Source organism: Dasypus novemcinctus, chromosome 7 (assembly GCF_030445035.2).
Source record: "Dasypus novemcinctus isolate mDasNov1 chromosome 7, mDasNov1.1.hap2, whole genome shotgun sequence".
NCBI classification, from domain to species: Eukaryota; Metazoa; Chordata; class Mammalia; order Cingulata; family Dasypodidae; genus Dasypus; species Dasypus novemcinctus.
The window spans coordinates 61,621,909-61,766,087 of record NC_080679.1 but is presented as its reverse complement, the minus strand read 5'-3'; the positions used below and the strand labels follow the sequence as shown (position 1 = coordinate 61,766,087).

General features: G+C 36.0%; 1 pseudogene; it reads right to left on the bottom strand.

The window, feature by feature from the left end:
* Nucleotides 1-28,559: 28,559 nt before the first annotated feature.
* On the bottom strand, nucleotides 28,560-135,733 carry LOC101442359 (beclin-1 pseudogene; annotated as a pseudogene).
* Between the last annotated feature and the right edge of the window lie 8,446 nt (nucleotides 135,734-144,179).

The following is a 144,179-nucleotide window of genomic DNA, read 5'->3' as shown; positions in this document are numbered from 1 at the left end:
TATAATTGTAAATGTACTTTGAATTTGTAATGAATTTCTGCAAAAATGTATTTGTTGGGGAGATATGGGATTGAAAATAATACATATGATCATTTGAAACTTTTCCTCAAGTCTTCTCAACTCTGCAAATTGGGCTACCATGCACTAAGTTACTCTGGTTAAAACCTAGAAATAATTATTGATTCATCCCACTGCCAGCTTACTTTCATAAACTACATCATTTTTCACCTGGATTATGGAAAAATCTTTTGGCTAGAATTTATACTTCCATTCTTGATACCTTGAATGTATTCTCCACACACCAACCAAAGTGATATATTAAAAATATAAATTGCAATATTTAAAATCACTTTCCACCTATATGATTGCTAATTTAATGTATCATCTTGGTTAAGCTATGGTGCTCAGTTGTTTGGTCAAACATTAGCTTAAATGTTGCTGTAAGGGTCTTTTATAGATGTGATTAACATCTGCAATCAGTTGACTTTAAGCAAAGGAAATTACCTCGGATAATATAAGTCAGCCTCATCCAGTCAGTTGAATGTCTTATGAGCAAAAACGGAGATTCCCCAAAGGAGAAGAAATTCTGCTTCAAGACTAACGTAGGAGTCCTGTCTGAGTTTTCAGACTGCTGGTCTGCCCTGCAGATTTCAGACCTGCAATCTCTCACAATCATGTGAGCAGTTCCTTAAGATTAAAAAATATGTATATATAATCTCCTATCGGTTCTATTTCTCTGGAGAATCCTAACTGATACAATTTACAAAATTCCAATCTGCATATTATGGCCTTCAGGGACTTATGTTATCTGCCTCTGCCTGACTTTCCATCCGTATATCCACTCAGCCAATTGTTCCTTGTGTTCTCATCTTACTTTCTTTCATTTGTCTCTGAGCTGAACTAGGTACAAAGTAAGGGTCCATCATTTTTCTGGTTCCTCTGCCTAAAATAAACTGTCCTCAGATTTATCCTTCTGTGATTCAGGTCTTAGGATAATGTCAGCATTCCTGAGATGTGTTCCCTAACCAAAAATTGTTCTTGATCCCATTCAAACCTGATTCTCTATATCACAGTCACCTGAGCAAAGACCCAAGTTCAAATCTTATCTCCATTTATCCACTATATGGACAAAATATGTAACACTGCTGGACCTTATCTACAAAAAGTAAAAATCAATACTTTCCTAAAAATGTTATTTAATAAATTAAATAAAATTTTATTTTATATATGTGTCACTACTTAAAGTTTAATAAATGTTCATTTATTCTCTTTTTTATATGTGTATACCTAAAATCATGCTTTGAGATACCTAAATTTTTACCTATATCTATCATCTGATGCAAGGAAAGTTAATATGTAGTAAGCACATTCTAAAGAAGTAAATATACACTTAATTAGATAGATGGTCTAAGAAGAATAAAGAATTTAAAAGTTTTCTTTTAAGGCTGTAACCAGACTGTTGTGGGCATTGATTTTATAATACAATAGGTACAATTAAGAAGTGTTTTCAAAACACTTAGCAGTTTTGTATTTTCTTATGTAAAATTCATTTGTGTGGCATGTATGCTTATAGATAAGGGCAGTCTAACATTTAACAAGCTTCATAGAAGATACGAGAATGAATAATTTTTTCAGTATACAAATGTATACCAATTTGCTAATTTCTTTCTAAATGTTCTCAGTTTTTTCTAAAGATAAATATATCATGAGGTTCTAGTTTTAAGTTACAGAAAGAAATCTGTTCTTGGACTTTGAATCTCATTTCTCAGAGGGCATATCCTATTTGTTCTGTATTGGACAATTAATGTCATTAGAGGATAGAGAATTAATAGCTCTCATTAAAAACATCTGGAGAATTGCAGCACCATCGTAAGTGCTGCCAACTTGTTCCACCCAAGTGGAAATCAAGGTTAAATCCTTTCTTATTGCTTATAATTGTCTCTACAAGAATATGATTATCCAAATGAAAACTATTACACCAACATGAAGATTCAAGTTCAGTTGACATTCAGTAATATAAAACACTAGATTATCAATTTTCTTAAATTGATTTTTAAAATTGTCTTGATATTATATCAATTAGTATTGGAAAATCATTGCTGACATTTTCTGCTGTTAGAATGACAGAATGTTGAATTCTTACTATTGCCATTTTCCTAAGGATATAAGGGCAATACTTTGTCACTACCCTATGCAGCTGATAGAGAACTATATAGCTTTAGATTTGTTACATGATTAAAAAAGAAATGTAGTATTGATAGACTTCTTCACAATAAGAAGGTAATACTTACATTTTAACTTATTTAAATGGATTTTCACTTATTTATTTTAAAGTCTTATATAATGAAAATAAACTTTTGAAAGGGCATTGAAACAATTGGCTTTTTTGTTCAATACTAAATACTCTTAAGTTTATTTCATATTTTCCTTGATTCAAAAGGTGCAGAAAATTATGGTTCATTTAAATAAAATATATTCAGTATTTTTATTCAGTCATAGCACTAACTCTCTAATTTGAAAAAGGGAAGTGCAAAACTTGATGATGAAAAAAATAAAAATTAATGGAATCATGGTTCTACCAGTCTAATAATCTGAGATTTGCAAAACTATTAGCAAATATAGGAGGATCTTTCTTATTTTTTCTTTAATTTTTAGTTACTGATATTTATTCAAAAATCTAAGATTTTGTTTCATAAGTAACCTTTAGAATTTTCATTACTTTTCATCATTCATGAGGTCCCTTAATTTATCTTCCACTTAAAATTTAGAGAATTTAGGATTTTTTTTGAGAAAACCTCATTAATTATATGATTTATGCTAACAAGAATTTTTCATCATCCTAAGGATGAATATAATTTCATAAATTACTATAGATTAAATGTTATTTCCAAAGACTAACATTTATTGAGCTACTTCTATGTGCCATGTGTTTGGTATTGATTTTATCAGTTTTTGCCTCTGACCATGATTATATATATAAATGGTTTAAAGAAATATCTATTAGAAACTATGTGCTTTGTATTTCATTACATATATTGGTTGACTAGCAAAATAAGCATAATAAAACATAAGCATACCTTAAAATAGCTCACTATATACTGAGAGAAAAGAATTTATATGTGTAAAATTATTAGACAATTATTAGGAGGCAGCACCAGTAACTGTATGGTATCGCTTATCAATTTAATTTTGAGGAATGTCTTAAGAAAGAATTTTGTGCATTTCATCAATGTGATCATTTTCCAAATATCACACATTTTTTTTAAAAAGGACATATATTTTCACGTGTAAAATTCAAACAACAAACCTAATGAGCTAGCATTTGCTTATTTCATAAATTTATAACTGAGATATTGTTCAGATTATTAGTTTCTTTCTCTAAGAAACAGAAGTTGAAATTGTGTATGAATATTCTTCTTTTCATCAGGATTTGTATGACATTCTAAGTCTGAATATCACACATAATATGCTGACAGCCACATGGCGATATAGTACAATGGTTAATGGTTTTCTGTGGTTTTTTTTGGTCAGTGGTCAGACTGTTTAGGTTGAGTCTCAGTTCTGCAATGTTCTAACTACATAATTTCAATCAAGGTATTTAACTGACTTTCAGTTTTCTCTTCTGTGAAATGCAGGGCAAATAAAAACCTTACCTTTATCATAATATTGTTGTAGGAATTAAATAAATTAATACAAGTGAAATACTTGGAAGAGAGTCTAGGGGTATGTAATAGATTAGCCATTAATATTTAAAATTCAATGGCATTGACCTGACCTGAAACAATAGAAAGTGGTTTCCTCGATTACACATATCTAAACACATTATTCTAAGGCTGAGAAATGTTATTTTCTTTTGTGAAGAAGGATAGTACAGACATGCAAACCATCACCTCAGCTGTGGTAACAGCATACAATTAAGAGGGTATTTCCCAGAATATACCCCACTAAATGCTAGTCTTTTAAGATATTTTTGAAAAAGAGTTCTGTATCCAACTGTATCCAAATAAATTTTGAATACATATTTTGCATATGTATCATCCTTTTGAAGAGTCACAAATTTCTGAGTAAAAACTATAGTCAATAAAGAATTTTAATTCTAGCAAATTATCGAATCCTTCACTATGGAACTCATTCTTACGTGTATATGTGTGAGAGATAGCTATAAATGCAAAATGCAGCATGGGAAATTTTGCTCTGCATATCCAAATGTCCTTTTAAATAGGACTAGGGAGTAACTATGAGATATTGGTGGTTATGAAAAATTCTCAATATGCTGGGAGTTTTATAAGTACCCAAAAGTTTGGCTGCTTATTAAAACTCTTCAAACACCTTAGGTCTGCAAAAATTTCCTAGAAAACTAACCTCTTAAATACTAGCTTTATTATTAGATTGCTGGTGATTGCTGCTTCCCTTCAGGCTAGAAACACTCCCTGAACAACATTTCTAATGATTTCACTTCTTTTTGGGAACTCAGGAAATGCAAACATATATAAAATATATGAAACTTTAAAATTATAAAAGTTAACCAGTTTTCTGAAACTTCAAAGTTCAAGGAGTATACTTATTCACCTAAAATAATTTTATCCCTTTTCAACTGTCATATCTAGTGATTTAGTTCATCCATTTTTTTTGTATATTCAGCATATTCATAATCTATGGTTGTTGTATTAGTTGTAGCATTCTTATTCTATTAATTTTTAGTTCAGGAAAAACTATTTCAACAATTCATGTTAATCTTTTTTTTTTTAACTTATCATTTACCTCTATATGTTAAATAGAGTTTATTAAGTTTGTAAACAAGAATTGTGGCCGAGTGTGATAGGAACACCAAATTGGAGAACAGATGATTTGTATGTTGAATTGACCTTTTAAAGTCAGCACTGTGATGTGCTTTGAGTTAGAAAACATTCTGCACTGTATCCAAAGTAGTTTCGATAAGCAGGATAGAAAGTACAGACTCACAATAGAGTTCAAAATGTTCAAGCCTGCTTCATGAAGATAACATGATAATGAAAGCCAAAAACTAATACTATGTTCACTAATTAACTTTAAATTCAATATGCATATCGGCATAAAATAGATTCAATATTGTTTTACTGTTTGCTGTTATGTTTGTTCTATTCTTCCTACATTTTAATAACATTCTCCCAATAAATTTTGAAAGAGTAATATTATCACTGTACAGTAATAGAAATGCATTATCTTAAAATTATCCTTTGGTTTATTAAAAGGAGTGTTTAAAATAATCTATCTAAAATGCAATACCTCTACAATTTAAGAAGTTCCATGAGTTTCCAGCTTATTCATTGGAATACAATGGATATAAGAGAGCAGTTAAAAAGAAATTTTTACTCTCCTTAGAGAACTTTGTGTTTTCTAAGCTAATCAGGTATTTCAAGCTAATTTACTCTTTACTAGAAAATCTTCACCTATATAGATAGAAAGAGGAGAGAAAAGAATGGCCACAGCTTTCCTTCTGAATTGGTATTTTTAAGTAAGATGATTCCATTACCTAATTGATTGTTTTTCATAGGCCACACCCATGGGTTCTCTGGAGAACACTCCACAAGGAGGGGTCTGTCATTACACTTAATTTTATTTCATTAACTCTGAACTAACCTGTTTGCGTCTTCATAATTTCCCAGCAATTCAATGTTCAGCATTCAGCTTTTGTCTTCTGTTGTCCTTTCCCTTGTCCAGATGTTTCTTTTGGACAAGGCATATAAAAATATATGTACTGGCTTTCTAGCTCAAGCATGGCTTGTGTCTTCACTTTCAGGACTACAAAGAACAGCAAAGTTGAGGAACCAGTAGCTGAAACAAAAGGGAAACTGAGAACAATGAGCACAACTACCTGCTTAGAATTTTGAGGCATTTGTCCAAAATTTCAGGTTTATATATATAGGGCAAGAGGTCAAGAAATTAAACAAAAATGAAAATTCCTAAGATGCTAAAAAGAAAAGAAATTTTGGCAGTCTAGTGATATTGGAGAAAACAAAACAACAAAAATGGGGATTAGGAACAGCCAAATAAGAAAGGCCCTGGTAAATGCTCAGGCTTTTTTTTTTGAGAGTGAATTATGATTACATTCTTGTAAACAGGGTGTATTAGTTAGCCTAAAGGGGTGCTGATGCAAAGCGCCAGAATTCTGTAGGCTTTTATAAAGGGTATTTACTTGGGATAGAAGCCTATATTTACAAGGCCATAAAAGAGTTAGTTTCTTCCCTCACCAAAGTCTATTGCCACATATTGGAGCAAGATGGCTGCCAGTCTCTGTGAGAGTTCAGCCTTCCTCTCCCTCCTAAGGCTCCATGATCTCAGCTTCTTCCAATCTTAGCTTAGACTGGAGGGCTCATCTCTCTCCCCAGAGCTTGTTTCTTCTTGGGTTCAGCTGCAGGTGTAGGCTATCAAGCTATCTCTCTTCCCAGGACCTCTGCAGTCAATTGAGCTGTCTCTCCTTCTCTGTGTTCTTCTCTGTGCATTTACTTTCTGGGGTTTCAGCATCAAAAACTAAAACTCTTTCCTCTGCTGTGTCCTTTTCTCTGTGAGTTTCCACCCACCCTCTTGGTGGATGGGAAGTCAACCTCCTACTGATGTGACCCAATCAAAGCCCTAATCATAATTTAATCAAGTAAAAGTGAAACCTCTGAATTTAATACAATCTAATATGATCAGCAGAACAGACCAGCTTACAAACACAATCCAATATCTATCTTTGTAATTCATAAACAATATCAAACTGCTATACAAGACAAACAGGAAATAAACTAGCTCTTAAAAAGGCTAGCACAGAGCTGCTTCTAATCTCATTCTTAAGTCTAGGTGATTAATACTAACGCTATCAACCTGTGAGAGAAAAGAAACTTTTCTAAGAGAGTTCAGAGAACTAAAAATTCTAAAGAGAAATAAATGGAAATTATAGGAGTGAAATATTAACTCTAAGAACACTACCAATAGAGTTAATAGATCATTAGACATATCAGAATACTTGACCATAGAAGATGTCATTAAAAGTATAAAGTTGAAATGCAGAAAGGAACAAATAGAAAATACAGAAAGAGCAAAAGAAAGAAGTGTGGCAAAATGAAAATATCTCCTGTACATATATTATGAGGACCAGGAAAAGAGGAGAAAAAGAACAAGGTGAAGACAAGATATGAAGAGATATTGACTGACAATTTTCCCAAGCTAACAAAAGACAGAGAGCCACAGATTTTAAAAATTCTACAAATTCTAAAAATATAAATATAAATAGCACCAAATCTGGTACATTTTGGCATGTTGTGGAAACCAAAACCTAAGCAAAAATTTTAAAAACACTTAGGTAAAACAGAAATATTATCCTTGAAAAAGTAATAATATAACAGTTTATTTTTCAACTAAAGGGATGGCAGCAAGAAAACAATGAAGTGGTACCCTCAATGTACTGGTCAAAAATAACTTCCAAAATGATATCTATACTAAAACATCCTTCAAAACTGAAGCTAAAAAAGGGTGTTTTTATACAAATAAAATAAGAAAATTCATCACCATATCTACACTAGGAGTACTAAAGTGTGTTCTTCAGGAAAACAATTTTATATAGAAGAATGATAATGTAAGAAGCAATAAAATGCACCAGAAAACATGGCTGGATCATATGGCTTATGTAGGTTTAACTTTTTTTAAGAAACTACCAAGCATTCTTTTAAGGAGGCTTTACCATTTCACATTTCCACTAGCAGACTGTGAGCATTTCAGTCACTCTACTCCTTCCAACACTTGGTATTTTCATTCTTTTTATTATTAGTCATTATAACATACATACTGATTTATCTAATTTCGGTTTTAAGTTGCAGTTTCCTGATGATTAATGATGTTGAACATCTCTTCATATGCTAATTGGGTATTTGCATATCTTCTTTTGTTCAACTATTTGGCCCATTTTTATTGATTATTTCATGCTATTGAGTTGTGAGACTTCTTTATATAATCTAGTTACAAATCTTTTGTCAGATGTACGTGTTGCGAATATTTCTTCCAATCCACGGCTTGCCTTTCATTCTCTTAGTGATGTCTTTAAAAGAGCAGAAGGTTTTAATTTCCATAAAGTCCAATTTATCTTTTTTCTTTTGTAGTTTGTATTTTTTGAGTTTTATATAAATAAATAAATAAATATATAATATGTATATACAGTAATATATAAATTTTATAGATATTCTTCTCCAAATTTATCTGTAGATTCAAGGTGCTTTCAATCAAAATCCTAGCAGAATTTATTTGGTAAGAAATTGGGAAGATGATTCTAAAATGTATCTGGTAATGCAAAGATAAGAATAGCCAACTAATTCTTGAAGGAGAACTATAAAATGTGATACTATTAGGCTTCAAAGCAGTGCCTTTATGGATAACCAGAGATGGCATGAAGAAAACTGTTACACAAGAGTCAGGCAAACTCACATTTATTATGTCTGCCAAGGTAAGGAGCCAAGACCAGTCTAAAGTGACTCAGATCTGACTCCCTGTGCTGCAGTTTCACTCTTGTTTAAATACCCAAGTTACTATTTAGCATTTGCTTTGATTATGCATTAGTTTTTATGCATATGGATGAACACACCTAGCTGGTTATATAATTGTATGATTAGTATGTTCAGGAAATCATGCTTGCACATACATTGTATGATCAAGAAAGGGGCAGATAACTCCAGCCCTGGGTGGGAATTTTACTACATTAATTAAGCAAGTTGAAGTGAGGACAGCAAGGGGCTGCTTCTGCACAGGTCCAGCCAACTGGTTGAAGCTAGTTTTCATACTTCATTGCTTCAACAGGATGTTCTTGACCACCAAAAGTGGAATTTGGCCCTAAGAGAGGATTGCATTTCATTACCTTCTGATTTAAATACAATTCTTTTCTTTGTATCTTAGCAAGAGGGAGAGAAACAAATTACTTTCAGGTATTTGGTCATCCTACATCTATCAATAGTATCAGATATAAAGAGTTATTATGAAACTATAATAGTGGTTTGGGGAAAAGTATAGACAGATCACAATAAAGAGTACAGAAGCTGATGGAACTTTTTTTCCCTTTATTTTTAAAGAAGCTTCAGATTACATAAATATTACATCAAAAATATAGGGGATTTCCATACACCCCACCCCTCTCCCCTGCCACACTTTCCCCCATTAACAACAATTTATGTTCTTCTGAATTTTGTCAAAGATACCACTAAAATTCAGAGGAGAAAGTGTGGTCTGTTAAATTAGCAGTGCTCACTTAATTGCATATTCCTATGGGATAAAAAATTGACCACTCACAGATACACTAAAAATAGTCTGAGACGAAATCTTGCAACTAAACAATAAAGCTTTTAGAAGATAAATAGGAAAATATCTTCATGTACTTGAGGTAGCCAAAGATCTCTTAAGCGAGATGCAAAAAGTACAAAAGGGAAAGGAAATTTGTTAATTAATCTTCACTAAAATTAAAACTTCTGATCATCAAAAGGAAATATTAAGAAAACGAAAATTCAAGCCAGGTATTTGAATATATTTATAGTACACATGTCAAGCAAAGACTTAACAAGAATATAAATAACACTAAGAAATCAGTAAAAAACAGAATAGAAACTATTTGGGAAAAATGGACTAAAGACTTAAATATTTCAAAAAAGAGCATGCGAAATGAACCAGTAAAACAATGAGTAAATACTCAATGTCATCAAACATCAGAGAAATCAAAATCACAGTGACAATTACCCACCCATAACAATGTCCAAATTTTTAAAAATAATAGTAAAATAAAAGAAACAAATATTGAATATTGGTGAGATTATAGAGTAACAGCTAACACTTTCATATACCCTCAGTGGAGGTATGAATTGGCTCCATCATATTTCTTTTAACTAGCTGAATGCATTTTAATAGCCAATGTACAGGAGGAAAAAAATACAAGAAACGGAAGATAACATTTCAAAAAAATGTTTTTGCATATAGAATAATATATTTAGAAAAATACAGTGAATACATGTTATCCAGTGTATGATTAAAGAAAAACTACAAGTACCATGTAGCTGACTTTCACAAAAATATTCTATAAATATTGAAATGTGATAATTGCCGCAATATATTTACAGTTGTTTTAATATTGAATTGCTAAAATTTATTTGATGAAATATTTCGACTTGGACTTTATGTCCCACATTTATATGAAATATTCATTAAAAATGAAAATGAAAAGAGTAATCTTATAAAAATCTGTTTCTGTCCTCTGCGGTCACCCCTTGGGCTGAAGTGTGGTTTGCTGGCCTGGCAGGGGAGCAGCCACGGCAGGCCAAGCCGCTGCCCCCATAATAGGGTGGCTGGTCAGACTCACCGCCACCCCTGAAGGAAGCTCGGCATGGGCGCAGAGTGCCCTCGGGTCTCCCCTTCTGGGCAGCCATGCTTCCGCGGCCGCCCCTCCTCCCAGATAGCGCCACACGATGCCTTTTTTCTCCCTGCGCAGGCGCAGGGTGGAAAATTCCAGTCTGCCCTTTCCCCACCCCCCACAGCAGCAACAGCCAGGTGTGGGTGGGAAACTCCAGTCTGTCCTCCACCCCAGCAACAGCAGCCACCAATCCCTAAACCCTGCCACTTCCCCCAGCAACAGCAGCCACCAATCACTAAACCCTGCCACTTCCCCCAGCAACAGCAACAGCCAATCCCTAACCACCACCCCTCCCCCGTCCAGTACCACCCACTGACCTTTCGCCGGCAACCAATCAGAACAGGGCGTGGCTTTGACCAATCAGCCTTCCCCAGCCCCTATAAAACTGTTGCCTCTCCCTCAATAAAGTTGGACTTGCGTGTTTACCTTGTCTCCGCGGTAGTTCTTCTGCCGTGCGCCCTCCAGTCCTGAGAGCCCCCGAAAAGGGCCTGGCCTCCCTTGTCCCCAGTTTGTCGCCTGCTTCTCCGGGCGACCCCTTCGTCGCCTGCTTCTCCGGGCGACCCCTTCGTCGCCAGCTTTGCTGGGCGACCCCGTCAGCCGAACCACACAACCCCTGTGAGACCGATCCCTCGTCTGCTGCCGGGCCGACCCCTTGTCCCAAGTGGGACCGACCCCTCGTCCCAAGCGGGACCGACCCCTCATCCAAAGCTGGACCGACCCCTCGTCCGCAGCCAGACCCTCTACTGTTACTTCAGCATTTATATAGTGGGTAGTTTAATCCCCTTAGGAAAATATTTCTAATGTTCAGAACTACCAATAAAAGGAGAAAAATTTGAGAAGGTTTGTTGGTTTGAAACTGTATGTACCCCAGAAAATCATTTAAATCTAATCCATTCCTTTGAGCATAAAACTATTATAATGGTTTTCTATGAGGTTACGTCAGTTAGGGCACTACCCATGGTGGGTCTTAATCCTCTTACTGGAGTTCTTAGAGACAGAGAGAGAAAGCAAAGGAGGCAAGAAGCTGAAAGCAATAAAACCTGGAAGAGAAGGGAGATACCAGCAGACACCATCATGTGTCTTGCAACATGACAGAAGAGTCCAGGATTGCCAGCAGTTGGTCTTCAGGAAGAAAGCATCTCCTGATTATGTCTTATTTGGAAATTGTTCTCAGCCTCAAAACTGTAAGCTGTCAAGTTATTAAATTTCGACCGTTAAAGTCAATACATTCCATGGTATCTGCTTTGAGCAGTTCAGTTCTCAGCTTATCCCTTTCCTCTTGCTACAAGGAGAAAGCAGGCAGCACTTTCCACGTTTAGTTTGGAAATCTCCTCAACTAAATATTCAGGCTTGTCACTTTCAATTTCTGCCTTCTATCTGACACCAGGATTCAATTTTGTCAAGTTCTCTGCCACTTTAAAACAAAGGTTGCCTTTTTCCCAGTTTGTACTGACACATTCATCTTTTCTGTCCAATGCCTTATTGGAACTACCTTTCACATTCATATTTCTACCAATAGGTTTTTCAAAATATCTAGGCCTTTTCATAATTCTTCCTGCCTATACTCATCCAATTACAAAACCTTTTTTTTTTTTTTTTTAGCATTTTTAGTACTTGCAGTAGTAACACCCCACTCTCCTGGTAAACATTGAAAATACAAAGCTGAGTGAAATAATTACTGACCATCTGGAACTCTCAATTTTATGGAAAGTACAAATGTATTATAGATTATTATACACAATCTTTTAAGTTGAGTCCTAAAGAATGTTAAAAAAGGTGACAGCACTTAGTACAATATAGAGTCAGAAAGTCTTCCTGGGACAGAGTACATGAAGTGGGATTAAAAGATAAGTAAGTGCTAGAGAGGCAAATCAGCTAGAGAAAGATAAATATTCTTGTCTTGTGGAAGAGAAAAGCAAAGATACAGTGTTAAGAAATGGATAGCATGCTTTGTAAAATACATTATTTCAGTAATTTCTGGAGTTTGAAATAGAAGTCAGGAGTGATGAGATTATTCTAGAGAAATAGTTATGGATCAGATCGTAGTAGGCTTTATATTTCACATTTCACACTTTGACTTTTATCTTGTTGTCAATTTAGAGGTATGAGGTGTTTTATCAAGGAACAGAAAAGACATAAATTTGAATAGTAAATAGGTTACTTTGCTGAATACAGTATAGATTTGAAAAGAGTAAGCCAAGTTTAAGACACCTCTTAAGAAGCAGTTGACTTTGTTCAGGTAATATATAATGGAGACTAGGTCTAGGGAAGTAATTTGAAACATCGAGTTCAGAAAGTATATTTAAGAAATTATTCGAAAATGAACTTGCAATGTTTTAGATTATTTGATTATGGGAGGGAATTACCAAGTTTTTAACTTGACAGCTGAATGGATTTGCAAAGAGCATTAGGTTGAATTACATTGTGGAAATGTGATATAATCAGTAATTTATTTGCTAAGATCTAAAATATTCAAAGTTCTCTTAAAGATATTTTGTGTCTTTCTGAAACTCTTTTCCATTACATTTTCTTTAAATCTTCCAGTGGGGAGGGGAGGGTAGTGATTTAAACATGTGAATGGAATAACTGCAGTAATGCACATTGTTAAATATATTTCTCTTACTTATTGAAAAATAAGTATCAAAATTGTGGATATATTCATAAGTCAAATATTATAGTATTGTGTGGGACATTTTTTTCTCAAGTATGTTAAATCTTTAAGAATATAAAGGTAAATTGACCAAACAATTAGGTATATGTGATCAATTTTACATAGATGGTCCAAAAAATGTTGGGATTGCCTTTGCTTTTTCATGGGGTATTTCAAATACTGACCCCATGTTTGCATAGTTTTAATTGAGTATGTTAAAGTTTGTAAATTGTGTTATGAAAAAACAGTCAATTTTAGAAAAATTTGAGCCTGCAATATATTTAATTCTTTGAAATATTGTGAGACTTTATCAGACTCCTTTTAGTAACTTTTATCTGTTTTCTTAAAGTGACTGAGAAATTATTTACTCTAATGAATTTGTTATAAACAAAACCATGAAATGTACAATACATATTTTCAAGCTATGCTAAAAGATATGAACAAAATTATTCAATATTCCAAGCATATTGACACTTTCCTTACTAGGAGTTGTCTCTCTTTATCTCTAATAATATTCCCTAACTTACATTTAATTTTTCTACTTTATTTAAACTATACAATATTTTCTTGTTAGTATTTACATGATTCACCTATATTTTTCATTCTTTTCTTGCTAATCTTTCTGTTCACGTGGTTTAATATGTCTGTCTTTTAAGCAGGCTATAGATTTTTTTTTTCCTAAATTCAATCTAAGATTCATAATCTTTTAGTTGCAGGATTAAATGATTTGCATTAAGGTAATATATGGTGTAACTGAGATGAAAACTATTATATAATATTACTTTTTGTTTTCTATTTTGCCCTATTTTATGCATATGATTTCTCATTTCTTCCTTTTTTTGGATTAACCAAAAGATGTCACCCCTATTATTTGCATGTAATTTAGAGTGGAAATGTGTTAAAACAACCAAGGATTAAGAGGAATAAATACTCTGTTTTGTAAGTCTTACTCTACGTCTGAATCGTAACTTGAGTCGCCAGAGGTTGAACCTGAGAAAAGGATTTCAGTGCAAGTAGTTTTTTTCATGGATGTGAGACCAGTAAACATCCATAGGAGAGTAGCATTATGAGATTGATAAAATCAAATATGGAATATACTTTTGTGAAAACCTTAATAACCCTGCTAATCTCTGAATTTCTTGCTTATTGGTGAGCTTATGTGAGATAATTTTTTTCCACACAGTTAGAAGGATATCTCTCCCTACCCCACTGTCAGGGGATAGGGTGGGGAGGGTTGGAAGGTCCATTGAACTGGTGGGAAGGTTGGGAAAGGGAATCTGATTGGATTGTTCTGATGCAAAACTACATGTAAAACGTGAGTTTACTCAAGTCAAATGATTGTTTAACCTCTAACAGTGGTTCTCAAATTTTAAGGTTGTTAATATCATCCAGGGAATTTATTTAAACTGTCACTTCCCAGGCCCCAGATAATCTGATTTAATAGGACTGGGATGAAGATAAGAAACTTTATATTTAGTCAGCAGAAAAGTAATTCTGTTGCAAGCCATTTGCTATTTGAGAAATAGAAAATAGCAACAAAAATGATTGGCAATTTTTTAAGGACATTTTTTGTTTGTTATATATCAAACCTGTTGAAACTATTAGATCAAAATATGAAGCACCAGTATTCCAAATACATTCCATGGATCCCAATCTAATTGGTCACAAGAAGATATTGATTTCTTCACCTTAAATCCCAGAGCCTTTTATATAAGAGTAAAAGGTATGGTTATAAATGGGTTGGTTCCTCTGATCATGTTTGAAATAGTCATGGAGAGGCCTGATAATTATATTGGTCATATCTGGCTTTAAATTGGCATAATTTTATGTAGCAATCTGACCAACAATTGGATTCAAGGCTATGATACAATTTCCTCTGTACAAACATTGGGAAAGTTGTAAATTAGACATATTTATAATTTTTATACTATTGATATACTTATTTGGGTAGTGTTTGTCATTTCTAACGCAAGAATGTGGTTGTAAATTATATTACATTAGCATCTTCCAAACATAATTTGTGAAAGTAAAGAAGAGAAATTTGAGTTCTTAATTAGGATCATATAAGTATTTATTTTAAGAGTTAAGCAGTTTTATAGGATGCTGACCGTTTTTAAAGTACTGCAGTTTTTTCAAAACATTTTTATCATTAAAAACATTTTTATGGATGATGTAAACTTAGTTTATAAATATTGACTTTAATTAGAACATGGAGATTATTACATATTTTTTTTGCCTGGAGTAAGCACTTAACTAGGGGTTAATGTTCAATTTGGTAATATACTGTGATTCCATTGATTAAAAAAATGTGACTAGTTTAATATATATTTGATATACATATGTAAACATTTTGATTGATTACCTAAGCTAGGGAGTATTTTAGTATTTTCCTTCAGTATGTATTTTAAATACATGTTCACATATGCTGATTACATTTTCATCAGGGCTTTCCACCATCTGTGCTCTAAAGTTGCAGAAAATGTTTAATCCAAAGGCAAATAAATGACAATAATCATTAACGTGAAGCAACAATAAAGAATCTAAATTTGCAAGCTCAGAATTTGTCTATGTTGTATGATAAATGAAGGCAAATACATACTGAAAACTGATTATGTGTCTCATTTTATGTGATGCCTAAGGGGCTACAGCTGAAGAGAAAGAGTAGTGGAATCCCTCAAATTGCAATACAAGTTCAATTTGTTTTCTTACTTGCATTGATTTTTGGACAGTGCTTAGCAAACTGGATCAGCAATAATAAATTGCACTGGAGTGCATTTTAAACAATTTGAATATATTTATCCCCCAGTCCTCAAATTTAGCATTGTTTCATCCAGTAAAATTATGTCAGGTTAATTCTTATATTAGTACTACTGAGGACAAATAAAAAGCTTTCACTATGAAATGATTGAGTTTTTTTTACAAGCTCTAAAATCTCTTGAATATTTCCTCTTTTTAAAAAAAATTAAGGTAATAACAAATTTGTCTCAGACAAATACTGCAAGATGGTTCTCTCATTATACTTTAGTCTTCTAAACTGCTGACCTACCAGTTTACCCATCAAGAGGAATATCATAAGTACTTATTTTGACAAATATGTCTAACAATGGAATTGTGATAGGAGTGGGATTTTAACTCGTTCATTTTATATCATCCCACATAAGAGAAATGTAAACTTTTGCTTTCTATATTATATGCATAAGTTAATGTATATACATTTTGAGAGTTAAAATTTTCCTATTAGACTCTCAGAGAGATTATTATAAAATACCATTTCTCTTTGATCTTGTTTATTCCTATAAACTTACAAAAGACCATGATCTAACCCACAATTAGTGCTTCCTTTCATAGTTTACAAAAATGAAATTTTGGAATTTATGTTTCATTTAATTCCCTGATTTTTATATTTATAGTGTAGTTATGTTCTTGGTCTTAGGAAAAATTGATCAAATATTTAAGCATAGACGGTGACCAAATCTGAAGTTTACTTGCAAATGATTCAGAAAAATATCATATATATTATATATTTTACCATACATATATAATTTTCTCTTCTCTCTTCTATCATACATCTCCATACACATATATACATAAACACATACCATACTCACACAAAAGTGTTTAGTATGTGTGCATAAATGTATATATATATTGTATAGACAGAGATTAGGAAGAAATTATAAATGTTAAAAATATTGGTAAAATATTAAAACTTGGAGAATTGTGAGGAAAGATATATGAGAATTCCTTGTATTATTCTTGATGTTTATTAAAGTTTAAAGTTATTTTAAAATACAAAAATGAAAGAATAGATAAGAAGTCATGTGTTAAGAACTTCAAGCAATTAAAATGGAGGAAAATCATGGAAACTGATGTGGTCAGAGAATTGTGAAAAAAGACATTGAATATATATTTAGCACATGGACTCTGATGACCTGCAAGATGATGAAAACTGATTAATAGGGATGACTACAGCAAGCCAGGTATAAAACCTTTAATGAATATGGGGAAGTGAGCAGGAGTAGATCAAATAAAATGTGTTAAGATTAATAAAAGTGATTTTTTTACATTGCAAAAAAAGTAAAGAATGGGAAATTATAATGTGGAAGTGACAAAATGTATATTCTCCTTTCTTCACAACTGAGAATTAATCTTCAATTAAGATAACAGATGGATAGCATTCAGTGAGATAAAGTTGTATTGGGGATCTTTAAAGCATATTCCTGAGTGGTGTCTTTCTAACTGCCTTTTTCAATCCATGACAGGTCATGAAATTAATTTAATAAGTAGCAGTCAGAATATTCTTAGAATAATAGAATAGAAGTAATGTGTGGGGAGCCACCCGCTGTGAAATCTATTTACAGCCTCTAACAACATGGGCGGATTTCACAACTACCTCAGCCCTGCCCCTCCATTTCCTTCTTCTTCCTCCTTGTTTCTTTGTTCTCCCCTTCCCGCCAGAACTCTGGTAACCACAGCAGCACGCGTGTGCAAGGCGGGAAACTCTGCAGACCCAGCATGAACTTTGAGCCAATCCCCTCCTTGGACGTCTGCCACCAGCAAGACCAGCCCACCACCTGTGGACGCATTCCCTCCCCTCAGTATAAATCTCCTTGTTCTACCCCCAATAAACGAGGCTTGATCAGAATCCTGTCTTGCCTCCATTCTTCTCGTACCCCTGCCCGCACTTCTTCCCACAGGTCCCTGGAATCCGCCCCCGCTGGTTCGGATAGTAATGTGCTTAGGTTTCATGATTTTTTCCAATTATATTAGTGTTTTTATTGATAATACCACAAAATATATTACCTATTGTGGGTTGAGGTAAAAGTAAAAGTTTGAAAACCATTTGCTCCAGAAGAAAAAAAAAAAACTTTCTAGTGTTTCATATGATTTAGTGGAATGAATTTGAAAGGGAAAGGCATCATTTAGGAGAATGGATTAGTGCAAAGGAAAAGAGGAGGAAATTTGTGATAGTTCAAGAAAGGACAGATACTTAGGTGATCTGTTTTTAAATGTACCTGCCAAAATAAATAAATAAATAAAAAGGACATGGAGAGGTTAGCAATCATTAATGAGCTATATAAAATTTTCTTTAAAGTTGATCTAGTGCCAGCTTATATGAATTGAGTTGGGATCTGAATTCTCTTATTCTAGTGATAATTTTGGACAATAATTTTATCAGGGTGCTGAGAATACTTAGTGGTAGAACTTGGAGAAGGTACTACAAGGGTATTTCCAAATAATTCAACTGTGTGTACGGTGACAGGCTCAGTTAATCACAAATGTAAATTTATTGCATTATTTTATTCCTTGAGTCCTATCTTTCTATGCTGTCATATCTGGCCCAGTGGCTAAGGAGGATGATTAATGTTAGTGATTCAAAGGGACCATTTAAGGATTTGAATGACCTTGTAGTCACTTTATGTAAAAGTTGCTTCAAATCATTGGGGATGCTTAAACTACCATCATAAACTCGTAAGATACAGGTAATTTGTGTTTTTACTTGGAACCATTAATAGAATATATTTCTATTGGGAAATATGTATATGAAATGGCAGAGTGTGAAGACCACAATTAAAGTGAAATTAAGTGATATTCTGACAATAGTATTTAGTGCAATCCTGAAAGAACAAAACCAAGAATTTGATGATTATTTTGTCAGGGCATCAAAACAGTTCTTTAAGAATTTTGAACCAACTTGTCTCAAGGTCCTAATAAATTCGACATCCTTCAAACTTATGATTCATTCTAACCATTTTATTTTAATGGATATTCAAAAAATCTCAAGTATTAAAATATCGAGTTGCAACACAAAATGTATTTTTAAAATCAGAATGTATGCTAAAAGAAAATGTGACTTTTGAAAAGTGTTAATAGTTTTGAAGTCTTTGTTGTGTCAAATTTTCCAAAAACGAGAAGGGAAAAATTAGATCATTGTTCTATGCACAAAGCAACTTGTTTATATTTATTTAATTTAAAATACTCTTCAATATTTTATTTTATGTATGTATTTGAGTGATATAGATAGTAAAATGCCCATATCTTAAATTTATACAGATCAATTAATATTTTTATATAATGCTTTTATGTAACCAATCACCTTGTCAAGATGCAAAATATTCCAGAATTTCAGAAGTCTGCCTCAGGCCTTTACCAGTGCTCCAACCACTGCCCAGAGATAACCATCATTTTGATATCTGTCACCATGGAGTAATTATTCTTGTTCTTGAACTTCAGATAAATGAAACAGTACAGTATGTGATATTTTCTGTAAAAATCTTTCATTCATCAGTAGGTCTATGAGATTAATTCTACTTGTTTCTAATAGCAGTAAGTCATTCATTTTTATTTATATGTAACATTCCAATGTTTTAATGTTTTAAAATTAATTCATATATTCTATTGTAAATAGTAATTTGGTGCCAAAGCAAGCAGAAGGAATGAAGTTTATAAGATAAGAGCAAAAACAAATGAATTTGAAAACAAAATAATAGAATTAAGAAAGCCAAAAGTTGGTGATCAACAAAATTGACAAACCCTTAGCTAGTCTGACAAATAAAAAGGTAAGGAAATGCAAATAAATAAATTCAGAAATGAAAATGATGTCATTATTACTGACGCTACAGAAATTAAAGTGGTCATAAGAGGATACTTCAACAACTGCATGCCAACAAACTAGACAATGTATATGGAATGGACAAATTCCTAGGAAGATTAGAACATCCCACACTGGCCCTAAAAAGAAAACCTTGACAAACCAATCACAGGTAGAGATTGAAACAGTCATCAAAAAAATCCCCAAAATGTAGAGCCCAGGACCAGATGGCTTCACAGTTTAATTCTACCAAGCAGTCAGAGATTCAATGCCGATATTACTCAAACTCTTCCAAAATTTGAACAGGAAGTAATGCTACCAAATTCATTCTATAAAGCTGATATCACCCTAATACTGAAGTCAGATAAAGATATTACAAAAAAAAGAAAATTACAGACCCATTTCTTTAATGAATATAGACAGAAAAATCCTCAGCAAAATAATTGCTAATTAAATCCAACTGCACATTAAAAGAACTATGCATAATGATCAAATGGGTCTTATATATACCAGGCATGCAACGGTGGTTCAAAACAAGAAAATCGATCAATGCAATATGCCACACTAATAAATCAAAGGAGAAAAATCACATGATCCTGTTGGTTGATGGAGAAAAGGCATTTGACAAAATATAGCATCCTTTCTTCATAAAAATACTCCAAAACATAGGAGGAATTGAAGGAAACTTTCTCAACATGGAAAGGGCATATATTAAAAACCCACAGCTAACATTGTACTCAATGGTGAAAGACTGAAAGCTTTCCCATTGAGATCAGGGACAAAATAAGGATGACCATTGTCACCACTGTTGTTTACTATAGCACTAGAGGTTTTAGATAGAGTAACCAAGCAAGAAAAAGAAATAAAAGGCATCCAAAATGGAAAAGAAGAATTAAAATTTTGTTATTCACAGATGATATGATTCTATATCTAGGAAGTTCTGAAAAGAAAGCTACTAGAACTAATAAAAAGTTCAGCAGAGTGGCAGGTGTTTTGTTAAATAAAATGCTTTGCTATGTATATGTATATAGATTGATATGATGACTTAACTCAAGCATAACAAAGCAAAACACAGACATTATTTATTTTATTAAACTTCTGTTAATAATTGAGAGAATGTGAAATAAGCAAAGGATCATCTATAAACAGGGGCCCAACTGCTGTATCACAATCCTTCACAATATACATACATATAGATATAAGCTCACTAAATTGAGGGACACACCAACTTCTGGCCCACATCCAGCCAGAATTCCACTTGGATGAAATATATATATATATAATATATAGTTTAATAGTTTAATAAGTTTATACTGACAATTAGAGAGAGAAATAAGAATAGCATAACCAGTCAAAAGATTAAATCAGTATTGAACAGAGTCACAAAATGACAGAAAAATAGAAAAGTCTTACATACAAACTCACCAAATGAGGAGACACACCAACATCTAGCTCATGGCTGGAAAGTCCCGAATCAGCAGTTGATACCAGAGTCTTGATTAGAAACAACACCTGGGCAGAACACCCTCTCTCAAGGTGGGACATCAATTGACCTGACCAGGGACTGTCCCTTTTATTGAGCTCATAATCAATAACTCGATACTACATATGCCAACTTGCAAGTACCATGTCATTACCCAAGGAAGTGACCAGCCTCCTCAGGAAGGAACACAACACTCCATGGGCAGTACATTACAAGATCTATAAAACAGTCCCTGAGAAAGTGGCCAGCTTTTCCAAAGAGGAACACTATATTCCCCCGAATGCACCCTATTTGTTCTTAGTTGTTACAAAACATCCCCCACTGTGTCTACTGCTCTAGTTCTCATAATTCCTCCTGAAATATGGCAAGTGCTGGTCAGTAAAACATTCTGATTAACAAAGTTTCCTGCGTAATGTTTCACTTTTAGTTTTGAACAATGCTCACTATTTTTTTTCCTAATACAGCAGATTATAATATTAATAAGCAAATATCAGTAATGTTTATATACACTAGTAATGAGCAATCTGAGAAGGAAATCAGGAAAAAAATCATATATTATAGTGGCATAAAGAATGAAATACTTAAGAATAAACTTAACCAAGGATGTAAAGTACTTATATTCAGAAAATGACAATGCATTGATAAAAGAAATCAAAGAAAACCTAAATCAATGGAAAAATATTCTGTGTTCATTGATTGGAAGACTTAATATTAAGAGGTCAAATCTACTCAAATTGATATACAGATAAAAAGAAATCACAATAAAAATTCCTTCAGCATTTTTTTTTTAAGAAATGGAAAACCCAATTATCAAATTTATTTGGAAAGGTAAGAGGTCCTGAATAGCCAGAATCATCTTGCTTTAAAATTTAATTTAAAAAAAATTTTTTAACTTTAAAGAAGCTTTAGATTACACAAATGTAACATAAAAAAATAGAGGATTGCCATATGCCCCACACTCTCTCCCTCCCACACTTTCCCACATTAACAATATCTTTATTAGTGTGGGACATTTGTTACACTTGATGAACACATATTGAAGCATTGCTACTAACCATTGACTACAGTTTACATTATATAGTTTACATGGATTATAGTTTACATTATGTCCTGCACAATTTTATAGGTTATGGCAAAAAGTATAATGGCATGTATCTATCATTGCATTATTATGGAGAGCAATTCCAATGTCCCCTAAATGCCTCTATGTTACACCTAATCTTCCCTCTCCCTCCCCTCAGAACCTCTGGTTGCCACTGCCTTTATGTCAATCATATAAGTTCTTCCATTGCTAGAATAATAATAAGTCAATAATAGAAAAATAATAAGACAACTTGAGCTGATTGTTCATTCCCAGTATTGAGGATTTGGGGATAGTAATGTCCACTCTGTTTCTAATTGAGAAGGACCTTAGATCCCATGAGGACAGATGGATGGAACTATCTTGCGTGCAGTTGCAGACACTCTCTGTTCTTTGGGATGGGCACTGTCTATCCTCATCCTTGTTAGTTATCCTTTGTGTGTCCAGTGAACTGGAGAGTAGGTGTTGCAACTCTGCTGAGATTCAGGACTCAACTAGCACATGAACAGACCGAAGATTTAAGACTAGGACAAATATTTAACAAGTATTGTGTTAATTATAGGTTCAAATAAAAGTGGCAGAAGGGCTGTATGTAGGGAAACTATAAATGAATCTAAGTCTGTTACACTGGGAAGCATAAATTCCAAACTAAGGACCACTGACAAGATGCCAAATTCCTGAGCTTGTCTGCCCTGCACATAGTGTCTAAGTGTCTATAAAGCCCTCAGTAACCCTGCTGTTTAAGACACTGTTTACTGTGACAATCAATGAGATCCTGCTGTGACATACATAAATGTAACCTCTGGATTGAACTCGTTACTTATTTTGAAATCTCTTAGCCATATAAGCCACTTGTATTTAATATTTCTCCCATTTGGTCAAGGTATTTTTTCTGATGCATTGCTAGCTGGCACTTGGTAATAATTCCTGGGTGCCACAGAGTGTCATCAATGGAAGTCATATTCCATGCCAGGGGGAAGGTAGGGCATTTATGTACTGAGTTTAGCTTACAGAGAGGTCACATTTGAGCAACAAGGAGACTTTTAGGGGGTAACTCTTAGGCAATATATAGATCTTGGCTATATTTCAATTTCCTAGGAAAAGGTTCCTAAGTACAGTCATCCTTTTTAAGGGGTTGACATAATGGTCTGCTTTCCTTCACTAGGGACTGTCCATGTACTTAGGGGATTCTTGCAGTTCTATTAGAGAATGTAGCAAGTGTCCCCAGGATGGAAATTCAATATTCTTTCAGTTATTGTGGGGTGTTCACACAGGGAGACAGTTCCGTATGAACACTTGAACATATTCATATGCTTTAGAGGCAAGCCAAGGTGCACTCTTCTCCACACACCCCCCCCATCATCAATACCCCACACCGGTGCTCCTCCCTGCCACTGTTGTGACCCTAGTGAGAAACATCTTAAAAAGGAAGAATGAATTTGGAGGACTATCACTTCCTGTCTTTAAATCATTTTATCTAACTACAATAGTTAAAAGCAGCATGGTACTAGCATAAAGACAGACACACTGTCCAATGGAACCAAATTGCTGGTACAGAAACAGACCTCACATCTATGAACATGTGATTTTTGATAAGGCTCTCAAGCCCACCTAGCTGGTGAAGAACATTCTATTCAGCAAACGATCCGGGGAGAGCTAGATATCCATATCCAAATGAAAGAAAGAGGACCCTTACCTCACACCTTAAAATGGATAAAGACCTACACGTAAAAGCTAGGATGATAAAATTCCTAGAAGTAATTATAGGGAAACATCTTCAAGACCTAGTGGTACTTGATGGTTTCTTAAACTTTATACTGAAAGCACAAGCAACAAAAGAAAAGATGGATAAATGGAGTCTCCTCAAACTTAAACACTATTGTGCTTCAAAGGACCTCTAAAGAAGTTTAAAAGGCAACTTGCTCAATGGGAGAAAATATTTGGAAACCCCATATCTGATAAGATTTGATTTCCATTCTCTATAAAGAGATCATACCATTCAACAATTAAAGGCAAGCAATCCCATTAAAAAATGGGCAAAATAGTTAAAGAGACATTTCTCCCAAGAGGAAATACAAATGACCAAAAAAAAAAAAAAAAAAAACCACATGAAAAAATGTTCACTATCACTAGGTATTGGGGAAATGCAAACCAAAACTACAATAAGATATCATCTCACTCTTCATAGAACGGTCATTATTTTTTTAAAAAAACACAGAAAACAAGTGCTAGAGAGGATATAGAAAAATAGGTACACTCCTTCAGTGTTGGTGGGAATGTAGAATGGTGTAGCCTCTGTGGAAGACAGTTTAAGGATCACTCAGGAAGCTAAATTCAGAACTGCTGTATGATATGTTAATCTCTCTACTAGAAATATATCTAGAATAAGTGAAAACAGTAATTTAACAGACATTTGCAGACCAACGTTCGTAGTGGTGTTATTCACAATTATCAAAAGATGGAAACACCCAATTTTCCATCAACTGAAGAATGGATAAACAAAATGTGGTATATACATATAATGTAATACTATGCTGCTGTAAGAAGAAATGAAACTGGGGCACAGCCTAACGTGGATGAACCTTGAGGCCATTATGCTGAGTGAAATAATTCAGGGACAAAAGGGCAAATGTATCATCTCACTTATATGAACTAAATATGAAGAATAAAGAGAATAAACACATGAAGTTAAAACCTAGAGTATAGATTAGTCAGGGATAGGAAGAGGGTTGAGAAGGGGTACTGATGCTTAATGTATATAAAAGTTTTAATTAGCATGACTGTAAAAACATGGAAATGGATTAAGTTGGTGATAACACATTATAGTGAGTATAACTAATACAACTGGTATATAAATGGGACTGTGGCTTAAGGGGGTAGTTTAAGGATGTAAATGCCAATTGAAAGAAAGCTAGAGAATAATCTAGGGACTGGATAACATAGTGAACCTGGAGATGGATAAGGATTGTGGCTATTTTGTATTAATGTACAAAACAAGAATGTTCTTCTACAAACTACAACAAATGTATATCACTACAAGGTGGTAAGAATACAGTGATGCATGGAAAAGTATAATTAATGTAATTTATGGACTATAGTTAACAGTGATATTGTAATCTTGCATCAATATCAAAGAAGGTACTATAGCAACACTAAAGGTCAATAATGGGGATATGGGCTTTACTCTTTTGGACTAAGGAAAATGTTCAAAAATTAGTGTGGCAATGACTGCACAACATTGTGATAAAAGTGAGAGCCACTGAGTGTACACTTTGGATGGATTGTATAAGGCATGGGACTATATAACACATTGAACCATGGGGTGGATGATGGACTGTGGTTAACAGTACAAATTTGTTATAGTTCATGAATGAACACTCATATTTGTACTGTACAATGCCAATACATAATGTTAATAATAGGGTATGTACAGAAAAAATATACCAAATATAAACCATAGTTATTGGCAATAATCTGATTATGTTCTTTCATAATCAGTAACAAATGTTCCACAACAAGGCAAGTTGTTGGTGGAGGGGTGATGCATAAGGAAATCTGAACATTATTCAAGATTGATTTGTAAATTCACAATTTCTCTAAATAAACACTATATTAAAAAAGAAAAATGCAAAAGAAAAATAGCTCTTTGGGTTGTTCTTAGTTTAGGCTATTTTTAATAAACCTGCAATAAAAATTCTTGTGCATATTCTCTTGGTGGACATACACATTTACTATTCTTGGATGCATCTATAAAAGTGGAATTTCTGGGTCATAGGCTAGTAGATAGAGTTAAAGGGTTTTCTAAAGGGAAATTTACCTTCCCTCCAGCAACGTGTGACTTTAAATTGCTTCATATCCTCACCAGCACTTTATTTTCAGTCTACTTAATTTGTGGAAAATTTGTACACAATTATAGACTACTTGGTCCATATGTAATGGTATTTCAGTGTGTTTTTATGTATACTTTCTTGATGAGAAATTGTCCCTTTTCATGTTCTTATAGGACATTCCTCTTTATTATTTTGTGAAGTGCCTGATCAAGGTTTTGTCTATTTTTTGTGTTTAAATTTTGATTTTTGTATTTTTTTATATTCAGGATAAAAAGATATTTTTGATATGTGCAGTGTATTTTCTGTTGGGGTGATGCTTGTCTCTTCACCATCTTAACTGTCTTTCAATGTATGGAAGTTCTTAATTTTAATGAAGCCCAATTTATCAATATTGTATTTTGTGTTTAGGGTTTTTTGTGTCCTGTTCAAAAAAATGTTTATTCATACTTCACAAATATAATCTCCTAAACTACCTCCTAGACAGTTCATTATTATAGCTATATAGTAAGAAATTTACATTTCTCCTTTATTGAATATGGTGTGAGGTAGTGGATATACAATTAATTTAGCAAGATATTGAAAATAATCTTCCCTTATTGATTTACAGTTGTAATTTGTTTCCAGATGAAATTTCAGAAAAGAATTGCCAGATTTTTCTGTATACTTGATTTAGTACCACTGGTCTATCACTTGCGTCAAGATTGTCGTAACTATTCCAGCTCTTTAACAATTTCACATATCCTTTGTAATTATTTTACCCATTAAGATTTTGTTTGTGATTGTGCAGAATCTTTAGATCACCTCAGGCAAATTTATATTTTAAGATCACTAAGATTAAAAATTCATTAAGTTCTCTTAGTTTTAGAACCACATATTTGTTGCCTTACTTTTAGGTCCTTTTTTCTTATTCTATTATAGATTTTATTTTAATTGCTTTAAATATTATCCAATTGTTTTGTTCTAGTGTATGAAAATGCAAGTGGTATTTGTATACTCATCTTATATTTAGCCACCTTGCTATAGCCACTTGATAATTCTAATAGTTTATTGATGTCTATGTAGAGATTCACTTTATTTGAGAGTAATTAAGATTTAATCCTTTACTTTTTCTTTTAATTTTCATACCTGCTATTTCTAGGCACTCTAGTATAATGTTGAACATAGAAGTAATGTGTTTTGCTTCAGTTTCAAATTTTTGGTTGTGATTTCAATTTCGTGGGTCACAATAACCTAGCTTTTGTGAGATGTAGGATACAGAAGGGAAACAAGAAACCACGGCAGAACTAAGCATTTACAATTAAAGTGTTTATTTAATTAACATGTAAAAGTCTAAGTAAGCTAAAAATCTAGGAGATATGGTTATGAATTTCTGAATTGGTCAGGGTTTCTCTCTGCCTTGATCACCCCCAGATGATCATCCCCATTGTCTGTTCAATGATGGTGTGGCAGGTAAGCCCTGAACTCCCTAGCTCACTCTGTGTGCCAGGCACATGTCATACAGTGAATGGATGGGTGTTACATTATTTCCTATCAGTATGCCTCCAAAATAATATCCTGGCATGCACAAGGATGTCTGTTGCTTTTCATTCACCAAATGCTTAGTGGTTTAGTCAAAGCACAATATTCCTGCTTGCAATTTCATATTATACGAGTTAAATTAGGTTGCAGTGGCTCAAATCAGGTCACAATAGCTTACAAAAACAATTCAGTGGATAAGATGCCCTTTAGAAATTTCAAGTAACACAGCGAACACATATGTAATAATATCTGCATATCATTCTTCCTCTCAAGGGAAAATAATTCAGTAGTTGTACCAAGGAATAGGTTTAAATAGACCCCTTTATCATAACAGGAAAATTCAGATCTTGGGTTTCCAAGAATTTTATCATTGCTATTTAATTTTATTATCTACTGATAGTTTTATTGTTTTTCTTCTTTTTCATGATAAAGAGTGAAAGATATTGGTTGATGTTCATTTTTTTTATCAGACTGCAGCAAATCTTTTATTACAAATAATTAAATCTTTCCAGAATGCCTCAAATATATTAAACACCATATGATAGCTCTAACACAGAGCAGAGTAAGCATTCAATACTAGAACCAAGTGAGAAGTATTAAATTTCAAGCTTCTGATCGTATCACATGGTGACCAGGCAAAGCTTATATGTCATTTTCCCATGTTTCCCAATTGTGTCTCTCACACATCTTAATTGTCTCAGTAGAAACAGAAGTCTCTATTTCATATTGTAAATGAGGGAAAGGAAGTCATGAGATAAGAATCAAAACTATGACAAGATTGGGTGGCTATATATGGCATGTTGTAGCTCTGGAAACTGTCATTTGATATTTTAAATAAAGCAGCTTTTGTAGTGTTTTTGTTTTGTTTTGTTTTTTGGCACTATAAACATGTGCTGTTTAATATTGCCCAATTTTAATTTAAAACTTTATTTATTTTTTATTTTTTTTATTTTCGCAAATGAAATGTCAAGCCTTTAAAGGCAAACATCTCCCTAAAGAAAAGTCATTTATTATAAAACTGTGAGGATACTTAAGACCCCACTTAATATTCGTCAGCATGAACTTAAGAGCTTTTATCCACTGTTCCTCAGAGTTAAACTGGGTTTTGATGGACAGGATCCACTTGCTGCCTCCTGTGTCTTCAATCTTGCTTTTCTCCACATCCATCCTGTAAGGAAGACAAAAATGTGTCTCGCCTTTCTCAACTTCTGAGAATTGCTGCACACAGTCCGGGAAAGTCCACCATTGCATGATCAAACTTGTTGTCCCCGAAACAATATAATGGTAGCTCCTTAGATTTGTCTGTCAGAGACTCCAAATAAGAATGATTTCCATAGGGAACAAGTCAATACCTCTGAAATTTCAGACCCATTTTATTGGTCAGGGTATGAAGCAGCAACACTGTCTGGCCCGAAGCAGCATTAATCTCATTCCATTCCACAGGAACACTGGGCAGGCGACCCAGTCTAAGTTGTTGATCGTGTCAAATTGTTCACTGTGCCAGATGTGGAAGGTTGCATTAAAGATGTTGGTTTTTTTCAGCATGTCCAGCTGCATCTGGGCATATTGCATCTGTTTTTCTACACTCTTCAGTTGTCATCCAGTTCTAGCTGTTGTCATTTAAATTCACTGTATTCCCTCTGATACTGAGCTTCTTCCTGATCCAGTCTCTCAGTCTCAGCCTGGACCTTCTCTAGATTTTCTACCACTATCTTGTGGTTCTTTTCCACATCTTCCATCTCTGTATCTGCCTCTCCTCCTTCAGTGCCAGCTCCTTTATCTATCTGCTGTTGTCACTATCATCCTCATTCATTTGCTCTAAGATATCCAAATAGCATTAGTAGTTCTGACACTCGTTTTCAGTGATGTTGAGCTGGGTTTCCAGCTGGTCTAAAAGAGTACCTGTGCATTCCTCACACGGTGGGTGATCCACCATATGTCTGACCTGACACAATGTCAAAAAGGTCCCTAGTAACCTTCAGTCTTTGGCTGAGGTTCTCCATGGTGCCACCATCAGATGCCTCCCCAATCAGAGTGAAGCTGTTGGCACTTTCTGTAGACATCGTCCTGGTTGGGGGGATGAATCTGCGAGAGACACCATCCTGACAAGTTTCAATAAATGGTTCCTTTCCTGAGTTAGCCCTTCTTCCTGGGTGTCTCCTTGTTTTCGCCTGGGCTGTGGCAAGTAGTGGAGCTGTAAGTTCCTGTATGGTGACACAGCCCAGGATCTTGAAGCTCGTGTCCAGTTTCAGGGGCTGGCTGCAGCGCTGGTACACGAAGCTCACCTGCATTGTGCTGTTGGACGTCTTAGACCCCCTCCACCCCCTGGAGCCCGCCACCCAGGTTCGTTCTATCGTGGGGGTGGGGGTGGGGGAGGGAAGGAACTCGGGCCCTGGAGAAAGGCCTCCAGAACCGCCATCCTCCAGTTTCCTTCGCTATTGATTTTGTGTTAGACAAAACATGAGACCTGGAATAAACACCAGTTAGTCATAATGCATTATCTTTTTATACATTTTGTACTGTTTTGCTCTTAGACGCTTAAAGATGTTTGCATTTATGCTCATAATAGATATTGGACTGAAACCTTTCTTTTCTGTATGGTCAATGTAAATTTTGGTTTATAGATATGTCACTGAAAATGATTTGAAATATATCCCATCATATTCTGTTATCTAAATGACTTTTTGTAAGATTGGTACTATTTTTCAACAAATGCTTGAAAGAATTCACCAGGGAAGCCATCTGGTCCTGAAGATTTCTTTGTTTTCATTGGCAATTTATTTTCTAGGGTTATTAAGTTTTTCTTATTCTTGTTTCAACTTTCAAATTTCACCTTTCAAGAATTATGTGACTTTTAACTACATTCTAAATATTTTGGAATAAAGATTTTTGGCAAATATATCTTTTATTTTGTTTAAATAACTTTAGGAACTGGCACAATGTCTAATATTGGTAATTTGCATTTTCTCTCTTTTTCTTGATTGGTCTTGCTAGGGAAGTAATAATTTTACTTACTTTCCCAAAGATTTTCCATATGTCTATTAAAATATTGATAATTTTGCAATTACTAAGTATAGTATTTGATGAATTTTAATTAAATGATTTTTGTTAATCATTTTGTGTAAAATTTATATGTATTTCCTGACTTTATATCTTAAAGTTGAGTGTGAAAGTTTAAATTACAACACAGCTTTCTATGTTTTCTAGCACTTGAATACTAGATCTTTTCCATCTTTTTATTTCAGTGTTTTTCTGGTCTTATGTTTAAAGTATGTCTCTTATGTACACATACTTGGGTTGAATTAGTTTTAATCAATTCTGACAATATTTACTTTTTTTTTTTTTAAGATTTATTTATTTATTTAACTCCCCCCTCCCCCGGTTGTCTGTTCTCTGTGTCTATTTGCTGCCTCTTGTTTCTTTGTCCGCTTCTGTTGTCGTCAGCACGGGAAGTGTGGGCGGCACCATTCCTGGGCAGGCTGCACTTTCTTTCGTGCTGGGCAGCTCTCCTTAGAGGTGTACTCCTTATGCATGGGGCTCCCCTACGCAGGGGACACCCCTGCGTGGCAGGGCACTCCTTACGCGCATCAGCACTGCGCATGGGCCAGCTCCACACCAGTCAAGGAGGCCCAGGGTTTGAACCGTGGACCTCCCATGTGGTAGACGGACGCCCTAACCACTGGACCAAGTCCGTTTCCCCAATATTTACTTTTTATTGAAGTGTTTACTACATTTGTGAATGTAATTGTTCACATATTAGGGTTACATCAACTGTCATGCTCATATTTTTTTATTTGTCCATTCTGTTTCTGTCACTTTCTTCCTTATTCCCAACTTTTAAAGAATAATCAAATATAGTTTATATTATTTCATTCTATTAACATTTAAATTTGCAACTCAGTGTGGTAAATTTTTCATAAAATTAAAATGATGGATCCTTAGTAACTAATGGATAAGTTTTGATAAATTTAAAAGACCATTTCTTGCTCAACTTCCCATTCCTAGATACCAAAATATCTGTCTTTTGTCACTATAGAGTAGATTAAGTTCTCTAGAATTTTATATAAATAGAATCACACAGTATGTTTTCCGTGCAGTCTGACTTCTTTCATCAGTGTAATGATTTGCATTTCCATCTGTTTTGTTATGTATATCATTAGTTCATTCATTTTTCTAATATGTTTCATGCCTTTTTGTTCTAGATAAAAAGCTTAACCAATTTTACAAAGATTTTCTCCTATGTCTTATTCAGAAGCTTTATAATTTTATCTCTTATTTTTTATATCAGTCAGTCATTTCAAGTTAATTTTTCATATGGTGTGAGGTAAGGATTAAGCGTTTTGTTTGCTTGTTTATATTTTTCCATTGGGATTTCCAATATTTTAAAAATTATTCTTTCTGAGTTGAAATGTCCTAGCACTTCTCTTGTAAAAAATCTAAAATAAATACCAATGGCCCACATATTTCTAGACTCTTTCAAATTCTGTGTATATATCTATCTATGCTTACTGCAGAACACACCATTTTGATTCTAGCTTTACAATAAATCTTAAAATCCAGTAATTCAGCCAACTTTATTCTTTTTAAAAATGTGCTTGTTATGCTAGATCTCTTCATAGAAACTTAACCATATCTTGTCAATTCCTAGTAAAATTGTGTTGGTATTTTTATTACAAATTTGATGAAGTTATAAATCAATTTGTGAAGAATTGATATTTTAATAATATGGAGCCTTCTAATCTGTCTTACCATTCATTTAGGTCTTCATTAATTTTTTACAAAGTGTTGTAACCTCTAATATATGTACTTTTTTTAGTCAAACTTAATCTTAGATATTTTGTAATTTAAGTGCTCTTATAGCTGGTATTAGTTTTAAATTTTCAATTTCTGCATTCTTCTTAATATACACAAAAATTATTTTTGTATATTTTTATATATCCTACATTGCTGTAAAGTTACTCATTAATTCTAATAGTTTTTGTAGATTCTGTGTGGTATGGGGACAATTGTTTTCTGTGAATAAAGAGATTTATTTCTGCCTTTCAAATGGCCTTTGAATGGATTTCAAATGCTTTTGAATGGCTTTAGTTAAGTTTTCTTGCTTATAGCACTAGATACAAATTCTAGCACAATGCTGAATAGCAATAATATGAATAGATATCTTTACATTGTCGTTTAATTTATGGTGGAAATATCCAGGCTTTCATCAACAAATATAATGAAAACTATAGGTTTTCCAAGATTCTTCATTGGCTGAGAATTTTTTTGAAGGGGAAGGATGTTAAATGATCTCAAATTATTTTTTATACATCTATCAAGATTATCATGGGTGTTTTTAAAATGTTTTAAAGGATAAATTGCATTGCTATTTTGAAGGCTATATGAACCTTATATTCCTGGGATAAACCCCACCTGGTAATGGTATTTTATTCTTTTAATAAATGGTTGGATTTCATTTGCTAAAATTTTGTTACATGCTTGGTAGCTCACAGCTGAAATAGGGAGGAAATGGAATAGCCAAGACTGAGAGAGGAAGCCCAGACAGAGACAAGGCCTATGCCTGATTGCCCACAGCTGAGCTCCAGGAGATGGTAGATTCTGGAGGGGAAGGTAGGGACCTCAGCAGAGATTGACTGCCATCTTCCCATGTGGGAAGACCCTCCCAGAAACAGGGGAGGAGGAAACAGTTGGCTGCCAATTTCGGCTACTGATTGGTAGACTTGGCTGGCTAAGAGATAACCCTGGGAACAGCCAAGGTGTGAACAAGCCCAAGTCAGAAAGAGGCCAGTAGCCACCATTCTGACTCTGCACCCAGCCTAAGGGGAATCCAGGCTGACTGAAACTATCAGTGTCCACAGGAACCAGTTTTTTTCATGCAGATCAGCCTGCAGCCTGCCTAGGCTTTAGCTCTGCCTCTGGCAGGGAGGAGGCTGAGGAGCCCTGAACCAGCCTATATAGGTAACTGCAGGTAACTTTGGCTAGCCATAGACTGAAAATCAGAAGTCTACCAGGGCACCTGCGGTCATCTTGGACCTGCACTGCATAGATTGCTGCCCACACCTACAGCTCCATCCCTGCCCCAGGCAGGGGAGAAAGGGACATGAAGCTTCATCAGTCTCTCTGGGCAATTACAGTCTACCTGCACATGAATTATTCCACATAGCTGTGATGCTCTCCCTACCCCTGGCAAAGGAGAAAGTTAGAAGACACTTCATTGGTCCCTGATGCAATGAGGGCAGCTTGAGCCTCTGCAGCTTACAGCACCAACTACATACTTGGCTCTCACTGCACAACCAGCAAGGGAGAAATGATAGGAAGCCCTAAACTAAAGAGAAAAACTGCACCCAGAATAAATATTCTAGTAAAGCAGATGTGAAGACACCAATAAAAAATTACAATCCACACCAAGAAAGAGGAAGCTATGGCCCAGTTAAAGGAACCAGATAACCCTCTGGATGACATAAAGGAATTGAGACAACTAATTATAGATGTTCAAACAAAGCTCCTTGATAAATTCAATGAGATGGCTAAAGAGATTAAGGATATTAAAAAGACATTGGATGGACAGAAAGAAGAATTTGAAAGTATACATAGAAAAAGCTGATCTTATGGGAATGAAGGGTGCAATCAATGAAATTTAAAAAACATTGGAATCATAAAATAAGATTTGAGGAGACAGAAGACAGGATTGGTGAGCCTGAAGAAATGACCTCTGAAAGTGAACATTCGAAAGAACAGATGAAGAGAAGAATGGAAAAAATTGAACAAGATCTCAGGGAACTAAATGACAACAAAAGATGTGCAAACATATGTGTCATGGGTGTTCCAGAAGAAAAAGAGAAAGGAAAAGGGGCAGAAGGAATATTTAAAGAAATAATGGTAGAAAATTTCCCAACCCTATTGAAGGACATAGATATCCCTGTCCAAGAAGCACAATGTACTCCCATCCAAAAAAAATCCAAATAGACCAACCCAAGACGTACTTATCAGAATGTCAAAGGCAAAGAGAGAATTCTGAGAGCATCAATAGAAAAGGAAAGCATAACATGTAAGGGATATCCAATAAGATTAAGTGCTGATTTCTCACCAGAAACCATGGAGGCAGGAAGACAGAAGTGTGATATATTTAAGATACTACAAGAGAAAAACTGCCAGCCAAGAATCTTATATCCAGCAAGACTGGTTTCAAAAATGAGGGTGAAATTAGAATATTCACAGATAAACAGAAACTGAGAGAATTTCTAAACAAGAGACCAGATTTTCAGGAAATACTAAAGGGTGTGCTAGAGCCTGAAAAGAAAAGACAGGAGAAAGGGGCCTGGAAGAGAATTCTAGAAATGAAGATTATATCAATAAAAGTAAGTAAAAGTGTGAAAAGAGTGGTGAAAATAAAATATGACAAATAAAAATCAAATAGGAATAAACTTAACCAATTATGTAAAAGACTTATATTCAGAAAACTGCAACTCAATGTTAAAGCGAATCAAAAAAGCCCTAAATAACTGGAAGAACATTCCATGCTCATGGATTGGAAGACTAAATATTATTAAGATTTCACTTCTGGGATGGGGACTTGGCCCAGTGGATAGGATGTCCGTCTACCACATGGGAGGTCTGCTGTTCAATCCCCAGGGCTCCTTGACCCATGTGGAGCTTGCCCACATGCAGTGCTGATGCATGCAAGGAGTGCTGTGCCACGCAAGGGTGCCCCCCACGTAGGGAAGCCCCACACACAAGGAATGCATCCTGTAAGGAGAGCTGCCCAGTGCAAAAGAAAGTGCAACCTGCCCAGGAATGGCACTGCACACACGGAGAGCTGACGCAGCAAGATGATTCAACAACAACAACAAAAAGAAACACAGATTCCCATGCCGCTGACAGCAGAAGCAGACAAAAAGAAGAACACACAGCAAATGGACACAGAGAACAGACAACTGGGGCAGGGAAGGGGAGAGAAAGAAATAAATCTTTAAAAAAAAGAGATTTCAATTCTATTCAAATTGATATATAGATTTAATGCAATCCTGATAAAAATTCCACCAGCATTAAAGAAAAAATTGAAAAGATGATCAGGAAATTTCTTTGGAAGGTAAGGAGTCCTGAATAGCCAGAAACATCATAAAAAGGAAAAGTGCACCCTCATCTCCAGACTTTAAATCATTATACTTACCTATATTGGTAAAAACAACATGGTACTGGCCTAAAGACAGACACAACAGACCAATGGAACCAAATTTATGGTTCAGAAACAGACCCTCACAGGTATGGTCACGTGATTTTTGACTAGCCTGTCAAACTCATACAGCTCAGGCAGAACAATCCATTCAACAAATGGTGCTGAAAAAATTGGACATCCATAGCTGAAAGAAGGAAGGGGACCCCTTTCTCACACCTTATCCAAAAGTTAATTCAAAATAGATCAAAAAATAAAAAATAAAAGCAATAATCATAAAACTTCTAGCAGAAATTATTGGAAAATACCTTCAAGACCTGGTGGTAGGTGGTGGATTCTTAAAGGGATCAAGAGAAGGACTGAGTGGACTGCTGATGTTTAATGTATGTAGAAGTTTTAATTAGCTTTACTGTAAAATTGTGGAAATATATAGAGTGGATGGTAACACACAGTGAGTGACAGCTAGTTTATAAATGGGGATGTGACTGAAAATGGTAGTCTAGGTATGTAAATGCCAATTGACAGAATGTTTGAGAATGATCTAGGAACTGGATAGCATAGTAAACCAAGAGGTGGGTGAAAATTTTGGTTGATGGTATAGATGCAAGAGTGTCCTTTGTTAGCTAGAACAAATGTATATTACTACCACAGAGTGTTCGGAATGTGGACAAGCATGGGAAAAATACAGCTGGAGTGACCTATGGACTATGGTTAGTAGTAATAATATAATATTCTTGCCCCTATGCAAAAGATGTACTGTGGTGATATTGAGGCAGTATGGAAAATGTGAGCCAAATGTACACTATGGACATGGTAACAATCAGATGATATTGTTTTATCTGTAGCAAATGACAAACCACATTGTGGTGTGTTGATGGAGGGGTGTTGTTTGGGAGTTCTGCACATGTGCATGATTGTTTTGTAAGTTTACAACTTCTGTCATAAAAAATTTATTTAAAAAATAATAGGGTGGGTTGGGGGGAAACCCACCAAATGTAAGATAAGGACTATGATTAGTAGTAAGATTTTGACAGCGTTCTTTCATAGTTTTTAACAAACCTCTCATGACAATGCAAGGTGTTGGTGGAGGGTTGATGTATGGTTCCCCTGTATGATGTTAAACATGTTTGCTTTGTAAGTTCACAATTTTTACTATACACTTAATTGTTTATGTATGTTCATATATAAATGATATAAAGATAATAACAATTGGATTGGTTATGGGAAAATTACTTTGTTTAGTAGTAATATTTTGACAATGCTCCTTAATTATTAGTTAAAAAGGTTTAAAAAATGCAAGTTTTTAGTGATAGGGTGAGATGTTATATGTGTTTGATGTTATATCTGTTTTATAAGTTCACAACTATTATACACTTATTGCTTATGTATGTTTATGTATTAGTGATTTATTTCAATAAATTTAATAAATAAATAAGTAAATAAATAAAAGCACAAAAAACCGAAGTGAAAATTGGCTAGAGACTTGGACAGTTTTCACAAGGGGAAATATAAATGGTTAAAAAACACATGAAAAAGATGCTCAACATCATTAGCTATTAAGGAAATGCAAATCAAAATTACAATAAGGTGTCATTACTCTCTTACTTGACTGAATGCTATTTTTTAAAAAAACTACAACTGTTGGAGAAAATACAGAGGAATAGGAACATGCATTCAAAGCTGGTGGGAATGTTGAATGGTGCAGCCACTTTGGAGGACAGTTTGGTGGTTCCTTAGAAAGTTAAATATAGAATTGCCTTATTTTCTTGCAATCTTGCTACTTGATGTATACCCAGAAGAACTGAAATCAGGGACACATAGATACATGTACACAAAGGTACAATTGCCAAAAGAGAAGTAACCCAAGTGTCCATCAACAGATGAATTGATAAACAAAATGCGATATATACATACAGTGGAATATTATTTGATTGTAAGAAGAAATGGGCGGTGGACTTGGCCCAGTGGTTAGGGCATCCGTCTACCACATGGGAGGTCCGCGGTTCAAACCCCAGGCCTCCTTGACCCATGTGGAGCTGGCCCATGCACAGTGCTGATGCGCACAAGGAGTGCCCTGCCACGCAGGGGTGCCCCCCATGTAGGGGAGCCCCACGCGCAAGGAGTGAGCCCCCTAAGGAGAGTTGCCCAGTGCGAAAGAAAGTGCAGCCTGCCCAGGAATGGCACCGCCCACATGGAGAGCTGATACAGCAAGATGACACAACACGTGCCACTGACAACAACAGAAGCAGACAAAGAAGACACAGCAAATAGACACAGAGAACAGACAACCGGGGTGGGGGGGGGGAGGAAGATGAATAAATAAATAAATCTTTAAAAAAAAAAGAAGAAATGAAGTATTGATGCATGTAACAACATGGATGAACCTTGAGGACCTTACGTTGAGTGAAATAAGGCAGACATGAAAGGACAAATATTGTGTGATCTCAATGATGTGAACTAAGTTTAGAGAGTCTCATAGAGGTAGAATCTGTAAGATAGGTTACCAAGAAATAGAATGGGAGTAGAGAATGAGACTTACATCTTTTGATTGTTGATATGCTGGTAGAGCCCTGAAATCGAGCAGAATTGTGGCCAACTCCTACTTTCCAATTCTGTGTGCTTTCTGTGGTCAACTAACAAAACAATGATGATGGACAAATCTCATCCCAAACTCAAGGAGACTCTTCAACTACAAACAAAACACTTCCTTTTCTCTGCCCTGTAATATCTTTCCCCTCAGCCTGAAGCAGTCAGAGGAGACATCAGCCCAAATCCCTTAAGTTTAAGGAATGGACAGAAATAAAGGGGATCAAAGCATACTTTGATCAAAGAATACTTATTGTTATTGTAGTTATTTTTTGTTAATGGAGTAACTTGTAACATTGATAGAGAAAGAAAAAGAAGTTTGAAAAATACAAATAATGTGAACAACATATTTAATTTTAAATTTTCTAGCAGCCACATTAAAAAAGGAACAGGTGAAATTAATTTTTTTAAATCAGGAAAAAAATGCAAAAGAACATACCTAAAAAAAATATTGGCATAGAATGGAAAATTCCATTAAGAAATTAAAATTCAGAGAGGAGGAGGCAAGATGGTCACTGAGTGAACTTGCCTTTGCGGTCTGTCCCGGGAAGAGACGGCTGGGTGCGGCTGCAGGTTCTCCAAGGCAGGGCTTTTTCGGGATTTTTGCAGGGCAGAAGTGCCTGGACATCGATTGGGTGGAAAGGTAACGGAGAGGATTGGTCTAGGAGATATAATTTGGGTTCTATTGCCTGCAGGTGAGACCCGCATACGGTTTCCTCCCTATTGGGGGTGGGGGAAGCCGCAGTCCTGCCCAGCGGCTCCGCTTTTAGATGGCTCTGAGGTGTTAAAGAGTTCGCGAGTTCTGGGCGAGCTGTTGGCGGGTTGATGCGACGGGTCGCCTTTGTGGATCGATTTGGGAAGATAGACAGTGTTTTGTTGTGAAGCGGGAGAAACTTTTGATTACGAACACAAACAATAGCGCTTCTGCCTGAAGCCCCGCCCCCAAAAGCCTGGCAGCCGATCTCCAACCCAAATAGGCTGTAGGCAATAAAGGGACGTAATTAGAAAGTTGTTTTAGGCTGAGGCAAGGGAGGGGGACATGTCTGGAAACCGATTAGGGAATATTTTGCTAAGCTTGGGAATTCCGGTTTTGGAATCTGTTTTCGGTGTCACAGGCCGGGCTTCGGAACTGTACTAGTAAAGTGGCTGCGGTGTAGAGGCGCCCTCTAGTGGCAGTGTTTTGGAATCACAGGACGGGAGCTGTCCAAAAGCTGAAGTGAGACATATCCATACTAATGAGCCCAGCTAAGTAAGTGAATTGCAGGGTTCAGTCATAATATAGAGTTTGCAGATCTGACTTCCCCCATAGGGCTGGCACCCAGCTGTGGGGATCCCTGAGGGCTGTGTTACACTGCAGGGCTCCCAGGCTTCCTGTTGACCAGATTGGAGGTTGCCAGGTCTGAATTCCCTAAACTCTGGTGGCCCACACCACAGAGACTCACACCTTGTGAGTCCTCAATATCTCAGACTTTCCATCCCTGAATCCATCACACACGGAGGTCCATCTGAGGTCCTTAAATGCCCTAGCCTTCAACGTTGGCATTTTTTCTTTATCGTTTCATTTTGTTTGTTTTTATCAGCATTTTGACTTATTCTTTACTTTTTTCAATTTCCTGATTGCTAACACCACATTATCCCCTAGTCTTCTCTCACAGCGTATCCCCCAAAGTCTTTTTTCACTCAGTTATTTAAGTTTTTTTTTTTTGTTTTTTTTTTTGTGGTAGGTGCTGAGTAGTGGGTGTTTTAATTCTGGTTAGTGTATATCTGTTTTTTTTTTTTCTTTCCCCTACCTGTTCCCCACCCTTTGCCCACCCCCTTTTCCTTTCTTCCTCTCATCCCTTCTCCCCCTTTTTTCTTTTTTTCTTCTTTTTTTCTGTTGTCTCTCTCCCTCTTGTCCCTCATATTCTACTTAGTTTATTTTAACTCAATTATACAATAGGTGCAGCAGGAAACACCTCACATTCACTGGGTTTTCTCATCCTCCACTGCCTCATTTCTGTGTGAACTGATTTAGGCTACCTACACTATCCTCTTTCCCCTACATCTTGATATCCGCCACCATCTACTGTCTCTCCTATATTCCACCTCCCACCTTCCTTTCTTTGATCCACGAAGGGTCTAAGTCTTAATTTCTAATACCTTTGTTTTGTTTTCTGTCTGTTATCCACTTTTGAAACTATTACCTTTCTTCTCTCTTTCCCTCTCTCACAAAAACAATAGCTTTTTAGCCCATACCATATTCCTCCCATATTCAATCATCTACCTCATAATAGGTACTCTACCTACTGCTATAACTCTACACAATTTACACGAATCTAACCTCCATCCTCCCAGATCTCATATTCTTGCTTTGTTAACATATATCACCAATACTACTTTACACTTTTCCCTTGCTTACACAATTGCCTTTCCCCAACACTAATACTTTCCTTTAAAGTGAACTTAACCAACAGCAAGAAATTAGAATAAGAAGAAAAAAGTGACAAAGAGAAGATATAACACCTATGCAAAAATAACAGCTAATTAACCTCCAAGAGTAGACAAAGAAGCTAAGGAACTGATTAAATCCGTCAAGATAAAGAGATGACCAAAAAGCAACAAAAATCTACAAACCAAACCAGTAATCAGGAAAACATGGCTGAATCCAATCAACAAACCAAAAATCACAAAGGGGAGCAAAACTTTGCACAAGCAATGAAAGATCTCAGAACATTTATCACCGACAAATTTGACGAAGTAATGAAAGAGGTTAACAACATGAAGACATCACTTGGAGGGGAAATTGCAGAAATATGCAAAAACATAACAGATATGATGGGAATGAACACCACAGTTCAAGAAATCAAAAATACATTTGCAGCAAATATCAGCAGACTAGAAGAGACAGAGCAGAGAATTAGTGATGTGGAAGACAGTACATCAGAAATCAAACAGATAGTAGAAGGGGTCAATAAGAAGATAGAAAAAATCCAGTTAGGACTTAGGGACCTGAATGACAATGCAAAATGCTCAAACATACGTATTATAGGCATTCCAGAAGGTGAAGAGAAGGGAAAGGGGTCAGAAGGAGTGTTGCAGGAAATGGCTGAAAACTTCCCAAATCTACTGAAAGAGACAGATGTACATATCCAAGAAGCACAGCACACTCCGCTAGTCATAAACCCCAACAGGCCCACCCCAAGACATATACTTGTCAAATTATCCAATGCTCAAGACAAAGAGAAAATCCTAAAAGCAGCAAGAGAAAAGAAAACCATCACATACAAGGGAAGCTCAAATAGATTAAGTGCTGATTTCTCATCTGAAACCATGGAGGCAAGAAGGCAGTGGTATGATATAGTCAAGGTACTAAAGGAAAAAAATTTCCAACCTAGAATACTCTATCCAGCTAAACTAGCATTCAAACATGATGGAGAGTTCAAAATATTCACAGACAAACAGAAACTGAAAGAGTATACCAACAAGAAACCTCCCCTTCAAGAAATTCTAAAGGGAGTTCTGCAGGAAGAAAGGAAAAAACAGGAAAGGCAGAGTTGGAGGAGAGTATAAGAGCAACAACAACAACAAAAAAGACAAAAAAAAATACAAACAAAATATGACAAACACAAATCCAATCAAAATATGGCTAACACAAATAATTCCTTGAAAGTAATAACACTGAATGTCAACGGATTAAACTCACCTATCAAAAGATTCAGACTGGGACATTGGATAAGGAAATATGACCCATCCGTATGCTGTCTACAAGAGACACATCTTAGACCCAGAGACGCATAGAGATTGAAAGTGAATGGCTGGAAAACAATCATACAAGCTAACAATAACCAAAAAAAGGCAGGAGTAGCTATATTAATATCAGACAAAATAGACTTTAAATGTGAAACAATTGTGAGAGACAAAGAAGGATACTACATTTTAGTGAAAGGGAAAATCTGTCAAGAAGACTGAACAATCATAAATATTTATGCCCCTAACAAGGGTGCCTGAGGGAGTATTTACTCCCCAGCAGGCACAGGTGTGGCTGGCAAGCCTGGCAGAATCCAAGGTATGAGATCGAAAACCGTCTCCCTTGGAAGGCATCAGGGTCGAGGTGGCCAACGCCTCCCCTCAAGCCTTCTTCTGCCCATCTCCGCAGCTCACCAACCCTGCTAGCCGCCCATTAAAAACCGTCCCCCTAATTCAAACCTTTCCCTAGCAACCGCCTATGGTAGCCAATCAGAGGCTTCTAGTGGCTGAGCCAATGAGCGGCTTACACGTCACCCTGTGCCCTATAAAAGTGTGTGCACTTCCGCAATAAAGCAGACCTGCGCCATCAGCCAGTCTCCATGAGTATCCCTCGCATTGGTCTTACCTGCTGCGAGGCCCTGCCTGCAGCGAGGCCCACTGGCTCTCGCCCCTCAGGTGCCTCTAAATACGTGAGGCAAATGCTGGAAAAACTAAGTGAAACAATAGATACAGCTACAATTATAGTGGGGGATTTTAATACACCACTATCAACTCTGGACAGAACATGTCAAAAGAGAATCACCAAAGAAACAAAACATCTGAACAGTATATTAGAGGAGCTGGATCTAATAGACATATATAGATCACTACACCCAAACACAGCAGGATATACATTTTTCTCAAGCGCACATGGATCATTCTACAAGATAGATCATATGCTAGGCCACAAAGAAAGGCTGAATGAATTCAGAAAGATTGAAATCATACAAAACAATATCTCTGACCACAGTGGAGTCAAGCTGGAAATTTGCAAGGGACAGAAGCCCAGATTTCACACTACGATTTGGAAATTAAACAGCACACTCTTAGAAAAGCAGTGGGTCAAAGAGGAAATCTCAAAAGAAATCAATGACTACCTTGAATCAAATGATAATGATAACACAACATATGAAAATTTATGGGATGCAGCAAAAGCAGTACTGAGAGGAAAATTTATAGCCATAAATTCATATATCAAAAAAGAAGAAAGAGCAAAAATTGAAGAACTAACTGCACATTTGAAGGAATTAGAAAAACAACAACAAAGTAACCCAACAGGAAGAAAAAGGAAGGAAATAACAAAGATAAGAGCAGAACTAAATGAAATAGAAAATAAGAAAGCACTGGAAAAGATAAACAAGACCAAGAGCTGGTTTTTTGAGAAGATCAACAAAATTGACAAACCTTTAGCGAGACTAACAAAGAAAAAAAGAGAGAAGATGCAAATACACAAAATAAGAAATGAGAAAGGCAATATCACCACTGACCCCACAGAAATAAAGACTATCATAAGAGGATACTTTGAAAAACTATATTCCAACAAAAATGACAATCTAGAGGAAATGGACAAATTCCTAGAAACACATAAGCAGCCCATATTGACAAAAGAAGAAATTGATGATCTTAACAAACCAATCACAAGCAGAGAGAGAGAATCAGTTATTAAAAATCTCCCAACTAAGAAGAGCCCAGGACCAGATGGCTTCACAGGTGAATTCTACAAAACATTCCAGAAAGAACTGACACCAATCCTGCTGAAACTATTCCAAAAAATTGAAACAGAAAGAACATTACCCAACTCCTTCTATGATGCCAACATTACCCTAGTACCAAAGCCAAACAAAGACATCACAAGAAAGGAAAATTACAGACCAATTTCTCTAATGAACCTAGACGCAAAAATACTTAACAAAATACTTGCTAATCGTATTCAACAACACATTAAATGAATTATACACCATGACCAAGTGGGATTCATCCCAGGTATGCAAGGATGGTTCAACATAAGAAAATCAATCAATGTAATACACCATATAAACAGATTGAAGGAAAAAAATCACATGATTATATCTATTGATGCAGAAAAAGCATTTGACAAAATACAGCACCCTTTCTTGATAAAAACACTCCAAAAGATTGGAATACAAGGAAATTTTTTGAACATGATAAAGAGTATATATGAAAAACCTAAAGTCAATATTGTTTACAATGGAGAAATCCTAGACTCCTTCCGTCTAAACTCAGGAACAAGACAAGGATGCCCACTGTCTCCGCTCCTATTTAACATTGTCTTAGAAGTACTTGCTTGAGCACTGAGGCAAGAACCAGAAATAAAAGGCATTCAAATTGGAAAGGAAGAAGTCAAAATTTCATTATTTGCAGATGACATGATCCTATACATAGAAAACCCTGAGAGATCTAGAACGAAGATTCTAGAACTCATAAATGAGTTTAGTAAAGTCGCAGGTTATAAGATCAATGCGCAAAAATCAGTAGCATTTCTGTACACCAATAATGAGAAAGATCAGGAGGAAATCAAGAAACAAATACCATTCACAATAGTAAATAAAAAAATCAAATACTTAGGAATAAATTTAACTAAAGAGGTAAAGAACTTATACACCAAGAACTATACAAGATTGTTCAAGGAAATCAAAGAAGACCTAAATAAATGGAGGACTATTCCTTGTTCATGTGTAGGAAGACTGAACATTATTAAGATGTCTATCCTACCAAAACTGATCTACACATTCAATGCAATCCCAATAAAAATCAACACAGCCTTCTTTAAGGAACTAGAAAAACTAACTATGAAATTTATTTGGAAAGGAAAGAGACCCTGAATAGCCAAAGACATACTGAAAAAGAAAAACGTAATTGGAGGAATCACACTACCTGACTTCAAAATATACTACAAAGCTACAGTGGTGAAAACAGCATGGTATTGGCATAAGGAGAGACACACAGACCAATGGAATCGAATTGAAAGCTCTGATATAGAACCTCACATATATAGCCACATAATATTTGATAAAGCCACCAAACCCTCTCAACTGGGAGAGAGTGGCCTATTCAACAAATGGTGTCTGGAGAACTGGATAGCCATATGTAGAAGAACGAAAGAGGATTACCATCTTACACCTTATACAAAGATCAACTCAAGATGGATCAAAGACCTAAATATAAGAGCCAAGACCATAAAAACCTTAGAAAGCAGTGTAGGGAAACATCTACAGGACCTTGTAATAGGAAATGGATTTATGAATATCTCACCAAAAGCACGAGCAGCAAAAGAACTAATAGATAAATGGGACTTCCTCAAAATTAAAGCCTTCTGCACCTCAAAGGAGTTTGTCAAGAAAGTAAAAAGGGAGCCCACACAGTGGGAGAAAATATTTGGCAACCATATATCTGATAAGAAACTTATAACTTGCATATATAAAGAACTCCTATACCTTGAAAATAAAAAGATAAACAACCCATTTAAAAAATGGGAAAAAGACTTAAACAGACACTTCTCCAAAGAAGAAATACAAATGGCAAGAAAGCACATGAAAAAATGTTCAAAATCTCTAGCTATCAGGGAAATGCAAATCAAAACCACAATGAGATACCATCTTACACCCATAAGATTGGCAGCTATGAAAAAAACAGAAGAATACAAGTGCTGGAGAGGATGTGAAGAAAGGGGAACACTCATCCACTGCTGGTGGGAATGCAGAAGGATCCAACCATTCTGGAGGACAGTATGGTGGTTTCTCAAAAAACTAGCCGTAGATGTGCCATATGACCCAGCAATACCACTGCTGGGTATATACCCAGCAGAACTGAAAACAAGGACACAAACCGATATATGTAAACCAATGTTCATAGCAGCATTGTTCACTATTGCCAAAAGTTGGAATCAACCCAAATGCCCATCAACAGATGAGTGGATCAATAAAATGTGGTATATACACACAATGGAATACTACTCGGCTGTAAGAACAAACACACTACAAACACATGTGATAACATGGATGAATCTTGAGAACCTTATGTTGAGTGAAGCAACCCAGACATTGAAGGACAAATACTACATGACCTCATTGATATGAAATAACCAAGCTGCCCTAGATAGCAACAGACTGAACAATAGGCTTACAGGAAATCAGAGGGTGGAGGAAGGATGTGAGCCGATGTCTGCAGGGGTGGAATTTAAGACGAGATGGTGGTAAGTATGAACACAAAGAAGAGATAAAAGGGGGGCAAGGGGTTGCCTTTGATTGGGGCTTTGCGGGTTTGAGGGTGGCTGGGGATGGGCAGATGGGTAACATTGCCCAAAAGTGGGGGGAGGGAGGGGTAGCATACGATCACAGGAGAGGGTCAGGTGTTGGTGGAGAGTAAAATGCCGAGAAAATCACATCAAAATATAATAAAGAGGGTCACCTGTTTAGAATGCTCGGAGGGGAGGGTCTGATGCAGGACGGGCTCCTGGGGAATGTCTAAATGCTCATTCTGCCAGAGTGGGTGACACCATGGGGTAGAAACCCAAGTAGTGAGAGTGGGGGTGGACCCATATCCTGGGAAGGACTAATGCCATCAAATAGAGGGAACTGTATCCCTCGAGAGAAAGGGTGGCTCCCAGGGCATTGGGGCAGTTGAGCAAGTTAGGCCCTGAACATTATTCCATCTATCTCTGGAAGTGGCTCCTCAGGAAACGGAGGTTGGCTGTCACTGTGGGCACCAAGGTGGAAGGGAAAATGGACGTTAAATGTGTGGAACCAAGGTAAATGGGGGTAAGAGAGGAGTTTCGTGAGAGTACACAAGGATGGATATAAAACATGTAATATTACACCATAACATATAGGAGATGACAGACTGATAATGTAAACCATAATGTAAAACATAGGATAACTAAGAATTTAAAAAACTGTGTATCCTAAAGTATGCACCACAATGTAAGCACAGATGTCACCTTGTTTGAAAGCTATTGTCTCAGACTCTGTACATCACGTTAAGTAAATATGATGTGAATAGGGTGTAAGAGTATCACTGTGGAAGGGAAAAGGTTTTGTGGTGGATGTACAGGAGTGCTGTATATTATATATATGCATTGCTGTGGTCTAGGGCTCCTGTGAAGAGAAGCTCAATAATTAGGGGGAAAAAAAAGAAAAAATAGGATGTAGAATTTTTTCCAAGTCAACACGTATTCTTTATCTAACCTTTAAACTCATCACTATATGCCATTTCCTAGTAAGGGACCCTGACATTATATTGGGCTTCAAATTTCAGGGAGTTCTGGATCACAGAGTGGTTCAACAATGGCAACGGAGGAATACTGGTATGGGATACCATTGACAGGTGATATATGGCTGACAGGGAGCTGTATAGAACATATGTCCAGGGTGCATGGTAATGTTTGGATATACTCATAGTGGCAACAATTAAAAACCACAGCGGGGGGGTACTGGGTTCCTGGCCAGTGGTGCTCTGTCGTGGTCCCTAGGGGAGCAGCGACAGTCTCCCAGGTGCAGCAGCGGGGACCGGGAGGGAGTGAGGGTTCAACAGTGAGCCCCTGATGCTAATGACTATGCTTGTGAGCTGATAAGCCTAAAATAAGAACAAGGCCTAGAGCAGCATTGTGCCTGGGAATTTCCTCCTGACAGCCTTCGTGTTACTCAAATGTGGCCAGTCTTGAAGCCAAACTCAGCATGTAAATGCAATGCCTTCCCCCCAGCGTGGGACATGACACCCGGGGATGAGCCTCCCTGGCACCGAGGGACCACTATCAACTATCAACTGATGATGCAACTGGAAAATGACCCTATACAGAAGGTTCAATGCAGATCAGCAGAATATCCCTGTCTACATAAAATAACATGACTTTAAAATGCTGTTTGACCTAATGTAAGGGGGAAATGGAAAGGAGAAATGAGTTTATATGGCTACGAGTCTCTAAAAAAGAGTCTGGAGGCTGTCAGAAGGATTGCCCTTATGCACAACTGAGCAGAGTCTGAGAGACAGATATAGCAGATACAACCCCCAGGTATTGGTTCCTTTGAGGGCTAAAGAGTCCCATGGGAGTTATGGTCATGGCTGATGGGGTTAACTACCAGGTCAGATGGCCCCTCTTTGGAACTGCTGTTTATGTGTGATGAATCTGGACTCAGATGGGATCTCTCTTCATAAGACTTTCATGTTAATATGCTGGAGTTGCAGTTAGTGATGGGGTTTAAGATATATTTAGGGGATTTGAATCTCCGGACTGACAATGTGATAGCCAGGTCCTGAGCCTCAACAGACTCCAGCACCTACAATCTGATTTATTGGACTCACCACACTCAGCTAAGATGGAGTTGAAGAAGGACAACCACCACACCATGGAGCCTAGAGTGATTACAACTGAAAGTGGGAGGATTGTATCCAGCATCCATGTGGAATCTGAGCCTCCTCTTGACACAGAGGTGCAATGGACACAACCAATCCAATGTCCACATAGAAAAGGTGGCATTGGATTGGGAAAAGTGGACATGGTGGCTGATGGGTATGGGGAAAGGCAGGAAGAGATGAGAGGTGGAGGCGTCTTTGGGACATGGAGCTGCCCTGGATGGTGCTTCAGGGGCAATTACTGGACATTGTAAATCCTCACAGGGCCCACTGGATGGAATGGGGGAGAGTATGGGCCATGATGTGGACCACTGACCATGAGGTGCAGAGGTGCCCAAAGATGTACTTACCAAATGCAATGGATGTGTCATGATGATGGGAATGAGTGTTGCTGGGGGGGGGGGGGGGAGGTGGGGGGGTTGAATGGGACCTCATATGTATATATTTTTAATGTAATATTATTACAAAGTCAATAAAAAAAGAAATTAAAATTCAGAAAAAGAAGTTCACAGGATTCTCTTCTGATATTGAAGGGCATGATTATGAAAGGCATATTGCCTTTATTTCCTGGTGAAATTCTAGAAGATAAATTTGACCTTTCTTTCCCTACTCACCAAGGGAATGCTTTCAGGTCACATTTTAACTTATGCTTTGAACAAGGTCAAGAGGATAACAATTTGATACATTTTGTGTTACAGTATTAAAAATAGTCTACCTTAAGTTATTAGAGTACTTTGTGTCTGTTCAATGAATAATTTAAATTTCTCTGTACCTCTGGGGTATAACAAGGTGTTTAAATGAGAATTTCAACATTTTAACTAAATTCTTATTCATGTCACAGAAGTATTTGAAATCTTGATTTAGATTTTTTTAAAAACATTTTTTCCCCATAGATTTTATGTAGAATGCCTCTCAGTAAGGTTTCTCAGGAAATCTCTAATCAAAGCAGCTCATGAAATATAAATGTTGTTTATATTTAACTTTTGGTTTAAATATGAGAGTTTATGCATTTGTAATTATATATTCCTATTACATAATATTTGCTACCAAACCATCTGTAATACCTGGGACAAATAATTTAATATCGTTAAATCTGAGTCTCCTTATGATAAAGAAAGTACTAACTAGCCTTTAGGGTAATTGTTTGAATTCGATGAAATTTTTCATATAATACACTTAGCATTTTGCCACACACTCAGTTGCCACTCACTGTCAGCTTTCTCTACTTGAATGAAACTTAAGGAAATGACATGAACCAGTCTGCTTTTTATCCTATTAATGAAAATATTACTTCTAATGTGTAAATATAAGAAATAATTTGAGAATAAAATACATTTATGGAAGGGAACTCTGTTGGAATGGTGGACTGAAGACCTCAAAAATCCATTCCTTCAGAAAGGCAACAAAAATACTCCACAAAAACCATGAAGTCAACTTTACAGAATTCTGAAAATTAACTAAAAGTTTGTAGCAATCTGAAGAGTGCATTCAAGAAAATTAGGTGACCCTCAGTGAGATTTGTGGCATTTTAATTTACTCTATTCCCCTCCCCATCCCCCCGGCTCTAAGTATGCTTGAAAACAATCTTGCAACTATGGTAGTATAAAAACAAACAGACATAAGAGGAAGTATAAGAGGTTTGGAGCACCACAGAAGCCTGATCCCCAAAGAATTGTCACTATCTGACCTCTCTAGCTGCTTTCTGAAAAGTTTCATTTTCAGGGATTCTCCTTATTTAACCCAAGAGCCCACTCAAGATGAACAGTTTATTCTCATGACATTGGTCAAAAACAACCAGAGGTGATTGTTTAGCATTTCTGCTGCCTTGGAAATGGCATTACTAGCAGGGGCTAACAAGAAGCTGACCAGAAAACTTAACAGTAAAATTTCGGGACTGAGCTATCCAGAGGAAAATTTGACAATTTCTGACATATCTTGGAAACTGATAAGGCAATATACACATAGAGATCATTCTGGCTTCATTTGTGAATTCTGCCAAACTGTAAAGAAATTAACACCAATTCTTCACACACTCCTCAAAAACATAGAATACTTCCCAACTCATTCTGTATTACCTTCATACCAAAATTAGATAAAGACTTCAGAAGAAAACTACAGAACAAACTTCTTATGAATATAAACTCAAAAATCCTCAAAAAGTACTACTAAATCAAATCTAGCAATATATAGAAAGAATTGTACACCCTAATGAATTGAGATTTACTCAGGAATGCAAAGTTGATTTAACATATGAAAATTAACTATTTAATATACCATATTAGTAAAATAAAGGGCAAAATTTTCATTTAAATCTCAATAGATATAGGAAAATCCTTTGTCAAATTCCAATACACATTCATAGTAAAAATACTCTAAAAACTAGGAACAGATGTGAATTTCCTCAATCTGTTAAAGAACATCTATGAAAAACACACAACTAACATAAAATTAATGGTGAAGGACTAGTGCTTTGATCCTGAAATCAGGAACAAGACAAAGATGTCTACTCTTGCCATGTCTATTCAAAATTATAGTGGACGTTCTAGCCAGGTCAATGAGTCAAGGAAAAGAAATACAAGACCTCTAGATTGGAAAGAATAAAGTAAACTATCTCTTTTTGCAGATGATATGATCTTATGTATATAAAATCCTAAAGAATCCACTTTAAAAACTATGAGTTTACGAACTAGTTCACAAATGTTACCTAATAAAAGATCAATACACAAACATGAATTGTATTTCTTTACTAGCAATGAACACCCAAAAATGAAATCAAGATAACAATTCTACCCACAATAGCATCAAAAAGATAAAATAGTTAGGAATAAATTTAACAAAATAATTGTAAAACTTGTACACCAAAGCATACAAAACATCACTGAAGGAAATTAAAGACCTAAAAAAAGGTAAAGGTATTCCATGTTCATAAATTAGAGATTTAATGTTGTTAAGATGGAAGTAACAAATTTATTGACAAATTCAGCATAATCCTTATCAAAATCCAAGCTTCTTTTTTTTTGAAGAAATTGCCAAACTTAATCTGAAATTCATATGGGATCACAGGGACACCTGATAGATACAAAATATGGTTTGAGTCCATTTTTATGAAACATCCATAATAGGTAAATCCATAGAGACAGAAAATAGACTGGTGGTTGCCAGGGGCTGGGAACAGGGAGAGACTGCTCATGGATGTAATTTTGGAGAAGTGTGGATAAAAAATATTGTGCTATTAGATAGTCATGATAATTTCACATCTCTATGAATATACTAAAAACCACTGTATTGCATAATTTAAGATGGGATCTTTATTATACGTGAATTATATCTCAACTTTACAATTCAGTGGTGTTAATTACATTCACACTGTTGAGCCTTTACCCCCATCCATTTCCAAAGCATTTCCATCACCCCAAACAGGAACTGTACCATTTAAGCATTAACTCCTCATTTCCTCATCCATGTCCTATCCCTAGTAACCTGTATTCTAATTTCTGACTCTATGAATTTGCCCATTCTAATTATTTCATAAAAGTGATATAACTCAATATTTGTCATTTTGTGTCTGACTTATTTCACTCAACATGATGTCTTCAAGGTTCATCCATGGTATAGACTGTATCAGAACTTCATTCCTTTTGTATAGCTGAATAATATTCCATTGTATGTATATATCACAATCTGGGTTATCCATTCATCTTTTGATGGACGTTTGGAATAAGATTATTTTTAAAATTTAAATTTAAAGAAAAATTTAGAGCCCGTTATTTTTAGTAATTAATTATTATATTTCATATTGATGAAAATTAAAATTACTAAAGGACTAGAATTCTGATATTTTAAATATATTTTGTTTATTTAACTCATGAATATTTATTGACTATCTACTGTATTCCAGCACTATTTCATGCATTGGTGATAAGTCTAAGCCACGTCACTGAGATGTCTGTTTTCATGAAGTTTCAGCATAAGGATGGGAATCTAGGTAGAATACAAATCATTTTCACATCTGATGTGGCTCTCAAGTAAATAAAATACAGTATTTATTGAAAGTGAGTGGGATGAATGTGGAGCCAGAAAGCAGCTGAGATTTTGTGGTCAATGTACATAATATCAAGGAAGTGACATCTCTGAAAGTCCTAAGTGACAGAAATCACCTGACAGCCATGCAGATGTCTGGTGGAAGAGAGTTCCAGAAAAATATGAAGTGAATGCTTGAGGCTATGAACAAGTGTTCGAGTAGGAACTTGAGCTAATCTCTAAACAATAATTAGAAGTAATCCTTTGATACCATGTAGAAGCAGGGCATTGTTGATTCTGTTCAGACAGAGATTATTAAAGTATTAATACTATTAAATGGTTATCATATTTAACATTTTCTCTGTTTATGGCTAAGAAAAAATGAAATGGAATCATGGCATCTGCCTTCAAAAAATTACAATCTAATTGGAGAAAAACACTTAATTGAGAGAAATATCAGTTCTCTAATTTTTCATTGTGCATTTTTTAATCAAATGTTTGTGTACATTTTCCTGCTTATGTTATAGAAGAATCTAAAGATTTATTTTCAGTCTTCAAGAATAGATTTGTGAAAAAAGATTTGTAATGCATAAAATAAAGAGAAAATAGATTATGTGGCTTAACAGTTCTTAATTTATTCAAGACTGATAGAGGACTCACCAATAAATTAAATAGATGTGGACAGATTGTGATACTTCCTTTTTCCTCAAGAATATAGATTCTATGCCATTGAGTGACATTTTTATGACTGCCCTGGTCTTTCCCAGGGTGCATATTTTCAAAATGTATACAGTGAAGGCACAAAGGACAAGGATACAAAGTAGTTTTTAGACAATTCTTGTTGGCTACAAATAAAGGCCGTCATATATCAGTTCCTTTACTTTCTAGACTGCTGCAATAAACACAAGAATGCAATAATTATTGAAAATTACAAACAGAGGGAATTGTATCTCTAAGGGAGTATTGGTGGCTCCCAATAGGTTAAGAATGTCAAGCACGTCAAGCTCTCAACATTGTTGCAAGTATCTCTGAATATGGTCCTTCAAGTAATGAAGATTGAATGTCATGTTGGGTCCTGAGGGGAGGGGAAAAGAGGTGTTGAATACATGGAATCAGGGTGACTATGGGACAATGGAAGTGTTCCACAAGATCATGCAATGATGGATATAGGACATGTTAAATTACACCAAAAATGTATAAAAGTCTATAGGTTAAAATGTAAACCATAATATAACTAAAAATTTGAAAAATTGCATAGTCTAAAATATAAACCATAATGTAAACCAAAATGAAACCATGTTTGAAAGCTATTGTTTCAATATCTGTACATCAGCTGCAGCAAATATTCTATGAACATATAAAAAGATCATTGCTGGTGAAGGGACAAAGGGTTTGATGTTGGATATGTGGAAGTACTATATATTGTATATATTAATTACTGTGATCTAAAACTTATGTGAAGACAAACAATATAGAAAAAAATGAAAGAATGTAGACACTGAGGAATAAATGGAAGAAATTGCCTTGCCACTGTACATACAGGGCAACATGTATAGCAGTGATGAAAGGCAAAATATCAAAAACAAAGCTTTTCCATTTTTAAATTTTTGATACCCCAATTTATTTTTCCTTTATTTAATTTTTCTAAATTACTATGTATTCTATATCTAACCTTTAAATCCATCACTATATTCCATCTTAATCTTAATGGAACCTGGCAATACATTGAGTTTCCTTTTTGAAGAAGTTTTGGACTACAGAGAGGGCATGTATACAGGGTACATAGAAAGGTTTGGATATTTTCATCGTGGTTTCAGTTGGAAATGACAGTTGAGAGAGTGCTGAGTTCTTGGCCAGGGGAGCTCTATCATATTCTCCAATGGAACAGCAACAATCTCCTAAGTGCAATGGCAAAGACCAACAGTGAGTCCTTGATACTGAAAGCTCTGATTATGAGCCTGTGTGCCTGAAATATGAACTAGGCCTAGAGCTGTGGGGTGCCTAAGAGTTAAAACTCCTGAGACCCTCCATGTTGCTCAAATGTGGCCACTCTCTAAGCCAAACTCAGCATATAGATGCATTGCCTTCCTTCCAGTGTGGGACATGACTCCCAGGAATGAGCCTCCCTGGCACCGAAGGATTACTACCAAGCACCAGCTGATAATGTAACTAGAAAAAGACCTTGAATAAAGGGGTCAACTCAGGCTGGCAGGATATCTTAGCCTACATGTAATATCAGGTGTTAAAAACTGCTTTTTGACTTTGGATAAAAGGGGGAGATGAAAAGGACAAGTAAGTTTATATGGCTCTGAGTCTCCAAAAAAGAGTGAGGAGGTCATCAGAGGGGTGACACTTATGCATGTCTCAGCAGGGTACCAGAGACTGCCAAGGTAAATGGAAACCCAGGTGCTGGTTCTCCTGAGGGCTGCAGAGACCCACAGGTTCTATGGTCATAGCAGATGGCTCTGAAGTTCAGGGCCATGTCAGTTGGCTCTACTTTGGGATTTGTGTTCTCAAGTGTGATGGAGTTGGACTCAGATATGACCTTGCTACACATGCCCCCTCAGTTACTTTTACCAGACCCATGGTTGGTGTTTGGGTTGGTGTATACTCAGGAAACCTGAATTTCCAGACTGTCCATGTGATGACCAGGCCCTGGGCCTCAACAGACTTGTGGTTCCTACCCTCTGATTTCTTGAACTTACTCTGGCCAGCTAACAGGGAGGTGAAGAGGGTCACCCACCACACCAGAGAGCCAAGAGTGCCTACAGCTGCAAGCAAGAGAATTGCATCCATCATCCATGTGGAATCTAAGGCCCCTCTTGATATAGAGGGGTCTGGACATAATCATCCCAGGGCCACAGGATGGAGAATAGAGTATGGATTAGAGTGGACTTACTGGTGTCTGCTGGGGAACTATTGTGATCAGTAAGGGAAGAAATTTTAATAGTGATGTGGAGAGGGTGGCCACAGTGGCTGCTGATGGTAGGGAGAGGGAAGAAGAGATATGATGTGGGAGCATTTTCAGGATTTGGAGTTGTCCTGGGTTGTGCTGCAGGGACAGATGCTGGACACTGTGTGTCCTGCCATGGCCCACTGGGTAAACTGTGGGGGAGTGTGGACTACAATGTGGATCACTGGCCATGTAGTACAGCAGTGCTCCAGAATGTATTTGCCAGGTGCAATGGATGTGCCACAATGATGGAAGAAGTTGTTGATGTGGTAGGGATGGGGTGGGTGGGGTGGGGCGTATATGGGGACTTCATATTTCTTTTACTGTAACATTTGAAAGAAAATAAAGAAAAAAGTAAAAAAAGAAAATAACAAATAATTATATAATTATAAGGACTCCATTTTATTCCATTAAATAATTGTAAATGTAACCTAAGATTTAACTCTAGATCTTGAAGCAGGCAAATAAGATAGGGAATCAACAGATGGATCTAAAACCTGGCAAGAAGTCCACATGGACATCAATAACCCCCAAGATGGCTGCTGGAAGACCCCCACCACCAAGATCCTGCCATCTAGAACTAAGACTTTCTCTGGAAGCCAGAAGTCCCGGATATTCCCCAAGGACTTTATCATTGAGCCCTTATAAGGGATTGATAGGTGGAGTAATCAATCACAATAGCAAACAGCTGGAACCCCTCCCCTGCCATTAGCAATGGGGTAGAATAACTAACAGTTCAAAAAGCAGCCCCAGGGATGAGTTCTCTCTCTTGCCTCTGGACCCCGGACTCTAGCTGCCTTCTCCCTCTCTTGGATCACCACGCAAGTAAAACCTGGACATTTATAATCTATAATGGGAAATTGTAGCCTATAAATCAACTGTCTTTATCACTTTTCAGGCCCTTCCTCTCTACCTGTGACCCCTGATCTGTTATTTTCTCCCATTTCTCTTCCTTCCCTTCCTGAATAAATTACTGGCCTAACTCATCCAACATGCTCTTGAAATTCATTTCTCCAGCATAATCAAAGAACCTAAACAAAATCCAGTAACAATCTTTTTAAAGGTACAGCTATGTTAGCCTCTATTGATTTAAATTTAAGTGAGGATTATGGGAGCATTGCAGGTAAGGCCCAGCTCTCACTAAAACAACAGTGAAAGAGCCAAAGGGTACTTAGCAACCTGCTTTGGGTGCAGCAGTACAGGACACTGCTCCACAACTGCCAGGGGAGTGAAAGACAAAGAGATGAAGAAGCCAAAACAACAAACTGTGAGTTATTAAACCTGGCTACTGAGAAGGGCTCCCCTCCCCCACCCCAGAGACATTAAGTGGGTAAAACTCCCAGTAGATTGTATATTACTGAGAAATGAGACTGTATATTCCCCCCTGCCAGCTCCTTTGGATATATATAGAATGGGAAGGTGCTCTGAGTCATCTAGAAGTGTACTAGAAAGATAAAGGTACTGGAAAAATAAAGAAGCCAAAGGAAAATCATGAGTTTCTTGCCCCTGTAGCTGAAAGAGGCACATGCACCCTGCCTTCAGGACAAAGACCTTAGGTGAAGCCCCTGACTCCTTGCTCTGAATGGAGTGTGGCAGCAGATTCTCTGGGAGGAAGAGGAGTATAGGAGGGTGGAGAGTGGTTTCATTGTGGCAAGTTCAGCGAGGTGGTTTCCCTTGAATATTTGAAGGGACCCCTACTCAACAGGGATAGGGGAGGAGGATCTCCTATCTCCTCAGGCAGGCTGTCACTCCTAGCTGCCTAGGTAAAGGGAAAAATTACATCAGAGAGGAAGCAGAGAGAGGGAGATGACTGATCAGCAGAACTTTGGTGGACTGCAGGAAATCTAACCTGCCTGAGGGAAAATGGTGAAGAGCTTTCTGAAAGGCTAAGTAATGTAAGGAGACAAGTTAACTAACTCAGTGGAAGAATTCCTGCCTAGCATACGGAGGTCCCTGGATCAATACACAGCTCTTCTTTGAGAAATGATCCACCCAGTTATCAGGCATCCAGCTGAAACTTTATGACAGGGAACATATACACATTTTCTTTGGATTATTAATAGCTTTTCTTGGATCTCTTATTTTTTTTAAAAGCCTCCGTTTCAATCTTTCCTTATTTTACTCGCTAAAACCCAGTTAAAAACCTACAGAGGGCTGGCTGCAAGATGATTGATTGATGAATACCAGCAGCCTGAGAAGGTCCTTAGGGGTCTAAGAAAGGAGGCTGTTTTTCTGTTTATCTCTTAAAAAAATTTTTTTTTCTTTCTCCTTTTTTTAAACAAGTTCCTGCTGTCTCATATCTGGTTTGTTGTGTTTGCCCTTCCTTTGTTTCTCTGTTTGTTTGTTTTCTTTTTTTCTTTCCTCTATTTTTTCACCTTTGCTATGTCTTTTCTCCCTTCATCTTTATATCTTCCATTTTCTATTGTACTTTCTTTCCATATATTTTTGTTTGATCTTCAGTATTTCTTGCTTTTATTTCTTTCTCCTTTTTTCTGTTTTTTACATTTTTTCTTTCTTTTTCCTTTTTTCTTTCCCCTCTTCTCATCATTCTCATCATTCTTTTAATTCATTCTACGTATTTTTCTCTATTATGTTTCATGTTTTATTGTTTCTGTTCCACTTTTCTGATCATATTCCTTTGTAATGTTTACTTGTATTCATTATACAATTTCCTAGATCTTGTACAGTTTCTCTCCTACTTTTTACTGTTATTATTACTATTATTCTTTTTCTCTTTTTATCTCTTTCCTTTTCTCTTGTGCTAATTTTTTTCTCAAAGGAACACAGACAACAGCAAGGACAGAGAATAAGAGGAATGCAGTGTCAAAGCATAACCTACCACACTCAAAAACAACAAAATAAAACCTTAGAGTAGAGAGAAAATCTAATCAACTCATGAAAACCATCAAGATAAACAGATATCTAGACAAAAAAATTACAAGCCATACTAAGAAACAGGAAGACATGGCCTAGCCCAATGGACAAACTAAAAACCAGGAGGAGATGCAGAACATGGAACAACTAATCAGAGATGTTCGAACAAATATCATGAATCAACTTAATAAAAAATGTAGGAAGAGATTAAGGATATCAAGAAAACCCTGGTAGAACATGCTGAATAAACTATAAACATACATAAAACAATAATGGATATGATGGTGATGAATGGCACAATCCAAGAAATAAAAAATACAATGGAAGCACATAGCAGATATGAACAGGCAAAGAAAAGAATCAGTGATGTGGAAGACAGTGCAACTGAAATCAAACAGATAGTAGAACAGATAGATAAAAAGATATAGAAAACATACAGCAGGAACTTAGGGATTTTTAAGACAAGATGAAATGCACAAACATATGCATTATAGGCATCCCAGAGAGAGAAGAAAAGGGAAAGGGGACAGAAGGAGTGTTGGAGGAAATAATGGCTGAAAATTTCTCAACCCTATTGTGGGAGATGGATGTACATGTTCAAAAAGTGCAGCCCACCCCAAACAGTATAAATCCCAAACAGAATAAATGTCTTGGAGGCCTACTCCAAGACATATACCAGTCAAGATAAAGAGAGAACACTGAAAGCAGCAAGAGAAAAAAGAAACTTCATATACAATGAAAAGTCAATAAGATTAAGTGCTGATTTCTCATCTGAAACCATGGAGGCAAAAGAGACTGTAGTATGATGTAGTTAAGGTGCTAAGAGAAAAACAACTTCCAGTCAAGAATTCTCTTTCCATCAAAATTGGCATTCTAAAATGAGGGAGAGTTCAACATATTCACAGATGAACCAAAATTAAGAAAGTATATCAATAAGAAACCTGCCCTTCAAGAATTACTAAATGGAGATCTGCAGGTTGAAAGGCAAAAAGAGGAGAGAGAAAGACTTGGAGGAGAGTGTCAGATTAAAAGGTTAAAAGAGAAATAAAAACAATATATGGCATACATAAGTCCAAAGAAATTATGGCTAAAGCAAATAATTCCTTGACAGCAATAAGAATGAATGTTCATGGTTTAAACTAACCCATCAAGAGACACTGATTGGCAGAATAGGTAAGGAAATATGACCCATCTATATGCTGTCTACAAGAAACACACCTTAGACCCAGGTATGCAAGAAGGCTGAAAACGAATGGTTGGAAAACACTTTTATAAGCAAAAAATAACCCAAAAAGGGTGGGAGTAGTTATACTATCAGACAAAAAAGACTTTAAATGCAAAACTATTGTAAGAGAGAAAGACAAGCCCTAATATTAATAAAAGGGGAAATCTATCAAGAAGAAAGAACAATGATATACATGTATGCTCCTAACCAGGGTGCCTCAAAATACATGAGGCAAACACTGGAAAAACCAAGTGGAGAAATAGATGTCTCTATAATTATAGAGAGGGACATTAATACACCATTATCACCATTAGACAGAATGTTTCCACAGAGAATCAATAAAGAAACAAAGATGTGGAATAATACATTAGAGGGTCTGGATCTGATAGACATAGACATTCTTCTTGATATACATTCTTCTTGAGTGCACTTGATCTTACTCCAGGATGGACCACATGTTAGGCCACAGAACAACTCTCAATGAATTCAGAAAGATTTAAATCATACAAGGTAATTTATCTGCCTACAATGGAATGAAGCTGGAAATCAGTAAGGAACACAGAACCAGATTAGGCACAAAGATATGGAAGTTAAACAACACACTGTTAGACAAACAATGGGTTAAGGAGAAAATCTTAAAAGAAATCAGTAACTACCATGATACAAATGTAAATGATAACACATGTCAAAACATATGGGATGCAGCAAAATTTGTACTGAGAGGGAAATTCATAGCCACAAATGTCCATATTAAAGAAGAGGAAAGAGCTAAAAGTGAAGACCTACCTGCACACCTGGAAGAATTAGAAAAAGAACAACAAATTAACCCCAAAGGAAGTATAAAGAAATAACAAATATTAGACCAGAATTAAATGAAACAGAAAATAAGAAAGCACTAGAAAAAAATTAGCAAAATCAAAAGCCCATTCTTAAAAAAGATAAATAAAATTGATAAACTCTTAGCTAGACTAACAAAGAAAAAAAGAGAGTAGATGTAAATATATAAAATAATAAATGAGGAAGGGGATATCACCTCTGATGCCACAGAAATAAAAGAGTGTCATAAGAGGATACCTGAAAAATTATATACCAACAAGATGGATAATTTATAGGGAATGAACAATTTCCTAGAAACACACATGCAGCCTACTTTAATGAAAGAAGAAATTGATGAACTCAACAGACCAATCACAAGCAATGGGATAGAATCAGTCACCAAAAACTTCTCAACTGGGGGTGGGGTGAAGCCAAGATTGGGCAGAGTAAGGAACTCCCATAATCAGCTTATGCTATAGGGCAGTTAGTAATCACCCAGAGCTATCTAAAGCACCAGTTTGGGGGCACCAGGAGACCAGAAGTATTCTGTAACATCCTTGAAATTATGGAAGGAAGAGAGTGCCCTTCTGCAGATAGGATTTGAGAGTAAAGCCTTCCACATCACAGAGGTTGGTGCCCTGATGCAAGCTGCCTTGGGAACATGGCTGGAGTTGAAAGCTCCATTTCCTAAAAAATGAGGAAGGAAGACACAGAGTGGCACTGACTTCAGCTACTGAGTAGTAAATTAAGCAGGCTAAAGTAAATTCCTAGGAACAGCTAAACGTTGAGCCTGTCCAATTCAGAAGGAGGTGGGTAACTGCTATTTTGACTGCACCCCTGGCATGAGGGGAAACAGGGCTGATTGAAAATCACAGTGCTAGCAGGGACCAGCTTTTTCCACCCAAATAAGACTGCAACTCTAGCCTAAACCCAAGCCTCATCTCCAGCAGGGAGGAAGCTGGGTGGTCTGCACCACCTTTCTGGGAAACTGCAACTCAAGCCCAGAGACTGGTGCCCATCCTACTCTAGCAGAACGTGCTGCCTCAAGAAGTTATTCCATGGCTGGAGTTAGAAGCTTCATTTGCCATAAATGGTGAAGGAAGAGACAGGTATCCACTGACCTCAGCTGTTGATTAATAGACTCAGCTAGGTAAAGAATACTTCTAGACAGTGCTAGGGTTTGAGATGTCCAAGTTGGAAAGAGTCCAGTAGCCACAACTCTGACTGTTCCCAGCATGAGCGGAAGCTTGCTTGACTGAAAATCCAGTGAAGTTAAGGACTGGCTTCTTTCCACCAAAATCAGACTGAAGTCCTAGTGTAGGCTTCAGCCTCACCTCCAGCAGAGAGGAAACTGGTGGGATCTGTGCCAGTCTCTCCAAGCAACTGCAGGTGTCTACACCAGCACAGACTGAATAGTCTGACACCTGGGGCTACATCCCTGCACCCCAATAGGATAGGAGAGGAGCTGGGTATCCTCAGCCTCTCTGGGCAAAGGTAGGTGTTTTCAGTCCACTTGAACTGGATTGTTGAGAACCTTCAAGTCTATCTCCACCTCTGTCCCCCCATAGGATAAAAGGGGGCTGGTGTTTCCTCAGCCTCTCAGGGCAACTGCAGACACTTCTGGCATGCACACACCAGACTATTGGACACCTGTGACTCCACCCACATCCACAAAAGGACAAGAGACAGGCTGTATTTTCCCAGCCTCCCTGGTACATGCAAGTGCTTTTAGCCCACACAGCTTGGACTGGTGGATATGTGTGGATCCACCTTCACCCCCCCAATAGGAAAGAAGGGGTTGGTGTTTCCACAGCCTTTCTGGGCAACAGCAGACACTTTCAGACTACATGGACTGGACTATTAGATGCCTATGGCTCCCTCTCCACTCACAATAGCATAGTAGAGGTCTCATGTCTTCACACCCTCTCCAGATAAGAGTGAGTACTTTGGACCTACAAGTACTGAACAATTGGGGGCCTGTAGATCCAACCCCATGCCATAATAGGATAGGAGGGGCCTGGCAGGTATTCTTGGCCTAAAGGGACTGAACTGCTGGGTGCCCATAGAACCACCCCCACCACCCAATAGGATAGGAGGAGGATGGTGTTTCCAATGCCTCTCCAGGCAATGGCAGGTATTTTTGGACTACAGATACTAAACTTTTTTGAGTTGGTGGTTCCATTTCTATCCCTTAAAGGTAAGAAAGGACAATACTCCCTCAGTCTTAGATTGTTGGGCATGCCAGACAGTCCATTCTCACCCCTGCAAGGAGGGGGTCTGGTGCTATATCAGTTTACCTGGACTACTCTGATCATTTTGGATCCATGCACCATAGATAACTGCCCACAATAACTCCATACCCATCCAAAGGGGGGAGAGGAAGTGGGGTAAAGATGCATCAGTCTCTCTGGACAAGACAGTCTTGTCCTGCCCAACTTGGTTTATTATACACAGCTACAACTTTGTCCCTATCCCTGACAGAGGAGAAAGGTGGGAGAAGCTTCATCAATTCCTGGGGCAACGTGGGCAGTTTCAGCCTCCATAATTTACAGCACCAACTACATCCTTGATGCCTACTACACAACATGCAAGGGAGAAAAGACAAGAAATCACTAAACTAAAGGGAGAAACTGCACCCAGAATAAATACATCTAGCAAGACGGATGTGATAACCCCAACAAAAAATTACAATCCATACCAAGAAACAGGAAGGTATGATCCAGTTAAAGGAACAAGATGATACTGAAGATGATATAAAGGAATTGAGGCAACTAATCATAGATGTTCAAACAAATCTCCTTAATAAATTCAGTAAGATTGATAAAGAGATCAAGGATATTAAGAAGACACTGGGGGAGCACCAAGGAGAATTTGAAAGTATACATAGAAAATAAGCAAACTTAAGGGAATGAAATGTGCAATAAATGAAATTAAAAATACACTGGAGGCATATAACAGCAGATTTCAGGAGGCAGAAGAAAGGATCGGTGAGCTTGAAGACATGGCCTCCAAAAGCAAACATACAAAAAAACAGATGAAGAAAAGAATGGAAAAATTTGGACAGGGTCTCTGGGAACAATGTCATATGTGTCCCAGAGGGGAAGAGAAGAGGAAAGGGGCAGAAGGAGCATTTGAAGAAATAATGGTGGAAAATTTCCCAACCCTATTGAAGGATATAGATATCCATGTCCAAGAAGCACAACATACTCCCCTCCAAATAAATCTGAGTAGACCAACTCTGAGGCACATACTAATCAGCATGTCAAATACCAAAGACAAAGAGAATTCTGAAAGCAGCAAGAGAAATTCAATGCATAACATATAAGGGATGCCCAGTAAGATTAAGCACCAATTTCTTATCAGAAACCATGGAGGCAAGAAGGCAGTGGTGTTATATTTAAGATAAAAATTACAAACCAAGAATATTATATCCATTGACATTATCTTTCAAAAATGAGGACAAGATTAGAATATTCACAGATAAAGAGAAACTGAGAGAGTGTATAACAAAAAGACTGTCCTTGCAGAAATACTACAAGGAGTGTTACAGCCTGAAAATAAAAAGACAAAAGAGAGAGGTTTGGAAGAGAATTTAGAATAATGACTATCAGTAACACTAACTAAAAGTGTCATAAATAAAATGACAGGTAAAATGTATATATCATAATGGATGAAACAAGAAACCTCTTTACAATAATAACATTGAATGATAACAGATTAAACTACCTAATCAAAAGACACAGACTAGCAGAGTAGATACCAATTGACTGAAAGTAAAATGCTGGGCAAAGATATTCCACACATGCAATAGCAAAAAAAAAAAAAAAAAAAAGGGCTGGTGTAGCTATAATTATATCAGATGATATAGACTTTAAAAGCAAAACTGCTATTAGAGACAAGAAAGGACATTATATATTAATAAAAGGGATGGTATATCAGGAATAAATTACAATTATAAATGTATATGCACCACTCCACCACACTCAGGAGCACAAATTCCAAAGTAGGGCCCACTGACAAGACACTGAACTCCAGAGCCATCTGCCATTACTGTAGCACCTGTGTGTCTCCATAGCCCTCGGAGCACCAGTACCTGGGGTTGTATCTACTTTAGCTGTCTCTGGGATCCTGCTGAGGCTTGCATAACTGTCCCCTCTGATGGCCTCCTGATTTTTTTGAAGACCTTAGTCATATAAAGTCATTTGTCTTTTCCATTTCCCTGTGTTATTCAAAGTCTTTACCAGTTAGTGATTGGTAGTAATCCCTCAGTGCCAGGGAGGCTCATCCCAAGGAGTCATGTCCCATGCTGGGGGGAAGACAATGCATTTATGTGCTGAGTTTGGCTTCGAGACTGGCCACATTTGACCAACATGGAGACTCTCAGGCAGTAGCTCTTAGGCACCCTCCAGCTCTAGGCATAGTTGAAATTTCAAGAACACAGGCTCATAAGCACAGTCATCAGTATCAAGGGCTCATCATTGGACCATCCTACTTCACTGGTCTTTGCCCTTGCACTTGGGGGGTTGTTGCTGTTCCATTGTGGAATGTGATAGAGGTCCCCTGGCTAGGAACTCAGTACTCCCTCAGTTGTCATTTGTAACTGTAACTACTATGAAAATACTCAATGAACATCTGAACTTTTTTTATATATGCTATGTGATCCTTCTATGCATGCCTCTTCTGTTACTTTTACTGAAACTGTGGTTGGTGCTGGGACTAGTTTATACTCAGGACACTTGAATCTCTGGACTGGCCATGTGCCAATTGGGCACTGTGCCTTAGCAGAGTTGCAACTCCTACTCTCCAGTTCATTGGACTTGCCCTGGTCTGCTAACAGGGAGGTGAAGATGGTCAACCACTACACCAGGGAACCAAGAGTGCCTACAATTGCAAACAGAATTGCATCCATCAGCCATGTGGGATCTAAGCCCCCTCTCAATATAGAGATGGAGTGGACATCACCACCCCATGATCCACAGGATGGAAGAATAAAATATGGATTAGAGTGGACTTACTGGTATTCTAGTATAGAAGTATTGTGACTAGTAATGGAAGAAATTGCAGCACTGATGTGGAGAAAGTGGCCACAGTATTTGCTGAGGGCAGGGAGAGGGAAGAAGAGATGTGATGTGAGGGTATTTTTGGGACTTGGAGTTGTCCTAAATTATATTTCAGGGACAGATGCTGGACATTATATATCCTGCCATAACCCACTGAATGTACTGGGGGAGAGTGTAAACTACTACAACATAAACTATTATCCAAGCGGTGGAGCAGTCCTCCAAAATGTATTCACCAAATGCAATGAATAGGTCACAATGATGAAAGAGGCTGCTGATGTGGAAGGAATGGTGGGGATGGGGTGTGGGGTATATGGGAACCTCTTATTTTTTTTAATGTAAGATTTTTTGTAATCTACATATTTTTTAAAAAATACAGCTAAAATAGTCAAAAAACAAAATAATTAAAATAAAAAGATAAAATTTTAAAAATATATATGAAATACTAGATTATTACTATTGTTTTCAATGGTTAATGTAAATGAATTAAAATAACAAAATTTAAAAAAATAAATGTATATGCACACTAACCAGGATGCTCTAAGACACATGAGGCAAGCACTGGCAAAACTGGAGGGAGAAATAGACATCTCTACAATAATAGTTGGAGAATTCAATACACCACTCTTAACATTGGATAGAATATCTAGGCAGAGGATCAATAAAAAAACAGCTTGAATAATATGATAGATGGACTAAAGCTAATAGATATATACAGAACATTGCACCCCAAAACAGCAGGGTATACTTTCTTTTCAAGAGCTCATGGATCTTTCTCCAGGACAGCCCATATGTTGGGTCACAAAGCAGATCTCAATAAATTCAACAAAAACAAAATTATGTAAATCACTTTATCTGATAATAATGGAATAAAGTTGGAAATCAACAAGTAACAGAAAAAGGGACCATCTGTATATATATATGGAGATTAAATAACACACTTAAATAATCAGTGGGTCAAAGACAAAACTTCAAGAGAAATCAATAAATATCTTGCAACAAATGACAATGAGAATACAACATACCAGATACTATGGGATACAAGAAAGACAATGTTAACAGGAAAATTTATAGCCCTCAATGCTTACATTAAAAAGGAAGAAAGCTAATATCAATGACCTAACTGCACAGCTGGAGGAACTAGAAAAAGAATGGAAAAGTAATCACAAAACAAATAGAAGGAATGAAATAACAAAGATCAGAGCAGAAATAAATGAAATGAGAACAAAAAACAAGAGACTTAACAAAACCAAAAATTTTTTCTTTGAGAAGATTAACAAAATCAACAAACCATTAGCTAGACTGACTAAATAAAAAAGAGAAGATGGAAATAGATGGAAAAAAAAATGAAAATGGGAGCAGTACTACTGATTCCACAAAATAAAAGAGATCATAAGAAGACAATATGAACAACTTTATACCAAAAACTCGACAATGTAGATGAAATGGAAAAGTTACTAGGAATGTACAAACAACCTATGCTGACCCTATAAGAAACAGACCTTAACAAACCAATCACAAGTAAAAAGTTGAAACAGGCATCAAATAGCTTCCTAAAATGAAAAGTCAAGGACCAGATGATTTCACAGGTAAATTCTACCTAGCATTCAAAAATATTTAATACCAATCTTTCTCATATTCTTTGAAAAAATTCAACAAGAAGGAATATTACCAAACTTATTCTATGAAGCCAGTATCACCCTAATTACAAAGCCAGATAAAGATATTACAAAAAGAGAAAATTACAGACCTGTATCCCTGGTGAATACAGATGCAAAAATCCTCAATAAAATACTTGCTAATCAAATCCAACAACACATTCAAAGAATTATTCATCATGATCAAGTGGGTTTTATACCAGGCATGCAAGTGTGGTTCAACACAAGAAAATCAATCAGCATAATATACCACGTTAACAAATCAAAGAAAAATCACATGATCTTATCAATTGATGGAGAAACGGCATTTGATGAAATATAGCATCCCTTCTTCATAAAATACTACAAAAGATAGGAATTGAAGGAAACTTTCTCAACATGATAAAGGCCATATATGAAAACCCACAGCTAACATTGTACTCAAAGGTGAAAGTCTGAAAGCTTTCCTGTTGAGATCACGGACAAGACAAGAATGCCCATTGTCATCATCATTGTTCAATATAGTACTAGAGATTCTACCTCAAGCAATCAGGCAAGAAAAAGAAATAAAAGGCAACCAAATGAGAAGGAAGAAATAAAACATTCACTATTCATAGGTGATATGATACTATATCTAGAAAGTCTCAAAAAATCTAAAACAAAAGTTGCTAGATCTAAGAAATGATTTCAGTAGTTGTCAGGATACAAAATCAATACACAAAAATCAGTGGTGTTTCTATGTAATTATAATGTTCAATCTGAGGAGGAAGTCAGGAAAAAAATTCCATTTACAATAGCAACTAAAATAATCAAATATTTAGGAATAAACTTAAGCAAGAATGTAAAGTGCGGTGGCTTGCTCGGTCGGTAGAGGTGGGGTCTGGCTGCGGACGAGGGGTCAGTCCAGCTCTGGACGAGGGGTTGGTCCCGCTTGGGACAAGGGGTCGGTCCCACTTGGGATGAGGGGTCCATCCGGCAGCAGACGAGGGATCGGTCTCACAAGGGGTTGCGCGGTTCGGCTGACGGGGTCGCCCGGCAAAGCCGGCGACGAAGGGGTCGCCCGGAGAAGCCGGCGACGAAGGGGTCGCCCGGAGAAGCAGGCGACGAAGGGGTCGCCCGGAGAAGCAGGCGACGAAGGGGTCGCCCGGAGAAGCAGGCGACAAACTGGGGACAAGGGAGGCCAGGCCCTTTTCGGGGGCTCTCAGGACTGGAGGGTGCACGGCAGAAGAACTACCACGGAGACAAGGTAAGCACGCAAGTCCACTTTACTGAGGGAGAGGCAACAGTTTTAAAGGGGCTGGGGAAAGCTGATTGGTCGAAGCCACGCCCTGTTCTGATTGGTTGCCGGCGAAAGGTCAGTGGGCGGTACCGGACGGGGGGAGGGGTGGTGGTTAGGGATTGGCTGTCGCTGTTGCTGGGGGAAGGGGCAGGGTTTAGGGATTGGTGGCTGCTGTTGCTGGGGTGGAGGGCAGACTTGAGTTTCCCGCCCACGCCTGGCTGTTGCTGCTGTTGGGGGAAGGGAAAAGGGCGGGCTGGATTTTTCCGCCCACACCTGGCTGTTACTGCTGTCGGGGGAGGGGAAAAGGGCAGACTGGATTTCTCCACCCACGCCTGGCTGTTGCTGCTGTTGGGGGAGGGGAAAAGGGCAGACTGGAATTTTCTGCCCTGCGCCTGCGCAGGGAGAAGGAAGAAGAAGGGTGCCGCCCCACAAGGCATCGGGTGGTGCCATCTGGGAGGAGGGGCGGCCGCGGAAGCATGGCTGCCGAGAAGGGGAGACCCGAGGGCACTCTGCGCCCATGCCGAGCTTCCTTCAGGGGTGGCGGTGGGCCCGACCAACCACCCTATTATGGGGGCAGCGGAATTAGGCCTACCGCGGCCGCTCCCCTGCCAGGCCAGCAAACCACACTTCAGCCCGAGGGGTGACCGCATAAAGCACTTGTTTTCAGAAAACTATAAGGCATTGCTAAAATAAATAAAATAGCATCTTAAATAATTGGAAGAACATTTCTACTTATGGATTGGAAGACTAAATATCATTAAGATGTCAATTCTACCCAAATTGATGTACAGATTCAATGCAACTATAACAAAAATACCATCAGCATTTTTTAAACAAATGGAAAACACAATTGTCAAATTTACCTGAAAGGGTAAGAGGCCCCAAATAGCCAGAAACATCTTTAAAAGGAAAAGTGAGTTTGGAGGACTCTCACTTCCAGACCTTCAATCATACTACCTAGCTGGAATGGTAACAACAGAGTGATATTAGTATAAAGATAGACACTTAGACCAATGGAACTGAAATGATAATAAAGAAACAGACCCTCACAACTATGTCACAAGCTTGTCAAACTCACCCAGCTGGGACAGAACAGTCTTTTCAACAAATGGTGCTTGGGAAACAGGACATCCATAGCCAAAAGAAAGACAGAAGACCCCTATCTCACACATTATACAAAAATTACCTCAAAATGTATCAAAGACCTAATATAAAAGCAAGTATTATACCATAAAGAAAAAAATGTAGGGAAACATCTTCAAGACCTGGTGGTAGTTGGTGGATTCTTAAGCCTTACATCAAAGCATGAGAAACAAAAGAAAACATGAATAAATGGAACCTCCTCAATTTTAAACACTTCTGCAATTCAAAGGACTTCAACAAGAAGGTGAAAAGGCATATTTTCTCTCAGTAGGAGAAAATATTTGGAAACCAAATATTTGATAAGGGATTTTATATCCATTCTATATAAAAAGATCATACAATTCAATAATAAAAGAGCAAGAAATCCACTTTAAAAATGGGCAAAAGGACAACCAGCAAGATGGCATTGGAGTAAGCAGCTTCTAGAGTCAGCTCCTGCTACACAGCAGTTAGTAAGCACACAGAGCTATCTGGAGCCAGCTAAAGCACCTATTTGGGGGCTCCAGGAGACCACAAGAGCATCCTGCAATATCCTTGAAGAAATGGAAGGAGGCGACTGCTCATCTGCATAGAAGATTCATAACTAGAATGCTGCATGCCATGGAGGTGGGTGCCTGTCCTCCTTTGGAGGCACAAGCCAACTCAGGAGCTATTCCACAGCTGGAATTGAAAATCTGCTTCCCCAAAACAGAGGAGGAGGAGATGGTTGGGCCACTTATTTCAGCTACTGATTGGTGGATTAGACTCGCTAAAGTATACACCTTAGAACAGTGAAAGTTTGAACCTGTCCAGGTAGTAAAGAGGTCAGTGGCTGCCATTTTGACTCTGTCCCCAGCAGGAAGGGAAGCCTAACTATTCAAAAATCACAGTGATGGTAGAAATGGATTTCTTTTACCCAGATCAACCTGCAGCCCTAGCCTAGGTGTCAGCCTCAATTTGGCATGGAGAAAACTGGTGCACCTTCTGCTAGCCTGTCCAGGTATCTGCAGGTTCATTTGGCTTGCACAGACTGAATGACTGGAAGTCTATCAGGGCAACCACAGTCATCTTGGACCTGTACTGCATAGCTTGCTGCCAACACATGCAGCTCCATCCCTGCCCCAGGCAGAGAAGAGAGGGATGTGAAGCTTCATCAGTCTTCCTGGGCAACTAGAGTCTAGGCCTGCATGACTTGGATTATTCCACACAGCTGTGACTCTCTCCCTACCCCTGGCAAAAGAGAAAGTTGGGAGAAGCATCATCTATCCCAGGGCAATGAAGGCAGCTTGAGCCTCCACAGTTTATGGCACCAACTATATCCTTTGTTCCTAATGGACAACCAGCAAGGGAGTAATGGCAGGAAGCCCTAAACTAAAGAAAAAAACTGCATCCAAAATAAATACTCTAGTAAGCCAGATGTCAAGACACCAACAAAAAATTACAATCCACACCAAGAAACAGGAAGATATGGCCCAGTTAAAGGAACAAGATAAACCACCAGATGACAAAAAGGAGTAGAGACAACTAATCATAGATGTTCAAACAAATGTCCTTAATAAACTCAATGAGATGGCTAAAGAGATTAAAGACACTGGATGAGCACAAAGAAGAATATGAAAGTATACATAGAAAAATAGGAGATCTTATGAGAATGAAAGTAGCAATAAATGAAATTTTAGAAACTTTGGAATCATAAAATAGCAGATTTGAAGAGGCAGAAGAAAGGATTGGTGAGCTTGAGGAAGTCACCTATGTAAGTGAACATACAAATGAACAGATGAAGAATGGAAAAATTGAACAAGCTTTCAGGAAACTAAATGACAGCAAAAGATGTAGAAAAACATGTGTCATGGATGTCCCAGGAGAAGAGTAGGGAAAAGGGGCAGAAGGAATATTTGAAGAAATAATGGTAGAAAATTTCCTCACCCTATTGAAGGATATAGATATCCATGTCCAAGAAGCAAAACATACTCCTATCTGAAAAAAATTAAAATAGATCAACTCCAAGACACATACTAATCAGAATGTCAAAAGACAAAGACAAAGAAAGAATTCTGAGAACAGCAAGAGAAAGGCAATGCATAACATATAAGGGATACCCAATAAGGTTGAGTGCTTATTTCTCACCAGAAACCATGAATGCAAGAAGACAGAAGTGTGATATATTTAAGATACTGTAAGAGAAAAACTTCCAACCAAGAATCTTATGTCCAGCCAGATTGTCTTTCAAAAATGAGGGCAAGTTTAGAATATTTACAGATAAGCGGAAACCGAGAGAATTTCTAAGCAAGAGACTAGATTTTCAAGAAATTCTAAAGGGTAGGCTAGACCCTGAAAAGAAAGGAAAGGAGCAAGAGGCCTAGAAGAGAGTCTAGAAATGAAGACTACATCAATAAAAGTAACTAAAAGTGTCAAAAGAGTGGTGAAAATAAAATCTGACAGATAAAACTCAAATAGTCAGGAATGAACTTAACCAACAATGTAAAGCACTTGTATTCAGAAAGCTGAAACTCAATGATAAAAGAAATAAAAAACTGTCTAAATAACCTGAAGAACTTACCAGGCATATGGATTGGAAGACCAAATATCATTAAGATGTCAGTTCTACTCAAAATTGATATATATATTCAACGCTATCCCCAAAAAATTCCAACAGAATTTTTTTAAATTGAAAAAATGATTATCAAGTTTATTTGGAAGGGTAAGTGGCCCTGAATAGCCAGAAACATCTTAAAAAGGAAAAGCAAACTCTCCTCTCTAGACTTTAAATTATATTACCTAGCCATAGTGGTGAAAATGCATGATCCTGGCATAAAGACAGACACATAAACCAATGGAACCAAACTGGTGGCTCAGAAACAGACCCTCACATGTATGGTCAAGTCATTTTTAACTAGTCTGTCAAACCCACATAGCTTGGGCAGAACAGTCCATTCAACAAACGGTGTTGAAAGAACTGGATATCTATAGCCAAAAGAAGGAAAGAGGACCTATATCACATACCTTATCCAAAAATTAACTCAAAATGGATAATAAACCTAAAAATAAAAACAATAACAATAAAGCTTCTAGAAGACATTGTAAGAAAACAGCTTCAAGACCTGATGGTAGATGATGGATTCTTAAAGGAGATAAGCGGAGTACTGAGATGGAATACTGATGTTTAATGTACATAGCAGTTTTAATTATGTTTACTGTCAAAGTATGGAAATGTAGAGTGAATAGTAACACATAGTAACAGCTAGTTTATAAATGGGGATGTGGCAGAAAATGGCAGTCTAGGTAAGTAAATGCCAATTAACAGAATGCTAGAGAATATTCTAGGAATAGAATAGCACAATAAACCAAGAGGTGGGTGAGAATTGTGGTTAATGGTACAGATACAAGAGTGTCCTTTGTTAGCTAGAACAAATGTACATCACTATTGCAGGGTGGTGGGAATGTGGAAGAAGCATAGGAAATATACAACTGGAGTGACCTATGGACTGTGGTTAGCAGTAATAATATAATGTTCTTGCATCTATGCCAAAGATGTAGTGTGTTGATAATGGGGCAGTATGGAAAATGTGTGCCAAGTGTACATTATGGACATGGTAACAATCAGATGATATTATATTATTTGTAACAAATGTTCCACCACATTGTGGTGGGTGGCTAGAGGGGTGCTGGTTGGGAATTCTGCACATGTACATTCTTGTTTTATAAGTTTACAACTTCTGCCATAAAATATATAGTTAAAGAATAATAATAGGGTGGGTTGGGGGAAAATATGCCAAATATAAGATAAAGACCATAATTAGTAGTAAGATTTGACAATGTTCTTTCATAATTTGTAACAAACATCTCACGACAGTGCAAGGTGTTGGTGGAAGGTTGATGTGTGGTACCCCTGTATGATGTTATTCATGTTTTTTTGGTAAGTTCACAACTTTTACTATACACTTATTGTTCATGTATGTCCATAGGTAAATGATATAAGAGAATAATAATAACAGGGTGGTTGGGGAAAATACTTTGGCTAGTAGCAATATTTTGACAATGCTCTTTAGTCATTAGTTAAAAAGGTTTAACAATAATGCAAAGTATTGGTTGTAGGGTGAAGTGCAAGAGTCCCGTACGATGTTATATATGTTTGTTTTGTAACTTCACAACTATTACTGTACACTTATTGTTTATGTATGTTTATATATGAGTGATATACCTCAATAAATTTTTTAAAATGGGCGAAAGATTTAAATAGTCATTCTCCAAAGAGGAAATATAAATGGCTAAAATGCACATGAAAAAAGGTTCCATATCACTAACTATGAGGGAAATGCAAATCAAAACAACAATGAAATATCATCTAACACCACTGCATAGAATGGCCATTATTAAAAAAACAGACAACAACAATTGTTGGAGAGGATGTGGAGAAATAGGGACACTCCTTCACTGTTGGTGGGATTGTTAAATGATGCAGCCTCTGTAGAAAATAGTTTGGCAGTCCTCAAGATGCTAAATATAGAACTGCATATGATCCTGTAATTCCTCTACTAGGTATATATCCAGAAGAACTAAAATCTATGACACAAACAGACATCTGCACACTGATGTTCATAGCAGCATTATTCAGAAGGAAACAACCCAAATGTCCATCAACCAATGAATGCATAAACAAAATGTGGTATGTACATACAAAAGAATACTACTCTGCAGTAAGAAGAAATGCAATTGAGACACATATAATAACATGGATGAATCTTGAAGGCATTATACCAAGTGAAGTAGGCCAGATACAAAAGGACAAACATTACATGGTCTCATTAATGGAAACTAAATATGCAGAATAAACACATGGAGTGAAAACCTAGAGATTAGGTTATTAAAAGATTGAGGTGGGTTGAGAAAAACTATTGATGCTTAATGGGTGTAGAAATTTTAATTAACTTGACTGTAAAAGTGTGAAAATGGATAGAGCTGAGGGTAACACATTACAGTGAGTAGTAGCTGCTATATAATGAGACTGTCACTGAAAAATTGTATTCTGGGGAAATGAATGTCAGCTGAAAGAAAGCTGGAGAATATTATAGGGACTGTATAACCGTGAACCTGGGCGTGGATGAGAATTGTGGTTGATGGTAGAAATGCAAGTGTCCTTCTGTTAACTAGAACAGTACATCACTATTTCAGGTTGGTGGGAATGTGGAGAAGAATGGGAAAACTACAGTTAGTGTGACCTATAGGTTGTGTAAACAGCAATAATGTACTATTCTTACATCACAGTGCTAAAGATGCACTGTGCCAAAAATGGAGGTGTATGGAATACTTATGCCAAATATATGCTATGGACCATGGTTGGTGGTAATAGTTTGATGGTATTATCACATGATCTGTAATATATGTTCCACCATGATGTGGTGTGTTGGTGAAGGGGAATTGCATGGCTATTCTACACATTTATGATTTGTAAGTTCACAACCTCTGTCATAAAAATATATTTTTGAAAAACAGGGTGGGTTGGGGATAAATACACCAAATATAAGATAGGGACTATAGTTAGCAGTAATATTTTGATGATGCACTTGTATAATTTGTAACAAATATTTCACAACAATGAGAAGTGTTGGTGGAGTGGTGATGTATGAGACCCATGTATGATGTTATGTATGTTTATTTTGTAAGTTCACAATCTTTGCTATACATGTTCATGTATGAATGACATACTTTAATAAAAATTATTTTTTAAAAAAACCAACAACTTTCAGCTAAGAAGAGCCCAGGACCAGACAGCTCCACAGGTCAATTCTACCAAACATTCCAGAAAGGACTAACACCAGTCCTGCTTAAGTTCTTCCAAAAATAGACGTGGAGGGGACATTCTTAACTCATTCTATGGTGCCAATATCAGCTTATTACCAAAGACAAACTAAGATGCCACTAGAAAGGAAAACTATACCGATCTCTCTAATGAACCTGGATGTTAAGATCCTCAACAAAGTACTTGCTGTATTGTATTTGACAACATGTCAAATGAATTATACACCATGACCAAGTGGGTTTCATCCCTGGTATGCAAGAATATTTCAGTATAAGAAAATCAAACAATGTAATGTACCACATAAACGGATCAAAAGAAAAAGATCACACAATCATCTCTATAGATGCAGAAAAAGCATTTGACAAAATACAGCATCCTGTCAAGATAAAAACACTGCAAAAAAAAAAAAAAAGAATAGAAGGAAACTTCCTCAACTTGATAAAGAGTATATAAGAAAAACCCACAGCTAACATCATATTCATAGAAAGCCATGAGAAACCTACAACAAAGCTTCTAGAGCTTATAAATGAGTTCAGTAAATTGGCAGGTTATAAGATTAATACGCAAAAATCAGTAGCATTTCTTTACACCAGTAATGAGCAATCTGAGGAGGAAAACAGGAAAATCCCTATTTACAATAGCAACTAAGAGAATCAAATGCCCAGGAATAAATTTAACTAAAGAGGTAAAAGACTTATAAACAGAAAACTATACAACACTATTCAAGGATATCAAAGAAGACCTCAATAAATGGAAGAATATTCCCTGTTCATGGATAGAAAGACTAAACATCATTAAGATGTCTATCCTACCAAACTGATTTACAGCTTTAAAGCAATCCCAATAAAAATTACCATGCCATTTTTTACCAAATTGGAAACACTAACTATGAAATTTATTCAGAAGGGCAAAATGTTCTGAATAGCCAAAGATATATTGAAAGAGAAAAATGAAATTGGGGGAAATTATTTTTTAAAGTCACTACTGACTTTAAAACATACTACAGAACTACAGTGGTCAAAACTGTATTGTATATTGGCACAAGGATAGACATACTGATACTCTGACCAATGGAAGCAAAGTGAGAGTTCTGATATAGATCCTCAAATATACAGTCATTAGATATTTGACAAGGCCACCAAGCCCATTCAACTGGGAGAGAATGACCTCTTCAACAATGGTGCTTCGAGAATGGATATCCATATCCAAAAGAATGATAGAGGAACACCATCTCACATCTTGTGCAAAAATTACCTAAAGATGGATCAAAGATCTAAATATAAGAGCCAACACCATAAAGACCTTGGAAGATAATGTAGACAAGCATCTCCAGGATATTGTATTAGGAAATGTTTTCATAAACTTCACACCAAAGGATGGGCAATGGAAGAAAAAATAAATAAATGGGACCTCCTTAATATTAAAAACTTTTGCACCTCAAAGGAGTTTGTCAAGAAAGTAAAAGGCAGCCTACTCAATGGGAGAAAATATTTGGTAACCATATACGATAGGAGCCTAATATCTAGCATATATAAAGAAATCCTACACCTCAAAAATAAAAAGACAAACAACCCATTTTAAAAATGAGCAAGTGATTTGAATAGACACTTCTCAAAGAAGAAATGAAAATGTCTAAAACACACCTGAAACGATGCTCAGCATGACTAGCTATTAAGGAAATGCAAATCAAAACTATAATGAGATACCATTTTATACCAATTAGACTGGTGGCTGTTAAAAAAGGAGTACTACAAATGTTGGAGAAGATGTGGAGGAACAGGTACTCTCATCCACTGTTGGTGGGAATGTAGAATGATGCAGCCACTGTGGAGTACAGTTGGGTGGTTCCTCAGAAAACTAACATAGAATTGCCATATGATCCAGCAATTCCACCGCTAGGCATATAACCAGAAGAATGGAAAGCAAGGATACGAACAGATATATGCTCACCAATGTTCATAGAGGCATTATTCACTATTGTCAAAAGTTGGAATCTACCCAAATGACCTTCAACAGATGAATGGATAAACAAATTGTGGTATATACATACAATGGAATATTACTGAGATGTAAGAAAGAATACAGTATTAACACACAGGATAAAATGGATGAATCTTGAGGAACTAATGTTGAGTGAAGCAATCCAGCACTGAAAGACAAATATTACACGATCTCACTGGTAGGAATTAAACAAACTGAGCAGACTCACAGAGCTAGAGTCTGGAAGATAGGTTTACAGGAAATAAAAAGGGAGAAGAAAGTTGTAAGCCAATGCCCATATGGGCAAAATCTATTGTAAGGTGGAAGTGTGTTGTTGCGCTTGGAGGGGCATGACAGGGATACAGTGATACTATTGGGTTGGGCAGTGCAGGTTTGTCAGGGAGGTAGGGTGGGGAGGGTGGGTTGAACTGTCCGTGGAAATGGGGGTAGGGTTGGAGGAGAGAGCAAATGAACACTGGAGATTGGTGGTAGTGTGTTATATCAGTGGGTGGAAACCCACAAGGCGAGTGGGAAGGTGTTGGACTCCCATCATGGGGAGGCCCACTAAGTTCTCAAATAAAGGTACAGAGTCTCTTGAGAACATGGGCAGTGCCTAATAGGGGAGGACAGACCAGTGTGCCAAGTCCTCAGTGTTGTTGCAAGTAACTATGTATTGTCCTTCTAGAAATGAAGTCTGGTGCTTGACATGGGTCCCAAGGAGAGGGGGAGGGAGAAGTGGAATAGATGGATAAAGGGGCATTTGGGGGGCAATGGAAGTTTTCTACATGATCTTGTAATGATGGATACAGGTCATGTTAAATTTCATCAAAATGTATAAAAGTGTATGGTCCAAAATGTAAACCATAATGTAAACCATTGACCAAGGTTGGTAGCTATGTTTCAATATTAATACATCAGTTATAACAAATGTACCATCCACATATAAAATGTTACTAATAGGGGAAGGAGGAAAAGGAGGAAGATTTTGGGTATATGGGAATCGCCTGTGTTCTTTATGTGACTTTTCTATAACCTAAAACTTCTTTGAAGACAAAATGAAAAAAGTAAGACACTGAGTGACTAAATGGAAGAAAAAGTCACTGTACATGCAGGACAATAGATCTTACAGTGCTGAAAGCCAAAATGTCAAAAAAATTTTAATACTTTCATTATTTTTTATTATCCCCAATTTTTAAATTTTTAAAAGTATTTATTACTTATTTTGAAAATTATCATTATTATTTCTATTATTATTAATTGTATTTGACTATTTTATTAGCTTCATTTTTGAAGAAGTTTTGGATCACAGAAAGATGACCACTATTCCAGGGGAGGATCATTGATGCAGGGTGTCAGTGATGGGGGATACATGGGAGGAAGTTCACCTGGGCATATGTAAATGGCATATAAATGTGTCCAAATTTTCATGGGGCATTGTCACAGTGGGTGGAGATTCACACAATAACAGAAGGAATATTGCATTCCCATCCTTGGGAGCTCTGCCACATTCTCTAATGAAGCAGCAGGAATTCCCCAAGTACAGGGACAACAATACTTAGGGAGGATGATCCATTGGCAGGCCCTTAATATTGATATCGATGACTGTGCTTATGAACCTTTATTCATGAAATTAAAACTTAGCCTAGTATTATAGGGCATAAGGATTGCCTCCTGAGAACCTCCTTGTGGTTCAAATGTGGCCTCTCTCTAAGACAAACTCAGCATAAAAATGTAATAATATCCCCCAGTGTGGGTCATGACTCCCAGGGATGAGCCTCCCTGGCACCAAGAGATTACTACCAAGCAATTAGCAATACAACTAACTGAAAAAAACCTTGACTTAAAGGGGCCAAAGGTAAAGACAAATGAGTTTATATGGCTAAGAGACTTCAAAGTGAGTCAGGGGGTCATTCCAGAGGTAATGCTTATGCGTATCTCAGCAGGATCTCATTGACTGTGAAAGTAGCTACAACCCCAAATAGCAGTACTCCTGAGTGCTCTGGAGACATCCAGACACCATAGTCAGGGCAGATAGTTCAGGGGTTTGGTGCCTTGCCAGTGGCTTATATGTTTGAATTTATGCTCCCCAGTGTGACAGAGTTGGACTCCATTGTGGTTTCCCTACACTTGGATCTACTGTCCCTTCTGTTTGAACCTCTAATTAGCACTAGAGTTGGAAGGTATACATCCAAGAGACTTAAATCTTTGAGTGGTCCATGTGCCAGCTGGGCCCTGAATCACAACTGAGTTGCAACACCTATTCTGCAGTTCATTGGACTCACCCAGAACAACTAACCAGGAGGAGATGATGGACAACCACCATACCAAGGAACCAGGAGTTTCTATAACTTCAAGCAAGAGAGTCCCATCCATCAACCATATGGAATCGAAGCCTCCCCTCAATTAGAGGTGGAGTGGGCATCACTATCCCAGAATCCTCAGGACTGGGGAATGAACTATGAACTAAAGTAGACTTAATGGTATTCTACTATATACTTATTGTGATTCTAGCAATGGAAGAATTTATATCTTTCACGTGGGGGCTGTGGCCACTGGAAGTTCCAGACAATATAGTCAGGGCTTAGGAGTTACTATATATAGTTACTACTATAGACTTATTGTGATTCTAGCAATGGAAGAAATATCATTGATGAGGAGGCAGTGGCCACTGGAGGTACTGAGGGTAGAGAGAGGGAAAAACAGTTGTAATATGGAGTCATTTTCAGGACTTGGGAATTATTCTGAATGACATTACTATGACAGATACAGGTCATTATATATCTTGCCATAAACTACAGAAATGTGTGGGAGTATAAACTACAATGTAAACTATAATCCATGCTTAGTGACAATGCTCCAAAATGTGTTCATCAATTGCAATGAACGTACCACACTAGGGAACGATGTTGTCAGTTTGGGTAAATGTGGGCAGTGTGGGGAGCAGGGCATATGGGAATCCCCCTATATTTTTTATGTAACATTTATGTAATCTAAGTATCTTTAAATATATATATTTATATATATATGTATATAAATAAATTTAAGTGCTTTTCAATGACTAGGGACTACATATGGAACATAATATAACTTTTTCTTAAATATAAGCTAGTAGCTTTAACTTATTTCTTACACAATTAGGTTTAAATTCATAAGCTCCATAATAATATTTTCATATGCCTAAAATGAAATCACATTGATTTTCCTAGAATTCTTATGTCATGTATGTTAAAAAGGAAAGTGTTCTCTGTTCTTTTAAGTCATTAAGAGAAATATTACTTCAGATAAATAAACCACTTGGAAGTGAGCAATATGTATTTTGTTTTCCTAGGAATGTCCTACCTAGTATTATAAGAATATTATTCTATTAACTCAATCAATTTTCAATTTTCACTTGCCTCTCATAATATTCACTGGACATATTCTTAAATAAATTTTTGATACTATTTTTAAGCAATAAGTTATTTAATTGTATTAAATAATCTAATGTTTTACATACTTAGTAGTGATAACTTGTATTGGATTGATTATTGAAGAAAATATAAACAGATTCACACTTCAGGCTAAACTCAAGCATTAATCAAAAATAACACCTTCATTGACCTTATCGCACTGTATTTTATTTTCATCTGCACAGTATAAGAATAAAATTAGTTGGTTGATTTATTCCTCCCAATTCTAATTAAAAAACACAACTGTTAATTCAGAATTTTAAATACTGTGAAAATATCTTTTAAAATAAAGGTGAGTTAAAAAGATTTACAAAAAAACACTGAGAAAACACATTGTCAGCAGACATGTACTATATAGAAGTGCTACAGGAAGTTCTTCATAGTGAGAAAAATTATACCAGATGGAAAAGTTAGAACTTCAGGAGGAAATATGAAGCACTGGAAATATTGACAATGTGAATAAATACATTTTTGGAAACCTACATTTATGGTCCATATGAATTTCCTTCACAAATTTGAAAACTTAAAAAAAAATAACTATTAGGGAAGCGGAGTTGGCCCAGTGGTTAGGGCATCTGTCTACCCCATGGGAGGTCTGCGGTTCAAACCCCAGACCTCCTTGACCTGTGTGCAGCTGGCCCATGCGCAGTGCTGATGTGTGCAAGGAGTGCCCTGCCACGCAGGGGTGTCCCTGAGTAGGGGAGCCCCATGTGCAAGGAGTGTGCCCCATAAGGAGAACTGCCCAGTGTGAAAGAAAGTGCAGCCTGCCCAGGAATGAGGCTACACACATGGAGAGCTGACACCACAAGATGAAGCAACAAAAAGAAACACAGATTCCCATGCCTTTTACAAAAACAGAAGCGGACAAAGGAGAACATGAGGCAAATAGTCACAGAGAACAGACAGCCGGGGCGGGGGGAGGGGAAGGGGAGAGAAATAAATAAATAAATAAATAAATAAATAAATAAATAAACAAATCAACAAATCTTAAAAAAACTATTAGAGTGCATTGTGGGATCTAGACAATATGTATGAATGTAAATGTGCATGTTTTTATCTTTATCTCTATACATATCTATGTCTATATATCTATATATCTCTATATCTTTTTGATAGATAATAGATAGATTAAGATGAATAATTAATTAGATCAATAAAATAACTTCAGAATAAAGCATAGGTAGCCAGTTAATTATACTGGTGCACAATTTTTATATTTTATGCCAAGTGATAAAATATTAATTCTAAATAGACTGTGAAAAATTACAGATGTCTAATTTATTCCATGGATCAATCACAAAAAATTTCAAAATAAAACTTAGCTAAAATGCCAATAGAGAATTTAAAACTTAATTTTAAAAAAATCAGTTAACATAATACAAGACAGGAGAGGAAGAATCAGGGACCAAAAAAAAAAACAGAAAGAACAAAGAGAAACTAGTACCTTGTAGGCTCCTGGAGTCCACCTGTTCCTTCACTTCTCTATTCCAATAAATTTTGGAGTATCAAGATTTCATTCTCTAAATTATAATTCCACAAACAATTTTGAAGGCCCATAGTGTCTACATGGCTTCTAATGAGAAGTTCTATTTCTTATTACCTCTGAGCGCACTCACAACAATTCACAATATCCTTTCAGGCTCTGTGCCTTACCAAACACTTAACAAAAAAGACATCTTAGGGTTTTCTTATTTCATTCTTATTTATGTATACTGTAGGCGTCACCTAACCTGACTGCCCATTTAGCTTGCTTAGTTTGTCATACATGATTTCCCTAAATACCCTTTTGTGGAGAAACAGCAGGAGCTTAAAAAGTTTCCATGACTAGCCAGAGGTTAAAATGTTTCCAGGAAGCAAATGAGGTATGGACCTTGAACATCAGGTTCTTTCAAGATGAAACACTGTCCTGAAAAAACTGTGATTGTTTGCAGAAAGAAACACCCTTTACCCCATGGGAAAAATGTGGGCATGATTGCTCTGGAAAAGAGTTATCTAAAGAGTAAAAACAGTAGCTATACTCCCATCCCCAAAATATCCAATTAATATGATGTGGAAGCTTGGGTCAAGGCTCTTAGTCCTTGAGACTCTGAGCCCCCTGTTCCCATCTTTTACTAATTCTTGTGTCTCTTTCTTAAGTTCTGAGGTGCGTCCTGTTCAAGTCATTCCTTATGTTGAGCTGGTCTCAACATCTGGCACCCAACATGGGGCCGACTTGGGGCTTGAATGCCTTGAATAGGAGAAGATTTGCTGAAGCAAAAACTGAAATGGTATTAGGTCACAGAACTCTGAGTGAAGAACTGGAGCCAGAAGCAAGAAGCCTTCAAGTGGTAGGACTCTTGGGAATTTTAAACAGCATTACAATGGGAGAAGTAGATAGTACAACTAAGCATCATCCTTATGTCTGTCCCCTGAAACAGTTCCTCAAAGCAAGGGAAGCTAAAGCCAGTGAGTCCCATACTATGAAACTTTTACAGGTTGTTGAGGCTGACTGTTCATGGTTCCCAACATTGAGTAGTTTAGAATTAACTAATTGGGAACAAGTTGGTAAGGAATTTAAAAAATTAATTGTTCAAGGGGCTTCCATCCCTATTACTATCTGGCCTATGTGGACTATTATTAAGTCTATCCTAGAACCTTTATAAACAGAAGATAAAGAAAAGATCCATGATCACCCTTCCCCCATAAAAATTTCTAAAGGTTTTGATTATAAAATATCTTTGCCTATGACCCCTCCATTAAGTAATTTTGAGGAAGCTAATATACCTTCTCTTCCTCCACCCCTTACACCTGTGCCTGGAAATACCCAGCCTAAATTATCCTCTTTACGAAAGGGAATCTTGCAGGCTAGAGGGAAATCATGTTGAGCAACTTATGCAAAGAAAGATTAACTCACAAATAAAACATCCTGCACAGGCAGAAGTGCTAAATAAGGCGCTTGTTGGTGAAGGCATGCTTGTAAGAAAACTCTCTGTTAAAGTGTTGACTAAGATAAGGAAAATATTATGGCAGCAACTGTGCAATACCCTGCTGCCTACATGATGATGTGGCTTTGGGCTGGTGGGGGCTGGTAGAATTAAGCCACAGAAAGAGGAAGAAAACATGACAGCATTGGTGTTTTGTTTTGTTTCCATGCTGATTCTGATTTAGCCTATTTAGCCAAATTAATAAAATTAGTACAAAATTTTTTCAAAATGTTAAAAGGACTTTTTGATTTTAAATCAATAGCTTACATCTAAATTTCAAGTCTCAGTGTAGTCTTAAACAGTAGTAATCCAAAAAAATATGAGTAACTGTCTGTCTAAATTGCTAAATAAGAGCTTAACTGCATTTATGCTGCTCAAGTGGTTGTAACTGGTTGCTGATTACTAATAAAAGTGTTTCCAAGAACAAGCTGGCATTTTATAGGCAACATGGATTCCAGAAGAAATCTTAAAAATAGTAAAATCTAAGATGTGAAATGAGGAAAGCTTAAAAACAGCTATACCAAAAAAAGTAAGAATTATGAGTCAAATTGTAAACTTTATGTTTCTGTTGGTGTGTTGTAATTGTTTTTATATTTGTCTGTTTGTTCAGTGTCAGTGTATATTTTGATACCTCTGGATGGTAATACAAATTGATAAATAAGAATTTCTAAAAGAGCTCTATTCAAATGGCCAAAAATTAAGTAAGCACCTATATTAACACATAAGTTTAAATGTTAATAAGATCTCTACAATGATAAAAATTGTAAATCTTGATTAATGAAATTACTGCAAGTCTCTTCATAAAAAATAGTTCTTGCCTAAATTGAAATGAATAGTTTCTTTTTCTTCATAGCATAAAATGAAGAATGTAAAACTTAAATGAATATTTAAAAAGGTAAAAAGTTTGCAGGAGTGCTGATTAAAATTTGATGTTTGTTCAAAAAAGTGTGTTTTATCCTAAAATAAGATGGCTAGTTTTCATAAAATCAAAATGGAAATATGCAGGACAAGACTTGAAAGCGTATGGCAAGTTGTAGATGGTATTGTGGAAATATTAAGTAAGGGAATGTGTTCTGTGAAGGTGAAATTTGTCTTAAAATAAAATATTTATAGTCTACATGGTTATAAATAATTATAAGAAGTTCGTAGAAGCATTGTTTGAATTAAAGTGTTTAAATGGCTAATTCCAAGAAGTCATTATTAAACAAAAACTGAGTTGATAATAATAACAAAAAATAATTTTATAACAGGAAAAATTGTTGGAAGCCAGCCTCCCCTGCTAACTTGTTTCTAAAAAACTGTTTCTAGTATTGCATGCTACTAGGTCTTTAAAATAAAGAACAGTTATATTTGAATATAACCAAGCTGAAACATTATTTTAACAAGTTTGTTTAGTGTTGATGGTAATCATATGTTATAAGAGGTTTGCCTGGAGACAGTTTCCAAAATTATTTTGCCATCTTATGTAAATAGGATATATAGAATGTGTTTTTATTATTACAGAAACAGAAAATAATTTTGTCCTAAGATAAAATGATTGGTTATTAAGAAAGAGTAAAATGCAGGATAAAACCTGAATGAATACAAAAAGTGTAAAAGGTTCATGGAAAAGAAATTTTTATAAAGTTGAGTAAGATTTGATGAGTCTATCTATAAAGTTTTAAAAGTTTTAGTATCAAATAGTATACTGATGCAAAGTTAAAATTTTGTTCTTTCTCAAAGTTTCTTGTCATTAATTTGATTTAGTAAAAGTTAATAGAGTTTTTCTCCTGAATAATCAATTTACAAAAAAAGTCTGTTTTATCAAAATAGCTTCTTGTACTTTAACCTTATCATTTCCTTGGTTTAAAAAAAAAAGTCTCATCATTTTTGAAGGAACATAGTATTCAAACCTGCTTTCTCAAAGTGAAATCCTGAAAAGTATCTTTTTATTTCAAACTATTGCAAAAAGATTTGGTCTATTACCTTGATAAAATTAAATTAATAAAATAGTTGAGTTTCTTTGATATATTGTACATTGAATGGAAAGTGTTTAAAAATGTTATAAAATTAAAAGGATTCTTTAACCCTCTGTTAATTAAAGTTGTGTGAGTAAAAAGTTCATATGAATACTTAAAGAGAGTATAAAATTCCTGAAAAATTTCCAATGTTTCAGCATAATAAAGAAAAGTACAATGTGGTTAGTCATGGTTTTAATTATTATTAAAAAGAGTATGTGTCACAAAAACAACCTCTTGTCATAAATTAAAGTAACACCACTACAGTATGCAGCAGTCCCAAATATTGCTACTTTGTTGCAAGAAATTAATATCCAACTGTGTCACTATCACTTTGTTTTAAAACTTGCTAAGACTTTCTTTAGTATCTCCTTAGGCAAGTCAAGCCAGCCTGCATTCCCCTACTTGTAGAAAACCCAACAATGTACTTTTACAGTGCTTCCCCAAGGCAATGTGCATAGCCCAATCATCTTTTGTGGCCTGGTGACAAAGAATCTGGCTGCGTAGAAGTAATCTGTGACTGAAACCCTACAGATGACTTTACGTTAAACAGTAATCCTTTTTTCAGAATTAAAGGAAGCATCAGAGACAATAATATCTTAAGAGCCTAAAATGGGCAAACAATTGGGACAGGTTGCAAGGTCTCTGCTGCTCTATCTAATTCTTAAATGTTGTTTGGTTATATAAGACAAAAACTATACACCCTGCTGTAACTGATAGGGTACAATGTTTTCTGATGTTAATGGAGTTTGTAATATTATTGGAATACTAAAAATCTTCCATCCCCTCTTACTTCAAATATTAAAACCATTGTATGTGTTAATTGAGAAAGGTCCTTCATGGGAGTAAGAGGACCTCCAGCAGGCTGCTTTAAAAAATAAAAATGGGAGAAGGTGGATATTGACTTAGCCTGTGAATTGGATATGACCAGCACCAATGTTTGTTTTGGGTGGGGTTTGTGGCAGAAGCAGCATTCTAAACAAGTACCCCTTGGGTTTTAGTCACAATTCTGCGAAGGGGCCAAAAATGCAATATAAAAAAGCAATGGTGTGCAGCATAGGAAGCCCTGCTGAAAGTGAAAGATTTAACCCAAAAGTGTCTGGTAACTCTGAAGACTGCCATCCCTATCTAGGGGTGGATTGCAAATACTAAAAACAAGACAAAAATGATGGACTGTTGTGAATCACCCTCTATGGGGGAGAGATCTGTGGAAGAACATCTGGGATGCCTGCCAGCAGTGACAGGTAACTGTCTATCACATCCCTGCCCACTCCTCTAACACCACTTTCAGGACTGTTGAGGCAGATGCCTTCGTGAAAATCCAGAGCCATACCATTGAGACCTGAGAAGAAGCAGAATGGCTCCACCAGAAAGGCAAACATCATGGATACCAAACCTTGTGGTGCCTACCCCAGCACACCCAGCTGCTTGTTACTTACCAAAAGCTCATAGAGATCACTTGTGAGTGTCCTTCATGCTCACTTCAATAACTGTGACATCAGACCCCTCCTGCTCTTGCGAGGGATGAGGTATGCTTTCACTACTGCAGACACTGCATCAGGACTCTTATAACAAGCCATCTATTATTTTCTGCCTAAAAAATGAATCCTCACAACTATGGGCTACATATAATTTCAACACTGAGCTGTGGCCCCAGCTCCCGTGAAGATGCTAACAGCACGACTAACGAAGGCATTGAAATTATGAGTTAAAGTGCCAGCTGCCCCATAGCCCAAAAAGGGGGAGTAATAATAATTTGTTGCTGCCTATGCCTCAAACTATACAAACTGGAGAAAATGAAGTCATTTTTGATCAAGTACTGGACTATATAGACTTGCTGGTTGAGAATCTTAAGCCCATGAAAAATGAAAGTCTATTCATTAAATGTCTGCTAGTTAGAACTCTTATTGTTTGTTGTGGTATAATCTTCTGTAGTTATGGATTATGTATAAAATGCTTGACTACTAATCAGAACTTTAATAATGCAACATATTGTATACTTAAGTATTTGATAATTGTAATATATAAATGTATCTTGTTGAATGTATATGTAAATCTCTTGCTTGGGGTTTGAACAATCCTGGGACCAAATGTATTGAAAAAAAAATTTAATGGGTATTGTTCAAACCTAAAAGAAAAAATATCCTGTGGGAAGCTTTGTTAATTGGTGAACCTATGCCTTATGGGTCAGCACTTTTCATATTTCAGGAGCAGTGATGAGAACTAGAACAGTGGACACACTGGGCATGTTTTGAAACAAATAAGAACAGCTAGGGTGCATTCTGGGGAGTATTGTGGTCCTGCCTGGGAAGCCTGGCCACTTTCTCAGGGAATTGACACATCAATCTTGGAAAGTACTGCCCAGGGAGTGTTGTGTTCCTTCCTGGGAAATCTGACCTCTTTCTCAGGAATTAACGCAGTATTTGCAAGTTGGCATCTATAGTATCAAGTTCATTGATTATGGGCTCAATAAAAGGGGCAACGTCTGACCAGGCCAGCTGACGTGCCACCCTGGGAGAGGGTGTGCTGCACTTGTTATTTTCAATCAAGACTGGTATCGGCTGCTGGTTCGGGGCTTCCCAGCCATGTGCTAGACGTTGCAAAGCATTAGAAAAGCATTTTATCTAGCAGAACATTTGTCGGAATGTATCTAGTCTTTGTGTGACCCCCTATTTATATAATAGCAGTGATATTCCTTAGGAATCAGTGAAACGTCATTTGTGTGGTCATAGAGACAATGTAAGCTTAGATATTGCTCAGTTACAAGCCCAAGTAACAAGCATTCAACCTGCTCATTTGCAATTACTTCCTGCCTCACAGGACTTGCAGATGGATTAAGATCCCTGAACCCTATGATATGGATTAAGAGTTGGGGAGAAGGTCTACTAGGAGGTATATTAATTATCTGTTCCTGTATGTTTTGTATGTGTTTAGTTCTCAGATGCAAGCAACAAACCCTCCAGGGATTAAAACAACTAGAAACTGCCCAAGCTGCATTCACTGCTTTGCAAAAACAAAAAGGAGGAAATGTGGATTAACAGCCAGAGGTTAAAAAGTTTCCATGATGGGCCAATGTGGGAAGCTACCTCTGGCACTGGTGTTGTATTGGCATTCTTGTTGCTAAGCGCTATTCTTAGATACTAACCCGGTTAAGTTTCCGTTTCCCCACCCTCGCTGTAGTAATTAAGTTTCTATCCTCATGCCATTCAGAGGGTTGTTTTGAAACGTCTGGGAAAAGACTTTGTGACGTGGACCAGTCAGATCTGTGGCGCGGAACCTCGTTCATCCCTGGCTATAAATACCCCTGATTGACCCTCAATAAATGAGACTTGATCAGAATCCTGTCTTGTCTCCATTCTTCGTGTCTCTTGTCCCCTTTCATTCCCACTCCCTCCCTCAGGTCCTGGTTCGACTGATCCGCGGGTCAGGTCAGGCCAAGGTTAAAATGTTTCCAAGAAGCAAATGATGTATGGACCTTGAGCATCAGATCCTTTCAAGATGGAACACTGTCCTGAACAACCCATGGTTGTTTGCAGAAAGAAATATCCAAGCATTGCACCCCATAGGAAAAATGTGGGCATGATTGCTCTGGTAGAGTGTTATCTAAAGAGTAAAAGCAGTAGGTATACTCCCATCCCCGAAATATTCAATAAATATGTTGTGGAAATTGGGGTCGAGGCTCTTAGTCCTTGACACTCTGAGTCCCCGGTTCCCATCTTTTACAAATTCATGTGTCTCTTTCTTAAATTCTGCAGCACCTCCTGTTCAAGTCATTCCTTTGCTGAGCTGGTCTCAACATCCTTTACCCCATTCTCAACCAAAAACATAGCAGTGTCTATAAAATTTCTGTGATAAAGGATCAATTTTATTTCTTTATTTTAAAATTTCAAATCGGTTGCAAACTAATACTTTTGGAAAGAGCACAATAATATTTCCTTTCAGGAATATTTTGTGTAGACATCATATTCTTCATATGCAGAAGTTACTTAGAGTTTGGTAATTGCTTAATTAACCAGTCCATCTATGCAAATGACAGACTATAATCAGAACTTCACTATGAATTATGGCTACAAAACTGAATTCAATGTATTAAAGATTACACATCATGGTAATACTAGTATAACTTCTTTTCTTCTTCATTTCTTCAGCATCTCTTCCACTGCCATCATTTAGGCAGTGCTACTGTCATTTTTAAAGGGTATATCTTTTTTGACAAAAGTTCCAGTGAAGTGTCTTTCACCTTCAGTAAGTCAGGGTTAAAATAATTAATTTAAATTATATACCCTTAATTCAGTTAATTTTCTTAAACTCTGGACTAAAAGTAGTCTTGATTAAAAAGGAAAAAAGACTATTAAATAAGTTATAAAAATAAATGTTTGGGGGAACAGATGTAGATCAAGTGGTGGAGTGCCTGCTTCACATGTACGGGGCCCCAGGTTCAATCCCTGGTACCTCCTAAAAACAAAACAAAACAAACAAATGAAAAAACTAAAATCTCATTGGGATATGGATGTAGCTCAGTGGTTGAGCACCTGCTTCCCATGTATAAGGTCCCAGGGTCAATCCCCAGTATCTCCTTTTTAAAAAGTTTGTATTTTATATATTTTTTACATAAAATTTTGATTAAATATATAAACAAATATTTACATGTTCTATATGATACATATTTCTTCTATCTATGGCTAGCACTGTAGCTCTTCTCATATGTAACTACACATGACCTTGTCTTTATCCTGTTCAAAAAGATGACTCCAGTAATTACGTTCTGGGATGGCCCAGCAGTGTCAAATTTCTGTAAAAGTTTCTAAAGGGACTTATACCACACTTTGAGTAACACTTCCTTAAAGAATTCAGTCACAGAATCACTTACAAGCTCCACCAAAATAAAAGTGTTCCTACTTTTAACCCACAGTTTCTTCTAATCTCAATTGCAAAACTCACTATACTGACACTTGTAAAATCTATGGGTATAATTATCTTTATCTCATGCCACCCTTTAAAATGAAGGAAAGCTGCACGGAGCTCTGTAGTTTTTTTTACAAATTTTATCTAAATAAACTTAATTAAAAATAAAAAGTGAAACATTATTGTTCAAAAAATTATATTCCAAAAATTATAGGAATTTAGTATAGGTGAAGTACATAACTACACACGAGGAAGCTCCATTTGACTCTATTTACAACCACGGCAGATGGAAAGAGAAAACTGTTATGAATCAAATTCTTTATTTTATTACAATCCCCTTCTGAGTATAATCCTAAAAAATCATTGAATCTCTGTTCTCTTCCCAAGATTTCTCTGGTTTCATTTTCTCTAGCTGCTTTGATTAGTTGTAACTTTCCACTAGACAAATACATCTTTGTCAACTTAGCTAGTGGTAAATTGTACATAAAATTTTCGCTGCAGAAATTCATTGTCTGCTAATGAACCAAGCAAAGTCATGTCTATTTGACTGATGTTCATTTTCAAACAGTAGTCAGGATAGTTCATCAAAGCCATTGTTAGTAGTAACGTCTGTGATTGAGACCATCCAGACTCCTTGCTTATATGGGTGTAAATCACAGCATATCAATATATCCTTTCTTCCACGGCACATTGTCTTGGCAAAATCTTATTGTATATAAAAATATAGAATACTGTATCAGAAAAGAGTGGCTTCAAGTCAGCATTAGTAATATACTTCACTTGACACTGCACAGCAGCAGGATCCTGGTTACAATTTTTACTCTTTGCCTTATAAATTCTTTTAAGTATTTGTAGGTTGATAGCAATGGATTTTAAGGGAAAACTATTTTTTACAAGTATCAAGTGTGTGTTCTCAAGTAAGAGCTTGTAAACACAATGTGTTAGCCTGATTTGACAGGACTATGTTTTTTTTTCATGCTGTGTAACTGCCAATGGACTGAACTCAAAATAATGAATGTTCTTTAAATGTTGTATAATGCTGAACATAGAAAAAAATTGAGGAAATCAGAAAGGAGAACCTGCCTGGTCTGATACATAGCATACCCCTTTCCTTTTTATTAGTGTTTTTATTCTTCCTTCCCACATCAACAATCTGCCCAAGACATACCAAATGTTTATGACATAAACACTGATGTCAGCCTGTAGACTTTGGCAATTAAAAATATGGAGTAAAGAATAAATTGTCTCTGATATTACCCTTCAGATGTCTCTTGCAATGCAGTCTTAGCTATTTGGCTCTAATTCCCATACTCTCAATGTTATACTCCCTCATTCCAATACTCCTGTTCAAAATTTGTTATTTGCATTTTTATAATGAACCCTGGGGAACAAATATTGGAAATATCATGCACTCTCTCTTTTCAGAAATCTTTGCTGTGTAAATAGATTTTCATAGCAGAGAAATACTGTTAAGGTATTTATAGCATACTTAACTGCTAATATTAATGTTGCTTTGGAAGAAGTACTTACTCTCAAAAATATTTGTTCAAACTGAGCTATATTATTTTAAGTTTGACTTAAGTACTAAAAAGAATATTTTAAGTTTAATATTATGTTGGTATGTGTATGTATGTGTATAGTGATAAGTGTAGACTTTACTAGTATGTTTTTAAAATATTTTTGAAATAAATATTTAATTTTGAAATAGTTTTAGAGCCACATGCAGTTGTAAGAACAATATAAAAAAGTCCCAAGTACACTTTAGCCTGATGTTTCCATAGTGGTAATATCTTGTAAAACTATAGTACAATATCACACCCAGGATATTGATTTTGATACAGTTCAGATACAGAAGATTAAAGAGATTTCCTTGAATAGCAATTCAATATCTGTTAAAATCTGAAGTACTGACTTGAGGTTGGTGCTCAGAGAGAGCTGCAAAGAATATCCTGAGGAGTTCAAGTCCTGGCTAAAAACCAACATGTGATTTTTCAGTCTCTAACTATAAGCAATTACAAAGGCTTTATCTGACAGGCATCATAGGGGAGTATTTCCCTCCCTATATCAGATTTGCTGCACAGCAGGTGCACTAAAATCTCTTGATGGGAGTTTCAGTCTGAGACTCAGTCTCTTCTGGCTGGTCAGGCTCTTGAACATAGCTTCATTCCTAGCCCAGGTGTTTCCATTTGGAGTCCTCCCGTCAACAGGCTCAAAACCCAGCATTCATCAGGCTTCTCGGCTGAGGCCCCCTAATTGTGTGTTCAGTTGTACTTAGTATTTTCTACTGCTAAGCCCCTTTATTCTTCCTCTCCCGGCCCTAGGGCCCATGAAACTACAATTGTCTTTCATTCAGGGCTCTCTCAGCAGAGCAAGAGCCTGCGTCTGTGCATATCAATCTGACGTGGACTAATCTTGCCATTCAATGGAAAAAAATAGAACAAGAGAGACTCAGTGTCTTTCCTTAGTTTACTCTCTTGTTCGGATTATCAGAGTATGTGATTTAAGGCTTAACTGATATTTCTGTTTTGGCTTAAGTTTTCCATTTTGGCTTAATTGTCTGCCTCTGACATTTGACAGTTCAGCTCAGCATTATCTCAACATAGCTCAGGTCTTGACATGTCTTTTCCAACTTTAAAACTGGAAAGGAAGGTAGAAGGAAGGAAGGAAGGTGGAAGGAAGGAAGAAAGGCGGAAGGAAGGAAGGAAGGAAGGAAGGGGGAAAAGAGCAATGACATTTCTTGAAACTATTGTATGCTAAAGTCACAGGGCAGTCACATGACCCCAAATCTGAGGAGAGACAAGTGTCTGCAGAACGATATAAGATTTGGCCAGACACAGGTAAGAAAATTTCAGCTAAGTGAATTGGCAAAGCTGAGCATGGACTATCAAGAGAGGGTGAGTTCTGGGAACTGCAAATACAAGAGAATTCTACATTCCTTCACAGCTTTTTCTCCATAGTCTCACCAGGTTTTCACAAGAAAGACTAGGAGCTCCCAGAAAAAAATTTCCTTTGTGGTATACAACAAATATAGTACTAATTATAGGTTCAAACAAAAGGAATGGAAGAACTACATGTAGGAAAATTAGAAAATGAATCTAACTTTAATACATAGGGGAGATAAGTTACATATATTCGAAGAAGACCAACAAATGAAATGCCAATTTTCTGGGGTTGTATGCCTTGCCAATTGTGCCTAGATGTCTCTAGAGCTGCCATGAGCAGTTCTGCTAGAAGTACTGTTTGCTGTGGTAGTAAGGGAACTCCTACTAAGATTTACATAAGCATAACCTGTGAAATGACCTCTTGAGTCACTTTGAAATCTTGTCACCATAAAAACTCATTTGTACTTAATATTCCCCCTTTTTGTCTAAGTCATTTTTCCAAATGCACCATTAATTTGTAGTTGGTAATAATCCCTTGGTGCCAGAGAGGCTCATCCCTGCAGGTCATGTCCCACACCTGTGGGGAGGTAATGAGTTTATATGCTGAGTTTGGTTTAGAGAAAGGCCACATTTGAGCAACAAGGAGGCTTTCAGGAGGTAACTCTTAGGTAATAAATATTATTAGGCTAAGCTTCAATTTCACAAGATCAAATTTCATAAGTGTAAGCATCAGTATAAAGGAGCTGGCATATTGGTCTCTTCTCCTTCCCTAGGCACTGCTCATGTACTCTAGTGATTATTGCAGCAGGATTCCAAGGATGGAAATTCAATATTCTGTCAGCTATTCTTTCAGTTTCTACCCACTAAGATAACATCCCCTGACCACATGATCACATTCGTATTCCATAGGGGCACCACTCCCCACACATCCTCCCACCACTGACACCCTGCACCAGTGATCTTTCCTGCCACAGTTGCAACCTTTGTCATTTAATTAAATACCAGTCTATTCATTTATATTTTAATTTATTACATTGGACTTTACTTGTAAAATCTTCATTTTATTTTTTATATTATTTTTATTCCATAGAGCAAAGGTAAAATGTATTTTATGATGCTGTAATACTTTTATCATTATGATGCAAATAGGCATTGCTGTTACCATTAGGATTCTTCAAAAGCAATGACAGAGTTGTATTTTACATACGGCAGTAAGGTGAAAATTAACCAATGTACTGTTAGTCCTAGTTTGAATAAATAATTTATGAAATAATCTGGGAGTTTCTCAAAGCATGTCTTCTGTCATCTGCCTTCACAGACATCAGGACAATAGAGGGTTTCTGGCTTCTCTAGGTCATGAAAACAGATACTAAATAATCTACTTAGTGTGGAACTCCGATATGAAACAAACTGATAAAAAAATGAAAGAATGTATGTCCTAACATTCTTAACTTCAAAATTTTCTATCCAATTAAAGCACACAGCATTGTGCAGATTACATGACGGGAGAGCCACTTGCCTGCAGGGTAAGAATGGGAGGGAGAGCTTAAGGTGAATTTCCTGATTCACTGTATATGAGGCTGCCAGCTAACAGATTGGCACAGAAGTACACATATACATAGTAATGTATTGGCATGCATATATACAGTATGCACATAAATATTACTCTGATCCCTATGGAACAGGCCCAGGAACCTACAACGGAGCACAAACTGGCTCCACATCACTCCAGGGAGAGGGTAGGAGAATGGCCAGTGAGGGACTTTGCCCACTTACTCACACTGTTTTATTGGAGTCTTGAGGAAGAGGGCTCTGTCTGTTTTTGCTGCTTGTTCGAAAATTTGAGATGGTGATGGGGAACAGCACATTGGGGCATCTTATACTGCCATCAAGGTTGACCAGAAGCCCAGACTCTGTTTAATTTCTTTCTCTTGCAAGTGAATTTAAAATTATCTTGAAATAAAGGTTTAATTAAAAAATACATTCCAGAATAATTGGCTATCTTTATACAAAAGAAATTAGCGTCAATCCCCATCTCATATTATATATATTGTTCTCAAAATTTATCATAGACCAATATAGAACTATAAAAAGTTCTTGAAGAAAACATAGGAAAATATTTTGTAAGGCATAGATTTCTTAGATTATGGCATCAAAACCTCAAACCATAAAATTAAAAAAAAAAGGTAACTTGTACTTCATCAAATGTAAGAATTTTTTAATCTTTGAAAGAAACAAGACAATGGAATGAAATGTCAATAAAAACAAAAAGGATAATATGCAAAATCTTAGAGACAGAAATTAGATTAAAGGTTATGGTTGGGAGGTTGGGGAGTTATTGCCTAATAGGTACAGAATTTCTGTTCGGATTGTTGAAAATAATTGTGAATGGATGGTGATGCCACCACAATCACCATCCATTCACAATATCATTGAGTTGTATACATGAAAGTGGTTAAAATGGGAAATTTATATTTATGTTACAATAACTTAAAAATATTTAAATTTTCATAAAGGACGTCACGCACATGCTGATGTCAATTGCTGTGGAGCAAGTTTCTACATCATACATCATGGGAATACAGGCCCAGGCAAAACAGAAACTTTTAGCAAATGTCCACTTTATTATTTATACAACACAAAGGGTCCAAAAGAGCAGGGGAAGATGTTCTATTGTCCAGTCTCCCAGGGAGGCCAAACTGCTTGGTAGGATTGGTAGATGGCAGCTCAGCATGCCCCATTTCATGTCAGAGGAAAAAGACAAGCCTGTATTGCCCAAGGGTAGGGTATTTATCCACCCCAGAGGGAAGGCACCCTGCCACTGAGAGCTTCCTGTCCTGATAAGGATCTGGGGCTGTTTGTCTCCAGTTTCCAAGTTCAAGGGCTGGTTAGGCCTTTTCATTAGAACTACCATCTCCCCTGGGTTGTGAAATAGAAACAGGCAGAAATATTATCACACAAGGGAGGAGTAGGCGGAGGCAGAGAGATGGCCAATGACCATGTGTCTGTGACTTTCCCAGCTAACATATATTTTATTTTTCATTAAAAAAAATGTTATCAAAGTATATCATTCATACTTGAATAAACATAAAGTGTATAGTAAAAGTTGTCAACATACAAAACAAACATGAATAACAAACAGGGTTCCCATACATCACCCTGCCAGCAACTATTTTCTTTCATTTTTTGTGTAGTTTTGATATTATTTGTTTAAGATGTAACCATTAGAGGTAACTGGATGAAGGACAGACAAGACTGCTCTCTACTCTGTACTATTTTTACAACTTCTTCTGAACATATAACTCTTTCAAAAAAGAACTAAAAAAACAGATGAGAGAAAATATTTTCATATCTAATTTCTGTATAATATTGTTTAGAACTCTGAAAACACAATAACAGCTTTTTGATGCATCTAGTACAAGAATATAAAGACAATTCTCAGTAATGAGGTTGTCAACATTCCAGAAAATGATGATATCATGCTGAATGGATGTACAGATACTGTGAAAGACCTTGGAGGAAACTATATGGAAGGACCACAATTACTTCAATGTAGAACTCTGTCTCCTTAAAAAGAAAAGAGGCTTTATGTTGACAAATGGTGGGACAATTGAAAGGATTTGGACTCTATCAGTAGATCATGTCATGAAATGATCAAGCGTGTTACACTGAGCTTCCATTATAAGATGAAATTTGTGTATGTTCACTTCCTCATGAACATCATTATTCAAGAGTATAGATTTCTTGGTGAAACCCAAAATTTCTTGGGTGAAAAATATATTCACATGTTTCCGATGAGGTCACTTGTTAATTGTTCAGTATTACAAACCCAGAAAGATGAGTTAATTCTTAAAGGAAATGGCATTAAACTTGCATCAAATTCAGCTACTTGTGTCAAATTCAATAATGCACAACAGTTAAAAGCAAAAATATTAGAAAAATTTTGAATGGTATCTATGTCTTTGAAGAAAGAACAGTTCAGCAGGCTGATGAATAACATTTCAAAATTCTCCAACTATGAAAACAATAAAATGCCTGATGATTTCTAAGACCCATTTGTGATATTTTAAAGATGCAATAAAATTCATATGTTGGGAAAAAACAACAACACATTTGTGTGTTTTATAAAGAGCCCAAGAAAAAAATTCAACAAAAGATTTGAAGAGAAACTTTACCAATGTAGATAAATGAAAGGCAAATAAGCATTTGAAAAAATGCTCATCACTGGGGAAAAGAGAAATGTAAATTAAAACTATGTTGTAATACCCCTAAGCACTTATTAGAATATCTAAAATTAAAAATACTGGCTATACCAAGTGATGGGGAGGATGTGAACTCCCCACTGGAACTTCTAGTGGTTATTTAAAACAGTACAACCGTTTTGTAAAACAGAGTTGCTTTTCTGGAGTTACAGTTTAGCATATCTTCTAATGGTTTAATGGATTGATCAAAATATACTCCAGGGAAGCGGATTTGGCTCAACAGATAGAGCATCTGCTACCACATGGGAGGTCCAGGGTTCATATCCAGGGCCTCCTGTCCCATGTGGTGACCTGGTCCACACACAGTGCTGATGTGCACAAGGAGTGCTGTGCCACACAGGGGTGTTCCCCGCATAGGGGAGCCCCATGCACAAGGAGTGCGCCCCGAAAGGAGAGTCGCCTAGTGCAAAAAAAGTGCAACCTGCCCAGAAGTTGTGCCACACACACAGAGAGCTGACATAGCAAGATGACGCAACAAAAAGAGACAGATTCCTGGTGCCGCTGACAGGATATAAGCGGACACAGAAGAACACACAGGGAATGGACACAGAGAGCAGACAACTGGGCGGGGGGGCGGCGGGTGGGGTTAGGGAAGGAGAAAGAAATAAATTAAAAATAAATCTTTAAATAAATAAATAAATATATATATATATATATACACTCCAATTCTTTATAAAATCTGCCTCCTTACCTGCCCTCTCCCAGTTTTATCTGAACCTTCTCTTCCTTGTTATGCTCAGTTTGGAGTTTCTCCTACCTTTTAGAGCTTCAAGTGTTCATAAGACCCAAACTCTCCAGCATCATAAGACTTTACCTTTGTTACCTTTCCTCTCATCCATAATTTGCAGTCTGAAGAACATCCTCAGACTTTTACCTCATTTTAAAATTTTACTACACTTTCCACTGAATATCTGGAAAACTTGGGTTTTTACCTTTCTATTGGGCCATCATACTTTCCTTTGTCTCTTATCTAAATCTTCACATACAGATGCAAATATCTTAAAAGCTCTCTGTGATTTTATTGGGACATTCAAAGAGATTCACAGATTAATCTGATGCATTTTAGATCTATAAATTATCTTTTCTATAAATTCATATTTTGCTTATATTTAAAAATATAATTTTTTTACAAATTTATTTGACATCTATATTATATTCTATTAATCTTTGAAATTACTTTTAGCATATTATCTGTAGGTTTTCTAGAATTTACTCCATATACTTTATAGCTTTTTGAAGAATCACATTTTTATGTCTGTCTGAGTACTTACTCAATGAATAGATTTTATGATTTACCATTAAGGATGTTTGCTGAAGGCTTTTTTTCAGCTATCTTTTATTGGTTTAAGGAAATTCTCTTCTACTTCAATTTTAAGAATTTATTTTAAATAATAGATTTCAAAATTTACCAAATTGATTTTTGAAATTATTTACATGTTATATATCTTCACTGCTGATCTATTAATGAAGTTTAAAAAGTGATTGCTTATCTAAATTTGAACTGACTTTGATTTTCTGGGAGAAAACCAACTTGATCATAGTGACTTTTCATGCCAGGGACTGATCAGATCAATTTTATTGTTTTCTTTGTAAGACCCATTTTTGCCTTTTTCTAATATTTTCTTATATTTTTGTATTTAATTCATCAATGTATGCTCCTATTTTCATTATTTCCTTTTCTTCTATCCCATAACATTTATTTCACTAATCTTTCTTTAGCTTTTTTAACTTGAATGCTGATAGACAATTTTATTCTTTTACAACAGGTGCATTTTAGAGAACATAGTGTTCTCTAATTAGTGCTGTATCACCAATCCACAAATATTAAAAATTAGTACTGACAATACTGTTTACTTTCAAATATTTTGATAATGTGTTTCTTTCATTCTTCATCTAATAGGCTGCTTAACAATATACATTATTCTATTTGTTAATGAATTCTAGCATGGTTTCTTTGTAGAAAAATATCAAACACTGTATAAACAACTATTTTACAATTTGTTGAAACTTGCTTTATGGCCAAGCATATGGTCAATTGTTAACAATCCTATTTGTGCTTGAAAAACAAAATGTGGTCGTATCTATTAGGTTAAGATTGTTAGTAAAGTAATTTATATCTACTATATATTCACTGATCTTTAATCCTTTTTCCATCAATCCCTAAATCTGCCACTATCACTGGGTATTTGTCAATATCTCCTTGAATGTCTGTCAAAGTATTTTTCATTTAATATTTTGAACTTATGTTAATAGGTTCATTTAACTTTTTTAACATTTTTTTCTTCTGGATTAATTGAACCTTATCACCACTAAGTGAACCATTTTAACTCTCTCAAAGCTTTTTCTGTAATGACTGTGTTGTCTGAAACTAATATAGTTTTGCCAGCAATTTAGGTCTTGTATTTCCCTGCTACTTCTTTTTTCCTTTCTTTTCATTTGCAACATTCCTGTACCATTTTTTGTACATGTCCAATCAGAATATCGAATAGTATTTTGTGCTTAATCATTCAAAAGATGTTTCTTTGAACTTTATTACCAGTTTTTTAAACATTTATTTTATTTACTGACTCTACATAATTTATTTTTTTGTATTGTAAGAATTTATATCTCTCATTTCTTTTCTTATTTTGGATTGATTAATTTTAAATCATTTTCTTTTCTTAGTTAATTTGGAAGTTATGCAAGTGGTTTCTAATCTGCTTTCTAATAGTAGAATGACAATTTCTCATTAATCACTCATCTAGAACAATCATATAAATCACCACCAACACATTTACTGAGAAAAACTGAAGGCACAGCTGTTATTGTCAAAGACACAAAAGGAAAATATGAAATTATTAAAACCTCTCATCTTCTCGTGGAAGAAAATAGGTACATATGTAGGAAACTAAACAAAAATGAGGTAAGATATATTATAGGACTGTGAAAATACTGCTGAGACCCCAGAGAAAGGGACAACTGTTTCTCTTGGGTTATTTAGGGCCACTGTCTGAATAGGATAATGTTTGATATTTGTCATCAGAATCTTGAGGAAAGATATTGGGAATAATTTAAAGATAGCTTGCATAAGGTACATTGAATTGCTCAGTAAGACCAGAACATAAAGCAGATGTGCAGAAACAATAGATAATTATTAGAATGGGTGGAAAAAAAATAAATGAACACTTTCTTAAAGTTCTGGAATCTAAGTACAATCTTTGATAGTAGTTCACATATTGGGAATTGTGCTTTATTGGGTGCTGGATGTTTTTGTTTTCTTGAGATTTCTTTGTAATTGTAGGTAAGTTACTAGGAGTTTGATCTTTTGGGGTCTTACTTTTTTAAATTTTTGTCTGTTTAGGGTTAATTATTCCTCTGTCCTGAGACAAATCCTCCTGTGTATTCTACCCAATGCCCCATGAATCAAGAGATTTTCTAGTACAGCTAGTTGGAACGGGCACTGTTTCCAGCTCTGTTGTGTGCACCCAGAATTGTAATCTTGCATCTGCTTTTTTTCCAGCAAATCAATTTTATTGTTACATATTAATAAAGCATAAATCCATTCAAAGAGTACAATCAACTGTATTGAGTATAATCAATTATTTGTGCAATCATCACTCCAGTCATTCCCAGGACACTTTCATTATTCCAATAATAATGACAATAAACAAAAACCAAGCAAACAAACAAAACTCATCACTTCTTAATCTCTCTATGCCTCGCCTGCTGTACATAGCTGCCTTCCTTTCCTTCTTTCTAGTATATTTGTATTTATATTTCCTAAAAATAGCCTTATAAATGCAATATCCCCCATATTCATGTTTTACATGAGGTTTTACTATCTTATACAGTCCCATGTTACAGTTTTTAGTTTTTCTTCTAGTAATATACATGACCTTGGGCTTTCCTTTTCAACAACTGTCATACCCATGCAATAGCACTGCTAGTTACAAACAGCATGATACGCTTTCACCATTTCTATTCATTTCCAAAGATTTACATCAACCTTTTTACCAATTCTGCACAAGTTAACCCTCAGCCTTACATTCTCAAACCTCATTCTATTTTCCAGTGACCTATATTCTAGTTATTAACTGCATGAGTTTACCCTATATTTAGTTCATAATAGCACAATCATACAGTATTTGCCCTATTGTGTCTGGCTTGATTCACTCAACATAATGTCCTCCCGGTTTGTCCATTATGCTGCACGACTTCATTTCTTTTTACAGTTGCATGATATTCCATTATGTGTATACATCACAGTTTGTTTATCCATTCTTCAGTTAATAGACATCTGGGTTGTTTTCATCTGTTGGCAATTATGAATAATGCAGCTATGAACATTGGTGTGCAGATATCTGTTCATGTCACTGTTCTCATCAATTTAACATTCTCAATAATTTCTAAAAATCAATTTTATTGATACATATTAATAAAGGATACAATCCATTCAAATTGTACAATGAATGGTATTTGGTATAATTACATAATTGTGCATTCAGCTCTTCAGTAATTACTAGAGCATTTTCATTATTCCAATAAATATAAACAAAACACAGACAAAAAAAACCTCTACCCGTTAATAACTGCCTCTCAATATCTCTATACTTCCGTTGCCATACATAGCTGCCATTCTGTTTCTGCTTATTTAGTTTCGTAATTTTCGAACCAGTCCGGCATTTTCATTCCGCACTGGGCCCAAGTACACAGATGCACAAGCAAGCGTTATCTATCCTATGCTGTCTTTCTCTGTGCACAGGGCTTGCCCCCACCCTGGGAATTCCCACCAAGCTCCACCTTCAGCCCTGAAAGGAAAAGTCTTAAACAAAAGAAAACTGAAACCAGTAGCTAGAGTGGCTGCTCCTTTACATGGTGGTTGGGGTGAAGTCTGCAACTAACCTCCAGGTGTCTCACTTATTTAAGTTATTTAATATATATATTTTCTACAAATTTAATAATAGTTTCAATTTGATTGTTTTATTTTGCTTAAGGAAAAGTACTCCAAGTTAAGAAAATCTCTAGATATCTCAAAAACTTAAAATCATAATATGTAATGAAACGGTTTCCTTCATTATGACTTATTTCTTCAAAGATTAGCCAAACTGCTTCACATTTTAAAATGTTGTGAACATTGCTCTTATCTTGATTATAGTCAAGAAAATATATTGCTTTCTTGCAATAAATTACAATTTGAGTAGTCATCTTTCCCATTACTCTATAGAGTGGCATTATTGGTTAGTAATGGTATAAACCACTAAACTGAAATGAATGGAAATGGACTTCTTTTCACAGCAGAATTTAAGCAATCTTGAAGGAATCCTTCATGTAGGTACTAATTAAAAATTTTTTGTAAGATCAAGAATACTATTAGAAAAAAGATAAAAAAATAAAATTTAAAAATTTTTAAAAGAAGAAAATTTGAAATATACCCAAAGAGAACCCCCCCCCCCCAAAAAAAAAGAATACTATTAGAAGGACTTTAGAAATGCTGGGTGAGTATTTTTGGTGTTTTACCCTTTGTTTTACAAATTCTTAATATACGATTTTAAAACAAATTCAATATATTATAAATATATATTTATTTTTACTTCTAAATTTAACTTTATTATTATTGAATTTTTCCCTTTTAATCCCAGATTTTCATTTTTAAATTCAAAAGTGCCATATATTTATTTTTTAAAGCAATTTTTATTGAGACATATTCACATACCATACAATCCATCTAAAGGATACATACAATAATGAGTTTTGGTATAATCACAGAGTTTTGCAATAATCACTATAATCAATATTAGAGCAATTTCATTACTCCAAAAAGAAAAAATTCATAGCAGTCACCTCTCAGTCTAACTTTCCCAGCCATGCATATCTACTAATCTATTTCCATCTCATTAAATTTATTTATATTTACAATTTATACAGAGTCATACAATGTGCAGTACTTTGTATAGTTTCTTTCATTTAGCATTTTTCACATTTTTTTACAATTGATGAAAAACTATTAATACGCTACTATTCACAACAGTCCATAGTTTGCTTTAAGTGTATTTTTGCCCAAATCCCATCCTATTACTAACATCTTGTAATATTAATATACATTTGTTCTGATTCATGGAAGAATATTCTTATTTTGGTACTATTAACCATACTCATTGTCTGCAACAGGGTTCACTATGACAGTCCCATGTCACTAGAAGGAAATTTAAACGATGAAACATGGATGAAATTATTTTTAAAACACAATTTTCTTATCAATGTAGTCATTAAACAAATAATTTCTGTGTTCACTATATAATTAATTCCATACTAGCAACTGCATTATAAAGATAAATAAAACATACTACCTAAAGAGCAAATAAAAATTATGGAAGGAAGTCTGTTTAGTTTATTAAAGACAACTCTCAGTATGAAGAACCATAAAGGGATTAATAATGCAGATTTTGGTAGAGGGGGAAACTGCCCCTCATAGCAGTTGCAACAGTGGTATCAGCCCGACCAGGGACTCTGAAAGGATGGCCCTTCAGAAATGTCACAAATGGAATGTAGGGTATAACTTTGTGCCCGTGCATCAACAGTCATTAAACGCAGGCTACCCACAGGGAGGAGGCATGACTTTGGGTGATGTAGCATTTTTGGTGGAAGGGACAATGCTATGAGCAGTCAGCAACTGTATTAGTCAAGGCTCTCTAGGGAAACAAAAGTGACTGGAGATAAATTTAAACATTATGAGATTTTATATAAAATTGTCTTCATGCTACTGTAGGGGTACACAAGTCCAAATGCCATAAGGAGGCTGAAATACATCCATTGAAGGTTTTCTATGAATTCCTCAGGAGAAGCTGGCTGGCTGAAGTAGAAATGGAAATTCTGTGTTTGCTACAGTCCATATATTCTTTACTTGGACCATACTTCTCTTTCTACAATAAATAAATAAATAAATAAACAAACAGGTGTCCAAATGCTCGCCTATTGAGAAGATTTACCTTTATCTTTTAGGGATCTGTTTGGGGCAGTAGGGCAGCAGCTTTTCATACTTATGCACCCCATAATGAGCTGATTAATCTATGAACCAAGCTAGGCTGCATTCCATGTCTTCCAGCTCATTATAATAGACCTTCCATATGACTGTAGGTCTGGGCTGAATGAGAGGCACTGCTTTAACAGTGGTGGATATCACCAGGCTGGCGAATGAGTGCTAGCAGCTTACGTGTGCCCTCTGACTCGGCACATGCCTGATTTTGAAAGTGCCATTTCTGAAAAAATGATGGATTTTTTTGCCTACCCCCACTCACATCATAATTATTGGGTGTTTCTGATATAACCCATCTCATAATGAATAAGTCTGCCTGTAGGATCACTTGATGTTTTAGGGCTCAGTAGCATGCCAGGAGTTATTTTTTTTTACTAATTTGTATTCTCTGCTATGGAAGGCATGACTTTGCTCTAGAGGCTTAGGGACCTACAGTTGTGAATTTTCTGTTGGGATTTGCCAAAATTTCATGCAGCATCATTTCTAACCAGATACCCTAATATCGTGTGATCTTCCAGGTTGTATGACACAAGCAGCAGGGAAGTATGAACCACAGCTGAATATGCTGCGGAGTCTGTTTCTGGTCTGGGCCTTAATCAGAGCTGGCACCCTTCCATATTACTTGATAAATGGACCAGATCAGTATGCACAAGTGTGAAATATATCTAATGTAGAACCCCACGAAGCCTATCAAGCATTTTGTTTTACACTAAAGAGTAGTAAATATAAGACAGAGTAATTTGTCGTTAAATTTTGTGTGGGATATCCTGGAGATACTCAGACAATTTGAAATGAAATATTTTACTGATGAAGAAAGATCCTGAATCTTCATTGAATTTATTTCCCAACTTCTTGGGCTAACATGTCTTTCCAAGACCTTTAAGGTACTAGTTACTTCTTTCTTATTAGATCAGATCAGCTAGACATTATGGAAATATCATCTTCCTTTGTATGCCCAGCCAGTCTAGGTCTCTTTGGAATATATTACAGCAGATGGCAAGAGAGTAAATATAACCCACAGCCAAAACTGTTGTTGACTACTGAATATCACATGTGAATGAAAATTGTGTCTGATCTTCTTTGTCATCAGTTATATAAAATACTACATTTGCCAGTTTAATAGCTGCACACCTGAAGTCATGTTAATCTCTTCTGACAAAAATAACACATATAGCACAGCAGCTGAATTGTGGTTACAACTTGGTTGAATTTTGAAGAGTGCGCTTCAGAATCAATAGGACTTTTTATAGAGTTCAGATTGTTGCAATAAATGGTAATCTGTTGTGAACTACCACCCCTACATCCTTTAAATTCTCATGGGTGGTGCTAATCTCTGTACTCCCCTTCAAAGGCAATATTGTATTTGTTTACTTTCTTGGGTGAGTTGAGGAGCAGTTTCAGAGGCTTCTACTTGACATTCTCCACTGTCATAGCTCTAATTCCAAAAATTTATGAACTAAGTGTTTTTTTTTCCATTTTATAAGTGTGCCCATTCCAATTATACATTTGGGTGAGTGTGTGGACATAATTGATCTATGGTAAGTCAAACTTGGGCCAGGGCTCCTCTATACACCTACACTCTAAGATAAGGACCATGATGACAATGCAGACCCTGTGTCCAACAGTCCTCAAAATGTCTCTACAGTCACCTCTCCTTATTGAATAATCACTTTGTAAATGCCCCAGTATTCTGGGTCCTCCTACAGAACATAGTCAGCTGGTGATATTTTCATCCTATAGCAGTATATCTACTCTGGGATATCTGATTCTGTTAACCTTTAGATATCATCTTCACCTATCTACCATGGCAGTTCAGGCAAATCTACTTCACTTAGTATGGATTGTCACTTTCTCCAACTTTCAAAGTTCCTTCTAAATAGCATATTCACACATTCTAGGTTATTTGCCAAGGCATTAAATTCTGTAGCATGGTAAAGTGTTTCCATGTAAACAAACTGTTCCTTAAAAAACATAATTTGTTAATCCTCCTATCATCCCTGCACCATATTCCAGAACCCTCAGGATGCTGTGTCATATATACATTCCTGATTGGCAGAGCATATTGCCTAAGTTGGATAGCTCCTTTGGCGCGTATGAACTTAATTGGCTGAGTTATGTCATAACTTGACACCAGCTGTGATGGTTAGGTTCATTTTTCACCTTGGTCAGGTTATGGTACCCAGTAGATTGTCCAAGCAAGCCTACTTGCTACTGTGAGAACATTTCATGGACTTAAATCATCAGTGAGTTGATTGTATCTATGTCTTATTGCATCCACAATCAATTGAAGAGGTTGCCTTCAAAAATAGCAGGGGTCTCATCCAAATGTGAAGCCTTTAAAAGGAGAAATGATGACTTCAGCAGCCATAAGACAGAATTTCCATCTCTGCTTCAGCCAGCCAGATTCTCCTGGGAAATTCATTGAGGTCCTTCATTGGAGTTCCCAACTTGCAGCCTGTCCTACAGAATTTGGACTTGTGCATCTCCACAAACAATTTTAGACAATTTTAGACAATCTCATAATATATACAGATACCTCCTGTGGGTTCTGTTTCCTTAGAGAACCCTAACTAAAAAACTAGTTATTGGTCTAGTGGCCTGTTGGGAAATGAGGCATAGATCTTGAGATAGCACAAGTCTTGCAAGGCAGAGATTGCTATATCAACTCCAAGCAAAGAAAAAAGCATTGGCCTTTAAGAGAGAAATGAGTCACTTCAAATGATTCATGAGATTGAATAAAAACTTGGAATTCAAAGTTTTAGAGCACAAAAGTCCCAGATGTTCTTCACAATCAGGGCCAAATACTTGGCATAGCAGACTTGCTGGGATGATATTCAACCTTCATTGGAGAACTGCTTCATTATAATATGCCCCAAGTCTATTCCTTAGCTTTTTCTTCCCTGAAAAGGAGAAGATTAGAATCTCCTTATATTCTGTTAAGCAGTCTACCTAGTTTTCAAACATTGATTCAATTTGGCAATTATTTACCCTCAGCCATTCATTGTCTGTTTTCTGGGCATCAATAACATCTAACAGTAGTCTGCCTCTTCCCTTTTCTGTAATAATTACTAATTCTCTTGAACCTCTGAAAATACTGCTATTGCACTTGCCAGTGTATTAATTTCCTTCAGCTAATACACCTTATCATTCCAGTTCATCACTGGTGAAAATTTTAATATTTCAGTGACACCTTGTACCATGGTCTAACTGTGATCCACCTTTTATCAGTGAGTAATTGGATCCTCATTGAAGTTGGTGATTCTCACCCAGATGGTGACATTGAATCATGCTAATTCCAGGCACTGAAGAAAGACATGGAAAATGTAGGGTATGCACACTAAAATGTGGTGCTCCATGAATTGTGTGGTCCATGGCAAGAGTACTGTGACCAGGTCAAAGGATGATAGTATGTTCAGCTTTGGCAAACACAAATATTTTCCTTTTATGGTTGTACCAATTTATATTACCACTAGCAATATAAAAGAATTCTAATTTTTCCAAGTACTAGCTTGCCTCTTCTTCGTTTAGCTAGCCATCATGTTAAATTTATAATATCAAATTTTAATATTAATTTTTATTCTTCTGGTGACTTAAAAGTTGAACATTTGTTTCAAATATTTTTAACATTTATATATCCATTTTCATGAAGGCACACTTTTCTTTTTGATTGTGGGTCTTTTATTATTCATTTTTAAGAGTTTTATATTCTGGATATTAGCCCTTAATCTTTTGAAGAGAATTTACTAATTTTAATGTAATCAATTTTACGTTTTCTTTATCTTTATACTTATTATCTGATTAAGATATCATTATCTATTCCAAATTATGAAGAAATATATGCTTTTTTTCCTGTCAGCATTATTTTGTACCTTTCACATTCGAATCAAATTTGTACATTCCGTTGTCTTCTGACTTTCATTGTTTCTTTTGAAAGAATATATTCTTGTTGTTACTCTGAATTTAATTTGTCATTTGGTTATGACTACTCTGATTTTTTAACAGTGTTATGATATATACAGTGTAGCTTTTCTTATGTTTATCTCTCTTGCAGTTTATAGGGATTCTGGAATTTTTGTAATGGGTGCCTTGATGTCTTTAATTCATTGTTTAAGAATACGTTCAGCATATGCTCTTCAAATACTGTCTCTGCCAAATCCTTTCTCTGCTCATTCTGAGCCACTAGTTACACATATTTGAATCTCTTTGCTCTGTCCCCTATGTTTTTTGTGCTTTTAATGTATTTTTTATCCTTTTATGTCTTATTGTATTTTCTGAACATTTCTTCTTCTCTTTCCACTCAGTTCTTTATTCAACTGTATCAAATCTGTTATTAAATCTATGTACTTAAGTATTTTCAGTTCTGTAATTTATATTTGGTTCTTTTTTTATAGATTTTAACTTTGTTGAAATTAACCACTATTTCTTTTATTTCTTTAATACATTTAGCAGAGTTATTCTGAGTCCCATGTCTATTAATAACATTATTTGGATTGGATCCCCTCAGGATTTGTTTATACTCTCCACTAATTCTTGTAATTTTCGCTTGTGTTTTCTTGCCTCTTCATACACCTATTTACCTTTATTTTTATTACCTTTTTTTAAATTTTGCCTTTTAATTGACTATTTTAGTTCAAACCCTTGTTGAGGCTGACTTTCAATAGATCGCAGCGACGGAGCTGCTCTGCTACGTTACGAAACCCCGAACACCTATTTACTTTTAAACTACCTATTGTGTATGAAAATTAGATATTTTTGAGGCTTTTGATAATGTTCTTTTCCTCAGAGAGGATTTGTGTTTGCTCCTGGCAAGTAAAAGTAACTGAGAACAATAACAATTCCAGATCGCCTGAGTCCAATCAGGAATTTTAAATTTCAAACCTGGACTTCAGCTCCTTCAGGCTCTATTCCATGTTGAATTTTTCTTAACTTCTAGAGTACCACACCAATGTCTATGTGATTTCCAATACCATGAGCTCTCAATTTTGTTCTTATATTCTAGCGAATCTTTGGAAAACGCTCCTCATACTACAACTATTCCTGCTTCAATTTATGGAATTGACAGATGGTCCTAGGAAGGGAAGCAAATCCAGATATTGGGCTCACTTCTCTACATTTCTTTCTTCTCCCATATTTTAGCTGGTAAATGTCCAGATGACACCTCAAGAACAATTTGTACAGTTTCTCTACTTTTATTTCTTTGGAGGGGAGTCACTTTGCCTTAGGTGAAAAAGACTCCGAAGTCTTTGCATTTAAAACTTTTCTTCTCCATCAAAGATGTATCTTCAATTATTTTGCTCTTGTTTTTGTTCTTGCAACTTTTCTTTCTCTTGAATGCCTTTTTAAAATAAACGAATAGAGGTATCCTAATTTTACTAGAAGTTTAATATGTGGATGAATTATGTATTAGAAAAACACTGAAGGATTTTAGCAGTGAGATAATATTCTAAGAATTGTATCTTAAAAGAATAATTTGCCTGCAATGTTGAGGACAAGAATGAAGGTGTGTTAATTCCTGAAGTCAGAGAGAGCACTTAAAATGTTTCCCCAGTAGTCATATAAGTAATGACAAACAATTCCATGTATAATAAAACCTCACATACTCAGAGCTATAGATACTAATAAAGTCATAATTCCAACTGGTAATATAGTTAGTGTGAGGGATAAGAGTGTCTATTTACTAACAACATCAGGACTTCTCTGTGAAATTGCAGCCTTTGAAGTACATTTTTAAAAAGTGCATTAGTCAGTGTTATGCACGGATCTTATAAAGTCATCAAAACTTGCTATAAATGCTAATTGACATTTGAAGCTACTGTTAGGCAGTGGTTCTGCTCCAAACCACTTGTTAACAATTGAATTTTTTTTTCTGATTATGTTTTTTAATGTAATTTGATGTCTATACTGATGAGTTTTTTATGACTTTTGGTGATATTTCAGTCTTATGTAAAATTCTAATGTCAAAAACAACCACTGATTGTCTCTAGTCTTATTGCGTAATCAGTCTACTGCAATCTTCCATGTATATTAAAGTAATTAGTATTGTGCAAGAGTAAACCACTTTTGTTGTGGAAGTGTTTGGAAATAAGAAATTATTAAAAATGATTACAAAATGCTTTAAAAATAAAAAAGAATTCAAAGTAGACACTTATTCTTGTAATAAAAAATATCCATTGCAGCGGCACAAACACACTGATTTGCAATGTGACTGCATTCTAGTTTTTCATATTTAACTAGCATTGCTAGTATAAAATTATTATGTATTACCTTTTATTGTAGTCATTGAGTAGTGCCACAATTACTCACATTTTGGTCAAAATATCTCAAAGGATTACCAAAAATAAACAAGTAAAACAAAATAAAATAATTAATTCCACAGACACTAAAAAGTAAGAGAAGAAAGTTTGTTTACAGCATATCATGACACTCCAAAGCAGGCTTCTTCAAGGGGAATGCTATAAAGCATATTTCAATTGAAACAATGCACTTTAATAATAATTCCATTTTATACAAGTATGTATAGTATGTGATAATCTCAAGTCTATTTATTCAATAGCTGGATCTCAGATTTAGAAAGAGGGTGACAGTATCATAGAGAATTAGGTTCCTCCAGAGTAAGAATAATCCTATTAACTTTTTATGTCTTATTTTTCTTGGCCTTTAAGTTTAAAACTCCCATATAGCCTACTGATTATTTTATATTATTCTATGGTTTATACTCATAGTGTAAAAAAGAAATGCATATATTTTATTAATAATAGCTATTTTAATTTAGAGAATGAAGCCAAGGTGAGGGTGGTATAGTTTAGAGACTAATTTTGAAGTGGCACAGGGAAATTAAGTGATAATGTGTGTGAAACATCAAAGCCTTGGATGCCATTAAATGCACAGCAGTGTGCATCTAGATGTTAAATCTCAATGCAACGGTGCTTCCTTTATCACTCAATAGAGTCTTGGTTCATCTATCCACACAGCTGTCATATTACAGCAACCTCTAATCTAAGCTTTTCATGACTGTCTAATGGGGCTTTGTTATTAGTTTAATTCTTGTCCAGTCCCTTAGAGATTCATCTTACTGGAAAAGAAATGGTAATTACCACAATTGGCAACTCCCTTGGCTCACACTTTATTCAGGGCACTGCTCATGGACTCACTACTTTGCTATTTTTTTTTTATAAGACAAACTTAAGCATTCCTTTTATGAATAATAACTTAAATGTTTCTTTGGTGAATTTTTAAACAGTGAGTCTTACAAATCTTACTCCACTTGATTATTTATTTACCTGCACTTTTCAATTAAAAAATAATATTTATTATTTCCAGACACCGATAGATGTTTGATCTGGGCAAGTTCGGATAAGACGTGGTGTATACCTTAAAATAAATGATAGGAAATGAAAAGTGTGAAGTATGGAGTAGATAGAAAGTAAAGAACTATTATTTATTTGCCATAATGATGGAGTAAGCAGAAAATTAAAAGGGATTAAAGAAAATATTCATTTTGAATTTGGAGTTTGGGGTAGGCTTTAAAGAAGAGATGGAATTTGGGCTGGACCAAGAAGGCTAGACATGCTTTTAAACTACAGTAAGGTTTGTGGATGAAACTACAATGGTGGGAATGGGTTTGTTTGTTTTTTTGGCAAATACGGCAGTGGAGGGTCACTGGTACAGGGTGTAGGTGGTGATGGGGATATGTGGGAAAGGGTGCACCTGGGACATGCCTCTATGAAATATGAATGTGTTCAACTTGGCACGGGGTGTTATATCAGTGGGCGGAGACCCACACAATTAACAAGAAAATATTAGGTTCTCATCCTGGGGGGTCCTGAAATAGAGGGGCAAGAACATCTTGAGTATGAAGGCAACACCTAATAAGAGATAAAAGACCAGTATGTCAAGCCCTCAATATTAATGCACATAACTATGAACCTTATTTTTCAAAAATTGAAACTTAGTAGTTGCCATAAGTTCCGTGAGGAAGGAAGAGAAGAACAGATGAAACACAGGGCATTTTTAGGGCATTGGAATTGTTCTGCATGCTCTTGCAATGATAGATACAGGCCATTATACATTTTGTCAGTACTTATGAAAGCATATGGTGCAAAAGGTAAACCATAAAGTAAACCATTGACCATGGTTAGTAGCAATGCTTCAATATTTGCTCATCAATTATAACAAATATACCATATTCATGTAGGATGTTATTGGTAGGGTAGTATTTGGGGGGCAGCAAGGAATGGGGTATATGGGAATCTCTTATATTTTCTGTGTGACTTTTCTGTAACCTAAAGCATCTCAGAAAATAAAGCACAAAAAGAACAAGATATTGGGGGAATATAAAGAAGAAATTTTCAATATACATAAAAGATAACAGATCTTATGGTGATGGAAGACACATTGCAAAGAATTGTTTTAATTTTTTTATTTGTATTATATTTTATTATTTTTTGTTGACTTTGTTTTGAGGAGGTTTTGGATTGCAGAAGGATTGCAGCTGCGGTCGAGGAGGATCACTCATCTAGGAAATCAATGGTGGGGGATGTATAGGGAGGGGTGTCCCTGGGGCATGCCTCTATGGAATATTAATGTGGTCATGGGATGTTGTCTTGGTGGTGGAGACCCAAAGAATAACTGACATGATTTTGAATTCCCATCCTGGGGAGTCATGCTATGTTCTTTAATAGAGTGGCAAGAATCTCTAGAGTACATGGGCAGTATCTAGGAAAGACTAGACCAATATGCCAGACCCTTTATATTGATGCTGTATTTATGAACCATATTCTTATGAAACCAAAACCTAACCTAGTAATACATATTGCCTAAAGGACACCTCATGAAAGCCTCCTTGTTGCTCAAATATGGTTTCTCTCTAAGCCAAACTCAGCATATAAATTCACTACCTTCTCCCCAGTGTGAGACATGACCCCCAGGGAAGACCCAACTAATAATGCATTTGGAAAAACACCTAGACCAAAAGGGGGAAATATTAAATCCCAGTGAGTTTTTATGGTTTAAAAAATTCAAAGGGAGGTCATTCCAGAGGTTATGCTTATGCACATTTCAGGGAGATCTCACTGACTGCCACAGTAAACAGTGCCTCAATGGGGTGATCCTGAGGGCGCCAGAACATTTAGATACTATAGACATGGCAGACAAGCACAGGTAATCAGTACCCCATCAGTGGGCCTTACCTTGGAATATATGATAACCCATTTCCCCCAATGTATCAGAGTTAGACTCATTTATAATTTTCCTACACTTGATTCTTCTGTTCCATTTATTTCAACTATAATTAGCACTATACCCATTAAATATACGTCCCTGAGACTTAAACCTTCTGACTGTTCATATGCTGGTTCAGTCCTGAATCTCAGCAGTTGTAGCCAACACCTACTCTCCAGTTCATCGGACACACCCAGGATAACTAACAAAAGGATAATGATGAACAAGGCCCATCCCCAAAACAGAGAGTATCTACAACTGCAAGCAAGACAGTCCCATCCATCTACCCCATGGAATCTAAGACCTTCTCAATCAGAACCAGAGATGGCATCCATCACCATCCCAAAATCTTCAAAGTTGAGGAATGAACAAACATAAGGGGGAATTCAACTATAGACTAAAGTAGACATATGATTACTCTAGTAAGGAAAGGACCTATAACATTGATAGAAAGACTGTGGTCACCAGAGGTTCTGAGGCAAGGGAGAGGGAAGAATAGGTGTAACATGGGGCATTGTTGAGACATTGGAATCATTCTCCATGATATTGCAATGACATATAAAAGCCATTATACATTTTGTCAAAACCTATAAAATTGTGTAGTGCAAAGTATAAACTATAGATTATAGTTAGTAGCAAGGCTTCAATGTGTTCATCAACTGGCACAAGTGTACCACACTAATGAAGGTTGTTAGTGGAAGAACATGTGGGGGGGAGCAAGGGGTTGGGGTACATGGGAGTATTTTCAATGCAACATTTATGTAATCTAAAGCTCCTTTAAAAAGAAGAAGAAAAGAAATAGAAATGAACAAAGGAAGGAAAAGAGGAAAGGAGGAAGGGAGGAAGGGAGGAAGGGAGGGAGAAGGGGAAGAAGGGGACTAATTTGAGCTTTTTACAGGTTGAGATGCAGGTACTTCCAGAATATTCATCATTCACATTTCTTAGGAAGCTTATCATTGATGGACATTAGCAGAAGAGGTGGGAAGAAGGAATACTGAGAAATAAGAACATGTAGAGAAAAAAATTCAGTCATTGTAAAGACCTTTTAGTAAACGTGAGGATGAAGTTTATTGATGGAAGGAAACAAGTTAATCAGAGAAATAAGAGTCAAATCTAGGAATTAAAGTGCCATGGGAAGCAACAGTTTAAGATGGGTTCCACAGCCAAATGCTGAAGCAACATAAAGCTAATTAGGAGGGCAGGGGAATTTATGAGAGTACAAAACAGAGAGTCAGGGATTTTATAATTGTCAATTCCTGTTTAACTTGCTTAACATCTATCATTAGTTCATACCTCCCAAGTCTAGAAATGGTGATGATTGTAGGAACATATTCAAATCCAAAAAAGCCCCAAGAATTTTGTCTTCATTTCCTAGGGCTGCTATAGCAAAGTACCACAAACAGGATGGTAAAACAACAGCAATCTATTGTGTCATAGTTCAGGGTGCTAGAAGTCCAAATTTAAGGTGACAGTAGGCCATGTTTTCTCTGATATCTCTAAGGAAGAATCTGTTCCAAGCCTCTACTGGCTTCTGGCCATCTGCTGGAATTGCTTGGACAACTGTCTCAGCCTCAGTCATCACACGGTGTTCTCCTCTGTCTCTCAGTGTCCAAATTTCTTCTTATAAGAACATGATTCAATTGAAATAAGATTCCACCCCATCCGAGTATGACATCATTTTAATTTACCTAATTCCATCTGTAATGGCCCTATTTCCAAATAAGGTCACATTCTGAAGTACTGGGGATTAATTTTTGAATATATCTTTCAAGGGACATAACTGAACCCATAACAATATTCTAGACAAAACTGATACTGCTGGAACTTACTAATATTCAACATATACTGAGCCCTCTTTTTTTTCAAGTACTTCTCTAAGAGCTTTATTAACTCATCTAATTCTCCTAAGAACATTATCTGAATGTCACCATTTTAAGGTAAGGAAACTGAAGAAAAGAACCATACAGCAACTTGCCTCATATCAGATAGCTAATAATAAGAGCCACATTTCTGTATCACACTATCTGACTTCAGAATCTGTGATTTTAAGCAATATACTGTTTTTGCTATTGCTGCTGTTTTTGTTTGTATGTTTTCTGATATTATTGTTGGCTAGTACATTATATTTTTTTCAAAGAAAATGATGAGAAATTAAATGCGAAAGTGTGTATGCTCAACTGATAACATCAGCACTAACAGAACCCGATGTTTCATAAATCAGCACAACCTTTCCCTCTTTTTAAAGAAATTTTTCCCTTTCTTAAATAAATGTTTCTGTCTCATATGTTTCATTCTTCTATGTATTCTTATATTATTCATAATATCCAGTTAATACATTATTGATGGAATCACAGTTACTTAATCTCTAAACTCAATTTTTCAGTCAATAGTTAATTGTGAAAAACTTTAAGATGTAGGATATTTAAAAAACCTATATCTGTATCTATATATCTATAAATACACATAGACTCACATATATATCACAATGTATAACAAAATTATTTAGTCTATATTCTGCATTCCTACCTAAAAGAAAGCTCTAATTTGAGAGCAGCAATTTATAGTTAACTGGTAGGTTTGGGGGAAAAATACTGTCAAGTTTATTAAATTTGACCTAGATCTATTAAAAAAAGGAGTTTTTCTTGGTTTGTTTTGTTGGAGCAGAGACTAACATAATGTGATGTGAAGAGGGAAGAAAAGTTTTCTAAAATTCTAGGGAAAATTTCTAAATGCTAGTTAACATTAAAGCCACATTTAGTTCTATGATTGGTTACAATAAACTTCCATTATACTACTCAAATTGCCTTTAACTAATTAAAAGAAGTTGAAAATTACACACAGAAAGATAAAATTATAGTTTCCAAATTATCAAACAATTTTTCATTGTCATAAGTTAATATTAAGAACATATGAAGACTATTTAATTAATTACAACTGACCTTGCTTGTGAAACATTATTCTGGTAAGAATCATATCTCACGATGAAACATCTGGCAGGCTACCTGACATTTATTAAATTTGGCTTTTTATAATATAAAACATGTCAAAGTTTCAACTTAATGAACACTGATAGCTGGTGCCAATCATTTGTTTCTCGACCATCTACATATTTTTTGAACGACATAGGGCTAAACACCATCCAAAATAAAACAAGCAATGTCATTGGAATAAAAATGGAATGAAATTACAAAGACAAAGCATCATGTTCACATTCTGATTTGTGGGTAAAGGGATTATATATACATTTAAAACTGTTTTGCGAATGTAAATTCATTACATATGTAATGGAAAACACTAGGATAGGAAAACAAGAAGCAAACAATTGATATTATAGCAAAACCTCTACTTAATTATAAACTGTGGAAACATAGCTCCAGGCTTGCTTGGGTTCTTCTGACAGATCTATCACAAAGTGACAGTGTACAGAGTGATAGTTCATTTCACCTGTGCCTTTCATTCCAGGTACCTAGAGCAGCATACTATCTCCTTTGCCCTAATTATCATCCATGTCTTTATCATCATATCTCTACCTTTTGAATACTATTGGAACACTCTTTCCAAGCCTCTGTCTCTTTAAAATATTTTCCCCACAAACTTCCCTTCACTGAGCACAAATTTTTTTCTTGAGGCCAATTCTGCTATAACCCCTGGGATGAAAAATGCACTTTTTCTCACACGTCTTTTAACTGTAAAGTGAAAAGAAACAGCTGATCTGAGTAGTCTTGAGGTCCAAGGCATTCTTTTGCGTTCTCACCAAGTTTTATGTTGCAAAAAATGAAGATTTATCTAGTTCCCTGTAAATGCAACAAGAATTTAAATTAGGCTTTGGAGTCATTTGTTATGATTTTCTCATTTAATTTGAAAAGCTAGGACTTCTTGGCAATTGTCTAGCATTCTAGCAATTGTCTAGCAATTCTAACAAAGTGAGAAAATTTTTAGAAAGTGAGAAAGTCTAACTTTGAATGTTTTTCAAATATGGTAGTTAACTTCTCAATTGCTGTTCTCTGCTTTGTCTCTCAGAGTCTCACCTGTGCAAGAGTAATGTAAAAGCCAAAAACTGAAGCGAATATTTTGGAGATTTTATGGCATACCTCTCTGAGTACTTACCACATTTCAACTCCAAACTCCAAACTTTGCCTCTATAGCCCAAACCTATTTCTACTTAATTCTTGAACTCTGTCTGAACTGAAAAAATTGTCCTCAGAGAAATATCTAAGGAGAAGAGTCTCTTCATTTTCTTCCTTTTTCTCAGATATTGTAAACTCTCAAGTTTTACCTTAGTTGCTGCTCTTTTAATTGCCTTTAGACAATCCAACATTTAAAAATTCTAATATTTATAATTTTTTCAGTAGTAAAATTAGTCCAATATAATCTACTTCATCATGGGCAAAACTATAAGCCATATTTAGGTGTTTTGTTTGGTATGTCTGCGTTTTTTCTACTTAGATAACATTTCTTTCCTTTATTTGGAAAATATTTGCAAGTTTCACTCTATACGTTACAGTATGCATAAGTTCCTTAGAAACAGGGAACTTCGAATAGTCTGATTTTGCTTACAGTTCATTATATTTTCACCATCAAAGAAACTTTCATACCATATTGCTTTCCTTTATAAGTCTGTTTACATGATTTTTGAGCATGTTTATTAATCTTGTGTCAACATTGTCAGTTTTTAGTATATGGGAGATGACTAAAAATAGTTTTGAATAAATAAAACAATAAGTCTGCAAATTCATATTTGTTAGAATCATCAAAGTCTTGGAGTATTTGCAAGAACTTTCTCTTTCTATAAAATAATTTAGTAGTTTTGAATTCAGCATATCATTCACTTGAAAAAGACAGAGGAAAACTGGACTGTTTGAAAACCTGCTTGAAAACCTATTGGAAATAAATTTGGTGTCCAAAATGTTTCATTTTACAGAACTTTAACCTAAAAATTAGATTTATGTTGCAGACTCCAAAATGTTTCTTAAATATAGTCTCTTAAAATTACTTTAGGATATCACATTACTAAATATTTTAAGAATATAGTAATAGATCAGATAATCAGAATATAATGGGAATAATTGAATGTTTTAATAATCTTAAAGGAAATGTAATTCCCATGCCACTTTTAGTACTAAAAGCAATATCTGACAGATGTTTTTACAATGACTATTTTTAACTTGAGAGATAAGTATGATAGAATTACTTAATCAGTTATTTAAATGAATAGCTGTTTTAATATAGTAATCAACAATTCAAGTGTATTTGGGGCATACTAATTTGATTCCGATTAGTATGAGCCTAAAGGGAAGGTGGATTATGAAGTAAAATGCTTAGTGAAAGCTTCCCAGGAGATTAAAAAAAAGACAACTGAGAAAACAAGAATGAATAAAACTTCCCAGCAGGAAGAGTAAATCACATTACAGGAAGAAAGAAAGCTATACAAAGTCAGAGCCATAGTATGTATGAAAGCAAACACATTTGAAAGAGTGGAATAAAGAAGGAGTGAATGTGGGCCTGAATTATATTTTTAATCCTAAAGCCATATTTGTGATTATAAAAATTTTGGATTTATACATTATTTAAGGGAATTTACTGAGATATTTTAATCTGGATAGCTGGCATAATCTGATACACATTTAAGAAATATTACTCTGGCCCTTGTGTGGAAGATGAATGGCATTAAGAGCAGAAGAAAAGAGACCATTTCACAAGTTATTTCAATAACCTGTTAAGCAGTAGCAATGGGGATGGAAATGTACGTGTGGAATCAATACAATCTGCTCACTGCCAATAGAGGAGTGGAGAAAGAGAAAGGTACTTGTGGAATCAATACAATCTGTTCATTGACAATGGAGGAGTGGAGAAAGAGAATTCAATGATCATTCAATTTTTCTGACTTGGATAGTTGGATCCATGATGTACCATGTTCTAAAAGAGGAAAATATTTGTAGTCATAGTTTAAAAATACAATCATTAGAGTTTGATTCATTAATTATTAATTAGAGCTCAATTGACATTACTGTAATAATACATTGTTTTGAAGGACAGTTTCAATATAAATTTTAAGTTGACTATTTACCACATTAAAAATAAAGGAAATACCTTCATATTTTATACCTGGAAAAGCCTGATTATTTGACCAAATATTAGTGATAGTAACCAATTAAATCTAGGGCAAGAGATGTGTAATATGTCTTCTTCACAGTTTTAAGTTAAATATTGTTATCTAAAATTTAGATGAAGAATGGTTAATTATGCAATGAAAATATTTCCTGTAAGTAGTTTAAAACTAAAGTTCAGATTTGAGTGTTGCACTTGAAATTAAACATGAATTCACCTTTTACATTGATAATCGTTTGCCATCATGGACAGGTCAACTTAGGGAAAACTATCACTCTCTCAAAGCTGAAGATTTTTTATAGAATAATAAAAACTTATCTTGTCTTGGATCAGGCAAAATAATGTAATATACAAACTGAAAAAGTTTACTACTTTAAGTAATTTATTCAAAAATATCACTTGACTAACATTCGAAATGTACTTTCCTCTGTGATTCTGTGAATATTCTTTAACATTATGTCATCAAAAAGATAATATAATATAATATAAATATAAAATAGAATGTATTCACATGCTATTACTTTCTTTTTAGCTAAACAAATCTGTAACGTTCTTTAAAAGCAAGCACACAAACAAATTAACTAAAAATAATTTTAAATTTAGAGTGCAAATCATACTCTTACTAATAAATGATAATTCCAAAATGCCAGAAATGAACTTCTTCATGTATTTAATGTAATTCATTGGTCAACTATTCTTTTTATGTTTTTTATTAATTTTTAATACATGCATTGATTACAATTACTAACGCTTTATTTGGAATTTTTGTATTTATTAGATTGGTCTCTAATTCTATTTTTCCATAATGGACTTTTCAAGTTGTAGTGTATTTGTCACAGTTTATGTTTCATATCTTTATGAAATTAAAGTATGTTAAATTTTCTTTAGTTATTAACTATATATTGCTATATAGTCAGGGGTTTACAAATTCAGAATGGTTGTATGGTCCAACAGGTTTGTTCATTTTTGTTACCCAGTGAATAGCTTTATCTTATCTAGATTTTTGCTTTACATTCAAAGTTAGTTTGTAGAAATAATAGCTATGATTTAATTAGCATTTACCTGATTTATCTTTTTCATTCTTTATTTTCAACTGTTGTGAGTCATTTAGTTGTAAATGTGTCTCATGTAAGCAGCATATATTGGGGATTCGTTTTGTTTATTGTTGCTGCTGCTCCTTTTATTCATTTAAGATCATTTTCAATTATATAAAGTTACAGCTGCTAACTTTTAATGTGATTGACCTTCAGTTTATGTTAATTATGAATACAGATATAATTGGGCTTGTTTACATAACTTTATTTTTATTTTGTTGTCCATGTATCATACTTTGTTTTTGCCTTTCAAAATTGTCTTTCCTTCCTTCTCTAAGATTGATGTTATCTTTATTTCCTCTCCTGCTCTGTGAATGTAATCCATTATTTTTATTGATTTAGTAATCTTCTTTTAATTTTGCTTGTAGACTTAGATTAACAAAGTCCATAATTAATAAATTATATCCATGTCTTCCTCCTCATCGAGTTAACTCCACTTTCTTCTTTTCCATTTTCTGTAATTGTGATCTGGAATCTTAGTCTAGTTTTTCTCTCCCCCTGCCCAAAAAAAAAAAAAACACACACATTTTAATCATAATTATTACTACTATTTACATTCAATATGTATTTAGATTTAATGATATTTTGTGTTAATATTTTTTATCATCTCCTTACTGCCAGGGTCCACATCTTAGTTCTGAGGCTTATCATTTCATACTTTTTTTCCAGTTACATTTTTAGTATTTATATATATATATTTTTACCCTTTAAATTGGGATTATTTGGATACAGAAATTTAGGTACAGAATTCTCCTGCCACATATTGTGAATGATGGAAAGCACACTACAATTCTGTCGTTGTGTTTTAATTAATAAGTGGTTTTCCCTGGTAACAGTTTATATTTTCTATTTGCTTTAATGTTCTCCATTTGTTCTACAATGTAAGTGTAGAAATATTTCTATCTATGCTGTTTGATACTATTTGAATTCTTTTTATCTGAAGAATCATATTCTCTGCAATTATGTCAATTTTACAAATGTTATTTCTCTGAATATTGGGCTCTGCCCTTCCTCCCTTCTCCATATCTCCTACTTCCTTCTCTTGTAATTTTTTTAAGCTCGTTTTATTCTCTGTGGATTTTAGCCAGTCTTTCCCTTCCTTCCTCCCTCCCTTCCTTTCTTCTTTCTTTCCTTTCTTCCTTCCTTCCATTATTTCATGCTCTGTATTAGAGCTAAATCTTCACACTTAAATTCCAACATATTAATTCTCTTCATTTTTTCTTTGGCAGTGTTGCTTGACTTCAACTTGAAATATATGTGGTTGGTCTTTTTCATATTGTCTAGTTAATTCTTTTCTTTTTGAACATTTAAACAGATTTTAAATATTCTTTCAGAGAATACTCACATTATTTGTTTCTTGTGGTATATATTCTTCAGTACAAATATCACTTCACTCTTTTCCTTGGAGTGCTTATTTTCTCATATAATTTTTCTCTGTGTGCTCCATCTTTAGTGGAGGGGTTTGTTAATTAACCCTAAAAGGATCCATGTGCACAAAAGATTTGGTTATATTCCCAAAGGCAATATTGCATTTGCTTTTTCGTGGGTCAAGTGGATTTCACTAGTTCTAAACTAGTCTTTATGTTGCATTTGCAGCATTAATATCCTGGTACCACACAGTTAGTTTGAATTTCTACCTCATTTCTACACACAATGAATGCCTGTGGTTCCAGTTTCTTGTAGAAGACCCCATCTACAGTACCATTAAGACAAATAATCTATTTTTTATTTTTAAAATTAATTTAATGAAATATATCACCCACACACAAACATACATAAACAAGTGTATAGTAACAGTTGTGAACTTACAAAACAAACATATATGACACCATACGAGATTCTCATAACTCACCCTACCACCAACACATTGCATTGTTGTTAATTTTTTTTAACTAATGATTAAAGAGCATTTTCAAAATATTACTACTAACAAAAGTATTTTCCCCCAACCCTCCTTAATATTATTATCTTTATATCATTTATATATGAACATACCAAAACAATTAAGTGTATAGTAAAAGTTGTAAACTTACAAAGCAAATGTGCGTAACATCATACAGGGGTCCCATACATCAACCCTCCACCAACATCTTGCATTGACATGATATGTTTGTCACAAATAATGAAAGAATATTGTCAAAATTTTACTATTAATTTTTATAGTCCTTATCTTACATTTGGTGTGTTTTCCCCCAACCCACCCTATTATTATTTTTTAAATATATTTTTTATGACAAAAGTTGTAAACTTATAAAACAATCATGCACATGTGCAGAATTCCCAAACAACACCCCTCTGTCAACACACCACACTGTGGTGGAACATTTGTTATGGATAAGATAATATCATCTGATTGTTACCATGTCCATAGTGTACATTTGGCTCACATTTTCCATACTGCCACATTATCAACACAGTACATCTTTGGCATCAATGCAAGAATATTATATTATTACTGCTAACCACATTCCAGAGGTCACTCCAGTTGTATTTTTCCCATTGTTCTCAACACCCTGCAGTAGTGATGTACATTTGCTCTAGCTCACAGAGGACACTCTTGCATCTGTACATCAACCATAATTCTCATCCACCTCTTGGTTTACTTTGCTCTTCAGTTCCTAGATTATTCTCTAATTTTCTGTCAGCTGGCATTACATCCCTAGACTACTATTTTCAGTCACATTCCTATTTATAAACTAGCTGTTACTCACTATTTGTTACCATCCACTCTTTACATTTCCACACTTCTACAGTAAAGTGAATTAAAACTACATATATTAAGCATCAGTAGTCCATCTCAGTCCTCCTCTTATCTTCTTTAAGAATCCACCATCTACCACCATGTCTTGAAGATATTTTCATATGATTTCTTCTAGAAGTTTTATGGTTCTTGCTTTTAATTTTAGGTTTTGATCCATTTTGAGTTAATTTGGGGGTAAGATAAGAGATAGGGGTCCTCTTTCCTTCGTTTAGCTATGAATATCCAGGTCTTTCAGCACCATTTTGGCGAATGGACTGTTCTGCCTGAGCTGTGTGGGTTTGATGGGCTAGTCAAAAATAATGAGACCATATATGTGAGGGTCTCTTTATGAACCATCAATTTGGTTCCTTTGGTCTATATGTCTGTACCATGGAATAGTACCATGCCAGTACCATACTGCTTTTACCACTATAGCGAGGTAATATGATTTAAAGTCTGGAGAAAGGGTTTGCTATTCCTTTTTATGATGTTTCTGGCTGTTCAGGACCCCTTACCCCTCCAAATAAATTTGATAATTGTATTTTCAATTTTTGTAAAAAGTGCTGGTGATTTTTAATCAGGATTGCATTGAATTTGTATATCAATTTGAGTAGAATTGACATCTTAATGATATTTACTCTTCCAATCCATGAGAATGGAATGTTCTTCCTGTTATTTAGGCCTTTTTTGATTTCTTGTAACATTGAGTTGCAGTTTTCTGAATTCAAGTGCTTTCCATCATAGATTAATTTATTCCTGACTATTTGAGCTTTATCTGTCATATTTTATTTTCACACTCTTTTGACACTTTAGTTACTTTTGTTGACATAATCTTCATTTCTAGACTCTCTTCCAGGCCTCTCTCTCCTGTCTTTCCTTTTCAGGCTCTAGCACACCCTTTAGTATTTCCTGAAACTCTGATCTCTTGTTTAGAAATTCTCTCAGTTTCTGTTTATCTGTGAATATTCTAATTTCACCCTCATTTTTGAAAACCAGTCTTGCTGGATATAAGATTCTTGGCTGGCAGTTTTTCTCTTGTAGTATCTTAAATATATCACACTTCTGTCTTCTTGCCTCCATGGTTTCTGGTGAGAAATCAGCACTTAATCTTATTGGGTATCCCTTATATGTTATGCAATGCTTTTCTTTTGCTAGTCTCAGAATTCTCTCTTTGTCTTAGGCATTTGACATTCTGATTAGTATGTGTCTCAGAGTTGGTCTACTCATATTATTTTGGATGGGAGTATGTTGTGCTTCTTGGACATAGATATCTCTATCCTTCAATAGGTTTCGGGAATTTTCTACCATTATTTATTCAAATATACCTTCTGACCCTTTTCCGTTTTCTTCTTCTGGGACACCCGTGTCACATATGTTTGCACACATTTTGCTGTCATTTAGTTCCCAGAGACCATATTCAATTTTTTCCATTGTTTTCTTCATCTGTTCTTTTGTATGTACATCTTCAGAGGTCATTTCTTCAAGCTCACCAGTCCTTTCTTCTGCCTTCTCAAACCTGCAATTATATATTCCAGTGTTTTATTAATTTCATTTATTGCAACTTTCATTCATATAAGATCTGTTATTTTTCTATGTATGTGCTCAAATTCTTCTTTGTGCTCATCCAGTGTCTTTTATTTTTCCTTCTTTATTTTTTAAATGTTACATTAAAAAAATATGAGGTCCCCATATACTTCCCATCCCCCTCATCCCACTCCTCCCACATCAACAATCTCTTTATCATCGTGGCATATTCATTGTATTAGGTGAATATGTTTTGGAGCACTGCTGCACCATATGGATAGTGGTTTACATTGTAGTTTACACTCTCCCCCAGTCCACCCAGTGGGCCATGGCAGGACATACAATGTCCAGCATCTGTCCCTGCGGTACCACCCAGGACATCTCCAAGTCCTGAAAATACCCCCACATCATATCTCTTCTTCCCTCTCCCTACCCTCAGCAGCTACTATGGCCACTATCTTCACATCAATGCTTCAATTTCTTCCATTACTAATCACAATAGTTCCACAGTAAAATATCAGTAAGTCCACTTTAATCCATACTCTATGTCTTCAGCATGTAGACCCTGGGATGGTTATGTCCACTCCCCCTCTATATCAAGAGGGGGCTTAGATTCCACATGAATGAGGGATGATATTCTCCTGCTTGAAGTTATAGGCACTCTTGGCTCCCTGGTGTGGTGGTTGACCTTCTTCACCTCCCTGTTAGCTGGCCAGGGTAAGTCCAATAAACCAGAGTGTAGGAGCTGCAAGTCTCTTGAGGCTCAGGGCCTGGCTGTCACATGGACAGTCCAGAGATTCAGGTCTCCTGAGTATACACAACCCCAGCACAAACCACAGGTCTGTTAAAAGTAACAGAAGAGGTATGTGTAGAAAGGTCATATCTGAGTCCAACTCCATCACACTCAGGAACACAAAGTCCAAAGAAGGGCCAACTGACATGTCACTGAACTCCAGAGCCATCTGCCATAACCATAGAACCTGTGGGTCTATGTAGCCCTCAAGAGACCCAGTACCTGGGCTTCTATCTACTTTGGCTGTCTCTGGGACCCTGCTGAGGTGTATGTAAGGATCCTTAATCTCTTTAGTCATCACATTGAATTTATTAAGGAGATTTGTTGGAACATCTATGATTAGCTGTCTCAACTCCTTTATGTCATCTGGAGGCTTATCTTGTTCTTTTCACTGGGTCATATCCTTATCTTTCTTGATGTGGATATTAAATTTTTGTTGGTGTCTTGGCATCTGGCTTACTAGAATATTTATTCTGGGTTCAGTTTTTCTCTTTAGTTTAGGACTTCCTGTCCTTTCTCCCTTGCTGGCTGTGCAGTAGATGACAAGGATATAATTGGTGCTATAAGTCTTGGAGGCTCAAGCTGCCCTCATGGCCCCAGGGACTGATGAAACTTCTCACAACTTTCTCCTTTGCCAGAGATAAGGACAGAGGCACAGCTATGTGGAATAATCCAAGTTGTGCAGGCTTAGATTGTAATTGCCAGAGAGACTGATGAAGTTTCATGCCCCTTTTTCCCCTGCCTGGAGATCAGATGAAGCTGCAGGTGTGGGCAGCGATCTATGCAGTGCAGGTCCAAGATGACCAATTTTTCAGTTTGTGCCAGCCAAAGGTACCTGCAGTTACCTGGCTAGGCTGGTTCAGAGCCCACCAGCCTCCTCCCTGCCAGAGGTGAGTCAGAAGCTTAGTCCAGGGTCTGCAGGCTGATCTGGGTGAAAGAAACTGGTTCCTATTGTCATTGTGATTTTCAGTCACCCCTGCTTCCCCTTCATACTGGAGGCAGATTAAAAATGGCAGCCACTGGCCTCTTTCCAATTTGGACAGATTCACACACCAGCTTGGGTTATACCCTAGCCCGCTGAGTCTACAAATCAGTAGCTGAAATTGGCTGCCCATCGTCTCCTCCTCCCCTGTTTTTGGGAAATGGAGCCACTCTTAGGGTGGCTCATGCCACCAGAGAATGTCAATCACTGGCCTTTGTGGCTTGGCCGGTAATTTCTGGGTGAGGCTGGTGCAGGTCCCCATAGCCTCCTCCCTGCCAGAGGTGATGCTGGGGCCTAGTCTAGAGCTGCAATCTGATCTGGATGGAAAAAAGCTGGTCTCCACCAGCACTGTGATTTTCAGTCCACCCCACTTCCTCTCATGCCAGGTACAGAGTTAGGATGGTGGCTACTGACTTCTTTCTGACTTGGACAGGCTCAAACCTTAGCTCCTCTTAGGATTATACTTTAGCCTGCTGAATTCACTCATCAGTAGCTGAAGTTGGTGCCCAACAGTTCTCTTCTTCCCCCATTTTGAGGAAGTGGAGATTTGACTTCCAGCCATGGAACAGTTCCCAAGATGGCTTGTGCCTCCAGTGGAGGATGGGCACTGGCCTCCGTGGTGTGGAGCACTCTACTTATATATCTTCTCTGCAGATGGGCCACCTCCTCCTTCCATTCCTTCAAGTATGTTGCAGGATGCTTTTCTGGTCTCCTGGAACCCCCAAACCGGTGCTTCAGCTAGCTCCAGAGAGCTCTGGGTGTTTACTAACTGCCCTGTAGCAGGAACTGACTCTAGGAGCTCCTTGCTCCACTGCCATCTTGCTGGTTGCCCTAAATAATCTATTTTTCAAGGTAATTTATGGTTATTAGTATAATATAGGAAGATCAGTTCCATTTCCCTAAATACACAAGGTCTCAAGATTTGAGTTCCCTTCTCACATGGACCTTAACATAGACCCCATGTGCTTACACTTATATCCATGTAAATTAATTCCAGGAGCTGTTTCCTACTAACACAAGAGATATGTGACATCTAGTCCCAGTAGAGTAGGAAGCTGAGAAAACTATTATAATATATTAGAAAAGAATTAAGGTACTACGATCTTTAGGAAGTATGATGATAGTGGCAGCTTGAGATTATTTTATGGATCCCAAAAGGAAAAAGATTATTTTGGAAACTAACCTATGATTCTGGGTGTGATGCCCTTTGATTGTAGTAGATTCAGCTGAGATGTCTTTGATTAAATTACCTATTAAGATTAGGGTTTTGATTCAACCATGTAAGTAAAGTAAGACTCCAGCTGAGTCCTACCCTCTTGGTGGGCTAAGATAAATGGACACTTAATCAAGAAGACACATGGGAAGAGAGAAAGCTCTGTCATTTTTTATCCTGGGGCCCTGGGGAGATGTGAGCCATCATTTGAGAAACACAAGCCCTATGCAAAGAGAGAGGGAAAGCCCTGACGGACATGCCAGCCTACGTGGAGCCTCAAGAGGAAGAGGAAGCCCAGGAAAGAGACAGGCAGAGAGCAGAAACCATCTTGTTCAATACACGTGGCAACTGACTTTGGTGAGAAATCAACCTTCATTTGGAATCTTTAGGGCCTTGTGATTATAAGCTTTTACCACAAATAAATACCTTTTATAACAGCAAACAGATTTTAGTACTTTGCATTGGCACCCTTTGGCAGACTAATACAATGATTTAATAGAGTAGCTAGAATTAAAAAAATCTTTATAACAGGGTCAAAACAATTGAAGGAATCTAAAAAAGAAAATCCTTTTTAAGTTTTACTCAGAATCTCTTTTCGGAGAGGTATAGGGCTTGTAACATTGGACCCAGTGATAGCTAGAAAATGTGCTTATTGAAATTTCTTAGGCAGCTTTGAAAATTCTAAAACTAATTGTACTGTTTTTTTTTAATTAATCTAATTTTAGAAGTTTACTCTTTGCACTTAGTTTCCTGAAGGATATTAACTGACCTCAGTTTTGCTCTCAGGAATAAGATAATATCTCAAAACAAAAACAGACGGAATGGTATAAATCTATAATTTTTCCAAAAGACAAAAAGTTTGATATCCTCTTGAGCAATTGTCTGTGAAAGGAGTCATGAAGGCCTTGAAACTGCCTAATGATATCTAAACTGTGGTTTATTAGCCACTGAAATCAAGGACAAGTTGAATGTGCTATGAGACAACACAGGACTGAGATTTTGCAAGTACTCTCTTTCATAAAACTGCTGTTTTTTTTTTTTTAACTTGTTTTTCTTCTCAACCACTTTTTTTTTTCTTCCCCCTATAAAAATCCTAGCTCCCATTTTAACTTTGAACTGGTTCTGGGAAGATTCTCCCAGTTCTTTGCTTGTATACTGTCAATAAATCAGCTTTTCACTAAAAGACATGTTTGTCCTTTGTGATGTAGTTTTAGGTCGACTTGTCTATTGGAAATAGCCATCCTTACAATAACACAAGTCATAATTAAACGTATCTTAGCAAATTCATTGTAATTTCCTTGATAATAATTACATAAAATTTATGTATTGGTTTTCAATTTTTAATTTGATAATATAAACAAGTTATGGAAAACTTAAATTATAATATAAGGTTGATTGTACAGGTGACCAATTATTCTATTTTACCATGAGAAAAATTGCTGTAGAAACTCCATGACTGATTTAGAATATGGCAACTGATTGTGTGTGTGTATTAAATATATATTATATAGATAGATACATATAAAATGCATGCACACACACTATATGTCTGTTAAGACTGTTTTGGTAAGTTCACATACTATATGGCAAAATGCTGCTGGTACTCAGAACCAAAGACCACACTGTCTACATATTTCCTTTGATTTAAACAAAAATACTCAATGAAACCTTTCAACAATTTACTGAGTACTTTTAAATCTCTTCAATATTTTATGCCTCTTATATTAATAAAACATAACTTTTCAGTTCAAAACAAGCATACATTTATATTAGAAACATAGACTAGAATCATTTCTTGACAGATTTATCTTATTACCTTTGTTTTCCAGTCTATATTTTATCTATATAATAATAATTGATTTGTCATGAGCAGGAGAAAAAATGCAACATGGCTTGACATAGGAAAGGTTGTTATACAAGTTTGCTGCCAAACTGACATCCCTACTTCTGCTCTTAGAACTTTTTAATCAGCATAATCATTAATATTCATCTGTTGTTTCTCCACTAGGTACCACAGGAGAGCATTCCATTCATTATAGTTAACTGAGAAATAACTACGATGATTTAGACAAATATTGGAAGTGATGCTCCTGATGGAGGCAATTTATGGTTTGATCCAGATTATGAAAAAACTATGTCATTTTTCCTATTATACAATATATGTGTGGCAAAAAGTATTTGGAGATATATCAGAACATTTCTCACTGTCTACTATTTTTCTGTTGTATTCAATTTTTTCACTTTAAATATGCTGTTACAATTTCACATCAAAACACCAAATTAATGAAACCTATGAAAGAAAAACCAGATAAAAAGTTAAGATAACAGAAATGAAAACTGAATAACATAATAGTATTTGTTTAGGATTCACTAATTCTATCTCTCTGTGCAAGTAAACATAATGAAGCACTGAAGGTTTCTACATTTAGATTTCAAATAGGCATTATCTGAATTTATTTACATGGTCATTTTATAATGTCAATCTTCTTAAAATTAGTTTCATTATTTTCATTATGAGATGGAGAAGAAATGTGTGAAAGAGAAACAATAGTTATTAAATGACAATGCAGAATGACTTTTAAAAAATATGTGACTTAGATGTCACTGATGTTGAGGTTACATTTCAATTTTTTTATGTATCTTTTTTACCATTTTTTACAAAATTTAAAATGACAAAGCAAACCAACCCACCTTCTCAATTTTGCAAAAATTTTAAAAATGAAATAAATTAAAAAGGCACATAGGACAAAAATTAAAATAGCTTTATTTATTTATTTATTGAGAACAATTCCTCAAAGTTTTTAGGCAATTTTACTAATTTTATAAAATGAGATTTTTTTCATGCATTGTCATATGCCCAAAACAATATTTTATTTTAACTATGGTGAAAAATTCTTTTTTTTTTTGTTTTTACTTTGTTCAACCTTATTATCAATTTAGAATTCTTAAATTTGAGCAGAATCTTGAAAGATATGTCAAAAATTGGTACAAGGAGAAAATTTGAGGGAAAAAAACCCTTCAGTAAAAATGCAAGAAGCAGTTGGATATCAAACAGACTACTATATTTCTCTTTCTCTGTGAAACATAACAGTTCAGAATAGGAATTTTTCTCAAGATCCATCCATTTCCAGATCTTATATTGTCATTCTAGTTTAAAAACATATTTGCCCATTTTTTTCATAGCTCAATTCATTGTTATAACTTAGCATGTTCCTAATATACTAAATATATTTTAGAACTGAATTATTAAGAAAGTCCTGTCCTAAGCACTAGAGGGTAAATACAAATGTAAATGTATAGAACTATCGTGACTCTAGCAATGGAAGAAATTGTATCATTGATGTGGAGACAGTGGCCATGGGAGTTGTTGAAAGCAGGGAAAGGGAAGAAAAGGTGTGATGTGGGGGCATTTATGAGACTTAGGGTTGTCCTGAATGATATTGCAGGACAAGATGCAGGACATTATATATCCTGCCCTAACCCACTGAATGCACTGGGGGAGAGTGTAAACTACAATGCAAACTGTAATCCATTCTGTGTAGCAGTGCTCCAAAATGTATTCCCCAAATGCAATGAGTGTGCCACAATTATGAAAGAGGTTGTTGATGTGGGAGGAGTGGGGTGGGGTTGGGTATGGGGTATATGGGAAGCTCTGATATTTTTTAATGTAACATTTTTGTCATCTATGTATCTTTTAAAAAGACAAAAATTTTTAAAAAATTTTAAAAATGTAAATGTAAAAAAAATTCATCATTCTTGCTTCATGTTATTTACAATCTAATTATACATACATATTTGGCAGTTTACACTATTACATATCCTTGGCACTTGCTGAATTCCTTCAGTCCCAGTTCTTGAAAACTAGTGACCTCAAGTCACGGAGTGAATCAGATGATTCTTAAAATAGGTATTCAGTAACATAAGGAATGAATGGTACATTTATGACAGACCTTTCCTCTGTTATAGGTGTTAGTCAAGATATTCTTAGCATCAATTTTAGGACTATCCACAAAGGGTAACATCATTCTGCCACAACTGCTTATAATTTCATATAAAAAGTTAATATTGAATAAATGAGACTACTGATATTGTATGGGACAGGCTTATTTTGATATATAGCCAACACATGTTTTTATTATAACACACCCATCACTTTCATTTCAACTTAGGGAGGAATACATCTTCTTGGTGTATTTCTGCTTTTTCCAATGTAATCATTTGGGAAGGCAAAATAATCTCAATCCAATTTCGGGATGGCATACACATTGTAAAACTATTTGCTCCATTTAATTTAGGGAGGAAAGTCTAATATGCCATTTCAAAGTTGACCTGGGTTTTTATTTTCCACAGGGCTCTCTCACATCTTTGGTGTGCACACCGTCTCTGTTGACCATGAATACATGGGAGGTTTAGGCGTGCTCCAGACTCTGTTATGTATAAGTGGTTTCTGGTCACCTGAAGTATGAAAATGACTTATCAATTATCTATGTATGTCACACCTGCTTGAACTCCCTTTTAAATTTCCCTTCTGGTCCACTAGCCTGTTGCTTACCCCAACCAGAACCACAACCTCAAGTTAGTGGAGTCAGTAGTCCTCCTGTTTCTTTGCCTCTCAAATCACCACTTTAACTGACAATGCTCCAAATCAAGTGAACCCCTCCTGACAGCAGTAGCAAAGCTGCTAGATTTCATTGCCTGCCTGACCCTTATGAAATTACTATGCTACTTGATGCCAACTAAGTGGTTCAAAACTCATGTAACATATAGCTTCCATTTGAAGTTAGAGTTAATCCTAAACATATTTCTATTATAGCCAAAGGCCTAACATGAATAAAGATTACCTGAGCATGAAAACTGACAGATAAATAGTATTGGCCACTAACTTGTTATAAGACTTTTAACACAAGATTCCTTCAAACTTCAGTCTCTTGGTCTATAAAATGGACTTTCCCAATCACCTAGATAAGACTGTCAGTGACGATGTTGCAGGCAAGACAATGTTTAAAGTATACCATTACATCAAACTACAATGTGTAACTTCTCTTCAGAGGATTTCTTCTAAATTTTAATCAATTGTTTTCACTCTTCTCTAAGGTTTCTAAGTTGTCAATCATGACAATAAAACTTCAATAAATTTCTGATCAATAATAATTATAGCAGGAGAAATTACTCTGTAAATCCTATAAACTATACAGTTATCTTACCTTCCTACATTGTTTTCTAAATAAATATGTGCACCTTAGAAAATAAATCAGAGATAAAGAAATCTTCCATTAAGTCCTGAAGGTCATTTTGCCAGACATATTTTATTTAAAACAACATTTTCTGATTATATAGAGAATATATTCTCATTATGCAAAATTTGGAAACTGCAGAAAAGAAAAATTAAAATGATCAAACCCTAATATAAATGGTGGTCTACAATTAATAGTAATTTGGCCTCATCTAAATAGGACCATTTAAATCCTATTCACAGAGGAGTCTACTCTCTGACTCACTTTAATATATACAAGGATACTATTTACAAATGGGTTCACACCCACGGGAACATGGGTTAAGATTAAGGGCATGACTTTTATGTTATAAGGTTCAATCCCAAATAGTAGGACAAGACTCTGTTAATGTCCATAATAACAGCTGGGGGAGGAAGTTCAGCTTCAGTCATGTAGCTTTGGATTTTCTGATTATGTCATGATGGTCATTTAGGAAGCAACATTTTTTAGTGTGGTGGTTATATCCTTCAGCTTTCAGCCTTAAAGGGGTTTTGTATCCTTGATAGACACTGAAGCAACAACTATGTCTTGAGAGACTTGACACAAAAAAAGATAGTGATCCCTGAGATAACAGAAAAAATTAGGGAACCCTAATATTGTCTCAGGTTTGTACCTTGGGAAATTATCAAGACAGTAAAACTGGAAGGGGACAATGAGCAGGAAGGGAGTGATGGAAACACATGTACTGGTTAAAAAGCTGTGGATATATGTGTTTTAGAGTTTTGTAGAGTTTGTCCTTTTGTTTCTCTTTTTCCAAAGACTTCCTTAGAGATTACTACATGGCAAACTGGAGGAAATTTAAGCTGTAAAGAAATTCTCTGGAAAACAGATTTCATTGTGACAGTGCTATGGAGATTACTAGCAGATGAACATTGAAGAGATTATCTGGGCTACATTTTTTTCAAGGTCCTGTAAACCATCTAGCCAGGGAGACACCATTAAGGGTTTTAATGACAAAGGCAGCATGTTCACATCTGAGAGTTAAATTGATCATTTGGGGCACTTTGTGAAAGATATTTTAGGGTGCAATGAGATTGGAAGCTAAAGTTAGAGTCAACAATTCAAGTAGTAAATGATAAAATGCTGAGCTAAGATAGTGTCCTTGAAGATGGAAAAGATGGTATTACAAAGTTCAGGAGTTCCCAAGACCACCCTCACTTTTGTCACCAACTTCAGAGTTCAGAAAGCCCTCTATTTTGATAATTGATTAGAAGGAGATACAGAACTCACTGAGAGCTGATATTCACAGTTATGGTATTTGACAGAGAAAGAATACAGATTAAAATCAAGCAAGGGAAGAGAGATATAGGGCAGAGTCCAAGAGAGTCCATGCACCAGACTTCCAGTTGTTCCCTTCCAGCGGAGTTGTGGATAGTACTACCTACTCTAAGAAATGATGTGTGACAAAACACATGTAAAATCAACCAGGGAAACTGTGTTTGGTTATTCAGTCTTATCAAATCCTTATTTGATCTATAGTACTAAGGAAAGACATTGTGAAACAGTTTGTTTTTTTCTTTGCTGTCTTAATTCTTAGCTTATTTTTGTTTTAAACAAATATAATAAACAAGAAGAGAACTTGTATTAGACACATTATAGCTATATAATACAAAGAAAGTGCTTATTTCTATGGAAGTCATGAAACTTGCTGACAACTCCCACCAAACTCACATACCTCTGAATTTTATAAGTAAATCATTTACAAAACAAAAAAAGATATAGAATGATTAGGCATAATTTTTGAAGATTACAATCAGAAACTGTGCTCTATCAGCTTTATGGAACAGCTTTAGGGCAAGAGCCACCACACAGAAATACTATTTCACTCCTCAAATTGCCCTCCAACCTTTAATCTTTTTCTATCCTTCCAAAAACACTTTCTTAAATACAGAATACAGAATAGACATACTCTGTCCATGTTCAATATTAATAAATTTTAAAGTAATAAACTTTTTACCAAATGTTGTTCATAGTTATCTTGTCTGATACCCAACTATGATTGGTTTTCTCATACCTCTAAACACAAATTCAGATTCTGTTCCTTTTCGTTCCTCCTCTGCTTGTAAATATGCATCCTGATTCTTCATCTGTACTACACTCATGGTTCTGTCATTGCTGACTGAGAATTTGAATCAGACCCAACATTGTATTAAACATAACCATTGTTATATCACTCACTAGGTTTAACTAAATCTTGTCAATTATATTCTGTCAGGCTCTCCAGGCTTATACTCATTCCATAAATATGTATTAATTGCTTACTCTATCCCAGAAAATGTGTTAAAAGATTGCATGGTAGTTTGATTCTTTTGTGGACCCCAGAAAATTATGTTCTTAAATCGGTCCATTCCTGTGGATGTGAACCTGTTGTGAATCTTTAATTAGATTAGCTTCAATAAGGTCCATTTGATTAGATTACTCCAGTAAGGCATAGCCCAGATTGGGTCTTTTTTTTTTATGATTTATTTATATTTTTTATTTATTCCCCCCCCCCCCCCCCCCCCCCCGCTGCCAGTTGTCTGCTTTCTGTGTCCATTCACTGTGTGTTTTTCTGTGACCACTTCTATCCTTATCAGCAGCACCGGGAATCTGTGTTTCTTTTTGTTGCGTCACCTTGTTGTGTCAGCTCTGTGTGTGGGGGGCCACTTTTGGGCAGGCTGCACTTTCTTTTGCGCTGGGCAGCTCTCCTTACAGGGTGCACTCCTTGTGCGTGGGGCTCCCCCACGTGGCAGGGCACTCCTTGTGCACATCAGCACTGCATATGGGCCAGCTACAGAGTGGGTCTTAATACTCTTATCAGAGTCCTTTATAAACTGGAATGAGAAGAACCACAAGAACAAAGAGAAGTCCACAAAAACTGAGAAAAAAAAAGGCTGTGGGAACCAGAAGCTGAAAGCAAGGAGGCCTGGAAGAAAGAGTGACAAGCAGATACTGTCATATGCCTGACCACCCACAGTGGCAGCTTGGGGAGAAAGCATCTCCTGATGATGCCTTGATCTGGACATTTGCAAACTGTAAGCTTATAAGCTAAAACATCCCCATTGTAAAAGCCAACCCATTTCTGGTATGTTGCCTTGGCAGCCTTTTGCATATTAAAACAGATTGGAACATAATTAAGAACAAAACCAGGCAATATCTGCTCTCATTGTGCTTACATTGCTCTTAAAATAATGTAACGCAGAAATAAGCCATTGGAAGAGAAGGGGAAAATTCAGTGTTTGTTCAATTAATAAAATAAAATTAGCATTATATTTCACATATATTTACAAATATAAGAAATTCAACAATAACAATGATTAATTCCATTAGAATAAAGATTCTAGGAAAGTAACTACTGTACTGTGATTGATTTATTTAACCACTATATCTCAAAGTCACAAAGTATTTCTTCAGTGGCAATTTGTTGAGTGTATACACTGAATATAAGCAAAATTAATTATCAGAATAATTTTATGAACTTCTAAAAATAACTTTTTAAATGCAATATTATTCTTTATAACTTTATAACTAGAGTGATGCTTTGTATATATTATTGACCCAGGTGTTAAAACCCTTAAAGAATTACTCCTATCTTGTAGAAAACTGCAGTTGGTATTGCAATAATAAAGATGTAATATTGGGTTAATAGAGTTGAAATAAATTTATGAAGAATAGAAAAATTATATACCTATGTCAAAATCACTTTCTAACTATTAAATACCTGTTTTTAAATTTTAATTCAATGTATTCATAAATGAAAACTGAATTTTTTGGATACTGTTTTAGTCTATTAGGCTGCCAAAATGCAATATGACAGAAATGAGTTGTCTTTTACAATGAGGATTTATTAATTTACAAGCTTACAGTTCTGAGATAAAAATGTCCATATCAAGGCATCATTCATTGATGTTTTTACCCCAAAGAACAGCTGGGCTGATGGTGTTCCTGGATTCCTCCATCACATGGCAAAGCATATGGCAGTATCTGCTGATCTCTACCTTCTCTTTCAGGTTTCCTAGCTTTAAGTTTCTGGCTTCAGTGGCTTTCTCTCCACTTCTATGGTCTTATCTCTAACTTTGTCTGAATTTTATTATTTTATAAAAGACTCCTGTAAGGATTAAGTCCCACCTGGAGGGAAGCAGATGTGCCTCAAGTGATTGGGTTTCTGTCTACCATCTGGGAGGACCCAGGTTCAATCCCCGGGGGCCTCTTGGTAAAGGCGTGCCAACATGGCAAGTTGATAACACAATAAAAGAGAGACATGGGGGAGGCAACAAAAACCAGGAACTGAAGTGGTGCAAGCAACGGGGAACCTCTTTTCTACATCAGAGGTACCCAGATCAAATCCTGGTGAAGCCTAGAGGAGAAAAAGAGAAAAGACAAAAAGAAATAGACACAGAAGATCACACAACGAATGAACACAGACAGCAAAAATAGCAGGGGGGCGAAGGGGAAAAAAAAATGCTTAGCCTGGGGCATGCCTTACTAAGTAACCTAATCAAAAGGCCCTTAACTGAAGTAATTTAATCAAAGGTCCCACCAATATAGTTTCACATCTACAGGAATGGAACAGCTTTAAGAGCATGATTTTCTTGTGAACATACAGTCTTAAATCCCCACAGATGTATACAGATCTGAAATCAGTAGATACATTTTCTCTTATTCTCTTATATTTCAAAGCAGGTTGTTTCTAGTATTCATTCTTCAAAAATCTTTAGAAAAATCTGAGATTCTACAGGTGAAATGAGTATAATGGAAAAAAAATAAGGAAGCAGACTTGGCCAAATGGATAGGGCATCCGTCTACCACATGGGAGATCCGTGGTTCAAACCCTGGGCCTCCTTGACCCATGTGCAGCTGACCCATGAGCAGTGCTGATGTGTACAAGGAGTGCCTGCTACGCAGGGTGTCCCCCGCATAGGGGAGCCACACGCATAAGGAGTGCACCCCGTAAGGAGAGTCACCCAGCCTGAAAGAAAGTGCAACCTACCCAAGAATGGCGTCACACACATGGAGAGCTGACACAAGATGACACAACAAAAAGAAACACATATTCTCAGTGCTGCTGATAAGGATAGAAGCAGTCACAGAAGAACACACAGTGAATGGACAGAGAGAGTAGACAGCTAGGGGGGAGGGGAAAGGGGAGAGAAATAAATTTTTAAAAAATGGAAAAAATCTATCAGAGAATTCCTTGGATCTGTGTCTCTATCACCATCTATCTTTCACCAATTAACCTTAATTCACCAAGCAGAACTCATTTTTAGAGTCCTATGCTAGAAAAACATTTACAATAAATAGGGCATTCTCACCTTTTGAAAATAACAACTATTGGCTTATTGTATGAGATAAATTTTGTACATTTTTTTAGCTTGTTTTGTGATTTATTGTGATAACTCTTTTAATTATAATTAGTATTATTTAATAGCAGTTATATTTAATATAAACTCTGAAGCATAATATAAAATAATTCAATTTAAAGTTTTCATTGAATGGTTACCATCTGTCAACGGCTGTACTAAGTACATTTCATACACTATTTGTAAAAATCCTTCTGACAGTCCTCTGGGAAAGGTGTTATAGCATTGTTTCAATCTTTTAACGAAGGAAGTAAGAGTTTCAGTAATACATTTTTACAGTATCAAAACAAGAGTATCATAGATACTGGAGTCTAATCTATACTTATTAGCTTAAAAATGCATACTTTAATAAAAAAGTATTAGAAATTTAATAAATAGTAACATTTAATATTAATTATTAAAATGATAAACTTTTCATGTTAAAAGCAATACATAAACATTTATATTAAAAATTGTGCCAACAACAACAAAAAACCTCTTCCAAAGTATGGAAAATGACCAAAGGCATACAACATATTGATGAAATATTTATTCAGGAAGAATTGCTGAAGCTCAGTGAAAACAGTGGGAGTCTGAAATATTTTACCTACAATGCTCCTATTGCCTCTGCTCACAATTCCATTTCCAGGTAGTTACCCCATGCTAGGGTAGGATATAAGATCTGAGAGTCATGTTGCTAGAGAGTACTGGTTTGATTTGGAGAAGAGCATTTAAAAAACCATAAACAAAAATAAATCATGCTCAGGGGTACTCTTCATCTCCAGAAGGTGTCAATAACACAGCTAGCATGAGAAAAAAAGAGATAAAATGCAAATAAAATGAGAAATGAGAGACAGGACACTACCACTGACCTCCCAGAAATAAAAAAGACCATAAGAGTATATCATGAACAACTGGATGCCAACAAACTAGACAATATAAATAAAAAGGACAAGTTCCTAGAAACATGTGAACAATCCACTCTGACCGTAGAAGACATAGAAGATCTCAACAAAAAAATTCACAAGTAAAGAAAGTGAATCAGTCATTAGGAATCTCCCAATGAAGAAAAGCCCAGGACCAGATGGCTTCACATGTAAATTCTATCAGTCATTCCAAGAAAAATTTATACCAATCCTGCTCAAAATCTTCTGGAAAATTGAAGAGGAAGGAACACTACCTAACTCGTTCTGTTAGTCCAAGAACACACTAGATAAAGATATTAAGAAAAAGAAAATTAGAGACAAATTTCTCCAATGAATATATATACAAAAGTCTTCAATGAAATATTTTTTAACTGAATCCAGAAACACAATAAAATCCCTGAACCTCAATGGAATTGCAACACCTACTCCCCAGTTCTTTGGACTTACCCAAGACAGCTAACAAGGAAGTGAAGATGGACAATCACCACTCCAAGGAACCAAGAAATTCTACAATTGCAAGCAGAATAGTCCCATCCATCAGCCATATGGGATTGAAGTTCCTCTCAATTAGAGGTGGAATGGGCATCACTATCCCAGAATCCTTGGGACTGGGGAAAAAATATGGACTAGGGTGAACTTACTGGTATTCTACTATAGATTTATTGTGATTCTAGCAGTGGAAGAAATTATATCATTGAAGTGGAGACAGTGGCCACTGGTGTTGCTGAAGGCAGGAAGAAGGAAAAAGAAGTGTATATGGGGACATTTGGGGGACTTGGAATTGTCCTGAATACCATTGCAAAGACAGAAGCAGGCCATTATATACCCTACCATAATCTACAGAATGAAGCAGGTAAGAGTGTAAACTACAATGTAAACTATAATCCATGCTGTGTGACAAGCCTCCAAAATGTATTCATCAATAGCAATGAATGTGCCAAGCTAATGAAAGAAGTTGTTAATGTGGGAAAAGTAGGAGGTGTGTGGAGGGGGACATAAGGGAATTCCCTATATTTTTAATGTAATATTTTATGTAATCTATGTATCTTTGTAAAATAAATTTTTTAAAAATGTTTAAAAGAAATTATGCACCATGTTTTCTCTATTGGTGCAGAAATCTCTATTGAGGCAGAAAAGTCATTTGACAATATATAGCACCCTTCCTTGATTAAAAAAAAACTACAAAAGATTGGAATAGAAGGAAATTTTCTCAATATGGTAAATTGCATATATGAAAAACCCACCCAACACATTTTATTCAACTATGAAAGACTAAGTTTTCCCACTAAGATTGGGAAGAAGACAAGGATGCCCACTGTCACCTTGTTATTCCACATTGTGCTAGAAATTCTAGATAAAACAAGTAGGCAAGAAAAAGTGATCAAAGTCACTAAAATAGAATGAAAAAAGTAAAATTTTGCTGTTAGCTGATGATATGATCCTATCCTAGAAAACATTGAAAAAATACAAAATAAAACTACTAGAATACATGAGTTCAGCACAGTGGCAGGAGATAAAATTAATAGACAAAAATTAGTAATGTCTCTGTACACTACTAATGAGGAATCTAAGGATGAAGTCACAAAAAAAGTTCCAATTATAATAGTGAATAAAATAAAATATTTAGGAATAAATTTAACCAAGGACATAAAGAAACTGTGTTAAGAAAACTATAAAACATAGCTAAAAGAAATCAATGAATATCTAAATAAATGGAAGGACATTCCTTCTTCATGGATGGGAAGGCTAAATATCATTAAGAAGTCACTTCTACCTAAATTTATTTTCAGATTCAATGCAATTCCAATAAAAATTCAACAAACTTTTTACAGAGATGGAAAAGCCAGTTATCAAATTGATTTGGAAATGGCCAGGGGCTCTGAATAGCCAAAAATGTTTTAGAAAAGAAGAGCACAGTTGGAGGACTCACACTTCCTTACTTTAGAAGATATAACTTAGCTACAGTGGTAAAATCAGCATGGTACTGGCATGAAGATAGACATTGACTAATGGAACTGAATTGAGATTCAGAAATAGACCCTCACATATATAGTCAAGTGATTTTTTACAAGGCTATGAAACCCACCCAGCTGGGTTAGAACAGTCTACTCCACAAAAATGGTGTGGGAGAACTGGGAGAACAGCAAAAAGAAAGAAAGAGGGCCATATTTCACACATTATACAAAAATTAACTCAAAATAGATAAAGAACATAGATATAAAATCTAGAACCATAAAAATTCTAGAATAAAATGTAGGGGAGCATCTTCAAAATCTTGTGGTAGATGATGGTTTCTTAAATCTAATACCCAAAGCATGAGTAATGAAAGAAAACATAGATAAATCAGACCACCTCAAAATTAAACACTTTTGTGCTCAATGAAGTTTGTTAATCCATTTACTTTTGAAGTAACTACTGATAATTTGGTACTTTCTTCTGTAATTTTACTATTTAGTCTTTGTAAGTGCTATAACATTTTTGTCCTTCAAATCTTCCTTGAATTCCTATTTTAACATTTATTAGATTTTTTGTATTGTACCATTTTCAGTCCTTTCTCATTGCTTTCTGGATAGACTTTTCATACATTTCATATATTTAGCATGGAGTTGATATTAAAAATCCTAAATCTATACCAATCATATTTGATTTGAGACCAGCTTGAATTTAATAGCATATACATACACTTTTTCTATACCCCTTCATCAGCCCACCTTTTTTTTTTTTTTTTTTGGCATAGTCACAAGTTATATCCTTGTACATTCTATGTCCAAAAGCTTAGATTTACCATTACTTTTCATGCATTTGCATTTTAGCATCTACACAATGTAGGAAGTTGAATTATATTCTAAAAAGTACAATACAATAAAATGGGAATTTATATTCATATATCCATATGCTACCTTTAATGTAGGTCCTTTTTTCCTCATGCTACTTTAAATTACTGTCTAATGTCCTTTACTTTCAGTCTGATCAACTCCCTTGTGGTAATGATCTCCCTTAGCTTTTGCTTATCTGTGAATATCTTAATCTCTCCCTCATTTATGAAAGTCTCATTAGATATAAAATTATTGGTTGGCAACAGTTTTCTTTTGGCACTTTAAATATATCAACCCAAAGCCTTCTTGTTCACTTGGCTTCTGATGAGAAATTGGCACTTAATCTACTTGATACTCTCTTGTACATAAATTATTGCTTTCCTCTTGACAAATTCAGAACTCTCTCCTTGCCCTTTGCATTCAACGGTTTGATGAACATGTGACAGAGTATATTTCTCTTTGAGTTTATACTGTTTGGTGTTCTCTGGACTTCTTGAATGTGCATATTTGTTGGTGAGCTTGCTGGCAAACAACATGTAGCCAGAAGGGCCACTAAGCATACACAATGGCTATCACAAAAGGCACCTCCCTTCTTCCTAGCCAGCTTCCCACCAGAGAAGCCCATGCGCGCCAACTTCAAAACTACCTCATCCCGTCAAGTAACTGCTTCATATTATCCCAATCCCCTTAGCCTGTCTATAATTGACACGTCACCTCAAGCCCCCACTCCTGCCTATATAAGCTGTACCACTTCCCCAATAGACCAGACCTGTGCCACAAGCCTGCATCTCCAGGGTGGTTACTGTGTGTTTAACCTGGCTGTGTGATACCAGGGCCCCGTCATCACTCACAACCCGTTCGAGAAGTTTGCCTCACTGAGGCAAAAGCCACCTAGCTAATGGCCCTGCCAGCCATATAGCTAATGGCCCAAGGGGCACGTCCACAACTGGCGCCCAAACAGGGACCCCCCACCTTGTCCGGACAGCAACCAGCGGGATCTGAAGCGATCCTCTTTGTATTGGTGAGTGAAGCTCAGAATGGGAACTCAGCCTCTTCTGAGAATGCACTAGAAGCATGGGCGTTATATGCCCTATTAGCTAGCCGCCACCTTAAAATCACTAAAAAATACCTCTATCAGTATTCGGACCTTCTTGTCCATTTTAACCCGTGGCTCTCCACTGCTGCAATATGGAATCCTGCCACTTGGGCTAAATTGCTCAGGCGAGTCAAATCCGCTAAGGTCCACGAAGGCAAAGCCTTCCCTCTTAGTCTCATACCCACTCTTTTAGCTATTCATGACTGCCTTACAGGTGCCCGGCTAGACACTGGCTAAAACCGCCAGAGCCTAACTCTCACTGCCATGCCTACTACACCTCCCTTTTCAGCTCCACTTACTTCAATTGTCCTTAATCACCACCCATTCACTCCTCCTCACTTCTTTCCAGTAAATTACCACAATGAGATTCTCCTCCCTTTTAGGCTCCTTGG